Below are 144179 nucleotides of genomic sequence, written 5' to 3'. Positions count from 1 at the left end.
TTATAAAATATTATAACATAATATTTTATTCAGAAAATTTTGGTCCAAATAATTCTATATTAAATAAATATGTTTGTCAACATTTTTCAAAAACCTATCTGGATTGCAAATAAGTACTTTAAAAATCTGATGGTGGTATTTTATGAGGAGAGTTAGTCTACCTTACCTTTACTAGTAATTTCCTTTGAGGCTCTGGGGTATCATATCATTTGGCTAACCACATCACTCAGTTTCTTCCTGCTGTCAATCTCTCCCCTGCAGCCATGTAAAACCCCTGCCCTCTCTCCCTCTTTTTGTAGACATATAGATGGTTCAGTGAAAAGATAAATATAATTGAAAGAGTTAGAACTTGCTTCAACATGAATGATTGGTTCTATTGATCTGACTAAACTGACCTATCTGTAAATTCAAAAACTAGATGCAGAAAAATAAACTCATTTAAGCCATTTTTTATTTGAAATAAAACACATACTTATTGTTATGTATGCAAAGCAGTCAACTGAATTTAAAGAATTATTATTCAAGTGGCTACCACATAGGTAGGACCACACTAGCACCATCATGGCATTCTGAATTATGCAACAGAAAGAGGATGCGGTTCTACACCAAAATATTTGTACTTGGTTTAGAAACAGAGTATGTATCTGTGTGATAAAGAGCAATATAAGGCAATGTATAATTAAGTACCAATATGTCTGGGTTATAGAAATAAAAACAATGAGATATAAAAAGAGAGAACTATGTTTAGACAAAGAAATCAGAAATGCGTCTCACAGGGACTTTTTAGTAACAGGTATACCCTTTCCTGATAAAATTATCCCTTTGCTGTATCCATCCATGTAGCTTCACCAGAAGTTGCTATGTGCTTACCTAACTCAGCTTTCTGGAAAGAGTATACTTGATTGTAGGATAACCTATTATTAGTGCTGGACCAATACATCCAATTACCTGCCAAAAATATTTGAACTTTAGCTCAAGAAAGTTTCTGGAAGTTTGTAAAAAGAGGTAGAAGCTCCACTTTATATTTTCTCTTCCTTAGATTAAAGAAATACAAGCTTTCATTCTGCAGTAAAGAATGAGGGAAGATTGAGAATCTGTTTGGAATTTGAGTCCCTTTGTTTAGCTATTCTTTTTTATTTTATTTTATTTTATTTTATTTATTTTTATTTTATTTTATTTTATTTTTTTTGAGACAGAGTCTCACTCTTTCACCCAGAGCTAGAGTGCAGTGGCACAATCTTGGCTCACTGCAAGCTCTGCCTCCCGGGTTCATGCCATTCTCCTGCCTCAGCCTCCCGAGTAGCTGGGACTACAGGCGCCCGCCACTACGCCCGGCTAATGTTTTGTATTTTTAGTAGAGGCGGGGTTTCACCGTGTTAGCCAGGATGGTCTCGATCTCCTGACCTCGTGATCTGCCCGCCTCAGCCTCCCAAAGTGCTGGGATTACAGGCATGAGCCACCGCGCCCGGCCCTGTTTAGCTATTAATGCTAAGTCAAATTCTTATCCTTGAGTTCTATGTGACTTCCCATATCTTTATGAAATGTCCCTTTCTTTTGAATTTAGATTGAGTCAAGAGTCTTTAATTTGCCACAAAAGCCTTAATACAGAAATGAATGGGATTTTATTTTTTAGCTCTAGTGCTTTATTATTATTAGGAGTACCACGATCTATGAAAACTGTTTGGCTGACATGTGTTATTATAGTTAAGTGACATATCCCAGGCCATTTTGGAATCTCCTCTGTATAACAAACACATGATATATTTTAGCAATTCTGACAACACCGAAAATTCTCTCAGAATTTTGAGAGTGAAGATGCATAGCCCGGCATCATCTTAGTACTGATATTTGAGTGGTAACTTCCTATATTTGTTTGATTACTGAAAAGTAGAAAGTTATACCGTATTCAAGAAAGTCACAAAAAAGAGCAATAAAAAATGCCAATGATTGATTTTTTTTTTGTATCAGAGGAACACGTATTTGTTTATTTTGGTTTTCTATAGGTCTGTAAGATAATATGTCTTAAAATTACTAATAAAATGTTTTTAAATTATTACAGTGTATAATTTTTAGTAAAGGGGAGAAAGTCTAAGAATGATTTATTCAATTAGAGCACATTATTTATCAATCTGTTCATCTACACTTAATAAAAATCTCAATTTAGCTTTACAATAACCCCATTTTATAAATGGAAACATGTACACACATAGAATAAAAGTGTGCTCCAAGCTTATAAACAAAGTGGCAGATGTATCACTAGAATTTAGATTTATTGATAAAATTCATCATTTCCACCAAGTCATATTTAATTCTTCTTTAAAGTCTCAGAAAATTTTATATAATAATAAAATAAGAGTAAGTATGAAGTCTGTGATCTACTAATATGTAGTCTTAGAAATGAATCCTATTTCTTATAGTTGATAACTAATACTTGATCTTTGGGTTTCTAGAATGAAAGAATGGTCCAGTTAGGAAAAGCTTCAAGGGGATAACTTACATCTGTTCTTTTAGAAATGAGAAGCTAGAGTCCAGAGCTCCTGCTCTGTTTGTGTTACTTTGCTAAAATAATCAGTGACTGGAAAATCATGTGGATAACTTCAGCATTTCCCAGAAGTAGTACAACCAAGTTTTTATCTCCCTCTCAGCTTTAAACCTCAAAAGGGTTTTCTTCTCCAGGTTTGTGAAAGTGAATCAGTCTCATACATATAGTGTTTGTTCACTGTGTAATTCATGGATTGTCATTCTAAGGATGGAAAATAAAATGATTTAAGGTTAAATGTCTTATGTCAAAATCACAGATGTAACAGATTCCTAAGAGAGTATTAAAGCAGTAGGAATGGAATTACCTTTAAAAATTAAATGCTTAGCACTAAGAAGAAAAAAATGTCTGCCAAACAATAAAATCTGTGCATTTTCAACCTGGACACCTTGCCAAAGTTGATTCATCTGAAACATGTATGCGTGTGTATGTGTGTTTTGTGTGGGGACATTGCTTATATTTTGTGTAAGGCAGCATATAAGAGCTCCAGGCAAGAGGGACGCAAGCCATCAAAGATGTGAAAGCGAAATAACGTAAGACATATTTAAATAGTGGCAAAGAGCCAACTGTTTTTAGAAAATAAGTTTTATGTAGAAGAAAAAGAAAAAGTCACATAGGAAATGGAAATGGCACCATGTTTTATGCTCTGCGTATTGGACCAAATTTTGTACTTAATTGGGTAGCAATAATAAGTAACCCATGGCTTATAAACAGAGAAATGATAAAGATAAATCTGGAATGAATACATTATTAGATAGATTGATGAGGAGGTTGACTACAGTGGGAAGGTCAGTTCAGAGACTATTATAGTTATCTAGGTAATAACAATGGGAACAGAAAATAGAAGAATACATAGGACTTCTAGTTAAAGGACTTCATAGGATTTACCAAGTTCCTTCCTCCCAGAATCTTATACATTTTGCATAACATTCTGAAGGGAAAACAAAATGATGCATCACCATCACCACCACCAATAACAAAATCCATTGATTCCCTTAAGCTGCTTACGTAAGTCCACACTACTACTTAGAGGCACACAGGCCTAGAACTCAAGATTCTAAATCGTTTTCCCCACAAACTTTTTGGTACTGCTACTTCAAGACAGCCTTAAGTTTGCTAATGTAGTTTTTCATTGTTAACATATCAAAATTTTTGATATCCAGATATTTAATTAAAAAAAAAAACACATAATTGAACACTTTCCTGAGAGGACTGAATGTATTCTTTCAGAGCAGTTCTCTGAGAAAGTCAGGCAAGCTATTCCCCCCTTGAATGTTAGCAAATAGAAAGTTACCTTTAATTCATCCTCGTGTCCTTTGAATAACTGTTTTGTTATTTCAATAAAGGTCAGAAGGCTTAACGCACAGAGAAAGGTTTGCTCAGGGTTTTTTTCTTTTCTTAAATGAACACAAATGCAAACCTTGTTCATTGGTGGCTTTGAAATACTTGATTTCCTCGACCAAGAAGCAGTTGTGATCTTTAATCAGAGAATGAAGTCCAGAGTATTCTCAGGAAGAGACATAGCCTTATTTTAGTGCTGCCTTTTGAGGACTTGAGCCATCCCTGGGATGATAGAGGAAGAAAAAAATGGTATTGTTCCTGCAGAAAAAAAAATGTGTTATTTAATATCTAATTTTGGCTTGAATTACAAGTACCATTTTATCACTATGGCTATGTGGTTTAATTTTTGTGTGATTTTATTGTTTCTTTTATTTTTTAAAATGAGGCCATCAGTTTGAATTTTAGGCCAGATAATACAATTTTCTCTTTACATAAGGATACAACTTTCTCTCTACATAAGGATGCAACATTCTATCTCAGGGAGGACATGCTATCTCTATTCATATTGATCTTTATAAATTAAAGCAAACATCCTTTTGCTCCCTTTCTATATCTTGCTAGACATTTTTTCATGCATGTATCCAACTTACTTTTTTTTTTTTTTTTTTTTGACGTGGTATGTATCTCTTTCTTCCAGATAGCTATTATTTCTACCAGCTGGTATCTATTGTTTCGGGACTAGTGGACTAGTTGAGAGCTTACATTCTTCCAATTATTTTAAAAGAAGAAAGTTATCAACTACTGGGAGACTTTGCTGTATAAAATCAACAATAATAAATATAAATAATTGCAGCAATACATGTTTGTTGATCATTTATGAAACAGCAGACTGTATTAAAAATGCTTGGCAAATATTGTTTCATTTAGTCATTAAAAAAACACACTAAAGGGTGCACTGTTTTTACCCCTATTTTTCAATGAAGTCAATTTAGAGAAAGACAGGTGAGTTTAGGCAATCCCCTCAAGGCCATGTAGCTTATAGATATATTGCTGTATGTATTTTCACCCCTACTCTTCTATCAGCTCTTATGGAATCCATTCTAAGAGCCTGCTGAGATGCTAGAAGCAGCCCTACGTGCCTGCACGTTTTGAAGCAAGGCATAGTTTATTGATGAACACAAACCGCATCAAGGAAATATCTTCCTGAATGATGAAAAACTCTTTTTATTTTATGAGTAGTTTCTGGAGTTTACGTATGTGGAAATATTACACAGTCAAATTTAATTTCTCAATTTAAATAGAAAATCAGTAAAAGAAAAAGACACTTTAGCAGTCTTTAACTTAGGTGTAAATTTGAGGGTTTTTTTTCAAACTTCACTTCTTTCCTCTTTTCATCAGTTACAAAGAGAGCTAATGTCAATGAATTAGTTTTTGTTTTTATGTAACTGATTTAATGTTGTAATTTTGGAGACTCGAGTAGCTTAATGTAAACCCTGTCATGACATAAAGGAAACTGATTTCTGATCTTAAAAGTGCTGAACTGAATGAAAGGGAAAATAAAGTGCAGCTTTGAATTAAGATTTTGGTCACAAACTTTCAGACTATGGAATTCCAGTTCCATTTTTGGTTTTGGTTGTCTAGGGCTCCAAGCAAGATCAAAGACCTCTTTCCAATTTCATTTTTAAAGAGTTACTTCTCAAAAAGCAAAGCCTGCTGCACTCCTGGGTCTTCCACATTAGGACTCCTCTATGAGCTGATTCCAACTTCTCCAATACCACAAAGAGATCTGTGTGTAGACCAGCTCACAACCAACAATACCCCAAGTACCGTGGACACACATCCAGAGTGGCCTCCATCTGCATTTAAATTCCAATGTTCAGAACTTGGAAACCCACCAAAATAGACATCAGTCTGCCCTGGCACTGAGTTTGGAGTTCTTAGGTGATTGCCATCCAAGATCCTCTCTGGCAAAGCACCACATGCTCTCTCTCCTGCCAAAGGGAAAGGGAAAAAACTTTTCACCATGAACGAAGAGAGGCAAAACATTGTCAAAATAAACCAAAACCCTGGGACAATAGGGTTCTATTAAAAATGTATTCCTATGTGAGCATTCACTAACCCTTGGTAATTTGTGGCTGTTTGAAACTTGTCACGTTATTTAATTGTGCACTCATACATAAGACTAACTGTAGAAACCCATGAGTAGATTAGGATGCTTTTTTTTAAACCCACACTTATGCTTTTCAGTCCATTTTATGTTTTTCCATTTTTCTTTGAAATTACATTTTAAAATATTGTTAATTGTATCACAGCACTCTATAAAATGGATAATTAGATAATCCCAACATGATTTGAATTGTGACCAAAAGGAAATCTCATTTTGCTGGATTCATTTTTTCATATGGTAAAATTGAAGAATGACAAAGAATGAATTGTGAAGAACAAAAATAGATGACTCTGTGTGTGTGTGTGTTTGTGTGTGTGGGTGTGTGTGTGTGTGTGCAGATAGGAAGTTTTGGAAGAATGGAAACAGAAGCCAAAATCTGAGGAAACAGGAAGAAGAAAATAATGAAAGCATAAGAACATTCTACTTAGAGCGTCCTCTTAGATTCACAAATCCTGTTACTGTTCCAGCTCAAAGTGGCTTGCAATTCAGCAAACAAGAGAAACCATTTCAAGGACTAGATTACAATTCATATCTACAAACCATTAACTGAGCACTGTACACCAAGAACCATGATAAACCTGCCTGTCTCTGAATTGCAACAAACCCTTGCTATCAGACTTTTTCTAATGCTGTTTCTTTTCTTTCTCATTAGAACTCACTTCCTTAAGCTTGCCCTCTTTTTTACCAGCTGCTATTGCACTCTTCATTTGGGTAATTTCCTCTCAGATGCCAGGATTCAGCTTAGTGCCCACATTTTCTGAAGACATTGCCTTGATCCCTTCCCACTCACCAAATATGTTTCCTCTGTGCTTCCAATGCATCCTATAGTTTCCTATTGGTGTCATTTATGACATTGTATTATGACTACTTATTATCGTGTTTTTCTTCACCAACAAACCAAAAATTCTATAAGTCAGAAATCGTAGGCTATCTTGTTTACAAATAGTACCTCAGTGCCTAGCCTAATATTTGATATATTGTGAGTTAAGCAAATATTTTTAGTCTAATGGAAAAAAATAAAAAAAAGAAGCATCACACAGTTTGTCTTAGACCTGATGATCTACTCAAGCCATATAACATGTCCCTATATTCACAGGGAAACTGGAGCACAGACTACCCACACTAGAACTTCCCTACTTATATTTATTCTATCCACCACAGGTCAACAAAAACCAGAACTTCTTCATTTTTCTCAGGCTTCACCAAGGAAAAGTTGGCTTTAAACCATTGCTCCCAAGGCCCTTACATGATTCCTAATTCTTGTGTATACTACTGGCCCATCTGCCAGTGGGTTTGCCTAACCATCTGGCTGAGTCATACTGTTTGAATCTTTGCTTCAGTGTCTCCTTAGAGCATTTCTCCTTCCTTTCCATTGTGCAGTCTTCCCACTTTCTGTCACCTCTCTCAACAGCTGCTGCGGGAGCTGCCTCTGCTCTCATTTGAGGGCATTACGAGTCTGGTCCCAGAGTACAGGTACGCAGAAACATGGCTCTCTTCATGCCAATATTGCTCAAGATGCTTTTGAAACATTTTGGGGGACCACTTCAGTGCTTTTTAGGGAGGCTATCTTTTTATTTCAGAAAGATTTCAATAACATACAATTCTTCCCTTACAGAAGTTCCATTGAGGTAAAGCAATGATGCAAGGCTTTTGGCAACGGTTCCCCAGCTCCCAGCCACACATCGCTCCACTTACCTTGAGTGACAGCCTCCAAAGAAAAGGTAGGATTGGCCTATCCCCCAAAAGGAAAGCTGGCAAATGCCATCCTGAGGCCTGATTTTTATTTTAAAAAGTAGCTCCAATGACATTTTAAAAATAATTATGAAGAGAAACAACCAAAATATATTCCCTATAAATTTATTTCCAAACGAGTGAATGCCAATAATTCTCTTTTGTTTCATGTAAAAGTTTTAGAAAAACTAAAGTTAGCAGTTCCTGCACATAGAAAATTTACAAACACATGTATGTGATATATGCACACACACACACACACACATACACCTCATGAAATGTAAACATCTTAGAAAGAAAAATATGCTTTCACACATTAATCCTCAAGGAAGTTACCCCTACTTGATGGAAATACAGCCTCATAAAAGACTTAACTCAGATACTACTATAGTTTAGAGATTATGAGACCATGTTAATGGGAAGGTTAGAGGAATTAGAAATACGTGGCTATTTTACCTCTTAATGTCATGTTTCTTAAGGTAGCTCTTTAAATAGTTCCATGAGTTCTTCCTTAAATGAACAAACATCACTCATGTAGAGACATTTATGCTGGGAGATGTTGACAAAGGAAGCAAAATAATGCAAGTAGGTTCCTCAAGAACCTCCTTTGTATACTATGAAGAATGAAGCCTCCAGAGTTCTTGTTTCCTGCCTGACCTTGTTTATAGCCCTCTTAGCTTTTTGCTCTGTGTTTTAGCTCTACTGTTGCAAATGCCTCCCAAACTGCTTCTTGAAGAGCCTTCCTCACCCTGTCATCCCAGACCAGGTGAAACCATTTTGGTCTACACCCTTAAATAACACTGTATTTCTCCACAGCACTCAACACAATTGTGAATTAAATAATCATTTGTTTACTGTTTTCCATGTGCTAAACTGCAAAGCTCAATGAGAATCGGGGTGGCAGATATCTGGTTTGCCACTATAATTCTGAACATGGTTATATGTAGGTTTTCAGCAAATATGTCGAATGAATGAGTGGCAAGCTAATATCCAGGTGTGTTATGATCTCTGCGTACTCCCTCTAACATGTTCATGGTTCCATCGAGGCAATAATAGGCTTTCCCATGTCTCCTGCCTTCAGAATTATTAAGATTCATCTTTAGTCTCAACAATTCCATGAGTTTCATATGGTTCTTCCCTCCAGATGATTTTGCTCTTCTCAAGGTGTTTGCATTGTATATTTTGCACTGTTACTTAAGTGTGTACTCACTGTGCATTTTTTTCTCTCATTAGTCTGCCATGGTATGTATTAGTCCATTCTCATGTTTCTAATACAGATATACCTGAGACTGGGTAATTTATAAAGAAAAGAGATTTAAGGGACTCACAGTTCCACATGGCTGGGGAGGCCTCCCAATCATGGGGGAAAGTGAAGGAACAGCAAAGGCACATCTTACATGGTGGCAGGCAAGAGAGAGCACGTGCAGGAGAACTCTCCTTTATCAAAACATCAGATCTCATGAGACTTATTCACTATCATGAGAACAGCACAGGAAAAACCCACCCCCATAATTCAATTACCTTCCACCCAGTCCCTCCCATGACATATGGGGGTTATTACAATTCAAGGTGAGATTTCGGTGGGGACAGAGCCAAAGCATATCATGGTACTTCTTTTCTTCTATCTTTTTTTTGGTAGTTCTAAGACAAAGAATATATGATGTAGAAATACAAACACACACACAAACACACACACACACACATACATGCACATATACAAACAGAAACCAGATAGACAGATAAGTGTTATCTTGGTGATTTTGTCTCATACTGATCCCACCGGCCATTTATTAAACTTAAAGGTGGTTTTAATATCCTGGGAACACCTCACTTTCTCCTCAGAATGGCATTTTGGCCAATTAATCTATGCTAAATGACCTTGACTATATTCAATAAGTACTCCTATCATCCAATTATTTTACTTCTCTCAAAAAAAGAATCACTTTCACAATAAAAGATAAAACAGGGATGTGTTCAATCAATTTATATTGAACAAATGAATTATTGTCTACATATTTCTAGCCATCTTTTAAATACATATTAGATATAAAACAAATAGAGGGAAGTACTTGGTTTTAAGTGCTATAATCCTATTGACAACGTGGCCTATGATACCAATGTTTTTGAGAATATATCAGCCAGGTTGGACTTCCTTATGTAAAGGTAAAAAATAACTCCCAAATCTCAGAAACAAACAAACAAACAAAAAACCAGTAACGTTTATTCCTTACTCATGTTATTTGCCAACCACGAGTTGGGTGGCTCTGTTTTTATCATACTCAATCAGGAGATTGTCTGAGCAAAGCTTCTATGCTGTGCTTATGATTCCAAAAGTGGGAGAGAGGAGCCAGGCAAATGCACACCTTGGCCAAAGAAAAGTCAAGACAAACCTCAGAGGGGATGGAAAATATTATCTTATGATATGCCTGGAGGAAAGAAAACAGGCATCATTTAGAGCATAGCACTAATGTCTAGCACAGAAGGAAATTGCTAAATTTTGCGATGCAAATTATAGATTACAAAAGAATAAAAGAACTAAGGGAAAAAGGGAAGATAGACTTTACAAAACAAAAAGGACATAGATCTTTGTTGTCAAGAGAGAATACATTGTAGGGCTTATTTTTAAAGGATTAACCTAACAATGAAATGTAAATTCTCTTATTCTCAAATATTTAAGGGGGAATAAACAGTTGCAACTTGAGAGACTTTAGTCCTGAGGGGTCCTGAGATTTCAGTACTTTAAACCAGTGAGGAAGGGACTTTATTTCAGGATTTAATGCCTGGAAAACGGGACTGGCAGGGCAGTCAGAGAATGGTTGCTAACACTGTCCGAGAAGAATGGTGTCAAATCATGGGATGCAGGCACAGAATCTGGAATTTAACTGAGAAGCATGAAGTCGAGCACAGTGGAGGGCGCTGGTGAGCACGGTGCTTCTGCTAACTCTCTCTGTTTGGAGTGACTCCCCACTATGGTGGACTGGTAAATGAGGTGGACCTTCCAGGAGGAGCCTGTGCTGGCCACAGTGAGGGGATGTGTTCTACCACAGGCTGATTGATAGGATTCCCAAATTGGAGGGCAATTTGAGGTGCTTACCAGGAAACTCAGGTAGAAGACAAGCTGGATGGAGAATGAAAACCTGGTGGTATGTGTGTGTTTACATTAAAGACATTTGCAAAGTCTGTATAGGAACTAGTTGTGTGGTAGGTTGATATTTACAAACAGCAGATCAGAAAATCAGGTCAAGAGAGGGGTTCATGGTAAAGAAAATATTTCTGCAATTCATAAACCACACGTGGTGACTGTTTTCGGAGTACAAGGAGGACAATTAGGTAAAGATATTGAAGAATGTGTTTGCCTAGGGAAACCAAGCATGCTGAATTAAGTGCAGGATAGTAGAGAGAAGAAAAGGTGCAGAAAAATCAGATGTGTTTAAAGCAGAGGATGAAGCTGATAAACTCTGAAATTTCCAAACAATACCGGTTGGGACAAGCATTATCTATACCCAGGGTGTCCAATCTTTTGGCTTCCCTGGGCCACATTGGAAGAAGAACTGTCTTGGGCCACACGTAAAATACACTAATACTAATGATAGCTGACGAGAGAAAATAATTGCAAAAAATTTTATGTTTTAAGAAACTTTACAAATCTGTTTTGGGCCACATTCGAAGCCATCCTGGGCCACATGTGGGGCACAGACTGCGGGCTGGACAAGCTTGATTTACACCAAGGACAAAAAAGCAAAGTGCTCACATAGAATCTTCTGCAAGACCAAGAGGACTCTGGCCTAACTCTGCTATCTCCAGTTATTTTCCTCATGGTTCACATGGAGACGAACCACTCTTGTTGAGTACCAGATATTACTCTGTGTACATTTTTCCTTCAAAGGTTGCTACGGAGTCTGACTTAGGTTTCTCCACTGAGTTACCCTGGTAATTTTCCCAAGGTCAGGTAGATGTCAGATATAGTCTTCGAGAAAGTTTCACACCATGATTGTAACCCTTAGTGTGCTTTACTTGCCACTGGATCTCTGGCCAGATGATACCAACACCCTCAAATTTGCCTTCCCATGTGTGTAGTATCAGGTTTCCAGAAGCATCCTTCCTTATTTCTATTTAGAATTGAACTCTTAGTTGCTCAGTCATCCCAAATTCCAATGTCACCAAGTGAGTATGAATGCCTCATATGGCTAGGGGAAATTTTTGACTTCTTTTTTTATACATATCATTTGTAAATCTCTACTAAACTTTTAACATTTGCATAAAATATTCTGGCACAAATGTGGCAAAGTTATTTGTTTAATAATCAGTGATTGAGAAATGACTATGTTCCTTGATTCATGCTTATTGGTTGAATAGATGTGAGGAATGCCATCTTTCCTGTTGAAGGGTTCACAGGACAGTGTGGAAATAAAATAAATGGACAAATAGCTGCAGTTCAGCAAGTTCAGTGAAAGAAAATGGTGATGATGAAAATGGTAAAATCTCCTGTAGCCCACAGCTATAGGACCCCAATAACTGTGCTCTCTGGGGTTCCAAAGTGTAACTGAGTGGACATACTAGTGATCTGATACTTTTTACATTACTCGGGCTACTGTGAAGAAAGACTCATTTTTTTTGTGGTTGTTTTGTTTTTTAGAGAAAGGGTCTAGCCATGTTGTACAGGCTGGTCTTGAACCCCTAGGCTTCTGCGGTCTTCCTGCCTTGGCTTCCCAAGTATCTAGGACTACACACAGTTGTGAAGAATGACTAGTTTCTAACTTCCCTCTGAACTCTGCTCCCTCCGATTAATTTTAAATCTCACCTGGCCTCAGTTTCCATTTGCATTCACAAGAGGGCATTGCTCTTCCTCCAAGTTCTGTTTGAAGGAATAATTAGGGGAGGCATTGAGCTTTATAAGAGAGCCACTACATCTGGATGCCATACATATTTCTGGGGGCAGCCTTGCCTCTGCAGTGAGCCAGGGCCCTACATGGTTTCCTGCTTTGTATTCAATGGGTTAAGATGAAACAAAACAAAACAAAATTAAACAAAACAGAATAACAATAACAACAAAGAAACCCACAGGCATCTGTGGACAGGACTGCAGTGAGATCCTTGACTGCAGAGGTTTCTGTCAAACAAAGAGGCCAGGAAAAGTGTGACTTATACACCATTAGTTACCTATTTTGGCCAAGATGGGAGATGAAAGAACACAATCAATATTCTGTGTAATTGTTGATTACCAGTGCTGTTCATGGCAATTATATTTCTGAGATGGTCAGGAAAATTGTATTTCTCTGGAGAAAGCTGCTTGGGAGTTATTTCATCTGGTACCCATATTGATACTATAAAATAAGAACTAGGGGATATAAAAATTAGAAAATCATTATTTAATCTCAGGAGTTTGTTGTTTCTTCTCTTTCTTTTTTTTTAAATTTAGCATCAGTGAAAAGGATGAAAAGATTATGACTGACAGAGTTGTCTGCACTCTTATTTGCCAATATACTGGGAAGCAACAGTAAGGAATTCATCGTCTATTAGCGGACACAAAGACTGTTGGCATCTAAAGTGTTATGCCCAGGAAAGTAACACTGATGAAAAGGCTTGTGAGAGTGGCTTTCATTAGAACTTATCCAAAGGGTGCTGACATAATAAAGGCTAGAGCCTCAAGATTCTCTGTTGGGTTCCAAATCTGGAAGGACATCAATCCTCTCTTCCTTTTTTTTGTTCTCCCTCTCTCCTCCCTTCTGTCTCTCCTCTCTTCTCTCTCTCCTTTCCCCTCTCTCTCCTCCTCTCCCTTTGTCTATATTTTCCTGCAGAAACTGTGGTCTGTATGTATCACATCTTACCCAGTGGCTGGAGTGATCTGAGCCCTAGAAATTCTGCTGAGTAGCCATGGTGATTTTCTTTTCTGACATCCTCCCCCTCGACTTTCACTGACCACACCACTAGTTGCTGATGTGTAGAACCACTCCTCCTGGTGAACCTCATAAACTCTGACTTCCAAAATCTCCCACTACTAATACCAGGATTTGCATAATGCATGTTTCAGGGCAGGGCCATCATGCAGGACCTCCCAGTGGAATCACTAGGCTTTCCACCCAGGCAACCTAAATTTCAGAAAATTTTAATTTGACAAACATTCATTAGATGCTTACCATAAGCTGAATATTGCATTTAAATGCATATTAATAGTAATTTATATATTTTTAATTAACATGTATAATAATGTGTAATAAAGTGTAATTAATATATACTATTGATAAGATATATTACACTCTAGATTGCAAATCCAATGCTTAAGAATAACATTCTTAGCAACTGTTTGATTATTATATGGCTGGTGTTGTATAAAGCACTCTTTATATATTAGTGCATTTCATCTCCACAACATACCAATGGGACAGTTCATATTACAATGTTCTCGTTTCTCATGAGGAACTTGAGGTTTAAAGAGATTATATTATTTTCAGTCACATAGGTAGTTAGTTGTAAAGAAGACTCAAACCCAGAGTGCCTTACTGCAAAGACCGTGCTGTCAACCACAGTACTCTCTCTCTTTGCTTCAACACAGGTAACATACCTCTTCTCTGTTTAGTGATTATGTGCTCCAACTTCATGATATGATTGTGTCATTATTCTGTAAGTGGGGCCACAGATGCTGCTGGATTCATCTACTTCTAAATTATTGTAGAGATTCTTAGGTACAATCCCATAGCTGGGCTCACCTGTTCTCATATTTGCTTGCAAAGTGTCACTGTCCTGTTCTTAGCTCTGAGCCATTCTAGGGCATGGTGACAGTAGTTGTCACTTTAGGAGTCTGCATACCATCTCTGTCCTTTACATGCTCATAAAGATGGCACAAATCCCCCATCCAGTGCAACTAGCTTCTGCTTTTGAGAAGTCATCAGCTGCCAAAGCCTCCTGTTCCCTCTTAGTCAAAACCCAAGGACCAAAGAAGTCATCTGAATCCCAGGTTACTTCCTTGGGATCTTTGTTCTTTATATTCCAACCTTAATCTGGTGGCCAGGCCAAGAATTAGAACAAAATTCTAAGACAGTACAATGCTTCACTGATGTCTGCATTACCTTACTCTCCACGGCAGAACTTTGCTAAAGTATTTAACTTAGAGTAAAAATCACTGTATAGCAAATATGGAAACCTATTTAGCAAATCTATACACAGATTGAAACCTGCTCCATCCTAGAAGTTTCTACTATGCATATCTGTCACTCAAACCCTAAATAGCCTCCAGATCATGCCTTATGGTTGAAGTCCTTAAGAGGAACCATCTGTGGCATGGCCAGGGTAGGCTCCTCCTAGAAAAACAGGCTGTATAGTAGCCCCGGGGCATCTCTGCTGTTCTGTCATCACTAAATCCTGCCTTCTTGCCTATGGCTTTAATTTTCCTCTTTCATGCAAGGTTCTGCCTATGGGGTCATAGTGTCTAAGAATATCCCCCACATTCACCTTCTTCACCCACAGTAGTTGACAGTGAACTTGTATATAACCAATAACTGATGCTAGGATTTTAGTACGTGGTCTCCAGCAAACAGAAATATTTGGACCAATTATGATTCTTTTACTGCGCAGGTTCTCAATTTGCTGTCTCCCCCAGCATAGTAGGGACAGGACTGGGTTTTGTGGGATCCTGAGAACTAGGCAACTGAATATCTCTTTCAGGAAATCAATACAATATTATGAACAAAAAATCACAAACAATGTTTTTAAATTAGTATTTATTTAGTGTAATGAAATAAATCAAAATAAATTACAATTTTTAAAGGCGAAAAATTCCAGATATTACTATATAATGGTATAAAAATACTGATTTCCTAAAACACCTATATAATATTTTAATTTTGAAAATATTTTTGCAATCTTCAAATTAATGTACTATGTAATTAACTTTGTTTTGATGTACAGCTTTTGAATTTTAAAGTTTGTAGATACATGTAACTACTAACAAAATTGAGATACAGAACAGTTAATCATACCCCAAAATTTCCTCATATTATTTCTTTGTAGTTAAAACCATCTCTCAACCCTATTCCCTAAAAAAATGATGGTTTGTTCTCCTTCCATATAATTTACCTTTTGCATAATGTCATTCAAAGGAAATCATATACTATTATGAATTTTTCAGACTGACATTTACCACTAAAAAAAAATCTTTCTGATTTATCCAAGCTGCATACCTATCTACAGTTCAGTTGTTTTTATTGTTCAGTAGTATTCCACTGCCTGGATGTACCCATAGTTTATCTCTTCATATTTTTTCTACACTTGTGCTTGTACACTCTTCATAAGATTTTATAATATTCTCTCTAAGATAATAGAAAATCAGACTCTCTCCTAACAAGATTAAACTTTGATTTTTACTGCTGTAGTTTTAAAAAATGTATTTCAGCGCTGGGTGCGGTGGTTCACGCCTATAATCCCAGCACTTTGGGAGGTCGAGGCGGGTGGATCACCTAAGGTCAGGAGTCCGAGACCAATCTGGCCAACATGGTGAAACCCCATTTCCACTAAGAATACAAAAATTTGCTGGGCATGGTGGTGTGTGTCTGTAATCCCAGCTACTCAGGAGGCTGAAGCAGGAGAATTGCTTAAACCCAGGAGGCGGAGGTTGCAGTGAGCCGAGATTGCGCCACTGCGCTCCAGCCTGGACGACAAGAGCAAAACTCTGTCAAAAAAAAAATCTTTCAGTTTTATCATGTTGTTTCTGGTGAACTTGAAAAACATTTTCAGATTGCTATCAAAGTTGGGGAAATCTCCGTCAACTTTCCTTCATACTTGAGCAGTACAGTTTGGAAGAATTTTCTGCTGATTAGCTCTCGCTACACACATTTCACTCGTTGATTTTCCTTCAGTTGCCCAATCCTTTGGGTGCCAGGAACTGAACGGCACATTCATAGGACAGTCAGCCCCTGACCCTGTACTTTCATGTTCACAAGTCCCTCGAGTCAGCACAGTCGGAAATAGGAAAAGTCCTGGGTAGCCACGCATCCTCTGAGCTAGTAAGAACTTAATCATCCATAAAAGGATTGCAAATCACTAACCATATCCCACTATATCAATACAAATGTGTCCTCAACTCAACTTTCCCTTAGCTCAGTGCAAATTTGCCTGCAGCCATTTTAATGCCATCTTGAGAAAGAGCAAGTGTTGAAAGGGAGAAAAACTCAAAGTAGAAATAGATAATGGTCTTAATTAATGGAAGTACAAATATCTTACTCTGCAAATTTGTGAAGCTCAGAGGCTTTATTCTTAACCATTCTACTATAGCTGCCCTCCATAGAGACTAGGCCACAACATTAAATCCTGAGGTCTGGTTGGTTTTGAAAAACTCATTCTCATCCCGTGTCTCTCTCAGAGCTCCTGTTCTGAGGACGGGAAATGTCAGGAACTATGGAGAATAGTATACTTCTAGTTTCTCTCTTGGGTTTTAGAGAGTGGTTCTCAAGGTAAAATTCATATATGCATTCTCTGTTTTCCCAGGTCTCACTTAGGGCTTCAGCTGGTTCCAATCCTTACAATGCTTGCTCCCCACTCAGTCCATTTCATAGAAAATATCTCATTTTTTCTCCCCTGAGAGTCTTAGGAATATTCTCACATGTGCTCCTGAATGAATTATATTGGTTTCCCAAGGTAATCCACAAAATATTCATTGTCGATTATCTCTGCCAGGTATGTAGCATGACAGTGTTCTCAGTCGACACCACACAACACTCTCCTAGAAAACCAGCACCTCCAGGGGGCTTCTGTGGGCTGCAGCCACCTCTCCTAGCTCTAGAAATGTTTCCAAAGGGATCTACAGGTGAAGCTATCTAAAAGTTAGTGGCGCTGCTATCCTGGAGTAAGATAGAGAAATGTCTTGTTCCTTGCTGATGGACAATGTGATTAATTGCTTTCAAAAATCAAACCATCAAACAATAGCACAAACATGCTAAGGTGCTAACAGCCTGAAGGACCCTTGTAAGTATAATATTTCCCTTTCCAGCTGAGAGGGGTGATTTTTAGAGGCAATTATCTGGTCCTCATTTCCCCAAGAGGGATCCTCTAATTCTAGGAAGCATCTTCTATACATTATTAAGATGGATGGTATGTGGTCTGAATGACAGTAAGCCTGCTGCCCAGTGATGAAGCACCATGCAATCTGTGGGTGCATGACTGTTCATTGGAAGGGAACCCTATAATCATGAACTTTAGGACACAATTTGGTCTTATACTTGGTCTTATTATGTTCAACATGGAGATAAAAAATCAAATGTATGACATTTGTGAAAAAAAGAAAGTTGAAAATAATAATATACTCTATGATAGAATTAATAATACAAATTATTAATAATTTTTGGAACCAATAATTTCACCTCCAGCACTGATTCTAGGAAAATAATCAGTGATGTGTAGCAGGATGTACAAATGTTATTTATTAAATAAACATTGTGAGTAGTAGTTGCTGTATTAATTTGCTAGGACTGCCATAACAAAGTAACACAGACTGATGACTTAAACTGAAGGCGTCTATTTCTTCACAGGGCTAGAAGTCCGAAATGAAGGTGTCAGCAAGACTGGTTTCTTCTGAGGCCACTCTCATTGGCTTGTATCTAGCCATCTTCTCTTTGTGTCTTTATACGATCTTTCCTCTATTTGCTTCTGTGTCCTAATCTCTTCTTATAAGGACACCAGTCGTATTAAATTAAAGCCCACCCTAATGTCCTCCTTTTTAACGTAATTTCCCCCTTAAAGACCTATTTCCAAATACAGTCACATTCTGATATACTGAGGTTAGGACTTCAACATATAAACTGTGGTAGGGGACGTATTCAACACGTAACAGCCACATAATGGGAGACTCATTAAATTCATTTTGGTACATTGTACTTGATACTCTGCAGCCACTAACAATTATGATGTTTTGTGAATAGCTATGGCATAAGACAAGGTTCATGGTAAAGAGTTAGTTTTAAAAATGTGTTATAAGTCAGGCATGGTGGTTGTGTGCCTGTGGTCTTAGCTACTCAGGAGGCTGGAGTGAGAGGATCACTTGAGGCCAGGAGTTTGAGGCCAGGCCACAGTGTGCTATGATTGTGCCTGTGAATAGCCACTGCACGTCAGACTGGATGACATAGTGAGACCCTATCTTGAAAATACATACATATACACACACACATACACACACACACACATAAAGTTGTTAAAAAGTTGAGAATATAATCAATTTTATGACATTAAAATAATTTGTTGCCTTATCTGCTCATGAAAACCTAATTCCTTAAACAAATCTCACTGTCAAAACTTTCTGCAGGTCACTTCAGAGTGATCCGCAGATGCTCAGTTAAAAGTCAACATTCAAGGTGTCCTCCATGCCTGGCCAAACAGGGCCTAGACCTGCCCTACTGGCCATGTAGTCTCTCCTGCTGTTCTTTCAGGCAGAACTACTTCCTTTCAGAAGCCACCACTGCTCTTGGCACAATGGTGATGCTGCCATTCTACTCTAGGCCTTGCAGTGCACCCTGCCTTGCTTCTTCTCTCCGTATCATGTCAAGCCCCCAGGCACTGCTTGGCCCCAGTGTTTTCCTGATACCCTCCTGAGACCCTGCAGCACCAGGCAGCTCTTGGAGGGCCAAGGCTGAGTACCATCCTATGGTAAAGTGAGAAAGGGTGTCCTGTTCCCATTGTGTTGCCAGTTAAGTTGCCTGGGTTCTAATAGGATGCAGGTTTGTAGGTGAAATAGCACTTGCTGGGCCAGGCGCAGTGGCTCACGCCTGTAAATCCAGCACTTTGGGAGGCTGAGGTGGGTGGATCACCTGAGGTCAGGAGTTCAAGACCTGGCATGATTAAACCCCATCTCTACAAAAAATACAAAAAAATTAGCCGGGCATGTTGGCGGGCACCTGTAATCCCAGCTACTTGGGAGGCTGAGGCAAGAGAATCACTTGAACCCTTGAGGTGGAGGATGCAGTGAGGCAAGGTTGCACTACTGCACACCAGCTTGGGCAACAAGAATGAAACTCTGTCTCAAAATACAAAATAAAAAAAAAAGAAGAAATAGCATTTGCTGTTTCTAATTACAGATTTTCTGTTTCCTACAGCTTTTAAACATGAGTCAAATGGAGATTAGGTTGGGAGACAACTCTAAAGACAGGAAGTTCTGAAGGATTTCTAACTATTAGGTTGGTGCAAAAGTAATTGCAGTTTTTGCAAAGTAATGGCAGAAATTGCAATTACTTTTGCATCAACGTAATAGTTCACACTAAGGTGGCTGGATCCGTCATCGTTCCAAGAGGTTGCAGACATCTCACAAAGGTTTATCAGATATGTCAAATCCCTACTTAGAACTAAGTTGGGATACCTGATGTGTATGTGTGTGTGTTCTAAATAATTGTTCTAAATAATACAAATTATAATATGATCATATATTCAGGGCATGTGTATGTATAGATATAGATATTTATGCAGAGAGAAGGAGAAAGACAATTACTAATTACTATTTCTTCTGGGTTGTATAATTATAAGTGTTTATTTTTCTCTTGTTTGCCTTCTTAATTTATATACTTTTTTAAGAAGCATTTATTATTTACACAACTTTTTTAGCCTTCTAAAACACAGGGGAAATACTGTCAATAAAGAAGGAACAACAGAGGAAAAGTTCAACAGGTCAGAACTAATAATGTCAATTTTAATAGATTTAATTTTAAAGTTCTAAGTTCTATTAAAAATTATTTGCATTCATATACACAGGAAACTCTGGTCTATTTCCAGATGATATGTAATGGTTCTGAGGTTTTTCATTGTTCCTAGAAGATAAAGAGTCCACTTCCAGAGGACAGTCAGCAGGGGATGCCTGAGTTTGTGTGCAGTGTCCTCTGACGTGGATGCGAGAACTCCAGCCATCATTAACTTAAAGAAGAGAGGACTTGCACATCTTAGTAGCTTTCAATATCTGACAGGCTGCCTCATGAAATAAAGATAAGATGGATTTATTGGATTAGATAGGTTTATCTAGAAAACAAAACTAAGGCCAATATTTTCTTCATTTTAATACAAATATATTGACCACCTACTCAATGCCAAACATTGAAGATAAGAAGAATAAAAACAAAAAGAATGCTATAGAAGCAGGTATCTCTCAATACATTTTAAAATGACTTTATGAAAATGTTTACTCACAGAATAGGTTGATTTTTTTTCAAGTGGCTTTTAATATAGTGAGTCTCCCATCCTTAAAATGTTCTGAGTGAGGCTGTACAATCATCTCCCAAGGATGCAATATCAGGAATTTCTGAATTCAGATAACCTAGAGCTATGATTCTCAAACTTTAATGTTGAGCAGAATCACCTTGAGGGCTTATTAAAACACAGATCCCTGGGTGCTCCCCATAGATAATTTGCATTCTAGTAAGGTCCCAGGAGACACTGATGCTGTTGATCCATGGACCACACCTGGAGAAGCAATGGCCTACGATAGGATGTACCAGGTTCTTCCTTCCAAGATTTGTCATTCTAAGACTACAGAGAAGAATGTCTCCCTTCTCAAATTTATTTACTTCAGCTCACTGAAAAAGAAAAGATGGTTGAAGAAAAGAAACAATCTGCTCAAAAGCAAAAACTACCCAAAGTGATAGACCTGTTTCTGGGGCAGTGAGATGTTAAGAAGAAAAAGTTTCAAGCAAGCCTCCCCTGATGATTCTTGTAAAATGGTTTCAAATACAATTTTTTTTTCAAATTTCAAATCTTTTTTCAAAGATCACTTTACACTTTACACAGCTCTTAGACTGCACTGACAAAGCTTTAAAAAATGATGCATTTACTCCATGCAGGCAGCAGTCTCTGGAGCCGAAGCCTCAGCGTTAGTGATGTGTCGCAGCTGGTTTCAGGGCTGCGTTGAAAGCTTCAAGCTTTGGCACGACTGAGCATTAACTCAGCATTAAGCAGAAGCTTTGACACTGGAGACTACAAACTTGGATGGATTAAACACACATTTTGAATATCTCACAAAATACTAGCATTAAGGGAGAGAAGGAGATTGTTAAAAAGAGAGAGTATAAAGGGTATAAAAAGCATGCGACGTAAATGAGAAGAGACATTGGTCTGGCAAAGCTATCCTAACCTTTACCACAGCTCCCTTTTCTTTCGGACTTTAGAACACTTACATCCATCTTTTCAACAGGAGTGGCTTTTTGAGACATTCAAATATGTGTGTACTTACCATCAAAAGACAATGCAAAAATTATTGATAATATGACACACTCTGCACTAGCAGATTTCATTAAGAGATTCAGGCCAATTGGAGCCCAGCTTCTGGCACCAGAGCAGCAAAGTCACCATAAAGTAAGCATTCAATATATTTGGATAGGTTACTAAAATATAAGTGATAAATAATGTCTTCTAGTTCTAACATGCATGTAGCTTTTTTCACAATTTCACAGATATTGACTCATTTGATTCTCACCATAATTCATGTGTTAGATCAGCATTGTCTCACCCATTGCCTACCCCAACACATTCTCTTTTAAAAATATATAAAATATAGTATCTGAGAGATTTAGTTCCTTGCCCAAGGTTATATAGAGGATTAAAGGAAGTATCAGGGCAAAATGCCAGTTTTACTAAAACCAAGTTCTCAGACTTTCCCTCGCACTATGCATACATCAGTTCCAATTCCCAGTTCTACCACTGTAAATACATTCTACTCATATATTTAAACTCCACATTCAATGAGAGCCCTCTAAAGATTCTGGAGAATCTCTCTGTAGAAACATAATATAATAGTGATAAGCAGCAATAACCTACTATTCTCAGCATCCAATGTTTTAAAAGTAGGAATTTAAAAGTTTTCCTTTAGAATTGCCCAACTGGCTTGTCAGAATTCCACTTCAACTCCAGAGTAGATGTACCTGTTATTTCGTTCTTTTCCTTCCTTCCTTCCTTCCTTCTTTCCTTCCTCCCTTTCTCCTTTCCTCCCTCCCTCTTTCTCTTTCTTTCATTTTAGTGGTAGTGTTGAGGACAGGAAGTTCTAGATCAGATTAAGAAACTCAAGTGGACTAAGGAAACAGAAGTCATGCTGGCAAATTTTCACTGTAAGCATGTCTTAAGTAAACAGCTTCACCAGCTAAAAGAATGTTTTGGGATGCACATGCATATTCTGTCAACTTAGACTATATGTACAAATTCTAACACAATTGTTTGCAGGTATTAATTAATCCAGCCATCTGATTGCTTTTTTGCTGGCCCAACACGATGACAAATTTGGTTTTTATTACTAAATTGCTTGGAAAATATCTAGATATTATGCTAATACAGTCCCAGATGCATTTTCTTTTTTATATTTCTTCAACCTCCAACAATTATTTATTAAACATCTACCCTTGAGTTCCTGAACTATAAAGTTGATAGATATGGTCCTTATTTTCAGTAAGTTTGGAGAGTGGGAAGGAGACACACATATGTCCAATTATGTGCAACAAATTGTTACCAGTAGCTAATAGAAGTTGCTATGATCTAAATGATTTTATCCCCCCGCAAAATGTATATATTAAAACCTAATCGCCAATGCAATAGTTTTAAGATGTGGGGCTTCTGAGAGGGGTTTACATCGTGAGAGCAGAGCCCATATGTATGGGATTAGTGCCTTTATAAAAGAGGCCTAAAGTAGCTTGTTCACTGACTTCACCATGTGAAAAAATAGCAAGAGGCCACCATCTGTGAAGCAGAGAGGGAGCCCTCATCAGACATCAAATCTGCTGGTGCCTTATTCTTGGATTTCCCAGCCCTTATAGCTGTGAAAAATAAATTTCTGTTGTTTACAAATTACTCAGTCTAATGTATTTTGCTATAGCAGCCTGAATGGACCAAGACAGAAGTTTATATGGGAAGAAGTGCCGCACAATGAAGAAGTAATTGTTATCTGGGCATGATAAGAAAACTTGTATAACAGATGCAATATTTTAATGAAAATCTGTAAGAAACAGTCCACTAGGGCACAGCATATTGCATACAGGTATGGGTTGATAGAAATCTAAAAGGGTAAGACACAGATTTTTTCTATTCAATCTTACCAATGAAGATAATGGCACTAGGAGAACTTTGACACAGCTAGTGGCTATTGTTACAGAGACTCTCTCTATCTTTGCATTCTAATGAGTTTAGAGAGTTGTAATGTTCCTCTCCACCTACCCTTCATTTAGGGTTGATAGACACATCTGATATCACCACAATATTACAATATTATTGAAAATGAAAAAAGGTTTAGGGGCCTGGTTTATGCAGGTGGGTTATCTTAGAATGAATTCAATTCACAATTCTGCTTCTTCACTCTGCTTATCTAACCAAAAAGTTATTTGCACGCATATTTAAAAGTTAAACCTGTAGTAAATCAAATATTTCCTGGTAGATAAGCCTATCATGGCTAGGCTGGTCCACAGGAAATAGATTCATTGGTACATCACAGGAGAGGGTACACCCCTAGCCCCATACCTGGAAAATAAGGTGACAGATATTAGACAGAAAGACCAAAGCAATTGGGCAGGAAAGCAAGTGGCTTCAGGAACGACTGGCAAGTGAGTGTAGCAGAGCAGCAGGGAGCACAGGAAACACACACAGTGAGCATGAGGAAGCCTGGCAACAGAGAGTTCTATCCCCAGGCCATTCTGCAGACCTCAGGAATACTGGCACCAAAAAGCCAGGTTCCCACTCCAGAAAACTGAGCTTGTTAAGATCACCTAATCAGGGACAAGACCTAGGAAAGGTGAGAAGAGGGTAAAGCATCAGTATGGGTTTGTTCTATTCATGTGGCCCCTCATGTAGTTTGAGTAGTGAATTCAGGAGGCTGATACTATGGCTTATTTTAGAAAGGAGAAAACTGAGTGTCAGGAAATCCAGACAGAGAACAGTCACTGGGCCAGGAGAAAAGTTAAGGATGCTAGGTCATTAAACTCCAGCCCAACACTTCCAAAATACCTTGTGACAAAAACTGACTGTCAGAACCCCATGGGGATGTATCTCTATCTGTGGGGATGTGTGTGTGTTTCTGTACCTGTTTCAGAGGGGTATAAAAAGTGGGAATGGTGAATGAAGATGATCAGGTTATTACATTACCCTTTAAGGTTTTAAAATCTGATGGCATTTATCACAATCATATTGTGATCCATCTACTAAAACATAAAAGCATGGAGGCCTAATCTCTCTAGGTTGAGGATGCAATTCTGTCTCTGGAATATCAAGTAACACAGTATCAAATGGAAAGGCTGCCTTTGACGGAGGACACTCTGGGAAACAATTTTCCGCTGCATGTTAGCCTATCTGCAATCAAAGTGTGTGTGTATCTCTGATTTTTTTAATCCCTTCACTTCTTTCTTTCTCTTTTCCCTCATTGTGTCCTTACTTCCCCCACCTCCCTCCCCCGCAAAACACTTTTCTCTTGCCTATGGAGATGGGAACCAAAAGGAAATTGATGCAGTGGCGGGTTTAATACGACATTTGAAAAGTGACTTTTTGATTTTCAATTAACCTTGCACAAAGAGGAAATATTGAAATTCGCCCCTTTGTTCTTGGCTGCATCTGCAGACAGGCTGGTTGGTACCAAGAGCTGAACCGGGTTTTGGGTGGGGCGATAGGGAAGGAAGAGGCAGGTTGAGGAAAGTAAGAGAAAATCTGGCACCTACCAAAGCGCTTTGCTTCTATTTGCACAAAATGAGTCAAGACTAGCCTGTACTAATTACTCTCAGAAGGGGGAAACAGGTAGAAGAGAAAATGCTCTTGTCATTTGTTTGACTTAATTGTATGCTTTTATGAGCCGTCTGGCTGGAAGGATTAAAGTTACTTTTAATAACACTTCCTTTCAGAAAGAATGTGATTTGAAGTTTCCCAGCAGGGCCTCCCAGTCAACAGCAGGACCCTTTCCCCAATCCCTGACCCCTTCCCTTCCCCCACCGCCCACCCCCCCCCCCCCCACCAGTCAACCCTCTCCCCTTCCCTTCTTTGAAAGGCCCATTGTTCTGTTTGTAGAAGAAAGAGATGCTTACACCATAATATAAAACAGTAAAGTTAACTCCATAAGTCTCCTCTTTCCGGATTTTCTATGCAATCTTTACTAAAGGCAGTAGTATCTCCCCCCGCCCACCCAGCCCCTCCGCTCTCCCCCCTCCCCTCCTCAAATTCCTCCACCACCCTATTCCTTGCACTCCCCCCAGCCAGCCCCCGCTCCTTTTTGCAAAAGGAAACATTGAAAATCATATATGGAAAATAAAGTAGCTTGACGCTTTGGACCTCATTAAGCTGCGTGTGGACACCAGCGTGGTGACAGTGACAAGGTTCCATAAACACACGCATCGCAGGTGATTAGGGCAGCCCGCTTCCGCTGATGGACCTTCCCCTTTTTGTCTCTGTTCTTGCAGGGTTTCTGCTCCTTGCTCCCTAGCTGTTTTATCTCGCTCTCTTTTTACCTTCTCACTGTTTTTGTCTGTGTTTCCTTTTGCTCTGCGGTTTCCACCGCGCCAGAGTCTCGACCCTGAGTGGCGTCGGCAGGGTCCCCCGCGGCAGACCAGGGGTGTTGCGGGCTGCTCTGGGTGGGGGGACCGCGCGCTGCACGTGCAGTGCCGCCCGGACGGCGGCGAAAGGACAGCGGTGCACCCCGCCCGAGGCCCCAGCGATCCATCAGGACGGCTGTATGCGGGAAGACGCTTCATCTCATCCCTAGATGGCAGCAGGATTCTGAAGCTGGCGCAGCCCTGGGCAGCCCTTTTGGTCTGTTTTCCTGAACAGATTGCCAGGGGATAAGGCGGCTAAACAGCCCGGCGCCTCCCCGGAGTGCAGCTGAGACAGAAGAGCAAGCCGGACAGACGCCGCTGGCGAGGCTTCGGGGGTCAGATCCTGCAGCTTGGACACCACATTCTCTCTTTTTGCACACAGATGTGCTACTGTGTAAAAATAAACAAACAAACAAAACCAGGGGAGTTCAGCTTCTTGGAGAATGTGTCATGGTCAAGACCAGTGATTCTGGACGGTGACAAAAGTCCAGAGGCCTGAGTGCACAGAGGACACACGCACAGATGCACATGAACTCATGGAGAAACACTGGTCTTCTCTGCCAGGGACCAGGCCGGCCATGCAGGAAGGGAGCAGGATGTGAAGATTCAGACTTTAGCTCCAGCTTCACTACCTTCCTGCCGTGCACTTTGGGGGAAGATTCGTTCTATTCCTGAGCCTCAGTTATTTCATCTGTAAAATTGGGGTTATTATAGCTTTCAGCTCTGTGTACATACAAAAGACTGTTAGGATTATCAAGAGGATCAAAGAAGGGGGAAAAAATCACTTTGGCAGAAACAGGCTCACTGCTGCAGCTTTTGGCCCAGAGCAGGCATTTTTCTTCAGAGGAAGCGTCCAAATGGTGCTACAGTATTTATTTTGATCAGCCAGATATGACTTATTTGAAAACAAAGGGCAGAGGTTGGTTCGCACCTTAAAAGCTGAGGGCTTTTGTCTCCAAACCACTTATTTTGTCCACACCCAGTCCCTCATCATGGACTTTGTCATCCCTTGGAAATCCTTTACATCAGAAGTCTTTATTACCAGAAACTACACACAGCAGCCCAATAGCTGCATCCCTGAGGGCCCCAGGATGAAATAGGAAAAGCTGAAACTACTCTGGTTGGAGTATATGCTATATTGGAAAAAGTTACTGTTAACATGGCATCTAACATACTGAGTGAGTCAGAAAATTTTCTCACCAAGTCTGAGTCAGAGGCAAAAAAATCAAAGATTTAAAAAAATCCTCATATTACGTACAGTACATTTTGCTTGTTTTCTATGAGTTCTGTTCTAGCACCATGGCAACCTTCATCACACAAGGAGCAGGAGGACAAAGGTGACAGATGTTTACCTCTTTATTTTGTCTGGGGTCTTGTTTCCTTCACTCTCACCTGATTCAAAATTTCAGCAAATGTACCAGGGCCAGAAATACTTCCTCCTGACCCTGAGCCCAGGAATTTTGTAATATGTGTGAAACCTTAAGTAACTTTGATTATTTACACCAAATAAAGTAGAGCTTCACAGTCTACAACTTTGCTTACTGGGGGTTTTATGAGACTCAAAGTAAAGCTGTTTCAAAGTGATAAGGAGGTGGGACAAGGGGGAAAACAAGAAGAAGATACTATACAAAAGTCTAGCCATTGAGTTATCCTTCCTTAAAAACATTAGGCCAGATCATGGGGCAGAAAACAGAGTCGAGAATTTTCTATCATTTGACTACTTCCCCTGTTCTGTTTAACTATTAGGCCTAATTTGAACTATTATTAGCTCTAGCTTCCTGTAGCATCAACCCCAGAATTATTATCACATCAGTAATTCCAGCAGTCTCATACTATACTGTTGACTCACCACATCACCTCATCTTATAGCTTTCTAATAGTCTCTCTCATTCTGCCAATTCTTCAACCTCATAAAGTCCTCTGCTTCAGTGATCCTCACACTATCCTGAAAATCAGCTTCTCATTGTTCCCCACCTAGCTCTTCCCATAAGCCTTGCCAGCCTGACCCCCAAGCTTGGTCACCCGAATCATTCTTACTAAGAGCCCTCCCACCTTCTCTTCTGGAAAAAGAATAACCCTAACTGGAAACTTATAGAGAGGATAGAAAAAGATCAAAACTGCAATCTGCATTCTTTTCTCCTAGAGCCAGGGAACAAGACAATGTTGGTGGAAATCATCCAGCCTTGCTTATTGTTATCAACAAATTCACTGCACACAATCTTAGATGGACATTTTATGCTGCCTAATATTTTACTTATGCTTGATTATTTATTTTTCAGTAGTTATTTTGTTTATTTACCCATAGTGATTTTTCTTTCCTGGGATCTTTAGTGAATATGCCAAAACATTGGCCTTCTCGTCAAGGTTTTCACCACCCTATACACTCTCATAGCAGGCAAACCCCTCAACTACCTCACAGAAGAATGAAAGCCACTGGGGAAAATGGGCCTCATCACTCTGCTCCCCATCAAAATGTTTATCTACCTGTACTCCTTTCTTTACTTCCTTTCCTCCTGTCTCAAGGGAGAGAAGCCCTTTATAGTAGAACTCCATCCAACAATTCTTTCCATCTCATTTTTTCTCATTTCCGCTAGGACAGAGATTCATCAGTTATTCTCCCTCTCTTCTATGTCTTTAACCACCCGCTCTGACCCTCACAGTGTTTTTCTTTCTATTCCCATTCCCTTCTCATTCATGTATTAATCATCTGTCATACTCTCTAGATGACCAGAAGTGCTGAGCCACAGTCATGTGTCATTTAACTACAGGGACACATTGTGAAAATTGCTTCACTGGGCAATTTTGTTGTTATGCAAACATCATCATTTCCCTACACAAACCTGGATGGTTTAGCCTGCTACTCACCTAGGCTAGAGAGTATGACCCATTGCTCCTAGGCTGCAAACCTGTAAAGCATAATATTGTACGGAGTAATGTAAGCAATTATAAAACATCGGTAAGTATTTGCACATCTAAACATACATAAGCATAGAAAAGGTATAGTAAAAATACTGTATTATAATCTTATAAAACCACTGCCCTAGCTATGGCCTATTGGTGACCAAAATGTTGTTACGTAGCATATGGTGGTAGTTGTAGGATCACACACACACACACACACACTCACACTCCAGTCCTCTGCCACACTTCTTTACCTTTGTTCTTCATCCATATCTCTGTGATGTAGAATGACTTTCTGACACTTTTTTTTTTTTCCAGATTCTTGCTCATCCTTTAAGACTCAGGCTCAAGGATCATACTCTAAAGAATAAATGTTTCTTAACATCCAACAGAAGCCAAGATCCTTTTATTTTGCCCTTGCAGAGAGCACATACCTTTTGATAGCAGTTACACACTCATTTTATCTCAATGTAATTTCTATTTAACACATTAGACTATGAGCACCTGAAGGGCAAAAACTATGTCTTATTCAGCTTTATTTTCTTGGTGCCAAATGCCGGCCCAGGCACATAGTCTTAAACTTTGTTTTATATGAATCAGTCATATTGCCTTCTATACCTGTTGCCTTGTAAGAAAAACGTTTGCTTACACCAGCAGAATAGAGTTCCCTAAACTCTGTTCTGGGTCATCAGGCCCCTCTCCTCATTTTGGCTGTTTGGACTGTGCAGTGTACTAGTTTAAAGGCCAGCCAACCTAACTGGTCAATTTTCTATAAGATGGACTGGAAGAGAAAGCTCTTCTGAAACAATCATGATATAATCAAGGAGTCTTTCAAATTTGAAATGGATGCTGTAAAGGAGGAAGGTGGCAGCAGAAACAACAACTTCAAGGTCAGGAGACAACTAGAAGCTAGGAGACAAGAAGAGTTATAATGGTCCTTCAGTGAGCTGAGTTTCAAGAGCAGAAGTAATAAATGTATATTTAGATTCAAAATAATAATCCACCTCAAGCTCTCATAGAAAGTGTCAGAATGGAGAGTAGAACCCAGGTCTCTTTCTATTAAGACCAGTGCTCTTTCTAGTTCAACTTACCTGTTTTGTTCATTATTTTATATAACTTAATGGGCATTTCTAAAGTTAGGTGTAAAATATTCAGGCCTTACCTAGTAAGAAAGAAAGGAAGACAGATATAAAGTTAGGAAGAAAATTAAAAATAGACCATTGAAATAGAAAGGAAGAGGGTGAGTTTAGCAACTATGTTATTAGTTAACACATTATAAATTACTGAAGGTGGACTTTTTTAAGTTAAAGAGTTCTGCATAGGGAATAAAAATTAATGATCACAACTGATTGGTGTTTACTACAGCCAGGCAGTCAGTATATCATCATCATCATCATCATCACGTGTACTTAATGGTCACTACTCAAAGAACTAACATGTATAAGATCTTCAAAATAATCCCTTGAGTAGTTACTATAATAATGCAAACATTAAAAATCAGAAAATTGAGGCGCAGGAGTTAAGTAAATTGATTAAATTACACAGCCAAAAAGTTGAAGGCCAATAAATATACATTTATTCACATGAATTATCTAATTTAATCATTGTAGCAATGTTTTAAAGGAGTAATATAATCATATTTCATAGTTATATAGCAATCATTTTATAAAGGAGAACTCTGAGACATCAGTTGTGGTCTTTGCTGGTATGACCCTATTCTATCTGATATAAAAATACATGTCTTGGCCAGGTGTGGTGGCTCATGCCTGTAATCCCAGCACTTGGGGAGGCCAAGGCAGGAGGATCGCTTCAGCTCAGGAGTTTGAGATCAGCCTAGTCAACATAGTGAGACCTTGTCTCTACAAAAAATCAAAAAGTTAGCCACACATGGTGGCATGTGCCTGTTGTCACAGCTACTTGGGAGGCTGAGGTGGGACAATTGCTTGAGCCCAGGAGATCAAGCCTGCAGTGAGCTGTGATCACACCACTGTACTCCAGCCTGGGCAACAGAGCAAGACCCTGTCTCTAAAATAAGAAAAAAAAATCCACGTCTTCTCTAAAGCATATTACGCTTTTGTCTTTCATTTTGAATATTGAGGAATAACTAGGATGTTACTATGAGGTCATAAATTATCTTCATATATGATCATTTTTGTTCACATGTAAATCATGTTTTTAAATCTTCCTTAGGAAAAATAGTTTCTAAAATAACTCAGAAAATAAACTTGTGGCTCCCAGTCTGCTGTGGGTCTTCAACATCACATCAAAGAGGAAATTTGCCTTTAGACTTCTCCTGTTACTCCTTTAATTGTAGCTTCTCATCTCTTTCAACCTCCCAAAGTCATCTGTTCAGATTTTTTCTTAGACAATAAAGCTATAATAAAGCTATTATTTCCTTAGAAATATTTTTGCATCAGAGTGCCTCTTAAGCCTTGAATTAAAAGAGGACTCCTTGAGAAGACAGTAGAACCCTGACCCTCTCTCCTGTATGTAAGGGTGAGGTTCGCCAAGTAACCTGAAACAGACCAGCAGTGATCAGAAAAAACCCTCTGCGATGTCTTTTCTCAGTACCACATATATGAGGCAGTAGTCACTGACTGTTCTTAGAAAATGCTAGTAACAGCTTCTATTTGTTGAGAAGCTTAGTAAACCTGACTTTCTGTTGGCTGAGGGGAAAAAATGATTACTTTGGATAATGAGGCATTGGTTTCTGGATATAAAGACCAGGCTGATCTTTTTCTCCACCCACTGACAGGGAAAGTCAAACTGTTCCCTAAAATAAAATTTCTGGAAGAAAAGAGAATCTAGACTTGTATCCCAGTCCCAGTTTATGAGCCTCTAAGATTCTCAGGAATGTCTGATATTTCTGTAGGGACTCCATGGTTGTGCATGAAATGGTATAGTGAAAAGTATGGAAAGAAGTAAGGAGAGAGAGAGGGAGAAAAGAATGAGTCTAATTCAAGATACTTCTGCAGACTGGGCAAGATCTGGGCTGCAGGAGCATCCTGTGAACAAAGAAATACTTCACTGAGTTAGAAGGCCCTGTCTTACAGAGTGATGTCTTGAGGCCAAAAATAAACAAACATAAGCAGAACTAATCTGTTTCTCCTTGGCCACTTGGAAGAGAATTGAAACACTTCAATGGATAAATTCCCGTGTCCTTAAGAAATTACAGAAGGGAAGTAGGTGCCAAAAAATATTTGTCCTTAAGCGGGATTGGGTGGGAGGTTGGACTAACTAAACACAATCAGGAATGGAAGTATATACTAGTTCTGAATTTGTGGAACAAGTCATACTGATCATAGGTTGAAATCATAGGGATCCCCTCTTGATGACCTAAATATTCCTTGTATCCAAACGGATGTGTCTCTAGTGGTAGGAAAAGGAGTTATAGGCATGAGTTCTAAAATCACAACACAAAGGAGACCAATCCACTGTTGGCTTCCAAAGCCTACTGCCTTTATCAAGCACTGCCTTGAGCCATGATACTTGTCACCAGCAGCTCCATAAATATCTCTCAGTGTTTATTTTGATGGTCATTTTGAAAAAGACTTGTTTGATAGATTAGAAAAATTAAAGCTTATAAAGGCTGAGAAAAAATGTCTTTAGTTTCAGCAGCCACAGTTCCTGACCTATGTATTGTGTTGGGCATGTCTGACTCAGAAACCTCTGTTGGACCCACCAGCAACCTTTATGTCCTACAGCATATGGGTCCTAAAATATTCTTCCTCCATGAAAATTACCCCAGTTTTAATGTTTCATTATCTTTGGATTATTTTCCTCCCTGAATTTCTGTAATAATTGTTAGCAGTATAAGGGCCAAGGGAAATCCCCCTTTCACTCTCTGAAAGTTCGCTGAAAATCACTGACGAGAAGCTGACTAATAGGAGAAAACGCACACACATGTACATGGGAGCCTTCAGAATGAAGACACAAAGACACAATGGAAATTGTCTATTTTTGTGCTTCGGTTCAATAACATATGGACAGCCATGTAGAAATATGATTGGACAAAAAGGGTATGATCTAATGCTACTAGACTGAATGGGGAAACCAGCCCGGCCTGTCCATCTAGATTCTTCTTGGCCTCTCTGAGCATGCATTCTTCCCTTCTTGGTATGGGGCAAGACCCTGTCCTGAATGGGGTTCTCATGTCCTACAGCCAAACAACGTAGGTCAGATAATTCTTTATGGCCAGTTTTTGCAAAGAAAGGCAGAGGGAAAGTTAGAGTCATATTTTTAGGGTTTTTGGCTGGCTTTGGAAAATAGGGTTCAGGTTTCTATGACCCACCTTAAGGAAAAGGGGTTCTAGTTTCTATGGCTAGCCCTGGGGAAGGATAGGACTGAGAGACAGGAGGGCAGCAGAAGGTGAGAGGAAAACTTTTGCTTCTGAGGCTTTCATTTTGGGGTATTGTTTTCTGAGTTCCAACAGCTGCAATATTCATCATGTCACATTTTTATATGCCACTCTACCCTGTTGTTTGATAGTAAGTATAGGGAATCTTACAATCTCAGGATAATGTAAAATTTTTAGAAAATGTACCTAACGCAATGTTTGTCACATGTTTTTTTCCAGAGATCACTGGAATTCCACTGGAATTCCACAGAGAACTATGGGTATTCTATGGGGGAAAAGGGTGGTGATGTGTGCTCTTTTAAAGATTTTTGACATGCTGTCTATTAAAAAATCAGCTTACTTTCATTTGACTTATACATTCATAATTTTAACCCTTTCTTTTTTCCATAGAAAAAAAATTTTAATAGCCACAAACCAAAAGGAAAAAAAATATTTTTTAGTGTTTTGTTCAACAATACAAATAAAAAATTCTTCACAATGTAGAAGATGGATTAATTGGAGCTTGAGTGAAAATGGTTGAACAACAATATAAGTATTTAAAATTGTTATTGTCAACCTGGAAAGATATCATTTTGTTGAGACATAGAACTTTACACTCGGTCATCTCTGTTCAATATTCTTGTCAGTGTTAATGTACCAAGAATTACTTTAAAACTATAAATACTAATATGTCGTACCATACTTTCCACACCACACCAAGATGCTGGATTTCATTTCCTCCTTCAAATGTCCGTAGCACTTTTTTGCCTCAGGGAGTTTGGAGCTGATGTTTTCTTTACACAAAATGCTCATTCTACTCATTCAGTTCCTCCACTGCCTACCACATGTGACAGGCAGTAGAGGTGCTGGATGTATAGAATTAATGTTTTGTTGCCATTCCCACTAAAACACACAAAATGCTCACATAAATGCTTCAGATATATCCTAGCTGTCTTCCAGAGATTAGGGAACATATTTGTATATAAATGAATATTAAAATGGTGATGTCTACTTGCCAACTGAGTGAAGATGATGCTTGTATCAAACTGGTGACATTTGGGCTAAAATTTGAAATTTGGATTGCGTAGGATTTTTATAGGCTAAAGATTGAGGACACTTATTTGTCCCACTATATTTTGGACTAGCCCATGACTCAAATATTTTATGAAGTTCTGACTGCCCATTTTAAAAAATGGGCGTGGATAAATGGGAGTACACAGAGAAAAAAGCAACTGATAGTAAAGTACAGGACATATCAGACAAGGCATTGCTGAAGAAATTGGAGGTTGAACGTGAAGAAGAGAAGGAGACATGTCATGATGGTTTTTCACCATGAGACCATGATACCCATAGAGAAGAGAGATTAACATTATTTCTCGAAGCCCCAGAGAGAGTTTAACAGAAGGCCATTTGATAGAAGTTACTGGGAGAGAGAACTGGGCTCAGTATATGAAGATCCTTCTGCAGACTACAGTGAGTAAAATACAAAATAATTACATACTGGAATCCCTGAGTCTGGAAGGATTTACATGGGGACTATGTGACTTTCTGCTTAAAACTAATAGAGGGCAGCATTGAACTGGGTGCAGGACACAAACAGATAATCTCTAACCTCTTGTCAAATTCTCATTGGTTTAGAGTGGCAGAGATTATGTTTTTGCCTTGTTTTGTTTTCTCACTTGTAAAACTTGAGTGAAGATGATAGTTATAATAACACTGATTAAAACAATAATAGCTACTTTATAGATTCCTAACAAAATTATATATTGTATGTGACACAGAAAAATAAAACAATAATAATTAACATTTATCAAGCACTTATTAGAGCTAGGCACTGCACTAATCATATTTTGTTCCATAAATATTTATTTGTTGAATTGAATGCATTAAATATTGTTGTTGATATTAATGTTTTATACTAAAATAAATAGATGACCTTACCTGAATGATTATTATATCCCCTAGATCATGACAGATTCATTCTGGCTTTCTCTTTTTCCAAGTGTCATTGCTTACTCTGTAGAGAGACTGTCCCATCAGCAAGAGCAGTGTGCCTGGGTCTTTGCAACAATGCTGAGAAAAGGCTACAAACCCACCATAGCTATTCACACTTACACAAGCAAGAATTATATATTTCACATATAGAAATTGGCCCACAGTGTAGGAATTAAAAACATTAAATAGGAATTGATAGGCTTGGTTCTAGTCATCAATTTGACATCAACTTGTTATGCCACCTAACCTCATAGGTTGTGTGTGCACATGGGAAATGAAAGTTATTTATTTTTGCCTATTTTATTTCTATTATCTATTTTAGATTCAATATTCTCTTTTCTCCTTAAAAGGTGAGTCTGTGATAAAGCTGAAATTTTTAAACTTTATAGTTGTTTTAAATGGGAATCCAAAAAGTCAGCAAATGAATCCTAGGACTGGAGGACTGGTACGGGAACAAATTTATGCAAATGCAATACATAGAGTAGATTGTAGAGAGTCCAGTGCCTTAAGAAGAAAAATTATAAGACAAGGGAAGCAATCAATTTTGCAAAAACTCGTTTCCTCATTGGGTGAAAGACAACAGGATTTCTTACAGATAAGGAGTTCTATGGTTACGTGTAATTTTTATCTATTCTGTTGTCCTTGTAGAAACTAAATATAAGCACAGGAGTCCTCTCTTCCCTTTGCTTCTCAGCTAGTTTTAAATTTTCTTGCTAGGAAATACAGTCTGTGGTGGCAATGCAGTGGTGCGGAGGAGGGAAAGTTCTGGTACCGGAAGATTTCCGAAGAGGTTTAACAAAGTGCCAAAGGGGTTTATTGTGCAACTCTTCTCACTGCGATAGTTCCCCTCCAGCCTGATTACAGAACCACTGTCAGAACACAAAGTCATCGACTGCAATTAAAAGCAGAAATAAAGCCTTGATATTTGAAGAGAAGCATACACAACGAACAAGAAGAAAGAAAAAAGAGAATATAATTCATGATAATTGAATTTCTATTTTGTGTGAGGAATTTAGGGACTTTATAACAATTCTATGATTTAAGTGTTACCATATCATTTTTAACCAGAGGAAACTGAAGTTCACGAAGGCAAAAATTTTTCCTGAAGTCACACCACTGGTGAGGAACAAAGGTAGAATTTAAGCAAAGACCAGCTCATGCCTGCTCTTCCCACATGCTGTTCAAATATAGTATTGTTTTCAAACGATTTAACAGCCATTCTTAATGATTTTAATAGACAGTTCAATTGAAGAGGCCAACTAATCTTTATTTCTGAATTAAGTGGAAACTTTTTAAAATTAGTAGCTGGGACTATAAAATAGTAACTAAGGCATTGCCTATAGTTTAGTAGCAAAATTATCTAATTACCAATTAAAGTACAAATAGAAAAAAATTGAGCAAATTGATATCTTGGATTTATTTTCACTTTTCTCACTCCCATTTTTTGAGTTATTTTTATCAGAAGCTGGTTATGACATTATTATAGACTACAAAGTGTTACAGCTCTATATCTAGAAGCTCTATAACTAAATGATCAGATTGTTGTCCCAACCTACCATTAAAGAAGCTAATTGCTTCAAATATGGTGACATTGGTAGTTATAGAATTGACACAATAATTCTGAAGATCATTTATTCACCAAATATTTATTGGAAACTAACACTTTTCTAGGCACTGGATATACATTGGCGAATAGTAAAGGCAATGACACCATTCAACTAGAAATTATTTACTGATACATATTTTGCAGAGAATTAAAATGGAGAAGTCCTAAATTATAAGAAGGAACCAGCAGCATAAAAATTAGGGAGGAAAGCATTCCTGACAGATAAGGCATTAGGAATAATGAGCCTTACGGTGAGAACAAGATTGGCATGTTTCAAGATCAGAAAGAATGCTCTATGGCTTAAGAGCATTGGCTCAGGGGAGAGGGCTATCAGATGAGAGCAAAGGTAGACTCAGGTCAGATTATATGGGTCTTCACAGACCAGGGTCAGAAATTTAGATTTTATTCCAAATATATTGAAAAATTGTTAAGATTTTCAGCAGGAGATACATGATCCACATTACAATATTTGCAGACTTCCTGGTCTGCTGCATGAGAGGACAGACCAGGAGGGAGCAAAAAGATCAGTCAAGAGATAGGGGATACTGGGTCTATAGATGAGACTGGTAGAGACAGAGATGGAGTGAAGTTGACAGATGGGATATAATTTGGTGGCAGAGTCAGCAGGTCCTACTTGTGAATTTTATGTCAAGAGAGAGGGAAAGAGAAGAATCAAAGGTGCCTTTTTGTTTGGCGTGAGCAATAGGATCGGTTGGCTGGTGAAGTAGGTAGCTAGGGAAATGAGACAAATTGAGGAAAAAGGAGATTGAGGGTGAGAGATGGGGAAGGTAGTGAAGAGTTCTGTTTTGAACATGATAAATTTGAGATGCATATTAGTCATCCCTTAGAGATACTCGCCTGGAGATGGGGGAGAGGTCAAGGCTAGAGATACAGTTTAGGAGTCATTATCATATAGATGAATTTGAGGCCATGGGAGTTGATGAGATTACCTATGGAGAGGAGATAAAGGATCCCAGGAATGAGCCCTAGGGCACTTGAAAATTTTGAAAGCAGTATTTTTCCTTAAATAAATATCTTCCTATTTAACTAGTAGATTTAATTTTAGTAGTTTTCTATGAAAGGGTAATAATCCAAAGCAAAGCAATTATTATTTTTTCTTTGAAATCTTCTCTAATCCCTATGCCCTAAAGGCTATATATAAAGTTATAAGTAGTTTAATGAGAGAAATATGAAAATATAGGAATAATGCAATTGGTTTAAGCAGGTCTTCTTGATGATTGCTTTGTACTTGATAGCATTTCTATCTTTGGACATTACCTGTCATTCAGCCTTCCCTAATAATAGATGGTGATTGTGCATATTATACCTCTCCAAACTCAGAAGGAAGTGTTATATTCTGTACCCTATGAACTATACCCTCATGAGTTTAAACCCTGTCAAAAGTACAGCTAGGGAGTACCTTTGTCACTGAGCAATTGCAGCTCAGTATTACTAAAATCTTCTTTAAGCTGCTCATTGAAGAGTACCATGGTGGCATTTCCATCCTAAGGAAGTCCCAGTTCCGAAGCACAGTGTTATTATGATGTATCAATTCCATGGCCTGCCAGCTGCAGATTTGAAATAGCTGCACTCCCTGAAACCCAACTTTTAAATCCCAGAAAAGGGAGTTCAACCTTTTATTGTCCTAAAATAGACCAATGTGATGTGACTCAGTAAGGTGTCTTTCTGATGGTGCCTTCAAAATTACCATCCTCAATGTTCTATGTGAGAAATAAAAGTCCAGGAGAACTTTTCGAAGGCAGGCTTTTGGCCTGCGTCTCTTGAACAATATCGTTTCAGTTTCTTCCTGGCTATACACATCATGATACACGATTGCTTATCAACCTGTGCTGGGAGAAGGAACCATTTCTTTTATGAAGGTGCATGTCTATTTTGTGTGCAGGGCTTTATCAAGTGGTTGAATTGCAGATATAGTTTATGATTGATGTTAATAACATTGGTTGCTAATTTTTAAAAATCTAAAAGTGTTGCATAAAATATAATACTTCCACGATTGCACAGGAGGGATGGTAGAAAACTCAGCTGTATCTATTTCTAATTTCAAGTCAGATTTGTGTCCTTCAGTATGCTCCTCAACACCCCACCCCACACTGCCACTCCCTTTTGGGACTGTTTATACACACACACGTATGCACTCACACAGAGACACACAAACACACTTGTCTTACCTTTGCCTTTCCAACTGTTTATACCTAACCCCTTATTCTGACTCTAAAAGTAATGATTAAAATCATCTTCCTGGATTCTCCTATCTCCAGGTGAAGGGTGTAAACTTTCCCGCTCCTGTAACCTGCCTTCCAGATCTGCTTCCGGGTCTGGATTCTAATACTATCATGATCTTATCTGTGCTGCCTTTATTCACAGACTTCTCTCAGGTCTGATGAGGATGTTCTTACCATAGCCCAGCTCCTCTGGTCTTAAAATTCCATGTGATTCCCCTTCCTCTGTGATATCTACTTCTTTCATTTTTGGGTTCCTCATTATCTCATTAAATTTTCTCATTTAACACAATTTCCTCCTTAACTTTCCTCATTTAACACAATTTCATGATTCACCTGTCTTCGGATGGTAAATACACTTTTACGTCTGGCTCTAGAAAGTCAAAGTCCCATAGATAGGAGACTAATTCTCTTCACTTCCTTTAGGACACTCACTTGAATTCACTGCAAATGAAAATGAGAAGGTCTATGACAATATTTTCCTAAAGCATATACATTAATAATATGCCATATTTTCTATTACATTTAGTAAAATAATTATCCATCTGAATGTTTCTTTTGTTATTCTTATTATTTTCATGCTTTTTAATATGATTTAGGTTTCCCTTTGAGGATTAAATGGCTTGAAACAAGAAAAGTCTTGAGCATCTTTTTTTTTTTTCTTTGTACATCCTTTGTAAATCCTTGTCTCATTGACCTTTCCAAAGTAGAGGTGATGACCAGTAGTATTTCTTCCACACTGACCTTCCACTTCCTATGCCAGTTTTCAACTCTTTACAAGTAAAGAAGTTAATAAAGGAAGAAGAGGAAACTTTGATGCTGCTAACTCTTAAGCAATTTAAGCTGTGACTTTACTAACCTTAAAGTAAATGAAGCCAGATCCAGTAGCTGCATGATCAAATGCTGTTACAGGATAATTTAGTCCAATTGAATATTACAGTAATGGGGGGAAAATATATTCTGTGCACATTGAAGTTTCTACTTCTTCAGGAGAATTAAATTGCTGAATGACCATGTACCTCACTGAAAGTATCTCAAATACATACATTCAGGAGACTAATATCACAAGCAAATATAAGGAAAGATCTGAGAGATATAGAAGAGTTGAATACATTTCAAAGATAGAGAATAATATCTAATATAAAATCACATTTTATTAGTGTGTGTAGGATCACATGGTTATTTTCCATATTTTCAAAGGAGAGAAAAGAGAGATTCCGGATACTTTTCATATCCTGGCATCTTAAACAATTGTATGATCCAGCATATGTAATTCTCCCAAACATATATGTTTCTAAATTAAGCAACTACTTATGAACTGCATCCTATGTTTGAACATCAAACCATTTCCTTGTTAGATGGGATGGATCAGTAGTGGGTGTTCAGAGGACATTCTAGCAGATGCTGATCAAGATCTGTCAATGGGCAACATCCAGATAGCAATTCCCCCTTGAAGGTTCATAACATGTTAACTTAATTCAAGCATTTATGGGATTCCTCTGTGTGTCTCTAGAACTTCCTACATTAGGATACTAACTTCTACTGCTTCCCAAATTCTAAGGTTCATCCCTAATTTTATATTGACTATTGCACAGGAAGAGTCCCTCCCATTCATCCATGTACCCATCCATCCATCCATTTATCCATCCATCATCTATACTAAAGGATTATTTATTGAGCAGCCACTCTTTGTCAAATACGGTGCTAGGTACATATAAACATATTTAAAAAATTTTGAAATGGCCCTTTGCCTCATATAATTTATCAGCATTTTGCAAAGCTTACCTGAAATTCTCATTTTCATTATTTCTCATTCTATTTTTCACCACATGAGTATGATTGTTTTTTGTGGACATAATTTTCTTGCTCTAAGAGTCCCTTTGTTTTTATTTCATCCACTTGCCACCTTGCTTACTCTAAATCATAACTAAGGATTGCCTAGCCTTTCGTTTTTATCCAGGAGCACCACTTCTCACACACCATTTCAGGAATGAAAATCTCTCCTTATGCCCTTCATTTCCTGCCCTTTTTTTAGTCTCTCTTCACTCGCTACAAAAAATATATATCCAAATTTTATTTATAGTTAGATGCTTACAATTAAAATGCCACAGTCCTTGTTAAGTTTCTTTAGTAATATCATTCTCTGCCAAAACCGTGGTAGCTGTAAATGAGGTTTGAGACTCATTTTTTTTCACAGACCAAACAAAACCTAAATTCATGTGCACAACTGGTAGCCAGTTTTCTTACTTCTGCAAACGAGATACAGTCAAGTCTTCAGGGACATGTGTCACCTTGATGCCTGTCTACCCAGTGGCAATTTGCTACCCTTCTTAATCTTTTTGTCCTCCATGATGTTCTGTTGGCCCCCGGTTTCCTCATCATAATCATCATCATTTCTATTAGTCTCAGGTATTCCAACTTTAACTAACAAACTCAGTATTTCTAGACACAAAAGCCACAGTGCCTGTGACTATGTCACTTTCTGTATTAGCAGGAAAGAGAATAAGAGAATATGAGTGAGTTGAAAAGAAACACTTAATAGAGTGCTTATTTAAACATATTCTAAAATATGTTTGTCTACTTGACCTAACTACTGACTTAAATGCAATAAGAAGGCATTTCAACACCATTAGTATCTGGATTTCTGCCAGAGAAAGCTCCTTGCTTTATATCCCCTTAGGCCGTACTGATGAAACTACCTAAAAATGGGGTTTAATAGCACTTAATTCATTTTAAATGCTAAAGCAACCAGTAAAGTGTATCAGATGATAAAAAAAAAAAAAAGAAAAAAGACTCTAGAGGTTACAGAAAGTATTCCAGCCTGGACTTTCTTGCTTATATATAAAGTATGTTGTGTTTTCTCCTGGAATCATGGTGAAGACTTGTCTTTCACTAGGCAGTGATTCATGACAGACATTGTTTTGCTCCAAAAACAGTGACATTGCAGCTTTCACTCACGTGTTTTTCCCAGTCATCACAGTCCAGTTCTGGTGCAGATATGGCTTATGTTGGCAGTCTTGGTGGTGGGTTGGGGTAGCAGCATACTAAAATTCTTTCCACTCAATACAATTAAGCAGTCCAAATTTCAGATGCAAACTGCTCAGGGACAAGATGCTAAGTGTTTCTAAGTGTTTTGTTGAGAGCCAGTGTTTAAGTAAACATTACAAATTATGGTTGTCTAGTACATAACGTAGACTGAAGCCCTTGAGAAATTTATTATTCATAATATACATCATTTTGTCAGCTGGATCATGTAGCTTTTTTCTCAAAGAAATTGACGGAGGTTTTGGTTTGATCACTGGCATGGAACAGTAAGTACTTTTCAAAGACCCAGGCAAGGGCAGGGCTTAAGATTCTTCCGAGCTGAATCTCCATAAGAAAAGGCAGTCCAGAGAGGCAAACAGGTTGCCCATTCTCCCTGCACATGCTTTGACAGGGGGTTTCGGTGTTTGGTCAGCTCAGCCTCAGCATCCTTATAAGAATACATGATTAGTCCAGGTCTTCTTTTATTGTATTTGCCCTAAGGAGCTGCATAGAAATTAGTCCACAGAGCCTATGGATTAGTCACTTGGGTACAATTTTTAGCTGAAAATGTTTCTTTCTTTTCAAGCTCTATCATTTTAATATGTGTGCGCACATGCACAAATTTATGCATGTAGTAAAGTGAAATAAAGTTTAATAATACATTAATTTCTAATACTATCACGGATTAATTAATGATTGAATCCATTTTTTTTCTGTTATTGTCTTGTACAATGCCCTCTATGTTCATATTTTTGTTTCAGTATGTATGAGTATCGGATTCTACTCATGAAATTGTTCATAAATGTAGTGAATATTCCTTGAGCTCCAGCTATGAACCAGCCCTGTGCTGGGACCTGGAGAACAGGTGAGCAGAGAAGTCAGTCCACAATTCCGATGCAATAATATACATACTGTGGTGTCAATAAGAATAGCGCTTACCAGAAGTGTAATGAAAAGACACTTATCTCAGCCTTTCAGGTCAGAGAGATCTTCCTGAAAGAGGTAACCTTTGAGCCGAGTCTTAAAATAGGAAATGTACAGTGAAAAGGAAAAGATTCTCCCAACAGAAGGAGGAGTGTATTAAAAGTCCTGGAGAAGAAAGGAGAGGCCATGCAAGGGATTTGCACTTCACTGGGCTTGCCTGGAGCTCTGCATTTGCTTGCAGATGAGGCAGAAAATGAGATATTAGAGAAGGTGAAAGATGCTGGCTTTGGTGCTTGGGAAGAAGAAAAGAGTTATATGTGGCAGAGAAACTAAAAAGAACTTTCTTAGTTCCCTTTGTGGGTCTGGGAAATCAGTTTTCAGTTTTCTCATGTGTAAAATGAGATATTTGGACTCTACAATCACCAAGGCCCTTTCCAGCTTTAAGATTCTGTGATTCTGTGAATTTTTGGTACCTTGCAGGAAACCATGAAAGTATTCATGAAAACACAAATCAACATTCTCTTTTCTAGGAGACAACAGTTTCATTATTTGAGATTTATATTTGGAAAATTGTTATTGTGCTAACCGTGTTTCACAAGCAATCATATCATTAAATTATTGAAATAGTGTCTACTATTGGTATAAGGGAAAAAATAATTACAAATACATCGTATTTTTAAGAATAGTTCAAATCTTTAGGAATGTTCTTTAAGAATAGTTCAATTTTTAAAGAAAATATGAGCCCTCTCATCGTGTGCTTAAAATTTGTTAGCAAATTGAAGTGTTAATTGAAGCTAGTTTCCTGAAATGAAGGGCAAAATATTTTAGGTAAAATATAGTGGTAAAAATTCAACTAAATATTAGTCATCATTATTTTTATCAGAGTAGAAACTAGGCCAATAACTTTTAACTTTGGGAGTATTTATAAGAAAAGAAAAAATATAACTTATAAATTTGTTTACTTTGTTTACTGTGGAATAGAACTTCATGTGTGCTATATTTTCAGCCTTACCCTTATTAGCAATTGCTACCTTTTTATTAACCAAAATTGTAATCAACTTACGCATAATTATATGTAGATATAGATAGACACGCATATCCAGACATATACTTTTTTCCAGAAATATGTGATAACCATAAAACCCAAACATGACTACATATGTAATTAATAGACTTTATCTCATAACCCGTTCCTTAAATCCTTTAAGAAGAATTGAGCAAAGTAGTTTAATTATTTGAATACTTAAGTGGAAAAAAAGTTTAAAAAAACACAGGGGCCCTGAGTTGTCTATTGAGAATCACATAGCAATCACTATAAGGAGATGGAAATAAATTTTGGTGGTTTAGAGCCATCTAATTAAACTTACCAGCCATACTGAACCCATTAATTTACTGTTTTTCAAGTATCCCATATTATATCAGATAGTCTGGAAACTTTCAGAAAACGTCTCCCTCAGTTACAATCAAATTTTATTCAACAAATATTTGTGATGTGGCAAAGGTTTGCCAACATGGAGTTCAGTGTTGAAGTTACAATAGCAAAGGTAAGCCAATCCTTGTTTCCAAGGAATTCATAGTTCCATGGGGATGTCACCCTGTAAAGTAGCAATAACAAGATTTGAAATAAATGCAAATAGGAAATAGGCTTGAGGTTCTTTGGAAAGCTACATTGGAAGGACTACAACCCTATTTGTGAAGATCCCCAATAGGAATGATTTCCAAGCTGAGATCTATTGAAGAAAGGGAAGTTAGAGAAAGAGAGAGGAGTTTGGACCTGATAAATATTAGTGTTTACAAGCTGTGTGGAGGAAGGGAAGAGCAAAGAAGCCTGAGCAAAAGCAGCCAGAAGGGTGATGGGAGATGTATATAGCTTGAGTTTACAGAAGACTAGGACATGAGAAATTTCTGGAACAGAATGATTGTCAAATTTGAAGCCTATGGAGATAATAGGGAGAAAATGATCAGAAAGCACATGATGGATTCAGCAATGACAATGTCCTTAGCATCATTGACAAGGGTTATTCCATAAAATGATGGGAATAGAGGCCAAGGACAATAGGTTGAAGAGTAACTTTGAGATGAAGAAAGGTGACAACTCTCTTTATAGTTATAAAGAGAAAAGATGTAGCAGGGTGGAAAGAGGAAATGTTCCTGTTAGTGTTTTTTGTTTTAAATTTTATGAGAGCCTGAGTAATTTTCAATACCAATGGAGAGGAATCCGGAGCAACAGTCAAGTAGAAAGAAATTCAACTTGACCCAAAAGTGGTTGATACTGTAGGGTCAAATGCATACAGTTAGGGATGAGCATTAGATGGGAAAGGGGAGCTCTTTCAAACACAAAGAATGATTTACTGAAAGCTATCTTGTAGGGAGGTGTTGCAAGTTGATGGTGTTTTAATCTAATAGCTTCTGTTTTCTCAATGATGTTGCATATGGAACCAGTGCTGGAGTAGAAGAAATTAAATGTTTGAGAAAAGATATTTTAAAACAATACTGGAAATGGTACATTTATCTAGTAGCACAAAGGGCCTAGTTGTGACTGGAGACCCTGAATGTTAATATAATATTGAGTATTTTTTTTCCATAGTGTTCAGAAATTAGCTATAGGAAAAGAAAGACTCTTGAATGGATAACAGTGTTCCTATCTTGAACAACAGAAGCCCGATCACATGACAAGAGACAGCAGTGAGGATTTATATAATAGATAGAAAAAAAACCTAGATAGGTGATCATACTAGAGTATCAATGAGATTGAAGTTTAGATATATTGGGGATAATAACCAAGCAAGAGAGCTAAAGGGCAACAGATTGGAGTGTATTAGAATTTAATATTTATAAATAGAACAGGTCAGCTGTTTGGTCTGATTGGGTTTGGCTTGATTTTGGTTTTATTGACAAAGCCTAAATTTTGGTCATAGGAGTGGATGGTAAGCAATTATTTTCTGAGATGAAAATGTTAAGGAACTAAAAAATGAGTATGTTGGATGAGTGGCCTTGATGTCATTTGGGACAATGGCAGAACCGTCTCCTTCTCCAAGTTCTAACAATGAACTTAGATGACTGGCAAAACCCCCAGAGTGTGAAGGCTTATAGCTGCTCACTGTGGCACACACCACTGCTCTCTCACTGTCAGCCAACACTGTGCCATCATTTCCTTTCACTGCTTGCTGTGGGGTAGGGCATCTGCAACTTGCAGAGGAAAGGTGGCAGAAACAGACATGCAGATTGATACTAGAAAGGGTACAATTCATCTGGACAAATGTATCCCAGTTTGAAACAAAACTCCAGGAATGGACAGATGACTGATTAGCCAAAATGAAGTCTCTGAAATGTCCCAGTGGTTGAATAGAGAGCCAAGCACAGAAGGCAGATTGGGACCCAGTTTTCTCTAGAAAAGTTCTGTCTAGAAAGACTGCCTTGATGTGACTTCTGAGAGAATTCTATTCTGATAGGAAAGGACAATTGAAACATTTCAGCTCCCAAAACACTGACCATGGGTAAATTCTGTGTTTCCCTTACTTTTATGTCATGTTTTCCTCTCACCCCTTCTTCTGTTTTTCTCTCTCACTCTACTCTCCCTTCTCTCTCTGTCTACCGTCTCTCTGTCTCTCTCTCGCTTCCCTTCTCCATGCTCTTTTCTTTCTATTTCCTATCTCTTCCCCTATCATAAAAAATAAGCTTCATTAAAGTTCAGGAACAGCCTGCTGTGGCAAAGAAATCTCTGCAGAAACTTTTGTTGCTGGGCTGTGGGCACTCTTCCTCAAGGTGTCCATGATGCTCTCTGTCTGATACAAGATTAACCAGCAGTTCCAGTTCAGCCCAAGGTCAGCAGGCTAGGCTTCCAGAAGTATCCTTTACCCACAGTGTTCCCTTCATTCTGCCTGCCCATGACCTTTCAACAAAGTATAATTCTGCAGAGCTGACTCTGGTAATTTTTTGCCCAACCTGTAAGTATCATGTAGACACAGGGATGTACGCTCCAGTGCAGCTGTGCTGCCTGCCCTCCTCCTGTCTCTGCCACTTGGCCTTTGCTCCTTGACTGCTTGTATGTCCCATTGGAATGGTACTTGTCCATTTCCTTCACAATAAAATAAACTCAATCCATATATGATTGTCAAATTCTGAAGGCCTTGGCCAGCTAGAGGTCACCATCAATTGTTGAGCAGCTCATTGTAGGACATCACCTCTTCCTTATTTCCGATGAAGCGGCAACAAGAAGGAATTGGCAGGAGTGCTTTTCTTTCCTCTTTGTGGGAGAGATAAAAAAAAAAGGAAAGAGAGAGCAGCACCTTCATGAATCATGCAAGTTTTCTTCCACCATGCCAAGGAAATTATCTTCTCTACACTACCCATCAATACCATTGACCTTTGTCATAAAAAGCAGGTCACTTATATCTATATCCCGTTAAAAAGCATCATCTTACAATCACTTCTTCAGTACTATTAAAGTCATGTCAAAAAGAATCATTGACTTATTGTCAAACACATCCAACCTTCCACATTAACGTACCTAGAGACACCTCACTAATCAGCAGGCAAACAATGCCAGATATCCAGGAAGCCAGGGGAGCCAGGGGGAAATTTCTCAGATCTCACTCTCCCTGGCTGACCTGTGCATTTGCTTTGTATCCTACACATTGGCACAGTTGTTAATATTTAGTTTAGCCACTTCAGCCCTTATAAATTTAGAATAAATGCTACTCTTTCACTTTAGCAGTTCAAAATGTGTCAATGACAGAAATTCTATTGTGTTCTAGAGGGTGCAAATAAGTTTTCCTGTCCCCTCTGGTCCTAATATAGCAGTGGGCATTAAATGGGTGCCAAATGGCTTGTGTGTTGAATGTATCTTTTGGTGAAATTTACTGGGAGCATAGGACTGTTAGCTTGCCATGTGGCAAAGATTTGTGTGTTATATGAATTCCAGGAAATAAAACAATTTTTGGCTTGGTTTGGTCAAGTAAGGCTTCCTGCTTTAAAAGGGGCATAAAAGTGGGGCTTTAATATAGGTCAAATTGAAATATTTAGATAGGAATAGGAAGGGATTTCCAGACAGGAAACTATATTAAGGAAAATCTAATTCTAGGAGTGGGAATACACAAGGAGGTGGGGAAAATCATGGAAAGAGAGACTTGTCTAAGGTTGGATGCATGTTGCTGATAAGAAGATATATTTTCAAATGGGGAGAATATTTAAAAATGTCTGACTTCCAGACAAACATCTTTTGATTTTTTTCAAAATGCAGAGAGTAATTTTCAGAGGTTTTTGATCACAGGAGATAAATAATAAAAGGAAAGAGAGTTATTTGGGGTTATCCTTCAGGTGAGCTGGATCCATGAGACATAAATGAGATTGCTGCAAAAACTGCCAGAGTAAGGAGATGAGCACATGGATTTTACTTGGAGAGGGATGGAATTGAGAAGATTTAGAAATAATTAGCTCACTGAACTTGTAGAGTTAAGACACTATGTGCCACTTAAACCCAGAATTCTATTCAAGTTTTCCTTCCTTCTTTCCTTCCTTCCTTCCTTCTTTCCTTCCTCCTTTTCTTCTTTCCTTTCCCTTCCTTTCTTCCCCTCACCCCTCCCATCTCCTCCCCCCTCCCCTCCCCACTTCCCTTCCCCTCCTTTCCATTCTCTCAAAGGCTATGTTTTGATGTAGCCAATGTATGTTGGCTGAAATTGAGTCTCCCATCCAAAATGAAAGGTGCTGGTGTGATCAGAAATCAGATGGCAGAGTGAAAAAGGCAGACATTCTAAAGTTAGAAAGACCTTGTCAGAAGTCCTGCCTCTGTACAGGATACTCAGTAGTTCTGTGATGTGGTATTTCTCATATTTTTGTACCCATTATCTCTAATCACTTTGACCCTACAAAGCGTGTGATGTGTGTGTGTGTGCAGGCACAATCATCAGCAATCTACCTTCATTTTTCCAAGTCCCTTGGTTACACAGAACTATTCAACTCCATGACTGTTTCCCTTTTTGAAACATATTTTTACTTCGTTTCTGCATCACACACTCGTGGCTTTTATCTTAACTCAATGACTATACAATCTCAACCCAGTTGTTTGAGTCGCTGATCTTGGTTTCAAACATTAAATGGTAGAGGGAATGAAGGCTAGGGCCTGAGTTCTCTTGTGTTGCTTATAATTTCTCCCAAAGTATTATCCAATTCCATTTATATATGGATGATTGTCAAATGCATATCTCTCCCTCTCATCTTTACTTAGAGCTTAAGATCCCCTGGACAACTGTTTTTATCATAGCCTAAGTGGAACTTTTTATTTACCCTCCAAAATCTGCTTCTCAACAAGTCCCCTGGGGAAATCAGTAAATGGGTCTACCATTGAGCAACTCCAGTTAAGAAACTGAGAGAAATGTTTACTCTTATTTCTTTTTTTTTTTAATTATACTTTAAGTTTTAGGGTACATGTGCACAGCGTGCAGTTTAGTTACATATGTATACATGTGCCATGTTGGTGTGCTGCAGCAATTAACTGGTCATTTAACATTAGGTATATCTCCTGATGCTATCCCTCCCCCCTACCCCCACCCCAAAACAGGCCCCAGTGTATGATGTTCCCCTGCCTGTGTCCATGTGTTCTCATTGTTCAATTCCTACCTATGAGTGAGAACATGTGGCGTTTGGTTTTTCGTCTTTGCTATAGTTTGCTGAGAATGATGGTTTCCAGCTTCATCCATGTTCCTACAAAGGACATGAACTCATCATTTTTTATGGCTGCATAGTATTCCATGGTGTATATGTGCCACATTTCTTAATCCACTCTTACTTCTTATAGCCAATCCATCAACAACTGAAAATGAAAACCAAAACATTTCTCTAATCTATCTGTGTTCTATCTCCATTTCTATCATCTTGATCTTATCTACCACTATGTTTTTTTTTTTATTTTTTTACCTAGACAGCTGCAGTGGCCTTTAACTAGAATTTTTGCTTCTATTTCATAACCCATTCTCTGTGTCATATTCCAGAATAAGCCTAGAAAATGGAAAGTAGATCATTGTTTCAATTCTGCCATGGTCTCACTTAACACTGAGAATAAAATACAATTCCTTACCCCAGATTTTATGACAGAACCTTGACTCTGTCTCTTGCTCTCCTTGGATCACCATGCTTAAGTCACAAGTGCCTTATTTCCATTCCTTTGACCTGCCTATCTCTCCCTGCTCCTAAGGCCTTTTGTAATAACCCCTTCCTTTGCCTGGAATGCTCTCCCCACATACCTTCAATGTCTGGGTTCTCCACTTAACCATAGCCTAATCAGAAAAGCTGACCCATGTCTACACAACCTAAAATCAGTGCTAGTAAGTAGCTAAAGACTTGCTATTAGAAGTGTAGTCCAAGGACCAACAGTGCTGGCATCACCTGCAAGTTTATTAGAAATACAATATCTCAAACCTCACCCCCAAGGACTACTGAATCTGAATCTGCATTGTAACGAGATCCCCAGGTGATCTGTATGCACATTAAAGTTTGAGATTCACTAACCTAGCACTCCACTCTCTGTTTTTCTTTTACCACTTACATTTCCAGAATTTCTCTTGTCTGTCAATGTTTATGTGTATGAGCTATACTTCTCCACTAAATATATACTCCATTAGAGCCTGGGTCTTGTCTACTTTGCTTACCTCTAACATGCTCAGGAACAAGAGTAATCCCTAACACTCTCATGATGTGTTGAATTAATAAAGAAGTATCCACATTTGACTGAGACTTCTCCAAAGCTATACTCTTTAAGGAGGGGAAGAGTTGAGACCTAAACTCATCCACTCACTTCACAATTCCTCAGTTTATGAAATAAATTATGCCTCCCTTTGGTAGGCTGAAAGAGATCCATGATCCAAAAAGTGATTTGCCTTCAAACTGAATTGGGATTGAATGGAATGTTAGGCCTCCTTTAGCTTTTTGTTCAAGAATGGCTATAATAGGAGGGTTTCTGAGTGCTGTCCTCAGAGTTCTCATGAGTGATGCTGACCTATCAGTGGTGAAAGCTGAAGCTGAAGTTGTGTTTACCCCTTTGGCAAAAAAGTGAGTTTATATCACTGAGGTATTGCCACGTAAAGAATGAATTATAGCAGGATAGACAACAGACTGGCATGGGGCGGAGGGTGGAGTGCAAGTTGTGAGGAAATTAGGAAAGAGGAGAAGAAAAGATAGAAGAGACTATCTGATAAGTGGGTGACAGCAAAAGTTAATTCCCTAAAGCTATATGTAATTTCATAAGAGAGAAAGGCTAACGCCTGTGATCCCAGCACTTTGGGAGGCCAAGGTGGGCAGATCACCTGAGATCAGGAGTTCAAGACCAGCCTGACCAGCACGGAGAAACCCCGTCTCTACAAAAAATTTAAAAATTAGCCAGGCGTAGTGGTGCATGCCTGTAATCCCAGCTACTTGGGAGGCTGAGGCAGAAGAATCCCTTGAACCTAGGAGGTGGAGGTTGTGGTGAGGCGAGATCTTGCCATTGCACTTCACCCTGGGCAACAACAGCGAAACTCCGTCTCAAGAACAAAAAAAAAAAAGAGAGAGAGAGAGAGAAAGAGAAGGCACAAACCTTTCCTTCCCCAGAATTATTTTGTCTCTCTGCCATCATAACACATTTTAATTTATCACTCCACACCCAATAAATAAGATTATGGAGAGAGTGAACCATTGAACATATAATAAACTTTTGTTTACCCAAACAATGACTTGAACTCTGCAAACAGTGCTCAAATATACATGTTTTCCTTTTCTGCCTTCCTCGTGTTCTCTTGTACCAGTACCTCCTCTAGTTTTTCACACAGAACTCTTCATTGCTGGACAGCTTACAACTCTGCAACAGAGAAGAACTAATTAGCAGTACCCATAGTCTTAAATTCAGAATTTTTATAAAATAACTTGGATACATTGGGGGCTCTTCTCTTCTATAAAAGCATGCATACAGCTAATTTGAAGTATGAAAAAGAAGACTGAGGCAGAGATGGCTGACTAGAAGGAACTACAGTGTGTGGCTCTCACAGAGAGGAATGAAAGAGGCCAGTAAATACAACACTTTCAACTGAAACAGATCAGGAAAACAGCTTTACCCAGGGAAAACGCAGAAAAGCAAAGCAGGGTGATGACCCACTCAGAAGCCACATGAAGCCAAGGGAACCTCTCTTGCCCAGGCAAGTGGAGAATGAATCTGTGACCTAGGAAATCATGCTTTTTCCATAGATCTTTGTAACCCTTGGGTCAAGAGATCCCCCTCATGAGCCACTTCACCAGGGCCTTCAGTCTGACACACAGAGCCGCATGGAATTTTGGCAGAGCAGCTGCTCAGGCATATTTGGAAACTGAGGAGCTTTACATACTCTGGTTCTGGGCTTCCCAACAAAAGTGACGGCATCTCTAGCAAGGCAGGAGGTTGGACCTCTGTACACATCCCTAGGAAGAGGAATGAGTTCAGGAGGCTAAGGAGCAATGGTCTGCAGGCCCTACTTCAATGGTGCCCCACAGGATAAGACCCACTGGTTTGGAATTCCAGCCAGCCACCAGCAACAGTATTGTGCCTACATGGGACGGAGTTCCCGAGGGGAGGGTTGGGTCACCATCTTCACTGTTTGGGCTACTCAGCTGTTGCAGCCTGTGGGCTTTGGGGAGTACAAACCAAACTGTGGGTGGAAGGGATCCCCCAGCACAGCACAGCTGTTCTACCAAGATGTGTCCTGACTATTTCTTTAAGCAGTTCCCTGATCTGTTCTCTCTCACTGGGCAGGACCTCCCAACTAGGGCCTCCAAGCACCCTCACCAGTGTCTTCAGCCAACAGAGGTTTGAAAACTTACTGGGACAGAGCTTCCAGAGAAAGGGGTGGCCCACCATCTTTGCGGTTTAGGCAACTTAGCTGTTCCAACCCCCAGCTTTTGGAGAGCCCAAGCTGACCAGGGGCAGAAGCGGTACCCCAGTACAGTGCAGTTGCTCTACAAAAACATGGCCAAAATGCTTCTTTAAGTCTATCTCTGATCCTGTTCCTCCTGACTGGGTGAGACCTCCCAGCAAGGGTCTCTGTGTTGACACCTACAGGTGCATTCAGGTCAGCAATGGCTTCATACCTAACTGGGGCAGAGCTCCCAGAGAAAGAGGTGGCTTGCCATCTTTGCTGTTTAGCAGCCTTCGCTGGTGATACCTCCAGGTACCATAGAATTTGAAGTGACTGGAGACTGCAACAGACCACCAGAAACCCACAGTAGCCCTACAGAAAAGTGGCCAGACTCTTAAATGAAAAAAATCAAAAGGTCAGCAACCTCAGAAATCGAAGGTAGATAAGTCCACAAAAATGAGAAAGAATCAGCACAAGAAACCTGAAAACTCAAAAAGCCAGAGTGCCCTCTTTCCTCCAAGTGATCACATCACCTCTCCAGCAACGGTGTGGAACTGAGATGAGGCTGAGATGGCCAAAATAAAAGAAGTAGAATTCAGAATATGGATAAAAATGAACTTCACTGAATTTAAGGAGCATGTTGTAACCCAATGCAAGGAAGCTAAAAATTACAATAAAAACTTTTAGGAGCTGACAAACAAAATTGCCAGTATAGAGAAGAATGTAACCAACCATATAGAGCTGAAAAACACAATACAAGAATTTCATAATGCAATCACAAGTATTAATAGCATAATAGACCAAGTGGAAAAAAGATTCTCAGAGCTTAAAGACTGTCTATCCAAAATAAGACAAGAATTGAGAAAAAAAGAATGAAAAGGAATGTAGAAAACTTCTGAGAAATATGAGATTATGTAAAAGACCAAATCTACAGCTGATTTGTACCTGAAAGTGATGGGGAGAGTGGAAGCAATTTAGAAAACATGTTTCAGGATATCATCCATGAGAACTTCCCCAACTTAGGTAGACAGACCAACATTCACATTCAGGAAATGTAGAGAATCCCAGTAAGATATTCCACAAGACACATAATCATCAGATTCTCCAAGGTCTAAATTAAAGAAAAAATGTTAATGTCAGCTAGAGAAAAAGGCCAGTCACCTATGAAGGGAAGCCTGACAGACAAACAGTGGACCTCTCAGCAGAAACCCTACAAGTCAGAAGAGATTGAGCGCCAATATTTAATATTCTTAAAGAAAAGAAATTCCAACCTGGAATTTTATATCTGATCAAAATAAGCTTCATAAGCAAAGGAGAAAGAAGATCTTTTTCAGACAAGCAAATGCTGAGGAAAATTATTACCACTAGACCTGTCTTACAAGAGTTCCTAGAGGAAGCTCTAAATATGGAAAGGAAAGACCATTACCAGCCGCTATTAAAACACACTGAAGTACAGAGATCAGTGACACTATAAAGCAACCATATAAACAAGTTTGCAAAAGGTCCAGCTAACATCATGATGACAAGATCAAATTCATACATGACAATATTAATCTTAAATGTAAATTGGCTAAATGCCCCAATTAAAAGACACAGAGTGACAAGCTGGATAAAGAACGAAGCCCATTGTTATGATGTCTTTAAGAGACTCATCTCACATGCAATGACACACATAGGCTCAAAATAAAGGGATGAAGGAACATCTACCCAGCAAATGGGAAACAGAAAAAAAGCAGGAGTTACAATCCTAGTTTCTGACAAAACATACTTTAAACCAACAAAAATAAAAAAAGACAAAAAAGGGCATTGCATATTGGTAAAGTGTTCAATTCAACAAGAAGAGCTAACTATTCTAAATATATATGCACCCAACACAGGAGCACCCAGATTCATAAAGCAAGTTTTTAGACTTAGGCTCCCATACAAAATAGTGGGAGACATTTACATCCCACTGACAATATTAGACAGATCATTGAGACAGAAAATTAACAAAGATATTAAAGACCTGAACTCAGCTCTGGATGAAATGGACCTGATAGATATCTACAGAACTCGCTACCCAAAAACAACAGAATATACATTCTTCTCATTGCTACATGGCACTTACTCTAAAATTGAACATATAGTCAGAAGTAAAACACTCCTTAGCAAATGCAAAAGAACTGAAATAATAACAATCTCTCAGCAGCACAATCAAATTAGAACTCAAGACTAAGACATTCACTCAAAACCATACAATTACATGGAAAACTAATAACCTGCTCCTGAATGACTTTTGGGTAAATAATGAAATTAAGGCAGAAATCAAGAAGTTCTTTGAAACTAATGAGAACAAAGATACAATGTACTACAATCTTCTTGACACAGCTAAGTCACTGTTAAGAGGGAAATTTATAGCACTAAATGCTCATATCAAAAAGCTAGAAAGATGTCAAGTTAACAAACTAATATCACAACTAAAAGAACTAAAACATCAAGAGCAAACAAATACCAAAGCTAGTTGAAAATAAGAAATAACTGAAATCAGAGCAGAACTGAGGGAGATAGCGACATGAAAAACCATTCAAAAGTTCAGTGAGGCTGGGCACCATGGCTCAAGCCTATAATCCCAGCACTTTGGGAGGCCAAGGTGGGTGATCACAAGGTCAGGAGATTGATACCAGCCTGGCCAATATGGTGAAACCCCGTCTCTACTAAAAATACAAAAATTAGCTGGGTGTGGTGGCAGGCGCCTGTAGTCCCAGATACTCGGGAGGCTGAGGCAGGAGAATCATTTGAACCCAGGTGGCAGAGGTTGCAGTGAGCTGAGATCATGCCACTGCACTTCAGCCTGGGCAACAGAGTGAGACCCCATAAGAAAAAAAAAATCAGCAAATCCAGGAGCAATTTTTTGGAAAAAATTAATGAACTAGATAACTAGCTAGACTGATAAAGAGAAAAAAGAGAAGATTCAAATAAATATAATCAGAAATGATAAGAGGGTTATTACCACTGATACCACAGAAATACAAACAACCATCAGAGAGTATTATTAGCACCTCTATACACATAAACTAGAAAATCTAGAAAAAAAATGGATTAATTTCTGGATACATACACCCTTCCAAGACTGAATCAGGGAGAAACTGAATCCCTCAACAGAACTACAATGAGTTCTGAAATTGAGGTAGTGATAAATAGCCTGCCTACTAAAAAAAAGCCAGGACCAGATGAATTCATAGCTGAAGTCCACCAGATGTACAAAGAAGAGCTGGTGCCATTCCTACTGAAACTATACTAAACAATTGAAAAGGAGGGACTCTTCTCTAACTCATTCTATGAAGTCAGCATCATCCTGATAGCAAAACCTGGCAGAGATACCAGCAGAAAATTTAAACTTCAGGTCAATATCCTTGATGAACATTGATGCAAGAATTCTCAACAAAGTACTTGCAAATCAAATCTAGCAACACATCAAAAAGCTTATCCACCATGATAAAGTAGGCTTCATCTCCAGGATGCAAGGTTGGTTCAACATATGCAAATCAACAAATGTGATTCATCACATAAACACAACTAAAAACAAAAACCACAAGATTATCTCAATAAATGCAGAAAAAGCTTTTGATAAAATTCAATACCTCTTCATGTTAAAAAATCTCAATAAACTAGGCATTGAAGGAACAGACCTCAAAATAATAACAGTCATATATAACAAATCCACAGCCAACATCATACTGAATGGGCAAAAGCTAGAAGCATTCCCTTTGAAAACTGGAACAACACAAGGATGCCTTCTGTCACTACTCCTATAGAACATAGTATTAGAAGTTCTGGCTAGAACAATTAGGCAAAACAAATAAATAAAGCACATTCGAATAGGAAGAGAAGAATTCAAACTATCCCTGTTTGCAGATGACATGATCATATATCTAAGAAACTCCATCACCTCAGCCCAAAATCTTCTTAAATTGAAAAGCAACTTCAACAAAATCTCAGAACACAAAATCAATGTGCAAAAATTGCTAGCATTTCTATACATTAACAAGAGTCAAGCTGAGAGCCAAATCACAAATGAATTCCCATTCACAATTGCCACAAAAAAAGAATGAAATACCTAGGAATACAGCTAACTAGGGAGGTAAAAGACCTCTACAAGGAGAACTACAAACCACTGCTCAAAGAAAGCAAAGATGGCACAAGCAAATGGAAAAATATTCCATGATCTTGGATAAGAAGAATCAATATTATTAAAATGACCATATTGCCCAGAGGGATTTATAGATTCCATGCTATTCCCATTTAACTACCATTGATATTCTTCACAGAACAAGAAAAAACTATTATAAAATTCTTATGGAACCAAAAACCAGCCCGAATAACCAAGAAAATCCTAAGCAAAAAGAACAAAGCTGGAAGCATCATGCTACCTGACTTCAAACTATACTATAGGGCTACAGTAATCAAAACAGCATGGCACTGATACAAGAACAGACACATAGACCAATAGAACAGAATAGAGAACCCAGAAAGGCTGGGCGCCGTGGCTCATGCCTGTAATCCCAGCACTTTGGGAGGCCAAGGAAGGCGGATCGTGAGGTCAGGAGATCGAGACCATCCTGGCTAACATGGTGAAAGCCCATCTTTACTAAAATTACAAAAAAATTAGACAGGTGTGGTGGTGGGTGCTTGTATTCCCAGTTACTTGGGAGGCTGAGGCAGGAGAATGGCGTGAAACCGGGTGGTGGAGCTTGCAGTGAGCCGAGATTGCACCACTGGACTCCAGCCTGGGTGACAGAGCAAGACTTGGTATCAAAAAAAAAAAAAAAAAAAAAAAAAAAGGAAAGAGAGAGAACCCAGAAATAAGACCACAAGCCTATAACTATCTAGTCTTCAACAAACCTGACAAAAACAAGCAATGGGGAAAGGATTCCCTATTCAATAAATTGTGCTGGAATAACTGGTTAGCCATATGCAGAAGATTGAAACTGGACCCCTTCCTTACACCATATACAAAAATTAACTCAAGATGGATTAAAGACTTGAATGTAAAACCCAACACTATAAAGAACCTGGAAGATAACCTAGGCATTACCATTCAGGACATAGGAATGGGCAAAGATTTCTTGACAAAGATGCCAAAAGCAACTGCAACAAAAGCAAAAATTGACAAATGGGATCTAATTAAACTAAAGAGATTCTGCACAGCAAAAGAAAATATCAACAGAGTAAATAGACAACCTACAAAATAGAAAATGTTTGCAAACTATGCATCTGACAGAGGTCTAATATACAGCATCTGTAAGGAACTTAAAAAAATTTACAAGAACAAAACAAGCAATCCCATTAAAATATGTCCAAAGGACATGAACAGACACTTTTCAAAAAAAGACATAGTTGCGGCCAACAATCACATAAAAAAAGCTCAACATCACTGATCATTAGAGAAATGCAAATCAAAACCACAATAAGATACCATCTCATACCAGTCAGAATGGCTATTACTGAAAAGTCAAAAAATAACAGATGCTGGCAAAGTTGTGGAGAAAAAGGGATGCATATACACTGTTGGTGAGAATGTAAATTATTTCAGCCATTATGGAGGACAATGTGTGGCAATTCCTCAAAGACCTAAAGAGAGAAATACCATTCAACCCAGCAATCCCGTTACTGGGCATATACCCAAAGGAATATACATTGTTCTGTTATAAAGACACATGCACGCATATGTTCACTGCAGCACTATTCACAATAGCAAAGACATGAAATCAACCTAAATGCACATCATTAATAGACTGGATAAAGGATATGTTGTACATATACACCACTGTATACTATGCAGCCATAAAAAAGGACAAGATCATGTCTTTTGCAGGGATGTGGATGGAACTGGAGTTCATTATTCTTAGCAAATTAACGCAGGAACAGAAAATCAAATGCTGCATGTTCTCACTTATAATTGGGAGCTAAATGATGAGAACACATGAACACACACTGGGACCCTACTTGAGCGGGGAGAGTGGGAGGAAGGAAAGGATCTGGAAAAATAACTAATGGGTACTAGGCATAATACCTGGGTAATAAAATAATCTGAACAACAAACTCTTATGACACACGTTTACCTATGTAACAAACCTGCACATGTACCCTTGAACTTAAAATAAAAGTATTCAAAACAACGATAACAAAAAAGTATAAATAAACACACAACCACAAATGTGAAAGATTAGCTCTGGAGTGAAAATGATCAAACAGAATGCCATAATCTGAGAGAAACGATAGAAAGAAAAGCCATGACAACCAAAGAAGAAAGCGATGCTTGCCTTTTGAGCCCATGGTTCTGATTGGTCTACAGAAATTCTGCCATTCTATCCTAGCCATTGGGCTCTATCCTCAGGTAAAATCACTGGGAGATTAATCAAAGCCATCCAGAGTGAAAACTCATATTCTTTTGCTTGAAAAGAGAATTTGAATATCTCTATATCTCCATAATTTGTTTAATGTCTTTATATTAGTGAAATATACTGTCTTTTCTAATGATTATAATACAATTATAAAGAAATTAAGAAAATAAAATAAAATATAATATGGATTTAAAAACGACAGCCTATTTCTTCAAAGAGATAGGCCACATGATCTTTCCTGTGCACCCCCCACAACAGGTTTAATTAACTTCACACCTGCACTGATGTCTTTCCAGATCTTTTAACTCCTATGTTCATATTGAATAATCTTATCAATTACTTTTGGACTAGGCTATGATATCTATTTGAAAAATGAATGCAGCCATCTGCACAAGTTGGATTTACACATACACACATGCACACATATACAGGCGTCATGTACACATGCTATAGGAAACACAGGAGAGCAATATTAAACTCAACTGAATGCTTTTCAAAACTACTTGTTATGATCCTGAAACACATTTCACTTTGTCGAGACACTGGAAAGGCAAAGATAGTGGTGGAAACAAATAATAATAATAATAATAATAATAATAAATGAACAGCAAATCTGGTGTTTTCCAACTCAAGAAGCCAGAGGTGATTTTAGAAGTGGCAGAATATATAAGCTGCTCCCAATTTTATTCAAGCAAAATCTTCCATCCTTGCCTTCGTATATGATTGGCCTCACACTTTGCAGTTACACACCAAAGCCCTCGGGAACTAGGGTTTTAGATCAGTGTCAGAGCATTTATATTTAAAAAAAAAAAAAAACCTTGAAAATGCCAGCTCTACCCTAGCTAGGATTGCTTCTCCTGTGTCCTGCAGTTGGAGTTGTCAACATCAGTAATATACATGACGTTTGAACTTCTTCCAAGTGACTTGCCCACACGCTCAGTCTCCTGAAAAATTTCAGTGTCTGCCCACCTGCTGTTCAAGTGTAGAGAAGAGATGAAAGATATTTTCTCCCGAAATTAAAAAGAACAGAAAAATAAACAATTCCAATTGAATATTTTGATTTTTGTCAAGTCCTCCTCTGTCCTTCTTGTCAGTTTATCTTCTATAAGTAGTTAATTTCTTGCCACACCCTCTTTAACACAAGTAGATGCATAGGAAGACTGATAGGATACAATTATGATGATATGTTACCTAAAATATATTTTTCCACCCAAGGCTTTTTCTGATGGTGATAAAAATAATTGTAACTATGTTCATAGAAAGAATCAAGGAAGCCCATCTCACTCAAAGGAACTGATGCACAAATGCTAGTGTTTTGCTCATTAAAAAAAACAAGAAATTTTCCTGTGCATTCCCTATGAACAATTTTATATAAGCCTTTGAACTACCCTAAATTTACTAGTTTATCCATCCGTTCATTCATTTATTTATTTGATTTTTATTTATATATGTTTTTTCTGTACTACTACTTTGGGGGATGATATGGTTTGGCTGTGCCCCCACTCAAATCTCATCTTGAATTGTAGTTCTCATAATCTCCATGTGTTGTGGGAGGGACCCAGTGGGAAGAGACTGAATCATGGGGTGGTTTCCCCCATGCCGTTCTTGGGATAGTGAGTGAGGTCTCAGGAGAGCTGATGGTTTTATAAGCATCTGGCATTTTGCCACTTGCACTTCTCTCTCCTGCCAGCATGTGAAGGAGAATGTGTTTGCTTCCCCTTCTGCCATGATTGTAAGTTTCCTGAGGCCTCCTGAGCTCTGCAGAACTGAGTCAATTAAACCTCTTTTTTTTTAAAATAAATTACCCAGTCTCGGGTATTCATAGCAGCATGAGAATGGACTAATACAGGGGATATCATACGATCATGATAAAAGGAATTCATCTGCCTACCCCACTTTCTGCTCTCAAATAACATATTTTTTTTTTTTTTTGCAGGGAAGATTAGATATATACACAGAACAGGTAAAATAGCAATGCACTGATTAATAATGCAACAATTTAAGCATAAGAGGTGGAGTATTAAGTGTAAAAACGACCGCTGAGGAATGTTTTCCAGAGATATTGTATAGGCAGAGTAATCAGGAGGTTAGGAGGCTTTCACTGGGCATTTTATAAATAGCTAGGTGTTATAAAGTTAGAAAGAAGTTGGAAAGACATTTTCCATGTGGAAGGACAACATGAGCAACTGGAGGGATGTAGCAATGTCACATATGGGAGGTGGGAAAAATTAATGTCATGAAGAAATTTCTATATTAGCTTAATTAATTCATTTGCTATTAATACACAGGTCTTCCTCTATCTCCCCAAATGTTCCTAAGACATTTTATTTAAACTGAAAGTGTTAGTTTGTTACAATAAAGCCATTTTTATAGTTCAAGAATGTGGGACTATAAAATGTGGGGAATGTGAGAATGAGGAGGAGACCTAAGCTACTCTCCTGCGAGGAGCAATTAGGGCTGGGATTCTCTCAGATGGAGAAATTCTGGTCACACAGCACCTCTATGAATCACAATGACAATAATTTGTGGTGGATCTTCTTTTTAGTCTTCTCTTTGTTTATTCCCTCAATCTTTGCTTCTCTGTATGTCTGGTCTTCTTACTTCTCCATCTATTCTTTGCTTCTTTACCTTGTCCTCTTAGTTTTCATTCTCTATTTTGCTGTGTCTCTTTATTTATGTTTTCTATAAAATCTTCTTTGTCTTTGTCTGTCTCTTGATATTGGTTTATTTACAACTCCTTACTCCCTGCTCTAACTCATCAACCCGATTTAGTGTAAGCTCCTTCTCATCACTAATTTGTTTCCTTATATTTCTACATTCTAATTCCTGAGAGCAAGAATCCAATTGTCCCAGCTCACTCACCTAAAGCGTATATTTCATATTAGGCTATTCATGTGTTGCTGCACAGTCTAAGGACTGGCTGCCTTTGAGTCTGGAGCACTTCCCATCCAATAAGGCACATCTAGGAAGTAAGTGCTTGCTTACTTTATCCAGGAAGTAAGTGCTTGCCATCATTAAGTGTTTGCTTGCTTGGAACCTAGAGCTGGGGGTCCTCCCTCAAAAAGAGCTGTGAGCAAAACAGCTTTCTTAGAGGATACTGTGGAAATGAAGTAAGTCACAATGACTAACATATCAAATAGAAAATGTAAAGAAAATGTTGAATTTATAACCTGTTTCAAGAGAGATGGATAATTGGTATAGTAAGGCGTTTATTGAGCATATGCTATGCCATGGATAGCATCAATAAAATTGCATATACTCTATGTTATTAATCCTTTATTTTATTTAATATCTAAAACAATTTTGCAAAGTAGTTAATGTTCCCATTTTAGAGATGGGGAAACTGAACCTCAAATGCAGTAACTAGTAATTGAAGTTCTCTCAAATGAAGTAACTAGTAATTGATGAAACTTCGATTTTAATGTATGTTTATTAGACTTGAAAGAATTGGTCAGTCTTCTGCTAGCTTTACCCTCCTTCTTATTACACAACTTCAGAGAAAATTTAAATTCAGTAAGTTGGTGACTTTATACTGGTATAATCAATCATTTGATTAACCAAATAATTGATTTTGCTCTCTCACTTACTTTGACCTTGGGCAACATTGGGTAACACTAGTTTATGTTTGTCAAATGTGAAACTAAAAACAAAAACTTGTTGATACTAACTTTAATTTTAAAGTAGTCCTTTTAAAGTGTCTATTGATTTTAAAGTAGACTGTTCTTATTTTCTACATGTTTGTCACTAATGATATTGCTTAATTCATATATTTATTTAGGGTAAAACTTTTAAAAATGACTTTTTACACATAAGGGAACCATTACCCTAAGCAAAACATTGAGTAGTTAGTAGTAGTAACTTTCCTGTTTAGGGAGCATGACATATTTATAAAACTGGAGCTGGTATTACACCATCCATTCATGGTACAAATAAAATAAATTTATTTGTTAATTATTTCAATTTGAAACAGGAATGCATTGAGCACTTATTTGAGTACAGCTCCCTCCTAGGCACTGTAGAATGTCAAAAGTGGTATTCACAATATTGGCCTCAAAGTATTTTAAGCCGATTTCATGTGTGAAATGTACTCAAAATTGACAGGGGATAAAAATAAGGCATAATGTAGGCAACACAATAAATAGCATAGAAAAGGTGCACAGTCAGAGTTCAGAAAAATGTGTCAGTGTGGTCTGGAAAAAAAAGCAAGGAAAATGTGATGGAATTGGTGATGGAAAGCTCAAGATACAGAATTAAAGGAAAATAAATACATACTAACACATCAAAACTCATTTAATGAGTTTTAACGCTGCTAAATCCTAAGCATATTTTATAGTGAAAGGTGCTGAGTGAAATTAGTTAAGATATAGATTTTACTCTATTTTAGACTTGACATCCCAAAAATATATATTATGAAATCACTTTATTTTTAAAAATCACATTCCAGTTAATTATTATATTCCTGTCTTCCTCATTTCTACAACAAAGAAAAATTATTTGGTCATTAATAGTTTCTCTATAACAGGTGTCTAATTACCTTAAGAACACTAAGATTTGCTGGAGTAATGAATATATCACTCATATCTAGATTTGATTTTGAAGAGTACTTTAGCCTCTGTGAAAAGTGAAATAACTCTCTGGCTTCCATCACGAAATGCTTGCTTGCATGGAACCCAGAGAATGGGTGTACCAAGCTTTGCTCTTTTCTTATTTTAATTATACATGATGATGAATGATTAGGGATCAAAGTCTATATTAGTCTTGCCTGATCAATTCTTTAAAACTGCTTAGGACAACAACCTGTCAATTCCATTCTGATCAGCAAAGCAAAGTAGAAAGAAAAGAATAAACAGGCCATTGACAATAGAAAAGATGCTTTTTCCAAGGGTGGGAGAAAATCTGTTTAAAAAGGACTTTTTTTCTTCTTTTAATACATTCCCGGGATTTCATGAACCTTTAATTTTTTTTATCTACCTTTTGGCTTTCTGGACTCTGAAAATGTAAGCTCTTTTTTACTATCTGAAAGCTATTACAGATTTTACTTTTTGGTAACTCTGTTAGCATTGGAAGGGCTTAAAATGCAAAAGATTAATTTTAGGTAAAAAAGCTGGAGATTATAGAACTTTTAGTGTTTGTGTATGTCCAAGTTAACTGAATGTAAAGATACTGGTCTAAACCCCAGAAGGTCTTTAAATGTTTATATTGCTTGGGATTTTGGGGGCTTCCTTTATCTAAGGATTTTTGTCTTTCAACAAATTTGGTATACTTTCTTTCAGTTTCTTTCTCATTCTATTGTGAGAATAGAATGTTCTATGTTCTCCATAGAACTCTGATTACACTTATATTAGACTTTTCTCATTATATCCACCATGACTCTTGACTTTTTTATCTTTATTATCTCTCATTTTCTGAGCTGTATTATAGAAAAAGAAAAAAATGAGTTTTTTTAGATTAATTTTCCATGTTTCCATTTCTCCCTTTAGTAGTGTCTAATCTTCTAATGTACCTACTGAAATTTGTTTTAAAATATTTCATTTATTTTATTTCTCTAAGTTTCATTTACTCTAAATCTAGCTAACAATATATATAATCAGATATAAACTTTAGTTTCTTATTCTTATTTTCAAACATCTTTTTGTTTAAATATATTAAACAGAATTATTTTCTATTTTGTCTGATAATTATAATAACTGAAATATTTGATTCTATTGGTCATTTATGCTATTTTTAACTTATAGTGCTTTGATGTATATGTATGTACATGTCTAAATATATATATGTATTTTTTGTACTATAAACTGCTTATTTTCCTTGAAACATTATAAGTGGAAAATCGTGAGCATTCAATAACATAGCATTATGTTATTGATGAATTACATCAGTAGAGGTAGCATTATATTATATATGTCATTACAATTCATATAGTCATTAGAGAGGAGGTGTGTGGTGGAGGTATTACAAGCTAAAAAAGATTTAAAATTAAATTCGCTACCTGAGGTTTTACAGACCACACAAGAAAAAATAAAATCAAAAAAGTAAAATCTATAATAGCTGGCTTTTGATTATTCTAAAAAAAAGAACACACACACGTATGAGTGCATGTACATGTAATATATGACATCTATCATACATGACACACAAATACATATATTGTATATGTCATATATGACACATCTTACACATCTTACGTATATCACATATATTACACATATGTCACATATGACGTACATGACAAACATGTACACAACACATGAAACAAACATATGACACTTGTCACATAAGTAATGTACGACACATACTTGCCACATGCATGTAAACTACATGCCACATGCCATATACAAAACACATGACATATATACACACGGTACACATATATGTCACACATGTCACACATGACACATATGGCACATACATGACATGATTGTCACCTGGAACGTGATGCATTCACGTCACATACAAAAAACGTGACACATATATATATATATATACGTGCCACATAAAACACATGTGACACATACATGCCACATGTGCTAGACACGAAACACTTGTAACACATTACATATGACACATACCTGACACGTCACATAAAGCACGGCATGCATGACGCATGTGACACACAAAAGATATGCATGTCATGTACAAGTCACACATGATACACTAATTTATAGCTACAGGACACATACACGTCACTTGCTTGTCACACATGACACACACGTGATATGCGGAACACACTCAACAAATGACATCTATGGCACATATATGTCACGTACATCACACATATCACACATGCACGGCACATATATGGCACATACATGTCGCATATCATATATGACGTTTATAGGGCACACACAACATATCACATATGTCACACGATACACATGACATGTGAAATTCATAAAACACATGACTATTACATAACACATGAAACGTACATGCCAGCCATAGGACATATGACACGTCACATATGACACATAACACATGCCACATAACACATGCCACATAGGACTCATATATAACATGTTGCATATGACACATGTCGCATATGACACGCATGACACATGCCTGTCACATAATGTTACATATATGACACGTCATGTGTGGTATATATGGTACGTATGACATTTCACGTCACATGACACATGCATATCACACACTTGTCACGACATACATGATGCGTATATGTCAGGCATAACACAACTCATTTAAGACAAATACATGTCACATAAGACATGACAAATACATGCCATAAACACATGGCACATACATGTGGCAGGAATGCATGTAACATGTAACACATATAGGTCACATACATGGCACACATGCACGTCACATGCATGTCATACACGACACATTTATATCCCATGTACGACACAAAATGTCACATAACACACATGACCAAATAGAACAAATATATTCCCATGTCGCACGTGTATGACACACGTCACAGATGCGTGACACGTGCAACACATACACGTCACATACCTGACACATGTGAAACATTCATATCACATCCATGTCACCTAGGACACATGAAACACATCACAAAAAACACATGTGACACCCCTGCCACCTATATGTCACCCATGACCAATTCATATCACATATAACACACATGTTACATATGTCGAATGCATGACATATATACGACACATGACACATGCATGTTACATATAACATATATATGGAACAAAAATGTCCTTCATTCCTGTTACGTATGACATATGACATACTTCACATACAACACAAAGGAAACACGCCACATGTAATACATGTAACACAATGGTGTGACGTGTCATATATAACACATGTTGCATATGCATGTCACACATGACACATGCACGACACATGGCACATCCATGACACGTGCACGACACGTGCACGTCATATGCATGACACATGCCACATAGATGCCACATATGACATATGACAAACAAGTCACATATGCACGTCACATGCATGACACAAATATTTCCTACGGATCACAAAGGACACATGTGACACGTTTCCTGCAGGTTACATATTACACATACATGACACATGCATGTCACATGTCGCACGTGACATGCATTAGTGTGATACATACATGTCACACGTCACACATGATATGCATGTCACATGTCACATGACAAACGTCCGATCTATATGGTACACATATGCCATATATGACACCTATGACTTATACATAACACCTACATGGCACACATGCCATATATGACACATACATGGCACGTGTATGCCAGATAAGGCACGTATGACACATGCATAGCACCTACATGTGACAGATGACACATACATGTCGTGTACATGTTACGTATGACACACATCACACATAAAACACATATGACATGTCACACGTGGCACACGTAAGTCACATACAGCACTTGCATGTTATGACACATGTAACATACCACATGCATGTCACATGCGTGACAGATGACGGACATGAAACAACCCTCATTTGACACAAGTCACATATGACATGACACACGTCACATACACGTCGCACAAGGCATACATATTTACGTATAAACTAACATTTTACATGCAACTTATATACGACACATGTCACATATATGTCACACATGACATGTATGTCGCGTGTATAACACATGACACAAATGTGTCATGTGTGACACTTTCCATACGACACGTGACGCCTATGACACATGACACACATTTGTCATGTATGACCCATATGTCTGACACACCACATGCATGCCGCATGTCATATTTCACACCTATATGTCACATGACTCATGTCATATATGTCACATAAGATGCATATTTGACACATGTCACATATTTGGCATATGAAATGACATACATTTCACATGATTTATGACTAATGCATGTCACACATGGCATATGACAAATATATGTCACATATGACACATACATCTGTATGTCATTGTTGCTTATTTGTATCATATGTGATATATATGTGTCGTGTGTGACATACGTGTCATATTTTTGTCTTGTCATATAGTATTTCACACATTACTCATGTCTATATGACACATACATGTTACATATAACATGTAGGTAAAATATATTTATTTCCTTCTACCCAATGCCAAGTTCAAGACAGGCATGTTTTCTTGGCATCTTCTTTAGTGAATCAGTGGACCTCTTTGGGTTCCTACTTTTATGGAGTGGTTCACTTTTAGTGGTCAAGTTGACACTCCATCTTGAATCAGCCTTGTTTCATTTCTTGCTCTTAGGCTTTAGGCATATATTAGACAAAGCTGAAATATTCAATGTTACAATCAGGTTTGAAACTCAGTTACCTCCCTGGTGTCTAATTTTCACTTCATTTGGAGGAAAACAAAGTTTTAAAGTTTTTATGTAATACTTTAGGTCTTTTCTTTTTTTAATTCAGGAGGGTCACCATGTTATTATTTAGGAAAATGAGATTACATTTGACAATAGACCAAACAATCTAATTTTTTCTTAATGTAGACATCTGGGCTATATGCAAAGTTGCTGTCTTAATTTGTCAATTAGAAAGAAATCCCTTTGAGACAACCAAGTGACAGAGGGTCCCTGGAGAAATTCTAACCAGCCTCTCCACTGAGGTGAAGCCTCGGGAAGTTCACCACTTTTGCAGCACTGAGGAGCCTGGCCCCTCCCCTTCCTGTGTGGAACTTGGGATTCCAACGGCAGGCGGGAAGTGCTCTAGCAGGGGAGTCTGACCTTGTGAGGGAATACCTGTGTCCCCCCTTTTTTTCCCCTTTTTACGCAATAAAGCCCTGCTTTACTCACCCTTTAAATCATCTGCGAGCCTAAATTTTCATGGCCGAGGGACGGACAAGAACTTTTTCATCTGAACTAAGAAAAAGTCCTGCAACATTTTTGGCGCGCAACGTGGAGGCACCAGAAGCGGTAAGTGAAATGGAGACTCAAAACCTCTCACTGTTGCTTGACCTTTTCCTTCCTTTTTTGGAACCAACTGGTGAGCAGTGGCTCCCCTCCACCCCCGACTCCCTGCTGGGATGGGAGGCACGGCTCAAGGATCCCGGGAAAGCTGGCTGGCATTTTCCGCCATGAACGGCTGGAGCCTTCCCCTTCACCTCCAAGAGATTCAGCTCCATTAGCCAGTAATCAAACTTTTCTCCCTGGTGGAGAAACCACTTGCATAACAATAAGAGGTTCTTCCTCAGGCTTTTTTTTTTTTTTTTTTTTTTTCTGAGACTGAGTCTGGTTCAGTCGCCCAGGCTGGAGTGCAGTGGGGCGATCTTGGCTCACTGCAAGCTCCGCCTCCCGGGTTCACACCATTCTCCTGCCTCAGCCTCCCAAGTAGCTGGGACTACAGGCACTCGCCACCATGGCCGGCTAATTTTTTTTTTGTATTTTTAGTAGAGACGGGGTTTCACTGTGTTAGCCGGGATGGTCTTGATCTCCTGACCTCGTGAACCGCCTGCCTCGGCCTCCCAAAGTGCTGGGATTACAGGCGTGAGCCACCGCACCGGCCCTTCCCCAGGCATTTTTAAACTGTTTATTTTCTTTCCCTTTCTGTACCCAATCAGCAAGTTAACTTTTAAAGTTTTTTTTTTTCTTTTAGAAGATGTTTTGCTAGGCCAGGCACCCCCCCCCGCCCCCGCCGCCGCACCCCCCGCCCGCAACAACCAACTGTCACTGTTTATATTTTCTGCAAAGTTTTGGTTGTGAAATTAAGCCTCCATCTTGCTTTACATCCTGCAGGCCATGGCCGGTAACCACTTGGCAAAGCTTTGTTTGGCAAGCCTGCCATAGGGGATGAGCCCTCTCTGGTTTGATATCTGCATGTTTTCCTAGAGCTGTCTCTTAAAGGGCCCCACCCAGCGACTAGGTTTTCTTCTACCTGTATGTGTACTGTGTGTGATGTGTGTAAGAAGAGCTCTGATTCATTTGGCCTAAAGAAAGACAAGTCCTTTGATCAAGTATTTTGTAAGGAAAGTTAAAAGCTGTGGTACCTTTCAGCTCACGTGACTATAAGAAATAAAAACAGCCCTGAAGACTATTAGTAAAATGCAGGTCAGATGCAAGGTATGCTAAGTGTTTTGAGGTTACAAGCTGCTTTTTGGGTTTTGAGAATTTTTGACTTGCTGGCTTCACAATTGGTAAGGCCTGGGAACATACGGAATTAACCACACCCTTAACTAAGAAGGCAAATCTTGGCTTTAGTTAGCACACAAAGCAACTTACCAAGTTTTACCTTACAGTTAAAAATTGCTAGCCTACTACAAATAGATTTACATCCAAGGTGTGTAAAAACAGTAAAATGTGTTTTTTAGTAAAGATTATAAGAAGGCATGGGAATGTAAACTTTTGCCTAGGGTTAAAGGATTGTTTTGCATTAAATTAGGAAAGCTGAAGGTTCAAAGAAGTGGTGGAAGACTTGTGGAAATTAATCTTTCAGAAGAGGTTCTCTGTGTGAACATAGTGACTAAATTCAAAAACAGGGTATTATATGGTTTTCTGTAAATTGAGCTTTGAAATAAAAGCATAACAAGATTTTCCTAAGGCATTAATCTGCTCTTTGGCAATATGTGTAAAGGTTTATAAAGGTTTTTGCTTCTTTAAAATTTCTGCATCATCATTTGGGCAAAACGAGTAACTTATGGTAATCTGGAATTCTGTTTTGTAATATCAAGTGTTTGAAACCTCGAACATTTAACAGCCTTCCCAAAATCAAACTTCAGTTTCAAAATTGTCTTCCCTGGTACCTGGCTTTTCGAATACTTAAGAGTGCCCCTGAAGTGTCCAGAAAAGAGAGGTGAATAGGATTATTTGACATGTTTATCTACAAGGGATTGCCAAAATGATGCTCAATTTTTCTTAGGTTATATCTTGGTGAATAATGCTAATATATGTTTCAAAATTGTATGGGATTTCTAAAATTTGCATGTCAGTTCATGATAGCATATACTTAATTATGATTAATTAAGATTTCTATGTTAAGTTATTATAAACCTCAGAGATAACCAAACTTCTTTGTCAATTGTGTTTCTAAGTGGAACTACCCTGGACATTTTGTTATTCACAAACAATTGTCTTTTAATTCTTTTCAAAAGATGGTTTATAATAAGCTATAGTAAGAGGTGCTCTCAAATACAAGCTTCTGATAATTTTGGAAATTGTAACATTGGAATAAAGGGAAATGTACATGACTCATGAAGAGCTGAAATGTTCATGAATATCAAGCAGAACAACAGTTAACTAAATGGACTGAACTCAGAAAGCTAAAGCAAACTTTTTGACGTTTGGTTAGAATATTGCTGATCCATGTTTTATTTTTCATAGTCAAGGGAACTTATTTTGAACTATTTATGGCCTTTAATAGTTAAGCAAGGTGTGCCCTTATGATCAAGATTGGGAGTGTGTTTGTTTCTCTCTGCCTGGGTCCTCTAGAATTTGGAAACTATCTGTGAATACTCTTAACTTATGGCAATATAGTTGTTTGCATCAGTGCAATAAGAATCCATTTCCTTTTGCAACAGAATGCAATTGGAAGAATCGGTTATTTTACTAAGGCTTTGATGGGAAGGGTATGCTTCCCTTTAAGGAGTCAATATCAGCTTACAGAGCTGATAGAAGCCCAGTGGGGAAACTGGCCTGATACCCTTGTCTATGCAGTCCCTGTACAGGGTTCCTGACTGTGGTCAGTAAAGAATGTCACTTTCTAACAGGTCTAGGAGCTCCAAGTTTATCTTGGGACCTTAAGAGAGAGGATCATCCAACTCACAGGTGTTTGAGGATACAAACCCATGGTTGGGCTTGGCTTTAAAAAGTCTTATCTGAGATTCCTTGTGGAAGAGAATTCCATCAAAGCCAATCCAAAAGCCCTATGTAGAAATAATTATTGTGGCTGTACTTTATGCAAATAATCAGGCCAAGTAAAAAACTAAAGTCTATTTAAACAACTCAGTCCTATGATGATTTTTTTTTTTTTTTAACAAACGTGAGGAATGGAGAGAGATGAATCACGTTTCAAAACTTCATTAATTTCTAAACTCATTACTTGCTTTTAAGTTTTTGCCTACATTTTTAGACTAACCATGCTTGTTCGTGTGAACCAACCAGCAATCTCTGGTTGCAACTCAAAAAGAACAAGAGGGATGGGTAATGTAGAAATCCAGATTAATATTCTAGTTCTGAGCAATTATCCTGCAAATCCTGCCAGGTGATGGAATAAACAGGATCCCCATCACCCAGAGGTAAAACCAAGGGAGCTAACCAAAGCCAAGCACCGTGCACCCAGATCCTAGCAAGCATAACTATAGCTACCAGTTATCTGGGTGTGTCACATGACGTAGTTTTTCTCTCCCTTGTTGGTAGAGGACTCAGTTTCAGTTTCACCTTAGCATTTGGCTTATGATAAACAGTCCATGCAACCCCTCGAGATACATTTTTGTTCCAGACTCAATTCCAAGCTTTGGGTCAAAGTCCTAGGAAAAAATACTGGATCTGAGGGATCCAGAGGCAAATGACAACAGAGGTTAAAAGGCACAGCACAGCTGAGTGTGGCTGATTCCTGCTAATTAACTCAACCCCAAGCTTCCTGTTTCACGGATAAAGGCCATGTTAGTATCCACGGCATAAATGAGGTCTAGGGAAACCAAGGCTACTGACAGCAGGGGAGATAGGGCATATGTGGGAAGGAGTGGATGATTGCCACCCCCTTGCCCTTGCTTCATGGGTGCGAGCTGCTTTGACATTCATGGCAGCATCTGCCAAGGTCACTGGAACTTGGGGATGTGAGGATGGAAGAGGGAAAGAGGACGCTTTTCTCTCTCTCCCTCACTTACCCCTGGATATCTGTTACAAAGAGAAGGGAACCAGGGATGCCTGCTCCCCTCTTTCTAGATGTGTAGCCATTTATTTTCAGTCTGTACCCCTTTAGAATGCATCCTGAAACCCTGGGACTTCTTTGAAAAAATGCCTTCTTTTTATTCCTTTCTCCTCCTCAGTCACGTCTTCACTGATAGGTAATTGTGTCTCTGTAGGTAATTGTGTCTCCATACTATGAACATGCTCTCTTCAGATGCATCTTCCAAACTGAAAAGAGTTAATTTCCCAAACCCTAAACTTGTTGGCTTAAGATTGGGCCCAGGGGAAGAGAACCCAAAAGCCCAACATGCCGGCAAAAGGGTAAAAGTTTTTTTTACCAATCAGGCTTTTGGCCTCCCTCTCCCTCTGCAAGCTGGTAAAAGGCCTCGGGATCTTTGAGCTGTCCTTACCCTTCCCCTTGTTTCATTTTGATACTTGTTTTCCAATAACCTGGTTTGTCTCTTCTTGCCTTCAGGCCGTCAAACTCCAGTCATGCAATGGAGCCTCTGACAATGGCCCCTTCTGCTGGGAACCCTTAGATAGGCCTCTAAGGGAACTCTGCCGTTTCCCCAAAACAGTGCCCCCTGTCAGCAGGAAGCAGTTAAAATTGGTGTTCTTCCTTATCCTTAATCTAATGGCAGTTAGATGAGCTTCTTTAGAGGGGGAATGAGAGAGTCCCTGGAGAAACTCCAACCAGCCTGCCCACTGAGGTGGAGCCCCAGGAAGTTCACTACATTTGCAGCAGAGAGGAGCCTGGCCCCTGCTTTTCCTGTGTGGAACCTGGGATTCAAATGGCGGGTGGGAGGTGCTCTAGCAGGGGACTCAGGCCTTGCGAGGGATCCCTGTTTCCCCTTTTTTCCCCTTTTCACACAATAAAACCCTGCTTTATTCACCCTTTACACAGTCTGTGAGCCTAAATTTTTGTGGCTGTGGGACGGACAAGAACCCCATTTTTAGCTAAACTAAGGAAAAGTCCTACAACACCTGGGTGCTAACTTCAGAGGCCATCAATTGGTTAACCAGAGTAATCCTAAAGATCTGGAACTTGTGTTCATAAAACCTGCCCCTGATCACCAGCCTTGTTACACCAGCACGAAGGGAAATTATTCTCCCCTTCTTCCCATATAATTTTTAAATCATCTTGGCTGAGATTTCTTCCTGCATGACTTCACTTGATGTAAAAATTAACTTAATTTTCACCTTTTAAAGAAAGTGAAAAGATCAGGGATATTTAGGCCATGACTTTGCCTCTGAAAATTGCATTTCTTCCTAAGTATGACTGTGGTAGAGATATAACCTAAGAAACACCCTTCTTGGAATGAGAAGTCAAATACTGAAATATATTCATTCATTGGTTTCTTGTCATCAAGGATATAATCTAAACTTCTACTTTCTCTGCTATTCAAGATCCTCAAACTATATAATGTTGTTCTCCACCTTTCTTTCCTTTGCCCTTTTATTCTTGTGTGCCTGCGTTTAAAATGGTGATAGATTGAATATGCTAAGATATTTCTTGCCTCTTTCTCTCTGAACATAACTTTATCCTCCTCTTCAATATATCAAACTGTTATGCTCCAATACCTATCTTAGATGCTTATTTGGTTATGGATCCTTCCTGAATTTTCTTTCCATCTTCTACTAATTTCTCCAAAATTCCCAGTAGAAGTTAGGTCAGATATAGCTATTCTCATTTTGCGAACCATGGCATTTTGTTCAGGAAAAGTCACAGTGGCCAACATTAGTCTTTACATTCAATTAGTATTTATTGTTCAGATTGACTTGCTAGCTGGAGAACCAGAACTAGCCTTTCAGTAGTCAGAATTACAGCCTGAAAACAGACTCACCATAGACAGCTGACTTCATATACCCACGGCTGAATATTCAGCCAGTGATAGGTTTTTGAAGGATTTTTTGGTTGTTTTTTAATCTCCCCATAAGATCACTACATTTCCAAATGGGAGTTCTAACCAGACATCTGAGTCTGTTTTCTGTTCTTGACATTGCGCTTGTGTCATAGTGCTTGCTTCTTGGTTGTTATTTTTTACTTTGTTTTTGTTTTCTATTTGTTTTGCTTTCTCTGGTATTTTGGTTTAAAAACAAATGACTATTGCTCTTATGTGTTTATGGAGTAAAACGAACAACAAAAACTACCTTGAAGAAGGCTGCCCATATTTACAATTATCTTTAGGCCCACATTCTAAATAGAAATGAAAATCAAACAAATGTCTGGTAATACTCGTCAATGGTGGGAGTGAGGATGTGCTTGCAAAAGATAGACTCAATTGCTTGTTGAGCTGCTGGGCAGCGGCAGGGCCTGTAGGGTTGAGGAAGCTTGGTTGCTGAAAGCTGATGCGGGGAGCAAATAGACATTTTTGTGTGAGTTGCCTGGGTGCTGGGAGGCATCCGAATGAATATGAGGTGATGTTCAACCCCATTGTGTTTATATGAATACACATTACCATTTCCCGCAAGGAAGCTGATAACAGCACCATGATGCTTTGCTATAAAATCAGTTGAACATTTTCCTGCACATTTTACTCTCTTTAAAATGGCTCAGGAACAGACATAGGAAATGTCGTTGCCCCTCTGTAACATTCTCTTTCCCCAAATGAGAACCCATTGGAACACACTGTAGGGGTGTTTCACTGCAAAAAGCTTGGCATAGACAACTGGAGCAAACGACGGATTTTTCTTTAAAACCAGCAGGTTTGTGGGTTGTGTGTGGTGAGGGTGGGGTGTCATTCATTTTTTTTTCTCCCTGTATCTCTATGTTAAAGCTTACAGAAGCAGATAAAGAGCAAGGGGATTTAATTATGCATAAATAGAAGACAAAGACGAGTACTTAGGAGTATAATTAGTTGTGAATGTAGATATATGCATCCTTGTAGATACATTTTATTTGCATAAGAATATCAATGTTCAGAAACACATGTGTGCAGGACATGTGTAAGACCTTTGGCAACAGAGGCACATTTAGAGGTTAGCATGGTATTTTGCAGATACCTTGAGTTAGCACTGAATTTGCTTTAAAAAAATGAGTGAAAACATGTTCCACTGAATTACAACAATAATATTGAACTTCTTATATTTAAATGACTAACAACGTTTAAATATATCCCTAAAATATTTTTAGAAGTAAAAAACAAAAAAGAAAGAAGAAAATTAAAGTCTCAGAGTTATGACTAGAGTTCTATTCATAATTTAATTTCCTCTGATTCTAAGCAGTCCAGGGGTTGAATCTAGGGATATATTGATGCAATTGGAAAGTAAGATCATGTGACTGGATGGTTAAGGTTCTGGATAACAAATATATTCCTCTCTTGTATATATTTTATTAAAGAAATATCAGTACACATTGTGCTTTCTTAAGAGGATGAATTCCTGTAGCCTGGACATTTCTGCATTTTTCATAACCATCCTTAATAACCTGTCCTAGTATTTAATAATAACCCCTTTCCTATCAGCAGTTATTGCTCAACCTAGATCACTTACATCTCTCCTGTTTTCCTGCCTATTCATTTCCTCCTGATCTGTCTTTGGTAAAATTTGAAGATAGTTAGGCTTTCAATTTTCATGTATAACTGATAATATTTTGTCATTGTTTTTCTCATCTCAGGACAGACCCCATGAAAAAGAGGTCCAGCCAGTATTTTTCCAGGGCTGAAGAAGTTCTTTCACCATAGAAATAGACAAGAAAGGCTCAGTGACATTGGTCATCAAAGGACATTTAGGTGACAGACTTTCAAGTTGCTTAAGTAGTAAAAATGGTTCCTTAGTGACAAGAAAAGTTATTAGGGACATTAAGAAGATATCAGTGAATCAGAACTAAGAATGAGTTGGATGATATAGGCAGGAATACAGGGAAGAATTAGATCAGGAATGTATAGACAGGTCATAATGAGAAAAGTTGATGGAGAACTGGGGTTGGCAACCAAGGAAACAAAGGGTAAAAGGCTACATTTGGAGCTGGAGGAGCTGAGAAAATTGTGTGACTGAAGTTTGCTTGAAGATGGAAGCAAACAACAATTTCAAACTTTACCTGAGTCTGTACTCCCTATTTTTTTGTGTTCAACTAACTACAAAGAACAATTATCTTCTCACATATTTTGAGATATGGCCCATCTCCCTTCTTCCACATAACTCCAATAAGACTCATGAACCACTTCCTCACCTATCTGCCTCTGTAACGGTGCAGGCCCTCTTTCTCTTCCTTGAACTGTTTTTCATTAATGACCAGTCTCCATATTCAAGAACCTGAATAAAATAATCTCCTTGATTGTCTGGTGCATTTTGTCTTTCAAAAAACAAGACACATTTTTTTTTGAGAAGTTATCAGGTTATCAGTTAAACATAGATAGATTTATTGCTCAGTGTTACTCCCATCCAGGAAATAATAATTACACCTGAGTCCTAAAAGGGGAAGGAGAAAAGAGGAAGAGTAATTCAGGATTATTAAAAACTTCATCTTTTCTGAAAGAAGTTTCTTCTGAGTCTAACTCAAGAGACAGAGCAGTATCCCAAAGCCAGGTGGATTGCTTAGTTTGGATCCTGATTCACCCCCAATTTCTACAGCATAGATGGATGTGAGTAAGTAATATGGGATGAGAGATGGTTCTCAACAAGGATGATTGTACATTCCAATTTGAATGCCCTTTCTCCTATAATAAGGATATAAACTGTGCCAGATAAAGCTACAGAGTTAATGGCCAGACTTTAGATTACGAAGCCCCAAAGAGTCTGAGGGTGGAGGTGAGAGAATTGATCAGCTGTAGGATGAAGAGCTTCAGGCAACAGAAAACTACAAATCCACCACCTTTACCAATCTGTTTTGTTAAACTTGAGAGGCTTTTGAGAGAGAAGCAGCATCTAGAAGGGGCAAATTTGCTTAGCATGTAAATAGATTGTAATTCAAGATGCTCAGATTTTATTCCTGAAGAATCTTATTTACTGTAGCTGTGCAGGACCCTCCTGCCCTAGGCCAGAACTAGCACCCCTGCACAGTCCAATTCAAAAGTTTCCCAACCTGCCTTAACTTGGTCATCCAGTCAGCCCTGAGTGCTGTCAGAATTTCCTGGGTGTCTTTGTTTTCCTTTTACAGGTCCTTCAGAGTGACCTTGAGGAGAGACCACCAGTCTAGAAAGTGAATTTGGTAGGAACTGGAAGCTCATTCATTTTCTGGAGATGGGGGTAAACTTAGTTACCTTCACACCACACTCAATCACTACTTCAACTTCAATCCCGAAGTAGGCTTCTTCCTCCAGTAAGGTCTCAGTGTATCGCCTTGAAGTACACCTACATTTCACTGACTTCCAGCAGTAGAGAGTCTGTTATACTCAACCAATTCGCATCATCATGTGTTTTATATTACTAATTTTCTGTATTGGATTAATTTTAGAATAGGCAATATATGTGCACACAAGACCACAAAACAAAATGATAAATATGCAAAAATATATACAGTTAAAGTTTCTATTGCTTCCCTGCCCCTAATCCTTGTTCTGCTTCCCAGAGGCAAACTCAGTTTACAGTGTGTTTTAGGCATATACATGGGGTGTGTGTGTGTGTAAAAGAGAGAAAGAGATGTGTATGTGTGTATGTATATGTGTGTGTGTGATTATTACAAGAAACATTTGCATTTCTCTTTTAATGAATAATTACATTTTCTAATGTCTCTGGCACCTTCTCAAATAGACAGTGGCTAGTGAAGTAAATTTCAGGAGATTGTGTGTGTGTGTGTGTGTGTGTGTGTGTGTGTGTGCATACATATATAGCTCATGAATATATATCTCCTGAAAGTAATTTAACTATAACATATGTATATATACACACACATGTATACACACATATATATCTCCTGGAAGTTATTTCACTAGCTCATATTTATATGTGACATCTCATACATTTTATAAGGAAACACTATATATTATACTGTACTCTTTGTTCTATACTTTGCTTTTTGATTTATTAACCAATGTGTATTGAAGATCTTTTTAAATCCATACATAAAAAGCTACCCCATTATTTTGAATAGCTACAAAAATTCATCAGATGAATGTGCAATAATATAGTTCAGCAGTCCCCAACTGGTGGGCATATGGGTTGTTTCAGATATTTTCAAGTATAAAATATCTGTACATGGACTTGTTTTGCTTATGAATCTTTCTTGCCCGTGTACCTATATATCTGTAGGATAAATACCTTGAGAAGTAATTTCAAAGCCAAAGAGTAAATGTCTTTGTATATATGACATGTAATGCTAAATTGCCTTCTCTAAGTGTTATACAATTTTACAATGCCCCGGGATTTTTTCCCTCATATTTAAATGACACACTGTGGAATTAGCTTTTTGGTCTGAGTACACAAATAGTTAAAATATTTTTTGTCATATGAAATTTGCATTTATCTTGTAATGAGTAATTACTTTTTCTAATGGTTATGACACCATCCCAAATAGACAGTGGTCATCTTGAATTTCAGAATCTTCCTTTGTATTACCCTCTCCCCCTCCATGGCATCTAGCCCATGGCTCTGTATGTGAAAGGTATTCAGAATAGAGTTATTAATAAATTGATTCTACACCAAGCTTTGATTAGTTATCACCAGCATATGAACTCATTGTGCCTGATTTTCCTTTCTTTCTCAGTTCCCAAATTGGCCTCATTAGATAAAAAACAGAAAATGGTTCTCACCTACCCCTCTGTGCTATTGATATTTAATAAGGAATGTTTAAGTGGAAGATAAATATAAACTCAGTTTTACGTGTCAATAGAATAGAAGAGGATGTATGCAAATGAACTTCTTGACAGGATATAGGGCTTACAGCTTCTTTGGATGGGAATTCTTCACTTGTGAAGAGTGTTTTCCCTTGAGGGAGAAAAACAATATTTAATTCAATTTTTTAAAAAAGTTAAATAAAATGGTCATATGGTTCTCAAGGGGAGACATACTTCAGATTCTGAAAGGATGATGAGTTACTCTAAAACAAGTAGCTTTTGAATAAATTGGAACTGCTTCTGATGAGATATGGGGGAGCAAATGAGTTGCTGTACTAGTCTCATGAGCAATATTGCTAAAAATCCATTCTAAAGATCAGGGTGTGTTCACGGCAGGTAGTTGAGTAAAATATTCACTGAGGAGAGTATTACCTCAGTAAATGCTGCTGGTGTTGGTTTATTTTTTCATCAACCCTCAATAACCCCAGGAGATCAGAAAACAGGTAGGGAATAATAATTATTTATTGTTAATCCTAAATCTACTAAAATGCCTTTTTTTCTTATTTCGTAATGACCATTGGTTTTCAATTTGACCAAATTAATGAGATCTAGTTCTCCTCAAGTCTAGGTATTTTTTTACTCCCAACTATGTGTTGCAACTTTGCATAATATTTATAAAGAATTTATAGAATGTTTAGTAAGTGACTAGTCCTGACATATTTACTGTACAAGTACAAGCAAAGACAGTTTCTAGATTTAAACACAACAAAGGGACATTGCATACTCATATAAAACAAGTATGACCTCTCTAAGGCAATAAATGAAGTACTCATGTTTCTCAGCCAGCTCCAAGTCCTCACTTCTTGTTTCCATTCTTAATTTCCCCAGTTACCCAGACAGGATTCATTCGAGTCACACAGTTGTGAGTTCATATCCCACCCCTTATGCTTACTATGTAGCCTCCAGCAAATTAATCCACTTCTTTGAGCCTTGCCTTTCGTTTGGTGTGATTTGAAAATAAATAAAATATTCCTCCCAGGTCTGTAAAATATATATACAAATATATTTTACATACATTATTTAAGCATAACATATGTAAAGCATTAAGCACATCGTAGGTATGCCAGAGATTTAAGACTTCAAAATTATCACTTGAAAAGCCTGCTACTTCACTGTCCTCAGTTAATCATTTAGGTTTCCATTGTCTCTGTGATTTCCATGATCTTTCTTTTCCTTGGAATCCCTGCTGTCAGCACTCTAGTTATGCTCATGCACTTGGCCTATGATTTCTCCTCCTTGCTCACTCTGTTTGATATAGCAATATTTATCTTCCTGAGGTTCTGCTTTCAGAATGGCACTACCCTGGCTCTCATTTCCTGCTGAAAAAAATGAAGCCCCTAAGCATCTAATAGTTATCAAATTCAGGACCTGACAGATATGTCTATTTTATTCTTGCCTCTTCCTCTTCATGTAGCCTTTCCTCAGTCACGCTCAACTTCTCACCACATTATTGTTCTGTATGCTTCCTCTATTGGATCTTCTTTTATAATAAACTCTTTTTATTGCCCATGCACCAGAATCCTATCAGCCTTCAAATCTACCTCAAATGAAACTTCTAACCATCCCACCTCACTCACATTTCAATTTCTATAACTTTTTTTACACCCTTCTCAGTTAGAATACTTAACACATACTTCCTTAGAATTATAGCTAATCGTTGTCATTCTTTATTTCTGCATAATGTTAGATTTTACTGAAAGAAGAGAATGAATATTTGGGGGAAGTGGGGGACTAGATTTTGTTTGCCTTGAGATGCAGTGTGGCACAGTGGCTGAGAGGAAATGCTAGATCAGACTACCTGAGTTTCTATTCTCAATTTGCATTTTATTATTTGTGTTTAACAAGTTTTTTATCTTCAGCTCAGTTTCCTTAACCTAATTAATTAATTAATTCAACAAATGAATGAATAAATAATGTATTCAAAGAATGTATTCAAGCGGCTGCTATGTGCTTGAGTACAATGATGAACAGACCTCATAAACATGCTACTTAGGTGTTTACACAGGTCCCCCAAGTTTAGAAGGCCATGCACTTGGCTTAATGTTCTGCTGTCATTGTCTTGACATTTTTAGTATTTTTTCAACAAAGTACCCCATAATTTCATTTTTTGCTAGACTCTAGAAATTATGTAGCTGGTCCTGATAGTAAATAAGATAAATATGACCCCTGCTGTTATGAGGAGACTGAATATGAATAAGCAGATGAAAAAGTAAGAAAGGGAAATATCAGGCAGTTATAAGTGTTATGAATAGCTAGGTGAAAACTTTAAATTTGATGGTTAGCAAAAGCATCTCAAGGTTACATTTAAAGCTGAGATTTGAATGATGAAACGTACTCTGTAAAATGCTGCAGAAGAACATTCCAAGTAGAGGAAATAAGTGTGAAGATGCTAAGGCAGGGATGAAATTGAAGAGTTTAGGAAACAGTCTTTTTGGGAAAGAAAGAGCAAGGTAGAGAATGATCAAGTCTAAAGATTGGTCATGGCCAGATCATTAAGGCCAGGATACAAGGGTTTGCATTTTATTCTAAATGTGATAGGAAGCCATTATAGGGTTTATAGTGAGGACATTAAATTTGATTTATGTTTTAAAAGATCACTGTTTTCAATTATAGTGAGACAGAAATAGAAGCAGGCATGCCAGTAAGAAGACTACTGCACATGTCTAGACAAGCAATGGTGGTGGATTGAACCAGGACAATACACAAGCAGCTGGAGGGAAGTGCAAGTGTTTAGGATATATTTAGGAGACAGAGTTGATAGGACTGCTGACAGATTGGATGTGGAGGATGAGAGAAAGAGAGAGATCCAGGATAATAACTGTATTTTTGGTGATCATGTCATTTATTAAAATAAAGAAAATGGACAAAATTAATTTGTGGAAAGATATTATGTGTTCTCGCTTAGGTATCAATGTGGGTAAGTAAAGAGGGAAAATGAGTATCATCACTATCAAAAAACAGGGATAACAGCACCTACCTCATGTGATTAATATGCCTATTAAATCAGATCACGCATGTAAAGAACTCGGCTGCATGCTTGCCACCTAGAAATGCTCAATATATGTTATTATTTGCTATTTCTAAAATGCATAGCCAAGTGGAATTGTATATTACAAATCAGAGAACTTCATAGGAGTTAAAGTAGCTCTAGAAGGTCAAAAGGAAAGTTGGAGGAAAGAATAGAAAGATTTTAAAATAAGAGACAGCAGGTGGAAATTGTCCCTCTCTAATACATACCTTTTACTCATTAATGCCTTCATACGTCTATGGTCTCTTGTTAGGAGTGTTTCCCATAATCCGGGAGCTGAAGATACAGCTCACACAATAGTGAAAAATAAGCTAGGCACAGTGGTGCACACTTGTATCCCAGCTACTCGGGAAGCTGAGATGGAGGGATTGCTTGAGGCCAGGCATTCAAGGCTGCAGTACACTATGATTATGCATGTGAATAGCCACTGCACTCTAGCCTGGGTAGCATGGTGAGACCTCATCTCTTAAAAAAAGATGAAAAATAATAGAAAAGTATGCAGCAAAGTGAAAGTGCACATTCTATGATATGAGAAAGCAAGCTAGGTACAAGCACTCCTTCAACTAGTCTATAATTGGACCTGATTCAAATTCCCATTGCTATTCCCATCAGTGAGAAATAAAGCCCATCAGTGAGATCTGGCTTTATTTTGGAAGTCACAATATTCTTATTGTAAACATGAAGATTGAATTTAATAGGTAACATCTCATTTAAAATGTCCTTCTGGTGTTTTCTACATGTGTAAAGCTGTTCTAACCTATAGCAAGTCTTCAGAAAAAACTGTTTGAACATATTAATATCATTGGTGGGACAGTGTGGCAGGAAACAGTTACTTAGGACTGGACTTGCTGTTAAGCCAACAGACACTTGAGTGACTTTTGGTGTATCTTATTTTCACTTATTTCTTCATCTTAGGATGTGGAAAGGGCACCTTGAAGAATTCTAAATCTTATAAATCATATATCATAGCACATGCAAGCATTTGTTGTCTAGCATAGAGATTGTTGACAGTTATATTAAAATATTTAAAATTTTTATCTTTAAATATCATCTAAATATTGAGGTGATAAGCCTGTTCTGAAGTGATAGCCTTGTTTTCTAGATAGTATGTAAGCATAGTTTGGAGTATAAAGTAGTGCAAGGGAACCCTTCTTGGACATCAGAAATGTGGCTCTAGCATTGTCTTCGATTTGTTCCTAAGGCTTTGAATCATTTAGGATCTGTAGAATGGATGTAAAACTATGTGCTTTTCTATCACTCGTGTACCAGATGATGATAAAAAAAAAAAAAAACTCAAAAGAAAAGAAAAAAAAATGGTAGTGAGTGCAATTTGTAAAGACAGAGTTGCCCAAAGTGGAAAAGATTATTATAAATCGCATTTCTGCTGTCCAGATACCTTTCCAGGGTCTCCCCAAATTCATTTTCTGCTGACTGTAGTTCTTCTCAAGTATTTTCTGTGCAACATACTCACCAAGGTCCTTTGCATTGTCTCCATTCTATTGCTCTGCATAGGAAACTAAAAATACATATCTCGCAGATTTGTGTTATGCTAAATGATCATTTAAATGCTCAGATTGGAACCCCTGGAATTTTCCATCTGCCTTTCATCTGCTGGGCTGGTTCTGAAAGGGCACTGCTGAGAGCCTCCCTGCGGGTTGGCTTTGCCGGTGGGTGTGATTGAAAATCTGTAGCTAACACTCGCAGAAACAGGGTAAGGGGATAGTTAAAAAGGACAAAAATAGAGATCAAAAAGATATAAACACACATCACAGTTTGATATTCAATATCATTTTTTAAATAATACATTTGCACATTTTCAAGATCAGCCTCTCTGGGGTTTCTTGCAGGGGACAGAATATTCTTGCAAGTTGCAGGAAAGCTGATCTAATTTTAAAGACAAGGGTAGAGGTGGCAAATTGCCAATTAGATTGGGGGCAGGTATGGGGCAGAAGAGTGGAGATGGATGGTCTTAATGTCCAGAAATTCATACTGATGACAGAGAGAGAGTGAAGACACACTCGAGGCCTGGGAAAAAGAAAGCATGCCAAATGTAGGAGGTGAAGCAAATCACACACATGCATTTTGTTTTCGCTTATAGAAAGAACACCCCCTCCTAAACATGGAGATTGTTATATAGAATGTCCAAGGCAAATTAAGGAAAATAATTATTGTAGCTGATGAAGCAGAAACCCTATTAGAGTTAAATGCTACTTCACAGTACTCAGTGGTGGAGGTTCTGAAGTAAGTGCATTTTTCAGCATCTTTAGTGAGTATATTAAATTAAGTTTTTAACCACTTTTCTCCTCCCCTTTATTTTCCTTTCTACCCTCCTCCCCTTGGTGTAGTTTCTCAGGCAGGTGGGACAGGGTTGGAGTTTGTAGAATGTGCTACAAGAAAGGAACAGCTGGAAAATAAATCTATTCCCCACCTCCTTTTCCCCTAAGATGAAAAATAAATAAAAACTGAGAGGGGCAATTAATGGTGAAGGGCTGGGGCTTAAAGTGACAAGGAGTGACCTATCACCACAGAAAACGGGGCAGAGAAGAGGCTATTGAGAAGCAGAGGGAGTTCTTAAGCTTGTCTGAATTGTTTTCTGTTTTTACTCAAGGGGGCTCTTGCAACCTGAAAAAGATTTCTTTTATCCCCTAGTTCCCATTTGTTCTGAAAAAAACAGGTCTGGGATGCAGCTTAATTGCTGTTGATTTGGGATATACATGTTTCTCTGCTTTCTTAGCTTATGTAGCCCTGGTTTTTTTGATTGATATTATTTGTTAGTGCATTTTTCTGTTTTATACTTGCTGTTTTTTAATCCATAAGTTGTATAGTTCTCTAATTAGATGACAAGTTTGTTGGTATAGGGTATTGAGTCTTATACGGCTTGTATATCCCATGATGCTCCAGCAATATTTACCATTATTAATCATATGATAGATGTGTATTAGAAAAGAGAGAAACAAATTATTTTTTGTTAACCACAAATGTTGATTTTTTTTTTCCTTAAGGAAGTTTCTAGTGTAAAGGAAGCCCTATGGATGTTCTGTGATCACCCACTCTCACATCCATAATGGGTCAAGGTCAGTAGTCTCCCGAACTGTTTTGGCCTTACTTTGTCCAGCCCTTTCTTAACCCAAATGCATAATTTCTGCTCCCACTTCATCCAGGAAAAGATAAGGCTTCCATGCAGGTCCTTCCTATCCCAGATGGATGTTCATACTCACAAGCACATGTTATCAATGCCATGTGTTCATATACCGAACCGTTGGTAGGTATGTGGAGAGGAACTCTGTTGTAAGACTTCAGTTTCTCACTTCAGAGTCATTATCAAAGCTTTACATGTAGCAGCTACTCAATGTCTTTTTTTGCTGGGAAGAGGGTCTCACTCTGTTGTCCATGCAGGAGGACAGTGGCATGATCACCACTCACTGCAGTCTCAACTTCTTGAGGTCCAGCAAACCTCCCACCTCAGCTTCCCATCTACTAGGGTCACAAGTTTTCACTAGCACACCCAGCTAATTAAAAAAAATTTTTTATAGCAACAGAATCTCCCTATATTGCTCAGACTGATCTTGAACTCCCGGGCTCAAGTGATAGTCCCTACTCAGCCTCTCAAAGCTCTGGGATTATAGGCATGAGTTATCACACCCAGGCTCAATAAGTCTTTGATACTAATTTTGATTATCAAAAAAGGGTTTCAGATTAGATAATTCCACAAAAATTGAAATACATGTTTGCTAATAAGCCTCAACTCCTCCTAACCCCCACAAAAAAATCTGTTAAAGTGTTTCCATCAGCTGCAGTGAGTGCTTGCTTCCCTTTGGATACTTCAGAGGGATACAGGATAATTTGTATTCCATAGAGGGGAATGCCTGCTCCCTTTTTGCCACTTTGCTATGAGATCATGGAAATCTGTAGGTTCAGCTTCAACCATCATTTAGATCAGATCAGAGTAACCATAGTTCTCCTGAATTTGAATGACTTCTAACATTGAGGCTTACTTGGTTCCAATCCTGACCCTTCAGTGTGTTTTACATGTTTTCTTGTATTTATTTCTTACAACAACCCTATATGGCAGCTACTATTGTTATCCCCATTTTGCAGGTGGAATAATGAAGCACGGAATGTTAAATAACTTGACCAAGATCACAGAGCTGTAAACAGCTGAGCAGAAATTCACCCAGTCAGGTTGGCTCTGGTACTCAGGTCTTTAATCCACACAGCACATCCTCTTGATGATTTGCTGCAAGGATCAAAACCAGTATTATATAAATTGCTATAGTATATTAGATTTCCAAAGATGGTATGAGGAATATTGAGGGTGCTTTAGAAAAATGAAGGTGCTTTCCAAGCTGGGCCATACTAAGCTCCCACTCCATCTGACTTTACTTGGTCTCTAGCTGAAAATCCGAGATTTTCTCCTCAGCATTAGCAGAGAGAGACAGTGGCAACCACACATGCCTCATTCAGCCCACTGCCTTCTGAGGACTGTTGTGGCTATTTGCAGGAGTGACATATTTCTCCCTGTTCTCTGTAGTGAGCCAAGAGAACTGACTCTGAGAAGGCGTTCCAAGCTCTTTGTGCAATGGTGTTTAAAATGCAAGATCCCTGTCTGAGAGAGAAATGACTTGAAGAGCGTTAATGCAAACCCCGGTTCTGCTCTTCAAGCAGCTGTGAGCCTGGCAGACCCCGTAGGCAGAGAAGGGACTTGCATGGGCCATGATGATACATATTCAGCAGCGAAGAAGACTTGATTCTGCACCTTGCCGGTTACAGCTGCCAGATTGTGAGCGATCGATAGAGAACTTTGTTAATGATGTGGAATTCACTTCTGGCATGCTCTGCCCAAATACATATGCGATATATTATTAGTGCCCTCAACAACAGGCCTGTCTAGATGTGATTTAATTCAAAGCCTGATTACCTTTTTCTCTTTTTACTCTTATAATTGGAATGTTGTTGATCAGATTCTGCTTCTAATAAAAATGGCAAAGCATGCAGGATTTTTCTGAAACCATGTATTTAGCAGCAAACATCAGAACATCAGAGAGTGGAGGTAATGGAATGACATTACCAGTGGAGGAGATGTTACTGTAGCTTTGGGGAGAGCAACTTAGAGAGTCCTGGAGTCCACATTTTTAAGAAACACGGCAGGGGATGAGGAGGAGGAGAGGATTATCTTTGGATATTATTAGAGAAGATCTATTTATATAGATTCCTTTCCAAAAGATGAATCCAATAATCATCCCATAGACAAATGTGGAGTCTTAATGGCAAATGTTGATTTAATATTTGAGTCTGAGTCTTGCAGTAAAAAGACTGAATTGCATTAGAAGAGCTGGACTAGAACTGGGTAGACACGGAAACCTAATACCACAGCAAATAAATTTGGCAGTGCAATTTAAAGCTGAAAAGAAATAGAAAGATAAATGATGTCATAAAAGATTCACAGGGGCGTTTTTAACTGAACTGCTAAATATTTAAAAACGGAATAGCCAAGGCCATTTTGTATTAGAAACGCAAATGAGTGGCTCTCTCAATTTATTAAATTTAGTCCACTCAGTGTTTATCAAGCCTGTTCTATCTGAAAGGTACTGTACTAGACACTGGGATGTTACTCAGGGAGATTACTGATTAGTAGGGGACATAAGGCAAGTAATAAATTTGGAAAAATACTGTGCTGATGAGGCATCTTAGCTTGTCATTCCTGAAAGCCTATTTTAAGGAAGAAGTCGACGCTCTACTCTATAGACTTCTTCTATTGTATAGAAGTGTATTATAATAGTTGTCTCCTACCAAGTTCCTATACCTTTTGTTAAATGACCCAATTGCCCTTGGTGTAAGCAGGGACAACCAAAGACATTTATATATCACCCATCATTAAGAGGTCAATGACTTAACGTTGAGTGACCATTCCATATTGGGTGAGAGCTAAGCCACCCCATCAGATCAGGTTTTTTAGTTGGAACGCTGGGTTTGAGAAAGAGGGTATGGAAGCAGGACAGTGGTAAAAGCACAATGCAAAAGGGAAGGGGTTATTCCTAAGAAACTTACTCCTTGTGACAAACCAGAGTTCATATCTGGTGGCCCCAGAATGAATGCTGCCTTATGATCAACTGCTCTTATATTCACAGAAAACAGATTTTCCCATGGAAATTCATACTGCATTTGGACCTTGATGAGGAAATATGAGAAGTGCATGAAATGATACTAAGCAAAGACATTTTTAGCTGTTAAGGAGACTGCAAAGGGAAAATCACTTGCTTAAGGCCCCCACAGAATTTGCTGACTGAGGAGTAGGTTGATATGCTCAAGGCCACTGTTATTAAAAAGGAGTAAGAACACATGCAAAAGGATCCTAGAATCACAGCAGGTTTTTTTTTTCTGAACATTTACAAACTTTTAAAAACTGGAAGACTTTTAATAAAACTAGATCGAACTTTTAAGAGGTTTGAGCTATTTGTCTAGACTCGATCTGAGAGGAATAAATCATCAATGACTATGTCAAAGCAAACACCCTTGACTTACCAACTTCAGCCACCACCTCTGGTGACTTCGTATGTCACCCTTTTTTATGTTCAGGGTGTATCAACATCAAAAGACTTGGAGTGTAGTTGAAAGAACTGGCCACTTAAGTAGTGGGTATGCTTTGAGGGACAAAAGGGAGACTCCACCTGTCCCCAAAATAGCACAGTTTCATCCTATATTAGAGAGAGGATCTCCTGCATTAAGGAAAATAGAAATATCTCTGGGAAGGCATGTTTATCTTTTTTGTTTCTTATCCATTGGAAATATTTTATCAGATTTAGTCTATCAGCAAACTAGGCCTATAAGTACATTGGAGGGGGCCATATGCAGGACCTGTGATGTGTATGGGCAGACCAGACTGGTAGGGAAGAAAGGCAGAGATATCAACTGGGGGACATGTGTTTGCCCTGGGGCTCTATTGGCCTGGAATTTTGTGGTAGGAGGAAGGCACAAAAAGTAGACTGGGCACAGGGCACAGTAGTTCACGCCTGTAATCCCAGCACTTTGGGAGGCTGAGGTGGGAGGATCACAAGGTCAGGAGATGGAGACCATCCTGGCCAACATGGTGAAACCCCGTCTCTACTAAATAGAAAAAACTAGCTGGGTGTGGTGGTGTGCACCTGTAGTCCCAGCTATTTGGGAGGTTGAGGGCAGGAGAATCGCTTGAACCCAGGAGGCAGAGGTTGCAGTGAGCCAAGATTGTGCCATTGCACTCTGGCCTGGTGACAGAACGAGACTCCGTCTCAAAAAAAAAAAAAAAAAAAGAAAAAAGTAGAAGAATGTTGAATACAAGTTTCACTCATTTTTAAATGATGCTCAGGGCTGCTCATGCTATGAGTTTTCACAGATGAATATTTAAAATGTCTTTCTCATTTCTATACCCCACTCCTTTATCCAATCTTGTTCAGACTTTGAAAACATGCATCTTCATAATTGCTTCCCAACCTTTAAAAAGCTATTGTCAGAAAGAATCTTAGGGCATTAGTTAATGTTTGAATGTGAACTCCTTGTGACTTACCCTGTGTTTCTTTCTGGGCACATTTGTAACTAAAGGGCTCAATTTTTAAGATAAAGGAATATGTTTCTAATCATGCAAAATTGTCAAAATAGGGCCTTTGAAAGTGAGGTTGTCTTCCTGGGTGCCTCAGTTTACCCCACAATGACAGGTTACTCGCACCATGCTTCAGGCAGGGTTATGCTGGGCTGACATGGGGAACCCTTCTATCTCCTTCTCCCCAGGCTCTGCCTCCCTTACTATGGGAGGCGTACAGGCCAGGACTGCAGATCTTGGCCTATACATGAAATTATTCTGTGCTTAAATTCATGTATTCCAGAAGATAAAACTCTGGTTCATTAAAGTGTGTTTTGTAATAAAACCTCAATCTGAAACATTTTAATAAAACCTTTAAGTGACTAGATTTATGTTTATTTTGGATTTATGTTTATATGAATAAAAAAAGAAAAAAGACAAGAGGGAGGAGGAGACAGTAAAGTGTGGTGATTGCTGAACTTAGACATAAGAAGAAAAATAATCGCTAGGCTCTGTCTCAGGATAAAGTCTCATTTGACTACCTTTTACATCTTTTTATGATCTTATAATGTCTGAATCAGAATGATGCATAGAGGTCCTGCAAGGTCTTATATTGGGAAAAAAAAAATAAAAGGAAAAAAGAAAAAGAAAAAAAATCAAAGATGTTTACAAGACTCTCCATGCTGAAACATGGAAGTAGACTGGCACATCAGAGTAATATTTTCAATATCAAATTTTGAAATTGAAAAATGTGATTCTCAATGACCTAGAGAATGTAATTCATCAAATTTCTCATAATCTTACTAAGAAGTGTAGGCAGTGACCCTTTGATTCTCTGGGTTGTATTGACAATAGAAAGGCTCAGTGTCCTGAAAAAAATTATAGTTAGCAAAATAATCTCTCTGATATCTACAGAGGTTCCTTGAAAGCCACTAATATATTTGATCCATATTTTCCATGTCACATTTTTTAATGTAAAGCAACACTGTGGTTGCAATCATTTGCAGTTATCTAATAAAGAGTTACACTTTTCAAAGCTGCTTATGTCTAAGAAATCTTGGTTACTTCTTATTTATTCCATATTGCTACTTTTCTAAATCTTAACAGTGGATATAAAAAAAATCACAAGAATATAAGAGAATAGAGAATACTTGAAACTACCTTTTTATTTCATTATTCTACCACATTAAATTATTCCATTATAAAAATACCACCAGCTAGTGGGATATATTTATCCTTGTTTGTTTTCCACACAGAATACTAAGAAAATTATGCATAAACTTGCTTCTGTGCTGTTACAGAAAGCATGAGTGATTTTCCCCTCACTGACTTGGACATTTTGAATGCTGTGAGATAAAGGTCTAAAAAGTGTTTCTCTTCCCTAAACCATAAAATTGAAGACCCTGAAAGGTTCTGCAATCATGTTATATCTAGGTGACTGACTCTGGAAATGATTCACCAGCTTTACTGGAGGTGCTTAGTCAAGCAGTGGTCAGGGACAGCTCTACCATGTTCTCAGCATTCCTTCCCTTGAAACCAAGAAACCTTAGCAGCAGGCAGCATGCAACATTCAAATAGGACTTTAAGTCTGACTAGATTGGCGGTTAGTGATTTAAGTAATGTGAAGCTTCTGTCAGTAGTGACCTCTTTCTCTAAGCCAGAACTTAGCAGACATGCAGGACCTCCACACCAATGTCCATGTACCCCGGCTCTAAGATGGATTGGGTCTGGGCAGGCAACATCTCTGCAAAACAAAATGTAGGTTGCGGAAGCTTAGCCTGCGACATTCACCAAATCTCTTCTACTAAGTGGAGTTTATTTCACTCTAACAGTGTCCACCTAAGAGAACCAGAGGACCCAGAAGCACAACCCAGAGGTAGAGAGATATTTGTAATCCTTCTGGGTAGTTCAAGGTACTGTCCTCAAAGCAGAAACCAGTGTACAGGAAGAGACAGCAGGTAATGGAGTGGTTTTGCACTGTTACTGCTACTGTTTTACCTGAGCAATTCTTAAAACTGTGATCATGATGCCTACAGTAATTTACTGATCCATATTTTAAAATAATCAATTGTACCACATTGTAAAACACCAGGGAACACCATTCCCACTGTGACCAAAGTGACTAAAGCTGCCTAAGGTTATACAATCCACAAGCCAATGTTGGGGCCCTGTTGGCTCTTTCCCCTACATATTTTAGGAATTCTGGGTTCTCAGTTGTACACCACCAAAAGCTATCACATTTTTAAAAATTAAGTTTACTATCATAAATGTCACAATATTAGGGAACAAAACAGGGTTCTATAGAATAGCAAATATGTAATTTTAAGAAAGACAAGGATAATGGTGGGGGGGAGGTAATCATTTAAAATCCATAAGTGAAAAACAGATACTGAATGACTGACTTGATCAAAGTTGTCAAGAAATTAGGGAGTAAATAAGTAGCTAGAGGAAAGTTATTTATGACCTGAATACCAGGACAATGTCTTTCTCCCCCTCTGTCCTCCTCTGTGAGATAGGCTTACCTTGTTCCTTTTATCAAGGAGACATTACTTTCTGTAATGTTTCCACCTCCCACATTGTCCCGTTTACAGTTTTTAATACTTTTCTCCAAATTCACCTGTGACTCCCACAGAGCCAAGTCAGAGGTTTGCACAAATTAAAAATACTTCAGCAGACTTCCAAGAATATGTAACTTTTTACTGAAATATTTTCCAGTTGGTGGTGTCCATATTTGACTCCGTATCCTCCTCCATACCTCCAGGCTTCTGGTTGTATTTGCCAGGAATCACTGCTTTCACAAACAAAATCTGTATATAGGGGAGCATAAGACAAGGGTTTAATCTCAAAAGGGCCTTATCTTTTTCACACATTTCCTCTAATACAGAACTTGGTGGTATTTGCAACTTTTAGATCATAAGGGAAACACATTTTTGCCACACAGTATACTAGAAATCCCATGGACTTGGAGTCAAGTGGGAAAAGATATATATTAAACTTGGCATTATGACTCTGGAATGCCTTATTCAAACACATGCATGTCTGTGACAACAAAAGATTTGTTTCTGCACAACCCCACTCAGCATTCTTCTTTTCAAAATGAAAATGCCACACACAATGCTTCTGAGAACACAAACTTCACTTTATTCATCAAATGATAAGATACGACTTTAAAAATAACAGAAAGAGAGGGAAAGAGACAAAAAGCTGGGGGTGGGGGGCATGCTAGATGAATCCAAAGACATTTATTCAGTTTTGCCTGCAAATACGAAAAACTGATGGGCATGTTCTTAGGGGTCTAAGTGTTTCTATGAGTTTTCATATTTCTTTGAAAAAGGACACTCTATGCGTTTGCTTTTTGAAGGCAGTAGACATTTCGATAGGAAAGCCTGCATTTGTTCTGCTTTTCCAGTTTTCCATGGTGTGACATTATGAACAATGATAGGTTTCAGGGACTTAGTAAAATGTGCTGTTGTCCTCAGCAACTTGGCCTTCCCTGCCTCATGGTGTAGAGCTGCATGGAGTTCAGCATACACTGTCCTGTATCACACCACCTGCGTGCACAATAAAATCTCCTCACACCCAGGCAGAGCTGGGGGAGGAGGGATTATTCTTTTCTTTCTCTATCTGTTGACACAGTTTTTGTTGCGTATTTATTCCGGGGATCTTCAAGGCAAGGTTCTGGTGCTCTGTAAATCACTAAGCCACATCCATTCTTATGAAATCTGGTGATTCTACTGCATACCTGGTCACTTCTCCCAGCTGTCACTTCCTCTTTTGACAGAGGCCAAAACCTTATCACACAGGGCCCTCATTCAAATTTGGATGGAATTAAATTACTTTGATCCAGACAATGTATTTTCATGCTGTGAGCAGATGCAATTCCTCCAACTAGCTTGGTAGCATACAGACTGAGATGGTAAAATTCTACAGATAGTTTTGTTGTTTTTTGTTTTTCTTTATTCTTTTATTTTCTCATCCTGTTGGGGAGCTTGAAGGAGTAGAAGGAGAAGTCAAAGAGAGAGGTAAAGATTTTTGTTTGTTTTTATGTATGTTGCAGGTAATTACCTAGCCTACCACTTATGATTGTTACCCAAAGGCCACCTCTAGGTTGGTACAGAGAATACACCACTTAACAAATTTTATTTGACCTCCAGGCCCATGGCCTTTTATGACTAGGTCAATGGTATTTCCTGAGACAGCTGTCACTTTCAAAGGTGACAATCTTTTCTCTCCCTGCAAGAGAAGTTTAAATATGTACATATGTTGTGGTTTGCTCTCCCAAAATTCTAAGTCCTGCAGTATCAACTTGTGCCAAGCAGTCATGCAGAAACATTTTAGACCTCTCTGGGAAATGTCCCTGTGCCAGGGCAGGGTGGCAAAGAACAGTGCTGAGGATGATGGAAATTGGCTGTGTCTTTTGAATTAGAGTCAGACTTCTTCTCCGAGCAGAAGAGGAAGTAGCTGCCATGAGTGGTGTGTTAGTCCATTCTTGCATTGCTATAAAGAAATACCTGAGACTGGATAATTTAGAAAGAAAAGAGGATTAATTGGTTCATGGTTCTGAAGGCTGTGCAAGAAGCATAGCGTCGACATTGCTCAGCTTCTGGGGAGGTCTCAGGGAGTTTTTACTCATGGTGGAAGGCGAAGCTGGAGCTTGCATGTCACATGGTGAAAGCAGGAGCAAGAAAGAGAGAGAGTGCATGGGGGGAGGTGCCACACACTTTTAATTGATCAAATCTTGCCAGAACTCACTATCAGCATCAAGACAGCAGCAAGCCATGAAGGATCTGCCACCATAATCCAAACACCTCCCACTAGGCCCCACCCCCAGTATTGGGGATTACAGTTCAGCATGGTATTTGAGTGGGGACAAATATCCAAACTATATCAGGTAGCAACTGCCTGAGAACAGAGAAACGGTGGTGACATGTCAGGGACATCTGAAATATCCCCTATCTTACATAGACCTCTCCCACAGATTGGCTGATGACCCACTGCCCATATTTAATGAGTCTTTGCTTGATTTTAAGAAATAATACCAAAGCCATATCATTGTGAAGGTGGGGAAAAGGCAGGAAAATATCACATCATCTGTTTCTTTGGCATTTATCTGTCTGGGGACGAGGTGCCTCCAGTTTGAGCATGGGCCCAACTACAATAGGAATGGAGACTTTGGCAGGCACTGTTCCCCCTCCGATGACTATAGCAATGACCTTCATGGTAGATTTCCTAGATGGTAACAATTGTCATACAAAGACAGGAGTGTTCCCAAATATCACATTATTTTCAAATAACTCACACTTTATGGTTGTTTAGATTCTACCATGTTGACTGGGAGGAATTTTAACCACAGTTTTTTGGGATTCACCTCCTATGACCCTCACTTCCCTAGGGTTGTGCCAGTTTTTGGCAGCTCTTATAACTGAAGAACAGTTTTTGGTGAGGGGGGCTTAGATTCTTGGATATTAACCCACAAAAGTCACTATTGAAATGTCGCTTGTTCCTGCCTGCATGGCCTCTCTAATTTCCAGATTTCATCTTAGGGTACAGTAGAGTCTCTACTATTACTTTACCAACAAGGGCATGGTCTGCTTGGAAGACTATAAATGTCCTTTTTGCTCCAGTCACAGTCATTCTTTCTGTGATATTTCCTTGTTCTTTCAGGGATCTTCTCACTGGGACTCAATCACACCCTTGCTCGGCCCTCTTCCCCCTTCCTCAATCTATTGTATCTTTTTTTAATTTATGACTCTTTCAAGCAGAAAGATCCTATCCCAAGTCATTAGTTTGGAATGTTCTGGAGTGGGATTTCATCTTCCTTATTTCAGCAGTTCTTTCTGCCCTCTTCTCTGAGCACAGAGACCTTTCAATGGGAAAGAAAGGGAAAGGGAAAATATAGAGAGGCATAAAGAAAATATGAACATCAAAATACAATTTCACTACTCAGGCCTCCCTGTAGCTTTCTGCAGGATGGTAACTATACATTGGCCCATGGCCAAGGGAATGAGTGTGAACAAAAATCTATCCAGGCCTTAGCTTGCCAAGCCATGCTGCATCCACCAAGAAGGGGCATCTCTTACCAGTTCATATGAGGCTACTTATGACCTACCAGTGGCCTCGTTCAGTCTACATCCACATCATCAGGAATTCCTGAAAGCTGAGAGGAACTTTCTATTCCTGGTGCCTTTGTCAACACACATCAGCCTTCTTTAGTCTTTGATCCAGTCTCTCCTCTAACTGAGCATACATATCATATATAAAAGAATGTGATTTTATATTTGCCTAGTTCTGGCCTTGATTTTAAGAGAGCTCTATTTGTGGAAAAGTGTTTTGGTGTTTCAGGAAAAGAGAAGGTCGTGAGTGAAGGTGCAGACCACACTTTCTGTTAAGAAATGCCTTTTTATCCAGTGAAACAACAAACTGCAACCTGGGCTTGGAAAAGGAATGTTCTCAAAAAATGATGATGACAGCTCCAGCTTTAATTCACTTCTCTGACTCTGACAATAAAGTGACAAATGAAATCAGTGACTGTCTTGGAAATAGCTATTGCTTTGGTTGTTAAAGAATGCAGCCCTACGCACCAACAGAAACATGTATCATCAGAGAAAATGGTTCCTCTTTACCAATTTTTCGTTTATGTATTGAACTTTGTATTTACATAGGAAACACTTGTTTTAAGGACTCTAGCAAATGCAAATGTCTCTAAAAAGTAGACAGGTTACTGCCATAAAGTAGTAACATACTTTATGGTGGCCACATTTGTACAGTGGAGAGTGGTAGGGACAGGGAAACCCGGAGAGGTGTGCTTGGCCTAGAAACATTCAAACCATAATGTTAAACACACTTTTGGCCAATATTAAGGGTACATTTGGGCCATCTCACTGCAATTCCTGCCTGAGAGGATATTAAGTTAGGAGAAGGAAATGAACATGACTGTGCACATTCACTGTTATCAGGCACCTTAACAATCTATAATGTCTTCTCATTTTATAAATGGGTAAGCTAAGGCTCTGAGAGATTATGTGACTTCTCTCAGTTGACACTCTTCTAGTGGGGCAGAGCAAGGAGTCGATCACAAAATAAATGTGCTTTTAATAAAAGTATCATTTTATACTGTCATGCTACCTGCTGTAGAGACCTTATCATCTTATTGAAGAGTGGAGGGGTATATATACGAAAAGATGGGCCACTTGGGTGAGATGCAGTGAGAAGACCAGAGGTAGACAAGGTGCTTGAACTTAGGGTGGGTAAGAAAGGTTTTAATTTTTTCAGAGGTTGGGAGGTGGTCAAGAGCACATACATAATTGCATGAACAAATGCTGAAGTGACCACAAATGTAGGTACTAGCACTGAACACTTGTATTTGGAGAGGAAGGAATAGAGGTGGTTGAGCAAGGTGTATTGGGTAAAAGGAAGAAAGAACTATGTGTGATCTTTATTGGAAAATATACTTTAAAAATCATTATTTCCAATCCATGAATAAAACCATAATTTGCTTCATCACTTCCAGCTTTAAAACTATAACTCTGTGATTTTATCCAATAACATTTCAATAGGTAAACTTTCCGTAACTGTGTAAAACAAAGGAGTTGTTTTCTGTTCAATATGAATACTTAATTCTAGTTTATGTCAATGGGAAGAGAAGTGGAAATAGAAGAAAGTGCGAAAGTGCAAGGGATTCTGATTTTGAAAAGCATTTGCCAGTGTTTCATGGAATCTTATGGAAGAAATTAATTCAAATTGGCTTGGATATGAGCCTTGTCATATGCGTCAAAGACTCTCAGAAGAGTCCAAACCAATAATGATAAACAAGACTGTGTCTTGCTGGGAGGAGGTGGTTATTACCGTGCCAAAGGCTACATTTTCAAAACAGCAGTAATCAGTTAATTGCTCTAGTGTGTACCACACCATGGGGAACCCTTTCAGGGTTAGTTAGACTGCACAGAATTTTACAACTTGAAGGTTTAAAAGACAGGAAGAGAAGGGTTTTTTGTTGTTGTTGTTTTTATTTTTATTTTTTAAGATTCAATAATACTTACCTAGCTTCGAAAATAACCATAAGCCCACTAGAGATACTAAGGGGGTAACCCTGATCATCATTACCTGAGATCATGGAATATAGAGCTCTTACAAATGGATGAGTTTAGATTTAATGCACTAGCCTTAGGCAAAATAAAGTAGTAAGTTGCTGGGAAATTTCTCCAGTGTTCCCGTGCCTCTTCCTTCTCACTAAAATAGTTTCTATTTGTTGAGAGCTAATAGAACACACTACACTTTTTCTACTTATTTAATCCTGAATATCCCTATAAGGTAGGTACTATTATTATTGCCATTTTACACATAAGAAAACTAAGGGTAAATGTCTTCCCAATCCCATAGCTCTTACATGGTGGAGATAACAAGCAAACCCAGAAATAATAAATCTAGAACACAAGTACCTAATTTCTGTAAGACAGTAATTGTCAAAACAACCCGCTTGACTTTATATTCCATATCTGAGAATATAACGGCTTTATTCTCTCCCACAATAAAAATTAAAAAAATAAATTCTAAAAGGGACAGATATGACTTAATGTGCATGCCACTATAGTAACTTAGTATGACTATGACCTCTCGCAAAATTGGCATTTCAAATAAAGATTAGAGTCTTACGTTAAATAAGTGAACTTACTTTTACTAGTGAAACTTGAAGTATCACAAGCAATTTGTGTGTGAGGGGCGTGGATGAAGGAATAGTGCTTTGAGATGGCAAGGTATTCATAATATGGGCCACTCCAAGGGGCAACGTTCAGTCGCATTACATGGGAATGGCGCCCATGGAGGTGGGCAATGTGGCGGCCATGGAAGTGGGCAATGTGGCAGCTCTGTTCACAATGTCTTTAAAATCGTTACATGTAAGCCTTGACATAGCCCTGGGCTGTGATTCTAAGACAATTGTTTCCTGCTCTCCTACTACCATTTACCATATAGGACATAAACAAAACAATATTGAAAATACTTCAGATGTACCTGGAGTATGAGTAAAATCCTAGGAGCAAATAAAATAATGTTTTTTTCACCCCTGTAGAATCAGATATTTTCAAGAATTTTATTTTTAAAATAAATATAGTAAAATTAGCTTTTTTGTATTGTACTGTTCTGAGTTTTAACACAGGTAAGTTTAGGTTGCCACCACCACAATCAGAATACATAACAGTTTTAGCAACCTCAAAAATCTCCCTTGTACTGATATGTTGTCTATTACTCTAGTTTTGCCTTCAGGTAAATGGATTAATACATTTATATGACCCTCTGGAGACTGGCTTCTTTCATTCAGCATAATTCCTTTGAGGTATATTGATGCTATTGCATGTACAAGTAGTTTGTTCCTTTTCATTAGTGTTAGTATTATTAGTATTTATGTGTAGAGACATACCACAGCTTATTAATTCGTTTGTAGAAAACTATTTGGGTTATTTCCAGTTTGGAGCTATTACGTACAGATCTGCCATAAGTATTCATCTACAGGTTTTTGTACGAACATAAGTTTTCACCCAGGGAAATGTCTAGGATTGAAATTACAATGGCATATGATAAGTGTATATTCAACTTCATGAGGAACTGCCAAACAGTTTTCCAGAATGGTTGTACCTTTTGAATCCCATCAGGAATGTATGAGAGTTCTAGGTGTTTCACATCCTAGCCAGCAATTGGTACTATCACAGTTTTTTTGTTTATAATTATCCTAATAGATTTGTAATAGTATCTTATCCGTGGTTTTAATTTTCATTTCTCTGATGACTAATGATATTGAACATCTCCTCATGTCATATTCACCTTCTGTATATCCTCTTTGGAAACAGCTATTCAAGTATTTTGCCCATTTTTAATGAGTTGTTTTCTTAATATTGAGATTTGATAATTGTGGTGGTATCAATAATTGTATACTTTTTTTTCTTCAGTACACAAAGTTAAGGAGTATATGTGAATAATTTTTTACATAGTCTGGAAATGTGTTATGTTTCAGATATGTGCTTTCTCCCTATCTGGAATTTGTCTTATTCTTCTAACGATGTCTTTCACAGAGAATAATTATTTTTTAAATTTTGATAAGGTATAACTTATTTTTTCTTGTATAGACTGTGTTTGTTGTCATATCTGAGAACTCACTGCCTAACCCAGCCACAAAGACTTTCTTCTGTTTTTTCCTAGAAATTTTATAGTTTTATGTTTTATATTTCGATTTATGAATCATAATACGGTGTGGGGTTTAGATTGAAGCAGGCTTGCTGTTTGTTTGTTTATTCATTTACTTATGAAGGTCCAGTTTTCCCAAAACTATTTTTCAGAAGATGATCCTTTATTCATTGAATTGACTTTCATCTTTGTCAAAACCAATTTGCTATACTGTTGATTTATTCCTGGACTATATTCTGTTTCATTGATTTATGTGACTTTACCTTCATCAATATCACACTCTTTTGATTTTGTAGCTTCATAGTGGTTGTTAAAATCAAGTTGTATGAGTCCATCACCTTTGTTCTTTTTTTTCAAAATTGTTCTGGCAGTTAAAGGTCTTTTCCCTTTCCATATACATTATAGAATCAATTTGTATTTTTTAAAGTTATATTTTTCTGAGATTTTATGTGGAATTGCATTAGCTCTAGGGATCAATTTGAAGAGAATTAACTTCTGAACTATATCAAGTCTTCCAATGCATTAACATGATATGTATCTACATTTACTTAGGTCTCCTTTGATGTCTTTAATTAGTGTTTATAATTGTCAGGATACAAATCCTGTACCTGGATGTATATTAGATTTATACCTAAGCATTTTATTCCTTTAAAGCTATTGTAAATGGTATTAATTCTAAGGTCGGTTTTCAATTTGCTTTTTAGTAGATCCAATAAAATTTCCTATAAAGACAATAGTACAATTTGTGAATAGTTAATATTTTTTCTTTGCTCTCTGTAGATCTTATAGATTTGTTTTTCTTGCCTTATTGCACGGACTAGATCATTCAGTATGATGTATAGGAGTTGTAGAGCAAACGTTTTTGTCTGATTCCAGATCTTCAGGAGAAAGCATCCAGTTTTTTATCATTTAAAATGTCAGCTGTACTTTTTCTGTGAATGCTCTTTATCATGTTGAGGACATTCCTTTCAATTACTAATTTGCTAAGCGTTTTTTCTATCATTTATGCAAGTTGTTTTCTCAGATGAGTTTTCTACATCGATTCATATGTGCATGTGGTTTTTCTTCTGTATTCTGTAACTATAATAGATTACGTTGATTTTCAAAGATTGAACTAGCCTCACATTTTCAGGATTAATCCCACTTGGTGATGGTGTATTATTGTTTCAAATATTGCTGGGTTGATTTACTAGTATTTTGTGTCTATGTTTAGGAAAAAAAATTAGTCTGTAGTTTTTTTGTTGTTTGGTTTTTGGTGAGTTCTTTCAGGAGGATGTATGGTTTGTGTTTGGTCTTGGTGTCAGGATAATTTAGTGTCATAAAATCATTTGGGAAGTGTTTCTTCCTATTTCCTGGAAGAAATTGTGTAGACTTGTTATTAATTCCTCTTTAAATATTTGGTAGCAATCACTCGTGACACTACCTAGGTCTGGAGACTTTTTTTTCCAAAAACTTTTAATAATAAATTATATGTAATTTTTATTGATTTTTTTTCTTTTTTTTTAGATACAAGGTCTCACTCTGTTGACCTGATTGGTCTTAAAAAACTCCTGGGTTCAAAAGACCTTCTCATGTCAGCCTTTCAAAATGCTGGGATTACAGGCGTGAGCCATTGCACCTGGCTGAATTTAATTTTTAATAAATATAAGATTATACATATTATCTATATCTTGTGTGAATTTTGGTAATATGACTATCATAAGATTGGTGTACTTCATCTAGGTTGTGACATTTATTTAGCGTAGAGCTATTTGCAGTTTTCTCTTATTTTAATGTTTGTGCAGTTGGTAGTGATATCTCCTCTTTTTTTCTTGATTCTTATGATTTACGTATTTTTTCTCCTTAAAAATGTCGAACATGGCTGAATGCTTATCAATTTTATTGATCTTCTTTTAAAAATTGACCTTTGTTTATTTTTCAATTTCATTGATTTGTGCCCGTTATTATTTCCTTTCTCCTACTTGCTTAGGCTTATTTGCTCTTTTTAACAAACTGTTTCCTGGGGTAGAAGATTAAATTTTTTATTTGAAACATTTCTTCTACTCTAATATAATAATTTAATGTTATAAATTTTCTTCTAAACATTGTTTGGCTCAATCCCACAAATTTTGATATGTTGTATTTTCATTTTCAATCAGTTCAAAATATTTTTTTAAATTTCCCGAGACTTCTTTTTTGAAAAACACAGGTTATTTAGAACTGTTTTGCTTTGTTTCCAAGTGTTTGAAGATTTTTAAATTTTCTTTAAATTATCAATGTCTACTTTAATTTCATTTTAATCAGAGAACACATTGTATGATTTCAATTATTTTAATTTTATTCAAGTTTTTTTTATGAAACAAGAAATATTTTTTATTTTGATGAATGATCTATGAGCACTTGATAAGAATATGTATTATGTGGCATTGGGTAGAGAGTTCTCTAAATGTCAATTGTATCTCATTTATTGATAGTGTTATTTAGTCCTTCTACATCTTTCCTGAATTTTTGTCTAGTAGTTTTGACAATCATTGAGAAAGGCATATTAAAGTCTCAAAAGATAATTGAGAATTACTCTAATCCTACTTTCAGTCCTACCAATTTTTTCTACTTGCATTTTGAAACTCATTGTTTTGTGCATACATATCTTGGATTGCTGAATCTTGGGTAGATTGAACCTTTTATCTTTATGTAACATTGTTCTTTATTTCTTGTAATTTCCTTTGCCCTGAAGTCTACTCTGTCTTATATTAATATTATTTTGATTACCCAATTCTATTTTTAGAGTTTGCATGGTGTGATAGTGTGTAGTAAGAAATATATGTTTGGCTTTTGATCCTGGTTCCTGACACAGAGCTCATAAATTCCTTGGAATTTCCTCGGTGATAGGAGCATCTTTTATTCTAATAAGGTGTCTCTTAAGGAGTTCCTAGATAGCCTGAGGATTGGGATTGGTTGCCAGGGGAACTAACCATATGATTAGAAGATTAAAACTTTTAACCCCATCCCTCAACCTCTGGGGAGGGGACAGGTACTAAAGGTTGATTTGGTCACTAATGGCCTATGATGTAATCAGTCACACCTATGTAATGAAGCCTCCATAGAATCTCCAAAGGACAGTTCAGGGAACTTCAGGATTACTGAACACATGGAGGTGCCTAGATGTTTTTGCACTGGGAGATGGCATGGAAGATTTACCCTCCTTTCCACATGCCTTGCCCTGTGCATCTCTATCATCTGGCTGTTCATCAAGATCTTTTGTAATATCCTTTATAATCAATCATTTCATGTGTTTCTCTGATTACTGTGAATTGTCTTAGCAAATTAATCAAACCTAAGGAGGGAGTCATGGGAACCCTGATTTACAGCCACTCAGTCATAAGTGTAGGTGACAACCTACTACTTGTGATTGGCATTTGAAGTAGAGGACAGTCTTGTGGGACTGAGCTCTCAACCTGTGGGATCTTATGCTATCTCCAGGAAAATAGTAGCAGAATTTAACTGAATTATAGGACACCATTGTCTTCTGGAGTGATAGTTGTTAGTGGGGTGAAATCTCCACACATTTAGGTGACCAGAGGTGACGTAAATTCTCTATTGAGAGTAGGAATAAAAACAAAACAGTTTTTTTATTCCTATTGCAAACACGTGGTGTATTTTAATTTCTATCTTTTTACTTTTAACTTATTTTATTTGAAGGCAGTTTAACATAGGCAGCATATACTTGAGTCTTACAAAAATCTATTCTGGTAATCTCTGTTTTTTAATTTAAGTAGTAAGTCATTTGCATTCATATTATTGATTTGTTTGGATTTAGGTCTACCATGTTATTATTTGTTTACTGTTCATTCTCCTTTTTATAATTGTTTTCTTTCTTCTTTTATGACATTTTGAATAATCTGAATACTTTTAGTGTTCTTTTTAAATGAGTTTATTGAGTTTTTTAACATTGGTTTGTATATATTAGTGGTTTCTCAATATTACAATATGTATATTTAACATTTTAGAGCCTATTTAGAATTAATATTTTAATACTTCAAATTAAATGTAGTAAATTTACCACTTCAAATTAAATGTAGTAAACTTACCGCTGTCTACATTCTTTTTCCCTTCCTCCTTCATGTTGTAGTTGTCATTTATATTGCATCCATATACACTGAAACTTCTTTACATAGGCCTGCTGTGGTGGCTCTCATTTGTAATCTCAGAGCTTTGAGAGGGCAAAACAGGAGAATTGCTTGGGCCCAGAAGTTTGAGACCAGCCTGGGCAACATAGTGAGACCTCATTTCTAAAAAAATACAAAAATTAGCCAGGCCTGGTGGCATGCACCTGTAGTTCCAGCTACTCAGGAGGCTGAGGTGAGAGGATCCCTTGAACCCAGAAGGTCAAGGCTGCAGTGAGCCATGATCGCGCCACTGCACTCCAGCCTGGGTGACAAAGCAAGACTCTGACTCAAGCAAATAAACTGACAAACAAACAAAAAAACAACAAAAAAGAAACTTCCTCAGGAAATATTACATATTTTTTCTTTAAATAATCGGTTTTTAAAATTTAAGAAGTAGAGAATACATGAGTATATTTATTCTAATAGTTATTATTTATTCTGTTCCTTCTTTTCTAAAGTTCCAAGTCTCCCTCTAGATCATTTCCCTACAACGTGAAAAACCTTTAACATATTTCTAGAGTATATCTGCTGAAAATTAATTTTCTTTTTCTTTCATCTAAAAGTATTTTTATTTCACCTTCATTTCTAAAGAATATTTTTTTTTCCTGGAGATAGGAATACTGATGGCTACTTCTTTATATGAACATTTTATAAATTTTATTCTGCTTTCCTGTGGTATCTATGGTTTCTGATGAGAAATCCACAGTTATTTGAATCATTGCTTATTTATATGAAAGTGTTATTTCCCTCTTGTTGCCTTCAGGATGTCTTTTTTGTCTTTAGTTTTCAGGAATTTGATTATGATATGCTTGGGCATGGATTTCTTTAGTTTATCTTCTTTGCGGTTTGATGAACACTTTGAATTGCATTCTTCATCTAACTTGGGAAGTTGTCTGTCATTTTTTTCTTCAAATGTGCTTATTCTTCATTATCTTTCACCTTTCCTACTGGAACTTCAATGAATGCCAGACTTTTTTATATTATCTAACAGGTCAATGAGTTTCTGTCACTTTTTAGAATTTTTCTCTGTTTAGATTGGATAATTTTTATTCCTATATTTTCAAATTCATTGACTCTTTCCTCTGTCATTCCCATATGTCATGGATCCCATACAGGATTTTTGGAAATTATATTATTTAGTTCTAAAATTTACATTTGTTTCTTCTTTATATCATCTATATCTGTGCTGAGACTGTTGGTTCATGTGAAGAATGTCTGTCCTTACTTCCTGGAGCATGGTTATAATAGCTGCTTTAAAGTCTTCTAATTGTCCCTACATCTGTGTCATTGCTGGATTGGTATCTGTCAATTATCTTTTCTCTTGTGATTTGAGATTTTCCTCATTCCTTTTTATGCCACATAATTTTGAATTTCTTTTTTTTTAAATTAGTATTATTGTACTTTAAGTTTTAGGGTACATGTGCACAATGTGCAGGTTTGTTACATATGTATACATGTGCCATGCTGGTGTGCTGCACCCATTAACTCGCCATTTAGCATTAGGTATACCTCCTAATGCTATCCCTCCCCCCTCCCCCCACCCCACAACAGTCCCCAGAGTGTGATGTTCCCCTTCCTGTGTCCATGTGTTCTCATTGTTCAATTCCCACCTATGAGTGAGAACATGCGGTGTTTGGTTTTTTGTCTTTGCGATAGTTTACTGAGAATGATGATTTCTAATTTCATCCATGTCCCTACAAAGGACATGAACTCATCATTTTTTATGGCTGCATAGTATTCCATGGTGTATATGTGCCACATTTTCTTAATCCAGTCTATCATTGTTGGACATTTGGGTTGGTTCCAAGCCTTTGCTATTGTGAATAGTGCCGCAATAAACATACATATGCGTGTGTCTTTACAGCAGCATGATTTATAGTCCTTTGGGTATATACCCAGTAATGGGATGGCTAGGTCAAATGGTATTTCTAGTTCTAGATCTCTGAGGAATCGCCACACTGACTTCCACCATGGTTGAACTAGTTTACAGTCCCACCAACAGGGTAAAAGTGTTCCTATTTCTCCACATCCTCTCCAGCACCTGTTGTTTCCTGACTTTTTAATGATTGCCATTCTAACTGGTGTGACATGGTATCTCATTGTGGTTTTGATTTGCATTTCTCTGATGGCCAGTGATGGTGAGCATTTTTTCATGTGTCTGTTGGTTGCATAAATGTCTTCTTTTGAGAAGTGTCTGTTCATATCCTTCGCCTACTTTTTGATGGGGTTGTTTGTTTTTTTCTTGTAAATTTGTTTGAGTTCGTTGTAGATTCTGGATATTAGCCCTTTGTCAGATGAGTAGGTTGCGAAAATTTTCTCCCATTTTGTAGGTTGCCTGTTCACTCCGATGGTAGTTTCTTTTGCTGTGCAGAAGCTCTTGAGTTTAATGAGATCCCATTTGTCAATTTTGGCTTTTGTTGCCATTGCTTTTGGTGTTTTAGACATGAAGTCCTTGCCCATGCCTATGTCCTGAATGGTAATGCCTAGGTTTTCTTCTAGGGTTTTTATGGTTTTAGGTGTAATGTTTAAGTCTTTAATCCATCTTGAATTAATTTTTGTATAAGGTGTAAGGAAGGGATCCAGTTTCAGCTTTCTACATATGGCTAGCCAGTTTTCTCAACACCATTTATTAAATAGGGAATCCTTTCCCCATTGCTTGTTTTTGTCAGGTTTGTCAAAGATCAGATAGTTGTAGATATGCGACGTTATTTCTGAGGGCTCTGTTCTGTTCCATTGTTCTGTATCTCTGTTTTGGTACCAGTACCATGCTGTTTTGGTTACTGTATCCTTGTAGTATAGTTTGAAGTCAGGTAGCGTGATGCCTCCAGCTTTGTTCTTTTGGCTTAGGGTTGACTTGGCAATGCGGGCTCTTTTTTGGTTCCATATGAACTTTAAAGTAGTTTTTTCCAATTCTGTGAAGAAAGTCATTGGTAGCTTGATGGGGATGGCATTGAATCTCTAAATTACCTTGGGCAGTATGGCCATTTTCACGATATTGATTCTTCCTACCCATGAGCATGGAATGTTCTTCCATTTGTTTGTATCCTCTTTTATTTCATTGAGCAGTGGTTTGTAGTTCTCCTTGAAGAGGTCCTTCATGTCCCTTGTAAGTTGCATTCCTAGGTATTTTACTCTCTTTGAAGCAATTGTGAATGGGAGTTCACTCATGATTTGGCTCTCTGTTTGTCTGTTATTGGTGTATAAGAATGCTTGTGATTTTTGTACATTGATTTTGTATCCTGAGACTTTGCTGAAGTTGCTTATCAGCTTAAGGAGATTTTGGGCTGAGACAGTAGGGTTTTCTAGATATACAATCATGTCGTCTGCAAACAGGGACAATTTGATTTCCTCTTTTCCTAATTGAATACCCTTTATTTCCTTCTGCCTAATTGCCCTGGCCAGAACTTCCAACACTATGTTGAATAGGAGTGGTGAGAGAGGGCATCCCTGTCTTGTGCCAGTTTTCAAAGGGAATGCTTCCAGTTTTTGCCCATTCAGTATGATATTCGCTGTGGGTTTGTCATAGATAGCTCTTATTATTTTGAGATACGTCCCATCAATACCTAATTTATTGAGAGTTTTTAGCATGAAGGGTTGTTGAATTTTGTCAAAGGCCTTTTCTGCATCTATTGAGATAATCATGTGATTTTTGTCTTTGGTTCTGTTTATATGCTGGATTACATTTATTGATTTGCATATATTGAACCAGCCTTGCATCCCAGGGATGAAGCCCGCTTGATCATGGTGGATAAGCTTTTTGGTGTGCTGCTGGATTTGGTTTGCCAGTATTTTATTGAGGATTTTTGCATCAATGTTCATCAAGGATATTGGTCTAAAATTCTCTTTTTTGGTTGTGTCTCTGCCCGGCTTTTGTGTCAGGATGATGCTGGCCTCATAAAATGAGTTAGGGAGGATTCCCTCTTCTTCTATTGATTGGAATAGTTTCAGAAGGAATGGTACCCGTTCTTCCTTGTACCTCTGGTAGAATTTGGCTGTGAATCCATCTGGTCCTGGACTCTTTTTGGTTGGTAAGCTATTGATTATTGCCACAATTTCAGCTCCTGTTATTGGTCTATTCAGAGATTCAACTTCTTCCTGGTTTAGTCTTGGGAGAGTGTATGTGTCGAGGAATTTATCCATTTCTTCTAGATTTTCTAGTTTATTTGCGTAGAGGTGTTTGTAGTATTCTCTGATGGTAGTTTGTATTTCTGTGGGATCAGTGGTGATATCTCCTTTATCATTTTTTTTGCGTCTATTTGATTCTTCTCTCTTTTTTTCTTTATTAGTCTTGCTAGCGGTCTATCAATTTTGTTGATCCTTTCAAAAAACCAGTTCCTGGATTCATTAATTTTTTGAAGGGTTTTTTTTTGTCTCTATTTCCTTCAGTTCTGCTCTGATTTTAGTTTTCTTGCCTTCTGCTAGCTTTTGAATGTGTTTGCTCTTGCTTTTCTAGTTCTTTTAATTGTGATGTTAGGGTGTCAATTTTGGATCTTTCATGCTTTCTCTTGTGGGCATTTAGTGCTATAAATTTCCCTCTACACACTGCTTTGAATGTGTCCCAGAGATTCTGGTACATTGTGTCTTTGTTCTCCTTGGTTTCAAAGAACATCTTTATTTCTGCCTCTGTTTCGTTATGTACCCAGTAGTCACTCAGGAGCAGGTTGTTCAGTTTCCATGTAGTTGAGTGGTTTTGAGTGAGTTTCTTAATCCTGAGTTTAGTTTGATTGCACTGTGGTCTGAGAGACAGTTTGTTATAATTTCTGTTCTTTTACATTTGCTGAGGAGAGCTTTACTTCCAACTATGTGGTCAATTTTGGAATAGGTGTGGTGTGGTGCTGAAGAAAATGTATATTCTATTGATTTGGGGTGGAGAGTTCTGTAGATGTCTATTAGGTCCGCTTGGTGCAGAGCTGAGTTCAATTCCTGGGTATCCTTGTTAACTTTCTGTCTCGTTGATCTGTCTAATGTTGACAGTGGGGTGTTAAAGTCTCCCATTATTATTGTGTGGGAGTTTAAGTCTTTTTGTAGGTCACTCAGGACTTGCTTTATGAATCTGGGTGCTCCTGTATTGGGTGCATATATATTTAGGATAGTTAGCTCTTCTTGTTGAATTGATCCCTTTACCATTATGTAATGGCCTTCTTTGTCTCTTTTGATCTTTGTTGGTTTAAAGTCTATTTTATCAGAGACTAGGATTGCAACTCCTGCCTTTTTTTGTTTTCCATTTGCTTGGTAGATCTTCCTCTATCCTTTTCTTTTGAGCCTATGTGTGTCTCTGCACGTGAGATGGGTTTCCTGAATACAGCACACTGATGGGTCTTGACTCTTTATCCAATTTGCCAGTCTGTGTCTTTTAATTGGAGCATTTAGTCCATTTACATTTAAAGTTAATATTGTTATGTGTGAATTTGATCCTGTCGTTATGATGTTAGCTGGTTATTTTGCTCGTTAGTTGATGCAGTTTCTTCCTAGTCTCGATGGTCTTTACGTTTTGGCATGATTTTGCAGTGGCTGGTACCGGTTGTGCCTTTCCATGTTTAGTGCTTCCTTCAGGAGCTCTTTTAGGGCAGGCCTGGTGGTGACAAAATCTCTTAGCATTTGCTTGTCTGTAAAGTATTTTATTTCTCCTTCACTTATGAAGCTTAGTTTGGCTGGACATGAAATTCTGGGTTCAAAATTCTTTTCTTTAAGAATGTTGAATATTGGCCCCCACTCTCTTCTGGCTTGTAGAGTTTCTGCCAAGAAATCCGCTGTTAGTCTGATGGGCTTCCCTTTGTGGGTAACCCAACCTTTCTCTCTGTCTGCCCTTAACAGTTTTTCCTTCATTTCGACTTTGGTGAATCTGACAATTATGTGTCTTGGAGTTGCTTTTCTCGAGGAGTATCTTTGTGGTGTTCTCTGTATTTCCTGAATCTGAATGTTGGCCTGCCTTGCTAGATTGTGGAAGTTCTCTGGGATAATATCCTACAGATTGTTTTCCAACTTGGTTCCATTCTCCCCGTCACTTTCAGGTACCCCAATCAGATGCAGATTTGGTCTTTTCACATAGTCCCATATTTCTTGGAGGCTTTGTTCATTTCGTTTTATTCTTTTTTCTCTAAACTTCCCTTCTCACTTCATTTCATTCATTTCATCTTCCATCACTGATACCCTTTCTTCCAGTTGGTCGCATCGGCTCCTGAGGCTTCTGCATTCTTCACATAGTTCTCGAGCCTTGGCTTTCAGCTCCATCAGCTCCTTTAAGCACTTCTCTGTATTGGTTATTGTGGTTATACATTCGTCTAAAGTTTTTTAAAAGTTTTCAACTTCTTTGCCTTTGGTTTGAATTTCCTCCTGTAGCTTGGAGTAGTTTGATCATCTGAAGCCTTGTTCTCTCAACTCATCAAAATCATTCTCCATCCAGCGTTGTTCCATTGCTGGTGAGGAACTGCGTTTCTTTGGAGGAGGAGAGGCACTCTGCTTTTTAGAGTTTCCAGTTTTTCTGCTCTGTTTTTTCCCTATCTTTGTGGTTTTAACTACTTTTGATTGATGATGATGTTGTACAGATGGGTTTTTGGTGTGGATGTCCTTTCTGTTTGTTAGTTTTCCTTTTAACAGACAGGACCCTCAGCTGCAGGTCTGTTGGAGTTTGCTAGAGGTCCACTCCAGACCCTGTTTGCCTGGTTATCAGCAGCGGTGTCTGCAGAACCGTGGATTTTCGTGATCTGCGAATGCCGCTGTCTGATCGTTCCTCTGGAAGTTTTGTCTCAGAGGAGTACCCGGCCGTGTGAGGTGTCAGTCTGCCCCTACTGGGGGGTGCCTCCCAGTTAGGCTGCTCGGGGGTCAGGGGTCAGGGACCCACTTGAGGGGGCAGTCTGCCTGTTCTCAGATCTCCAGCTGCATGCTGGGAGAACCACTGCTCTCCTCAAAGCTGTCAGACAGGGACATTTAAGTCTGCAGAGGTTACTGCTGTCTTTTTGTTTGTCTGTGCACTGCCCCCAGAGGTGGAGCCTACAGAGGCAGGCAGGCCTCCTTGAACTGTGATGGGCTCCACCCAGTTCGAGCTTCCCAGCTGCTTTGTTTACCTAAGCGAGCCTGGGCAATGGCGGGCGCCCCTTCCCCAGCCTCGCTGCCGCCTTGCAGTTTGATCTCAGGCTACTGTGCTAGCAATCAGTGAGACTCCGTGGGCGTAGGACCCTCCGAGCCAGGTGCGGGATATAATCTCTTGGTGCACCGTTTCCTAAGCCTGTTGGAAAAGCACAGTATTCGGGTGGGAGTTGCCCAATTTTCCAGGTGCCGTCTGTCACCCCTTTCCTTGACCAGGAAAGGGAACTCCCTGACCCCTTGCACTTCCCGAGTGAGGCAATGTCTCACCCTGCTTTGGCTGGCGCATGGTGCGCTGCACCCACTGTCCTGCGCCCACTGTCTGGCACTCCCTGGTGAGATGAACACGGTACCTCAGATGGAAATGCAGAAATCACCCATCTTTTGCGTGGCTCACGTCGGGAGCTGTGGATCGGAGCTGTTCCTATTCGGCCATCTTGGCTCTTCCAGAATTTTGAATTTCTTACTAAATGTTTTGACAATTATGTTATGATAGCCTGGGTCTTGTTTAAATCCTAAAATCAACATTGTTGTCATTTTAATTTGATTTGGTTTGTTTTAGCGTGCATTTGGCCATGTTACACTTGGGATGCAAGTTCTAATCTGCCTTTTGTGAGTTTGGTTCCATTGTCTGTTCAAGATTGTTGAGCATTTTCATTGTTATTCTGATTATCCCACGTGTGCACAAACCAGTGGCCAGCCTGAGACCTGGATGGAGATCTACTCTGCACCTCAGTTCTCAAAGCCTGAAATTTATTATTTATAGTCAAATTCCTGCTACACTGCTGGCTTTGAAGATGGAGAAGGGATCACAAGCCAAGGATTTAGGTGGTGTCTAGAAGCTGGCAAATGCAAGAAAAAGGATTCTCTTCTAAAGCTTTTAGAAGGAAACTAGCCCTGTTAACACCTTGACTATTAGCTCAGTGAAATTGGATTTGGACTTCTGGCCTTCAGAACTGCTTTTGGAAGTGAAGCATACCCAAGTGTAATTTTGGGAACAAGAGGCTGAAGATGAATAGAAATGAAGAATAATAGACATAAGCAGGTTGAATAACAAATATGAACCAATATGCCAGGTTATAAAATAAATAGACAAGTAGGTACTGAAGTCACCGAGCAAAATGTTAGGACCTGGAGTGAAGAAGAGAACCAACAGCATATCTATATCCAAAATCGTGACTAAATAAGGTAGACTGGGAGATGCTCAGCTCAAATAGCAAAAGCTTCAAAAGGGCAAACATTTTTACAGAAAAAACAGGTAAGTATTTAGAAGATGCACTGAGACCCAGCATAAAAACTGCAGACCCAAATTCCAGACCCAAATTCCCAGCCTCAGATGCACACAGAAATGGGCTCTGGTGGTAAATGAGAAACATGTTTCCGCCATATCACCTTGGGGGAGATATGGGGAGGTCAGACTCAGATTAAGAGAGATCAGATAGAGTTTTACAGTTGTTTTTAATACTCATAGTTCCCTGCAGAAAGTGCATCCGTATGACACATGGTCATTTGAGTAAGCCCTTGGGTTCGTCATAGGACAGAAGAAGAATAAGGGAAACTATGGACAAGCACCTTTATTGTGGTGTCCACGAGAAGGAACAGGCAAAGCAGGGTAAGCAAGTTTAGGATTGGCTAATTCCAATAATTCTACAGCCTCTGGGGCATAGACACTGTCTCTGGTTATCCTGTACCTGGCACTGGGATGATTAGGGCTGTGTTTAGGGTCAGAGCCTGACATGAGAGGTGGTTGAGGTTTGGAATTAATGGGCTGAGCAAAGGGGGAAACTGATTGGCTTCTAGCCAGGGATCAAAACTGGGTCAAGACAGCATTAAAACAAAACAAAACAACTACATTACAAAACTGTTATTCTCTGTGCTCTAAATACATCATTTAAAAAATCTAGGCTGGGCATGGTGGCTCATGCCTGGGATCCCAGCACTTTGGGAGGCCGAGGCAGGCAGATTGCCTGAGGTCAGGAATTTGAGACTAGTCTATCCAACATGGTGAAACCCCACATCTACTAAAAATACAAAAAAAAAAAAAAAAAATTAGCCAGACATGGTGACGTGCACCTGTAATCCCAGATACTCAATACTCAAGAGGCTGAGGCAGGGGAATTGCTTGAACCAGGGAGGTGGAGGTTGCAGTGAGCCGAGATCACACCACTGCACTCCAGCCTGGGTGGCAGAGTGAGACTCTGTCTCAAAAAAAAAAAAAAAAAAAATCTATCAAACCTTGTAATAATAACTTAAGAGCCTTAACCAAACTACTGAAGTGTGTTTCCTAAGAAAGAGAACTTTTTTATTTTGGATTCTCATATTAAAATGTTTTAATAGTAGGTATGTTTTTCTCTACTATGCATAAAATGAAGGAAAGGTCACATTTCTTTATCTCTGGAATGCAATCATATCCATCTCAGAAACCTCTCTCAGGAGCATGCTTGTGGGAGAGAGACTTCCCTCTGGGCAGTCCAACATTACCAACGCTGAGCTTCATTGTAAGACTCATTGTTCTAATCACCATGGTCCACTAGAAATCAGAGGTATCCACCTCTTTCACTGCAGGTCCCAATGGCATGATGATTAATGCTCAGTGTCCAGGCATCTATTCCCAGACCCTGCTATGACTGGATACTTGTTCTATCCTGCATGAGCATTATGGCCAGTCACAGACCCTTCTACCCCTCTGTTTTTCCATGTGCTTAGAACTCAACTCTCTCCCAGGCTGGGAGCAGTATCTTTCCCTAGAAACAACAGCCCACATCTCCCTAAAGACAATCCAACAATATTATTTCAATCACACATACAAATCAGTGTCATTTTGAGGGTTTTTACATTTGCATTTACAGCTTTTTTTTTTTATTCTTATGATTCAGAAATACAAAAAGATGTGAATTGCCCTCTGGGATAAAGGAACTCTAAACATAATAAGACTTGGCTAGAGTTCCTGGGAGAAGGAAGGGAAAATTTGTGCTTTTTAAATGCATTTTAGGAAGAAGAGAATTTTTCATTCGTTTTCAAATAAGTACGCAGCAACAAAAGAATGGAATAACGGTTCATTAAAGAAAATATTACAGTGAGGTGATAACTCATTCCTTCAGCATGCACGTTGAGATGGGGTTGTAAAATTTATCTAAGACTTACAAAAGTTATTACACGCGTGCAGTTTGGTCTTGGTGAGGGCAGGCAGAAAAACCCAATGTGCCTCAGAACAATGTACTATTAATACTTCAAATATGCTCCAAATACATCATTTTAAAAATAATAAAACATTGAAAAATAAAACAAAACAGAAAGTTAATTTTTTTCAAAACAATAGAGGAACACTTAGTGTTCTCAACTATTGTTTAATGAGTTTGTACAGTCGGGACCAAATAAAAACAACTAAATAACTTAATACAGATTACAATCAAACAGTATACTAATTTTTTTATTAGTTTGCTTTCGTGTTTTCCTCAAGGTCCCTGAAGAACCTAATGTAGGGGTAGATAAGAATCATTTATAACCAGCACTTCTACCAAAATTCAAAAATAAAGATACTAATAATTTTCTAAGTACAGTTGGCTTTTGAACAACATGTGTTTGAACTACAAGGGTCCACTCATATATGGATTTTATTCTGCCTCTGCCACCTCTGAGACAGCAAGACTAACTCCTCCCCTTCCTCCTCTTCCTCAGCCTACTAAATGTGAAGATGAAAAGGGAAAAGACCTTTATGATGATCCACCTCCATTTAATGAAGAGTATATTTTTTCTTCTTTGTGATTTTTTAGTGACATTTTCTTTTTGCTAGCTTATTGTATTATAAGAATACTATATATATATACACACACATATATATGCAAAATATGTGTTAATCAACTATGTTATTGGTAAGTCTTCTGATCAATAGTGGGCAAGTAGTAGTTATATGTGGGTTTTTGACTCTGTTGGAGGGTTGTTGTCCCTAATCACTGCATTGTTCAAGGGTCAACTGTACTCAAACCATTAACTTTCAAGGAGGCACCTATTTTCACTCCACTTTAGCAATTTTATTTTAACTTCATTCAAAAATATAAGGCTTTGTATTTAGATACTCCAATGACCAATTTCAATCTAGTCAGTGTCTGTATAATTCTATGTTTGAGATACGTAGGGTCCAAATTAATGAGGTTTCTTGCATATCTCTTTTAGGCACATTGTTAGTTTTCATTTTTGTTTATTTGCTTTTGCTTATATCAGATTATATATGCTTGCCTGCACTTATGAAATATTTTCCTTTTTCAACCAAGAAACTTAACTTTACACGCAAAAATAATACAATGTTGAATGCTTAAGTTGGTGATACGTTATATTCAATGCAATACACTTTATTTAAATACTTAATGTAAAGCAATTTATAAAACAAAATATTATCTTAATCTTATAGAGTTAAATACTTTACTTTTTATATATTCTTAATTTATTAAAATTGAAATTACGTACATTATTACTAAGAGACGAATTTGCATATACATCAAGGATTTTCAACACAAATTTATAAAGCAAATAGTCAAAATATCCTACAATTTTTTTCTTTTTTTTTTTCCTCATCAACTTTTATTTTACCTTCTGGAGTACATGTGCAGGATGTGCAGGTTTCTCTTATAGGTAAACGTGTGCCATGGTGGTTTGCTGCAGAGAGTAACCCATCACCTAGGTATTAAGCCCACAATCCATGAGCTATTCTTCCTGATGCTCTTTCTCCCCCAACCCAACAGGCACCATTGTGTGTTGTTCCCCCATGTGTCCATGTGTTCTCACTGTTCAGCTCCCACTTATAACTGAGAACATGCTTTATTTGGTTATCTGTTCCTGTGTTAGTTTTCTGAAGATAAAAGCTTCGACCTCTATCTGTCTCCCTGCAAAGACATGATCTTCTTCCTTTTTATGGCTGCATAGTATTCCATGATGTATATGTACCTCATTTCCTTTAACCAGTCTATCATTTATCTGCATTTAGGTTGATTCCATGTCTTTGCTATTGTGAATAGTGATGCAACAAACATACACATGCATGTATCTTTATAATAGAATGATTTATAGTCTTTTGAGTATATACCAGTAATGAGATTGCTGGGTCAAATGGAATTTCTGCTTCTAAATCTTTGAGGAATTGCCATATTATATTCCACAATGATTGAACTAATTTACATTCTCACCAACAGTGTAAAAGCATTTGTTTTTCTCCACAACCTCTCCAGCATCTGTTGTTTCTGGACTTTTTAATAATTGTCATTCTTACTGGCATGAGATAGTATCTTATTGTGTTTTTGATTTGCATTTCTCTAATGATCAATGACAATTAGCTTTTTTTCATATGTTGTCTGCATGAATGTCCTGTTTTGAGAAGTGTCCATTTATGTCCTTTTCCTTCAATAGCTAGTTTATTGAGACTTTTAACATGGAGGGATGTTTAATTTTATCAAAGGCCTTTTCTGCATCTATTGAGATAATTATTCATTTTTTTCTTTAGTTCTGTTTATGTGATGAATTACATTTATTGATTTGTTTATGTTGAACCAACCTTGCATCCCAGGGGTGAAGCAAACTTGATCATTGTGGATAAGCATTTTGATGTGCTGCTGGATTCAGTTTGCTGGTATTTTATTGAGGATTTTTGCATCCATGTTCATTAGAGATATTGGTCTGAAGTTTTCTTTTTTTGTTGTATCTCTGCCAGGTTTTGGCATCAGAATGATGGTGGCCTCATAAAATGAGTAAGGGAGGAGTCCCTGCTTTTCAATTGTTTGGAATAGTTTCAATAGGATTGGTACCAGCTCTTCTTTGTACATCTGTTAGAATTCAGCTGTGAATCCTTCTGGTTCTGGCTTTTTTTGTTTTTTTTTGGTTGGTAGGCTACTTATTGCTGCCTTAATTACAGAACTCATTATTGGTCCATTTAGGGAAATAAGGCACATACAGACCAGAGTTTTTCCTGGTTCAGTCTTGGGAGAGTGTATGTGTCTAGGAATTTATCTATTTCTTCTAGATTTTCTAGTTTATGTGCATAGAGGTGTTTAAAGTATTCTTTGATTGTTGTTTGTATTTCTGTGGGGTCAGTGGTGATATCACCCTTATCACTTCTGATTATGTCTATTTGATTCTTCTCTCTTTTCTTCTTCATTAGTCTAGCTAGTAGTCTATCTATTTTATTATTTTTTTTCAGAAAAAAACAGCTTCTGGATTCATTGATTTCTTTGAAGTTTTTTGCGTGTTTCTGTCTCCTTCAGTTCTGCTCTGATTTTGGTTATGCCTTGTCTTCTGGTATCTTTGACATTTGTTTGCTTTTGGTTCTCTCGTTCTTTTAGTTGTGATGTTAAGTTGTAAATTTGAGATCTTTTTAGCTTTTTGATGTGGGCATTTAGTGCTATAAATTTTCCTCTTAACACTTCTTTAGCTTTGTCCCAGAGATTCTAATACATTATCTCTTTGTTCTCATTGGTTTCAAAGAACTTCTTGATTTCTGCCTTAATTTCATTATTTACCCAGGAGTCATTCAGGAGCAGGTTGTTCAATTTCCATGTAGTTGTGTGGTTTTGGGTGTGTTTCTTAATCTTGAGTTTTAATTTGACTGCTCTGTGATCTGAGAGACAGTTTGTTATGATTTCAGTTCTTTTGCTGAGGAATGTTTTACTTCCAATTATGTGATCAGTTTTAGAGTAAGTGCCATGTGGCGATGAGAAGAATGTATATTCTGTTGTTTTGGGGTGGAGAGTTCTGTAGATATCTATCAGGTCTATTTGATCCAGAGGTGAGTTCAGGTCCTGAATACCTTTGTTAATTTTCTTTCTCCATGATCCGTCTAATATTGTCAATGGGCATTTAAATTTTCCATTATCATTGTGCTGGAGTCTAAGTCTCTTTTTAGGTCTCTGAGAACTTGCTTTGTAAATATGGTTGCTCCTGTATTGGGTTCATTTATATTTAGGATAGTTAGCACTTCTCACTGAATTGAACCCTTTACCGTTATTTAATGCCCTTTGTCTTTTTTGAACTTTGTTGGCTTAAAGTCTGTTTTGTCAGAAACTAAGATTATAACCCTTGCTTTTTTTGTTGTTTTCCATTTGCTTGGTAAATTTTCCTTCATCTCTTTTTTTTTTTTTTTTTTGAGATGGAGTCACCCAGGCTGGAGTGCAGTGGCAGGATCTCGGCTCACTGCAAGCTCCGCCTCCCAGGTTCATGCCATTCTCCTGCCTTAGCCTCCTGAGTAACTAGGACTACAGGCTAATTTTTTGTATTTTTAGTAGAGACAGGGTTTCACCGTGTTAGCCAGGATGGTCTCGATCTCCTGACCTTGTGGTCTACCTGCCTTGGCCTCCCAAAGTGCTGGGATTACAGGCATGAGCCACTGTGCCCGGCCCCTTCATCTATTTATTTTGAGCCTGTGTGTGTCTTTGACGTGTTATAGGTCTCTTGAAGACACCACATCAATGGAGGTTGACTCTGTATCCAGCTTGCCATTCTGTGTCTTTTTAGTAGGGCATTTAGTCCATTTACATTTAAGATTAATATTGTCTTGTGTGAATTTGATCCTGTCATCATGGTATCAGCTGGTTATTTTGCAAACGTGTTTATGTTGTTGCTTCATAGTGTCACTGGTCTGTGTACTTCAGTGTGTTTTTGTAGTAGCTGGTAATGGCTTTTCCTTTACATATTTAGTGCTTCCTTCAGGAGCTCTTGCAAGGCAGGGCTGGTGGTAACGAGTTCCTTCCCCATTTGCTTGTCTGAAAAGGATTTTATTTCTCCTTCACTTATGAAGCTTAGTTTGGCCACATGTGAAATTCTGGGTTGGAATTTTTTTTTCTTTAGAATATTGAATATTGGCCTCCCATCTCTTCAGGCTTGTAGGATTTCCAATGAAAGATGCACTATTAGTCTGATGGTGTTTCCTCTGTAGGTCACCTGGCCTTTCTCTATGGCTGCCTTGAAAATTTTTCTTTCATTTTGACCTTGGAGAATCTGATTTTTATGTGTCTTGGGGTTGATCTTCTCATGGACTATCTTACCGAGGTTCTATGCCTTTCCTGAATTTGAATGTTGGTCTGTCTAGCTAGATTGGGGAAGTTCTCCTGAATGATATCCTGAAGTATGTTTTACAACTTGTTTCTGTTCTCCCTGTCTCTTTCAGGGACCCTAGTCAGTCATAGGTTCAGTCTTTTTACATAACCCTGTATATCTCAGAGGTTTTGTTCATTACTTCTCATTCTATTTTCTCTACTCTTATCTGCCTGTCTTGTTTCAGAAATATAGTCTTAAAGGTCTGAGATTCTTTCCTCCACTTGGTCTATTTGGCTATTGATATTTGTGATTGCATTGTGAAGTACTCATGTTGTGTTTTTCAGCTTCATCAGGTCATTTATGTTCCTCTTTAACTGGTTATTCTGGTTATCAGCTCATACAATGTTTTATCATGATTCTTAGCTTCTTTGCATTGGGTTACAACATGCTCCTTAGCTCAGCGAAGCTCATTATACCCACCTTCTGAAGCCTAGTTCTGTCAATTCATCCATCTCAGCCTCTGCACAGTTCTGTGTCCTTGCTGGAGAGGTGTTGCAATCATTTAGAGGAGAAGAGACACTTTGGCTTTTTGAGTTTTCAGCATTTCTGTATTAATTCTTTATCATCTTTGTCAGCTTATCTACTTTTGATCTTTGAGGTTGCTGACTTTTGAACGGGGTTTTTGTGGGGTCTTTTTGTTGATGTTGTTGCTTTCTGTTTTGTTGTTGTTGTTGTTTTTCAGTCTGTCCGGTCTTCCATAGGGCTGCTGCAGTTTGCTGGGGTTCCACTCCAGACCCTAGTCACCTCGCGCTCTCCCATGCCTGGAGATATCTCCAGTGAAGGCTACAAAACAGCAAATATGGCAGCCTGCTCCTTCCTCTGGGAGCTCAATCCCAGGGGAGCACCGACCTGATGCCAGCCCCAAGGCTCCTTGTAGGTGTCTGGAGACTCCTATTGGGAAGTCTCACCCAGTCAGGAAGAAAAGGATCAGGGACTTGCTTAAAGAAGCAGTCTGGGCCAGGCGCGGTGGCTCACACCTGTAATCCCAGCACTTTGAGAGGCCAAGGTGGGTGGATCATCTGAGGTCAGGAGTTCGAGACCAGCCTGGCCAACATGGTGAAACTCTGTCTCTACTAAAAAGACAAGAATTAGACAGGCATGGTGGCGTGTGCCTATAATCCCAGCTACTCGGGAGGCTGAGGCAGGATAATCACTGGAACCTGGGAGGCGGAAGTTGCAGTAAGCTGAGATCAGCTACTGCACTCCAGTCTGGGTGACAGAGTGAGACTCCTTCTCAAAAAAAAAAAAAAAAAAAAAGCAGTCTGGCTGCCCCTCAGAGCAGGAGTGCTGCGCTGAGGAGCACTTTCTTCATCTAGGCTGCCTGGACATTCCAAAGGCAGCAGGCTGAACCACAAATACGGTGTTTGCCCCACTGCCTTCAGTGGCTCCATCCCAAGGAGAGATCGGAGTTCTGTCCCTAACACCCTGGCTGGAATTGCTGAACTTCCCATAGGGAAGTTCTCCTCCCACCTGGTTAGGAGAGATGAATTGGGGTCCCACTTAAAGAAACAGTCTTGCCATGATCTGCCATGGCAGCTGTGCTGCACTGTGGGAAATTCCTCCCAGTCTAGACTGCCCAGACTCCCTGGAGCTGGCAGGCCAAAACAGCTGACTTGAGCCGCAGAAATTGCAGCTGTCCCTCTCCCAGAGAACTCATTTCAGGCAGTCTCCAGTCTGCTGCCACTAGCTGGCTGGCCAATGGGTCTTTAACTTGTGAGGTGCCAGAGGTGCCATGGTAGTGGGGCCCACAGAATGACACCGCTTGGCTCCCTGCTTCAGCCCCCTTCCAAGGGGAATGCGCAGAGGATCTCCTATCTCACTGGAATTCCCAGGGCTGGAGTATGCAAAACCTCCTGGGTCTCCATGCATGCCTGAGCGGCCGCCAAGAATCCACACAGCTCTATGCTTCAGACCCAAGGCCTTGGTAACACGGGGTCAATAGGGCATCTCCTGATCCACGGGTTGCAAAGATCTGTAGGAAAAGCATGGTTTCCCGGGCAAGGTCGCACAATCAGTCACCACCTCCCTTGGCTGGGGTGGGGGCTCCCTTTTTATGTGTATTTTCAAAACTCTTTTTTGAGCTCTAAGAAGGTAAGAAATAATCATGCCACTAGATTAGATAAAATATTTTTGTAGAAATTAAGCAATTATCTATTTAACTCAGATCCATAGAAACTGACATTCACACAAGAATGGATTGTGGTTAGAATTCTGGAAGAGTAAGAACTGGTGAATATCTATGCTTTGTTAAAGAAGATTTAATTGTTTCATTTGCTTTAACAACATGCCTAGGATTGAATAGGGAGGGTGTACAAAAGCATCTTTGTGGCATTTTGGTGTCTGAAGGTGGTGGGGAGTGCAGTACATGTGGATAACAGAGTTCAATTGTTACTTCAAATAATCTGGAAATATTCAGATCCCCTCAGTCACTATTGGAGGACTAGAACAATGAGCTGAGAACCATGTGGGAGAATTGTGGCTGCTGAAGTTCTGCTCACAGAACGAGTTTTTTACATTAATAACAAGGGGTTTCACCATCAAACCTTTGAGCTGGAAGACTGGTTTTCTGAGTGCGTTTTTAAAGAATACCCACTGGAGATATTTGCTACACAATGTACAATAATTTGACATTCTTTGAAGCAGCCAACAGAAGAGAAGGATCAGAAAGATACAAACTTTTAAGACATTGCTCATTCTAGCTTACTTTGAACTTTAAAGCCTCTTTTTCAGTGATAACAGGGTCTACAATGGGCAATCAAACTTGGAAATCAGAGCTTGAAATGCCCATCCAAATGAAGTCATGCAGAAAATGAAACAAATCTGGCAGAACAAGACTGTGGTCAGACAAACAAGACAATGTCAAAGGAAAGGGCAACAAGTAGATAATCAGTACCAATTTCTTTTCTTTCCTCCAACTCCCTCTTGCTCCCATGACCCAGTTTCTTGTCCAAAGGTAGGAATCCTAAGAGTGTACAGAAATAAGTCACATGCAGACCAGATGTGAAATATGCAGAGAATTCCATGGAGACTCTGATGGCTAGGTAAGCTCACTTTAGCTGCACACCCACATCAAGAAGGTGAAGGAGACAATTCTGGGATAATAAAGATCTAGGAAGTATGTATCTGCCATATGTAAGTCAGAGCTTCAGAATCAAGCCAATTGATGATGAAAGATGTTGTGGTCCTCCTAACTGATTCAGAACATCTGTGTATGTCTCTCTTTTCACCTAGATTATATATTTGTTGAGACAAGGAGTTATCTTAGAGCTCTTAATGTTACCCCCAATACCTTGTACTTATGGGGCATTTGATATGTGAATTTATTTTAGTAACTTTTTGCATGTATGTGTATCTCTGTGTGTGTTTTGTTGTTATTTGCTAATGAGCATTTAATATTAGATAAATTTTTTTCCCAATTAACTGGTATTTATGGAGTTTTAAGGGTGTTTTTTTTTCTAGGCCACTGAAAACTTTCCAACCAAGGAAATTTTTTCTCATCTTGCCCTATCTAGCTACATTTTGAATATTTCCTTGGCAAAAATCATTAAGAATGACTTATTTCTCTAATTCTTCTTTTCCAGGGCACTGTTGAGCTGTTGCAACTGTTCTGCTGGTAAGTGCTTTTATGTGCTTGAGAGAAGTGGAGTGGAAACTAATTTTTCTGTGACCCATAATTTTATAATTTGTATTTTTAAGAAATAATCCATTTTCAAAATCACTCTCCCTTAAGTCTTCATCTTTTGTTCTAACTTACTTCCTGTATTAGATTTGTCTTAAAATTAAATGAAAAGTAGAAGATAAAAAATAGTAAAATCTCAGAAATAAACATACAGCTTTTTAAAATATTAGAGCTGGGGACAAACTTGTTTGATACCTGGAGACATAATCTTAGGTTGAGTGGCTTGTTTAACATAACATGGTTGTCTGCTAATGGTTACAACAGAATTCAAAATTCCTAATTGTTCAGTGTATTATCTAGTAACTGATAGTGGCTAATTCCTGCCATGAAGTAAATAGAAAATATAAATATATCTTAGGTACTAGAAAAACAAACTCTATTGAGGATGGTTTTATATTTGCATGTTATTACATTATGGAATACAATTATACAAAAAATCTATATTATACAATTTTATACAATTTTATAATAGCATTTAATGTTAAACGTGCTTTCATATACATTATCTCTTTTGCATCTTTTTTCCCATGAAATTTATATCTTTTTATTATTCCCAGATTAAGCCTCATAAATACAAAATGGTTAATAAGTGATGAATCTGAGATTTAACTTTAGTTTTTAGTTTTTTTCTCTAGGAATCATGCCCAAAGACCCAGATTTCACCAGTTTTCTGGTGGAACAAAGTCTGTTAACTTTTATTCATGTCCTTGAATGGCCTATGTCCACATTCTTTCTCCTCAGGAGGTAGAGATTAGTTCTCTGCAGACTCCACAGCTAGACTGTGCATCTAGAATTATTTAAATGAATATGTGAGGTGGCATCAACCCTTGACTTCATTCCAAACTGTAGCTGACCTTCACTTATATTGACCTTATTCTAAATTGGTCTATTTTTCTAAGTGAATTTAATGCTATCTGTTAAATTTATACAAATAGTTTGCTAGGTTTTTTGTTTTTTGTTTGTAAGAACCAAAAGAAGTAAACCAACAGGAAAAATAGATAAAAGTGAATAGAATTATATTTCTTGGATTTCACACTGAGTGGGAATTCATTGAATACATTTAATGGATGTTGTCTTTGTTTTGTTTTGCTATCACAGAACACCTGAGGTTGGGTAACTGACAAAGAAAAGAGGTTTATTTAGCTCATGATTTTATACGCTGGGAAGTCCAAGAACATAGCACCACATCTGACTTGTTTCTGGGGAGGGCTACATGCTGGATCAAAACACAGCAGAGAAGTGGAAAAGTGAGTGAGTGTGTACAAAGAGATCACGTGGCAATAAAGGAAGCAAGAAAGAGTAGAGAAAGCAAAGCTCACTTTTATATCAACTTGCTCTCTAGTAACTAATACAGTCTGTGAGAGCAAGGATTCATTCACTCCCATGGGAGGGCATTCATCTATTCATGAGACATCTGCTCCCATGACCCATATATTTTGCACTAGGACCTACCTCTCAACATTGCCAGACTGGCAATTAAGCTTCAGCATGAGTTTTTGTGAGGGCAAACCACATCCAAACCATAGCGTTCTGCCCCGGTCCTCTAAAACTTGTGCCTTTCTTGCTTTCTTGGGTACAAAATATAATCATTCTATCCCAATAGTCACAAAAGTCTTAACTCATTCCAGCATCAACTCAAAAGTCCAAAGTCCATGTGTAAGCCTGTAAAATCAAAAACAAATTATTTACTTCCAAAGTATAATAGTTGTACAGTCATAGGGTAAATACTTCTATTCCCCAAAAAAGAAATTTGTCCAAAGGAAGGAGTAATAGACCCCACACAAATCTGAAACCCAGCAGGGCAGACATTAAATTTTAAAGCTCTAACATAGTCTTTCATTCCATGTGCTGTCTCCAGGACATACTGGAGCAAGGGGCAGATGTCCAAGCCCTCAGGGAGTCCCATACCCATAGCTTTGCTGGGTGCAGCCCATGTGACTACTCACAGGTTAGAGTTCTGTGCCTGTGGCTTTTTCAGGCTAGAATTATATCCTGGTAGTTTTACAGTTCTGGTATCATGGCAGCAGCCCTTCTTCAATAGCTCCACTAGGCTTATGGCTCTGTGGTGGCTCTGGCCCTGTGACAGGTTTTTGCCTGGGCTCCCAGGATTTTTAGTACATCTTCTGAAATCTGGGTGGAAGCCACCAAGCCTCCGTAGCTCTTGAATTCTGTGCATGTGCAAACTTAACACCATGTGAAAACCACCAAGACTTATGGTTTGTACTCTCTAGAGTGGTAGTACAAGTCATACCTGGGACCGTTTGAACCATGGCTGCTCCAGGGATGTGGGGAACGGTGTTCCAAGGTGGTGCAGGGCAGCAGCAATCTGGGCCTGTTCCCCAAAGATGTTTTGTCCTCCTAGTCCTCTAAGCCTGTGATGGGAGGGGTGGCCTTGAAGAATTCTAAAATGCCTTCAGGGCCTTTTTTCATTGTTCTGATGCATAGCACCTGGTTCCCTTTTATATATGATAATGTTTAGTAAGAGTAAGCAGTCTGCTTGGCTGCACCCTTGGGTTTCTCTCTGAAAATAGTCTTTTATTCCCTATCAGACAGCCAGATTGCAAATTTTCCAAATCTTTTAGCTCTATTTCCCTTTTCTTTAGAAGCTCACTATAAGTAGTTAGAGGTAACAATGCAGCAGCCTGAGCGCTTTCTTGCTTCAAAATTTCTTCCATCAGATGCACTATGAGATTACTCTTAAGTTCAGCCTTCCACAAACCCCTAGAGCATAGACAAAGTGCAGCCGAATTCTTTCCCATAGTTAAAAAGGATGAACTTTCCTTCAGTTCCCAATAAGTGTTTTATTCATTTCCATAACGAGACTTCATTAAAACAGCCTTCACCATTTATATTTCTTTATTATTTTTTAAATATTTAATTTATTTTAATTTCTATTTTACCATCTATAATTCTAGCAGCATTTTGGTCACAACCACTTAACCAATTTCTAAGAAGTTCTAAACTTTTCCTCACCTTTTTGTCTTTCTCTGAGGTCTCACCACAATCACCCTTAATGTTGTATTTATGGCAATTCAGGCTTTCTGCAGTCTGCTCCAAATTTTTCCAGTTACTACTCCTTAACCAATTCCAAAACTGCTTTATCGTATCTTTATAGCAGCATCCCACTCCTCAGTATGAATTTTCCCTCTTAGTCTGTTTTGTGTTGCTATAACAGAAAACTTAAGCCGTGTAATTTATAAAGAAAAGAGATTTATTTAGCTCACAAGTCTACAGGCTGGGAGTTCAAAAGCATAGCATTTCATCTGTCCAGCTTCTGGAGAGAACCATGTGCTGGGTTGAAACATGGCAGAGAAGCAGAAGAGTAAGCAGGCATGTGCAGAGAGATCCCATGGTGAGAGGGGAAATAAGAGAATGTCTAGGAAGCCAAACTCATTTTTATCACAACCCAAACTCTGGTAACTAATTTAGTCTTACAAGAGTGAAAATTCACTCACTCCTATGGGAAGGCATTAATCTATTCATGAGGGATCAGCTTCTGTGAGCTAGACACCTCCCATTAGACCACACCCCCCAACACTGCTTCACTGGCCATTAAACTTCAACCTGAGTTTTAATGGGGACAAACCATATCCAAACCATAGCAAATGTAATCTTCCCTAACAGATAGAATTCTTAATCTGGGAGGAGCCATTCACGGTGTATTTGGGGAATATTAAATACTTATGCATTAAAAATTATAATAAAATATAATCAGATAAAATTCAATGTTGATTATTCCTAATTTTTCTCTTTTAAGGCCAGAATTCATGTTATCAGAAAGTACACTATTGGGGTCCCTCTGGTTTGAAAACATTGGTTAAAATATTATTGTCTCCTCTAAATAGTTGTTGAGTACCTCATATGTGTCATGCACTATGAGAGGAAGAGGGAGTCTGAAAGAGTTTCTGCACAGGCCTATCTGTTCAGGGGGTGGTGGTAATTACTTCTCTTAAGGAGATTAGAATCTCTCAAAGAAAGCAGAGACACATATAAGCAATTACTGCATATTATGGTTAATGATATGATATAATACAGCAGGGACTCCAAAGGAACCCAAAGAATAGACACGCAATCCAACAAGGGAGAAAAACTGCAGAAAAATTTCTGGAAAAGAAGACCCATGCTCAGAAGCCTGGGAGACTGTTGGTCATTCTAGCAGAGGGATCACTGTGGACAAAGTACAAAGGACCTAGACAAACCCTGAGAAAATAAAAGGTATTTCAGTGAGTCTGGAGTACAACATGCAAGGAGGAAAGTGGTGCAAATTAGGTAGGACTAGACATGGGGGAGATCTGACCTAAATAATGATGAAGAATAGAATTGGAGATACTCGGAAGTTGGAAGTAAGAGGACTTTCTGATTCATTGGATATTAGTGGCAAGTCAGGAATCTAGGGTGAGCTTTACTTTTCTGACTCAGATAGAGGATAATTTGCTGTGCCCTTGACGAGGAGTGGGAATATGGTAGCAGGGAAAAAAAACATCATTTCAGAATGTAAAAGTGTGCAAGGATTAGTGTTGCTTGAATTGCCCTAAAATATCCCCAAGACAAGCAAAAGGAAAGCGTGTATAAACATGTTTTTATTCTCCACAGAAAACATTTTAATAGTTTCATCCTGCCCGTGACCTCAAAGTGTGTGAACATGAATGTAGACCTTTAGAGTCATTCACATAGGATTATTCTACCATTGCATTGGAAGGTGAAATGTTAGCATCTCTGTCTTCATAAGAGATATCTCTCTAAACACGAGTCTTCCTTTTTAAAAATATGGGTAAAGCCCTTGTGTGACTCCAAGGCACAACAGAAATCAGATATGTTGTTGGCGGGAAACCAGCATAAGTACAGACCCACAGAGTTTGTTGTTTTTGACAGTACTTCTTGGGAATCTAACGTCTGCTTCTCTTTCCTACTAAGAGGCTGTCTGGTCCCTGAGGCTTTTCTGATCAACCCAGTTGAACAAGATAGTCTCCATCCTCTGAAGCCCATGAATAATATGTGTCATTCTTAAACCTTGATCGTGAATTTCTTTGTGTTGTAGCTGCTTTTTGTTTTTCACTCGTATATGTCTTGCCTGTCTGGTAGCCTGCTTGCTCTTTGAATCTAGTTATAATTTCTATACAGAACTCATTGGATCTTTATATCTGGCCGTATAATAGATACACAATTAGACAGAGGATTTGCTAAATTTTTTTTTAATGATGCTTTATTTTTGGGCACTCATACTGGGAAATGTCATCAGTACTTCATATAGCTTCTTTAAAAGGTAACAGTTTTAATGAAAATACCAATCAATCTTCATGGCTGTTAAAGGGCATTGCTGCTGTGTCTTAATAAATTTAAATGATCAGATGTTCTTTAAGGAAATCTTGCTAATAGAAGAAGCCTAGTTATTTCAATAAAAGTAATAGACAATGTTCTGGTGTAAGAACAGAATTAAGAACCTAATTATAGTTCAACTATGTGGTAGTAGGCTACCTAATTTATAAAATTGATGTTTTTCAACAGGCATGGCTTTTTCTACTCTGTGTGAGTGCATGTGTGTGTGTCTCTGTGTCTGTTTCTCTCCATTTATAGCATTGAACTGCGTTTTACTTTAATTTGAAATAGCTCTGTGTTAAGAGGTACTGTGTGCCTGATGCTGTGGGCAAGCTGGTAAGGATTTTGGCAAAGGCACATTCCTAAAAAGGGATGGTAACTGTATTATTGCACTGTACTTCAAGGCCCTAAGACATAATAGAAATAAAATAAATTTAATTTATTAAAACATAAATCCATTCTGCCTGCCTTGTACTTTCTGAAGTAGTCAAATATTCAGGATGGGATACTTACAACAAAAAAGGAGAACATGTACTGAATGGGCCAATGAAATAATAAAATTCGGAATGACATCCACTAGGTCAATCTGCCACCAAACGTTTGCCAATTGCCCACTTTGATGTTAGCTTTATATTTTGCACCATTTGGATTGCCAGGAAGGCAAAAAAAAAGTTTTTTTCCCTCAGAAATCTCTATAGCATTTCTTGGGTATTGATGCTGATAGAAAGCAAAAAATTGAATGTAAATAGTATAAGAGAGATAGAAAGAAATTAATATTAATTGAGAATACATTCAGTGCCAAGAAAAAAAAAAGACCATTTAGTTCACATACGCACTATAATTAAATTTTATACTGAGGAAACTGAAACTCATTTGATTCGATAAGTTACTCAGATTCAAAAAGCTTGACTTTTCTGCTAACTAGATTGCCTCAGTATAAGGGCTAAACTCTACAGAAAGGGAAGCGGGCGATACCATATACACTGATATTAGACAAATCTGAATTTGATCGAAGTCCCTTGTTTTTCCAATTAAAAAAAGAGCCAAATGAAATATTTTGCCCAATTTAAATAATTAAATGCAAGATTTGGGGGCTGTAACAGAAATATTCAAAAGTCTACTTAAAACAGTTTAATTAATTAAAACTTAGTATTATATGCTTTTTTAATGGTACATATTTAAAATGTGTTTATCTGGTGATATTGCAGTTTTCCACTCTCAATTACGTGAAATAATTTTATTTAAACTACTCTTGGTCATCTTTAATGTTATTAGCTTCACTAGAGCTACACATTAAGTCATTGGATACACTTAAATTTTCCAAGGCTTACTATATTTATGGATGTCTAATATGTTTGAGATAGTGATTTTTTGTATATAAGTATTTTTATTTTCAAATAATCTCAAATTTTTGCAGGTACAATGCAGCATCTTTTCTTTTCCTGAACCACTTGATAGTAATTTTTTTATTAGATTTCCCAATACCCCCGATAACTTCAGTGTATATGTTTGTTTTTATGAAAAAGGCATTTTTCTATATCAGGAGTCAGTGAACTGTGGCTCACAGGCCAAACCTCACCTGCTACCTGTTTTTGTAAATAAAGTTTTATTGGAACACTTCCACATTTATTTGTTTACATGTTGTATATGACTGCATTTATACGACAGTGGCAGATTTAAGTAGTTGTGACTGAGGCTGTATGGCACACAAAGCCTAAAATACGTACTCTGGATCTTTACAGAAAAAAGTTTGCCAATACTTGTCACGCATAATATAGTACAACCAAGAAAACTAGAAAAGTAACATTGCTGCATCACTACTTACCACCTAATCCGTAGACTCTAGTCAAGTGTCTATAATTGCCCCAGAAATGCCCTTTAAGGAATTTTTTTCATTTACCTTCCATGTCTCTTTGGTCACATTGAATCTGAAATGCCTCCATGAAAGCCTTTCTTTGACTTTCATGACCATGACACTTTTAACCATTATAGGCCGGTTATTGCAATTTGGGTTTCTTCTGAGGTTTCCTTGCAATTAGAGTCAGGTTATGCATCCTTGGCAGGACTGTCACAGACAGACACACCTGCTGGGTCCTTCCCATTGCACCCTTGCATGTGTGCTCAATTTGATCAATTGATTACGGTGGTGTCCAGCAGACTGCTCCACTGGGATATTACTTCTCTTTATATTTACTAAGTATTGTGTATTTTCACACAATATATTTAAATATGTATTATATTATATATAAATATATTACACATTATATAAATTTATTATGTATAAATTACATATAATATGATAATGATTATAATATGTATATAAATATAACGTTATATAACATTTATTATACAATACATTATATATTATATATATTTATATATAATATTATATATATGTTCATATATTGTCAGAGCATGTATATATGTGTTTATGTGTGTCTCCAGGATTTGATGTGGTGAAGGGAGCCTAGTCATTACTTATTCTACTTTTTCTAAAAGGTATTTGCCTTAAACTGAAAATTATCTCAAAAGCAAGATCTTTTTTAAGATTAAATAAATAAGTTTGCTTATTGTGGCATTTCAGACACTGAGACAGGTGGTACATAAGAATCACGATGACTAAAATATCAAACCACTGTATCATTTAATGAATCCTTTTAACTTCATTAGGTGTATGTTTAATGATCCCTATTCATGTGGCACCTGTTATTTGCAGCCTGTAAGACAAATACATGAGAACATGTCCGCACATCACCATACAGGTCTAAAGAAACTCCTGTCCTCAAGTCTGAGCCTTCTGTGTTTTTCTTTTGAAACTCATACATACCCATCACTTCCATTACCACCTCTCATAGATAATAGTTGCTCCAAAAACATTTGTTAAATAAATGACCAAAGAATGAACGAATGATTATACACATGCTAAGACTGGCCTTACAAGCCAGCATACTATATTTTGCAAAAGTACTTCTGACTAATTCTTTGGAAACTATATGTTGCACACACACTTGAGAGTTATTGAAAAGCTGCTGTATAATTAAAAATATTGATTCGTAGAAACACAAACCTAGAAGGGACAAATAAGCCAACTTTCATTTGGTCTGTGCCTACTGCACTTTAAAATGGAAGTTTATTTTTAAAAATCAAATAGGTTATTTAGCACCCTGCAAAATAAAAATCATTGACTAGATTATTTTTTAAAAATCAGTCCATTATCTTACAGCTGTGTAGACACACACTTAGAGATTTCAGACAGGTAAACTAAAACATAAGCACACACTCAGCTGTATATCCTGAGATGCCCAGGGCCCAGCAAGCACACAGCAATTCTTTGTTAGCTCTTTGGTGAGGCTTACACACAGGAAGTTAAGCCTAAGTTTTTATATTTTTTTCTCTTTATCTCTCAAAGATATTTTAAATTTATTCTTCCTCCCTAAATTTTGCCCTAAATCAGAAACATTCAGGGAAAACCAATCCACAAGCATTTTCTTTAACTTTTTCTGTGTTTCATCCATCTGTGAGCTAACTAGAATGAATTCCAAAGGCTTGGAAAGGATTAGGTTAAGATATAATCTTGAAAATACTTAATAAACATAGGGAACTGGAACACATAACATTCAGCCAGGAATCCAACTGACTTCTACTCAAAGTGGCCCCCTATGATAAGCCTACAGACTTGCAGAGCATGAATCCACAGATTTGATTATATTATCCCTCCATTTCCCTAGCCACAGGGGTAAAGCTTTTGCCTGCATGTCTCAGTGCCAATCCAAACAATGATATGACTTACCACTTACAGCCATGGCGTGTATTCTTCATCAGAAGGCTTTATGAATGGGAGCTCATTAATCAAGCAGTCATCCCAAGAGGCAGAGCAGAGGCAGAATCTGAGCTTGGAAGGTGTCCGGAAACTGCCAGGTGCAGAAGCATGCATTTACTCGCTCGTTCTTCAGTGCCTGGATGTCAAAAGGGCTTTCTAAATAACTATGCTGAGTAACGCTCCAATTCTAGTTTCTGCATTTCTACATCTTTCACAGCCTGTGCCTATCAGCTCCAAGACAGATCCTAACCTTTGCCTTTAGACAGACATCCATTTGAAATCTGTCTTTAGCAAATATTAAGTTTGTGGGTTTGGACAACTTAGTTGAATGTTTTGATCATTAATTTTCTCATCCATAAAACCAGGATCTTTATTTTCTAGTGTTGCTGAGAAAATTTTATAAGGTGACATAAGCAAAGAACCTACCAGGGTCTGGTTACATGCCTGGCTTTCTATTAATTCTTTAAGAAAAAGTGTGTTATAATTGCTTCTCTGAAGCACTCTCATTTCTCTGTTATTTTGGTCACATCATCATCATCATATCTCTTTTATTGAGTGTGACTGTTTGCCATGCTATTGCATGTGTGGGGAATGGGTGTATGTTTAGGTATGCATGTATATATGTATGCATAGTAAATCACCTTTATGTATACATAGTTAAGAAACCTGGAAGGGACTATGATTTATGTGATTTATTCATGTTAAGCAAATAATATTCACATTAACTCTGTGAATAAATATTGTTCTCATTTTACAGCTGAGGAAACCAAATCTGAAAGAGATTAAGAAACATGAGCAGTATCAAATGACTAGACAATATCTCAGCTGAATTCAAATCATCTTTTTAAACTCCACCATCTACCTGCTCTATCTGATATTAATAAACATTCCAAGAAGAATGTCTACAAAGAGGAGAGACTGAGAATTACTAGCCACTCAATTAGGTCACTTAACATCTTATATTAGCTGCTCATTTCATTTGGGAGCAAGGAGAACTGGGTTCTCATTCTTCAGCCAATGAGCTGGAGAAACCTGGAAGAATAATTTAATTGCTTCAGGCTTAATTGTCCAATCACTGAAATGTAAGAAAATAAGAGATAATCTTTAAATTTACTTTCAATTAAATAAAACACTGATTCTTAATACATATTTGAAAATATACTAGAAACTGAATGTGCAAATTAGGATAATGAATTGCACTCTAAATTTAAAATGCAAGAAATGATGTATTTTATTTCTTATTTATACGTATATATTATTTCAAGAATTATAAATCTCAACATGCTTTCCATATAATAAAAATGTTTAATATATGTGTATTGGCCATTGTTGTATGCAACCATTTTCCATCAAAATGTTCATCTAAATGTTCACAACCACTCAGTGAAGAAGACATGGCAGGTGCAATGCCCCTTTTGAAGATGAAAACACCAAGTCATTGAGAGTTTGAATGAGCTCATGTTTGTGAATATATTGTGTCTTCCTTAGGACTAAATTACTACTATAGTGAGTTGAATAGTGTTGCCCCCATCCACAAAAAAAGCCTTCATTTCCAACTGAATTTTCCTAATGTGACCTTATTTGAAAATAGAGTCTTTGCAGATGTAATTAATTGATGTAAGATAAAGTCATACTAGATTAGGGTGAGACCCTAAATCTAATGACTAGTGTCTTATAAGAAGAGGAAAGGAGACACAGACACAATGGGAAAGAGATTATATAATGAAGGTGGCAAAGATTGAAGTGATGCAACTGTAAACCAAGGAATGCCAAGGGTTTCCAGCATCCACCAGAAGCTAGGAAATGTAAGGGAAGGATTTTTTCCCCAGAGCTTTCAGAAAGTGCATGCCCTGGTGACACACTGATTTCAGACTCCTAGCCTCCAGAACTGTGATGAAATAAATTTCTGTTGTTATACGCCACTCAGATTCTGGATATTTTATTACATCAGTGCTAGGAAAATAATACAATTACCAGAAGGTAGAAGTCTCAGCACCATGTTTTCTATTATGTGAGCCTAGATTAGGGTGAGGACAATGAGGACAACACAAGTGGATAGATTTAAAGAATTTATTATTTCCTTCCACAACCATGTACTGAAGTGACTGGCATGATCTCATATATGATTTTAAGAGACTGTTAAAACAAAGGAACAAAGTTGGGGGCAAGGAAGCCAGAGGGAAGATTACACAGCAATGCATGAAAAAGATTACTGTGGGTAGATACAGGTGAATAATGATGAAGCTGCTGAGAAGGTTGCTCAATTTATAATATACTGGTGTCAAGTCATGGGGATGAGAGAGCCGCAATAATAGAAGTTAAGAGAAAGGAGTGTTTGAAATTGAGATTTTAGAGGGGTGAGGCTATTGATGGTGGTTTTGACAATGAGATTAAATGATTGAAAGAAGATGGAGGAAGAAACATTTGAAGTACAGAGACAAAACAAAATAAAAAGTCAAATTTTTAAAATTTCATTTTACTGTGGTAAGAACACTTAATATTCAATCTACCCTCTTAACAAATTTTAGGTATACATTATAGTATTATTGATGATAGGCACAATGCTGTACAGCAGAACTCTAGAGCTTATTCCTCTTGTGTAACTGAAATTTATGACCATTGATTAGCAATTTCCCATTTACCCCACCCCCAGCCCCTGATAACTACCGTTCTACTATTTGATTCTCTGAAGTTGGCTATTTTAAATAGTTCCCGTAAGTGGAATCATGCAGTATTTGTACTTCTATGATTGGTTTATTTCACTTAGCATAATGTCTTTGAGATTCATTCATATTGTTGCATATTGCAAGATTTTTTTCTTTTTTAAGGGTGAATAATATTTCATTGTATACTTTTACAATAGTCCCTGAATATGGCTGAATACTGTAAGTCATCTCTTTCTTAGCTTCTAAAGGGCAAATACTGTGTCCTAGTCATCTTTGCATTACTCATACTTGTCATAATCCTGTTACTAAAGAACTTAGAAAGTGCTTGCTGCAGGATTAAATTATTAGAATATTATCTATGTCTGATTAAGCTAATTTCTAAAAGAGTTTCTACTTCAAGTAATTAATGATGTGCTAGTGTTTTAACACTTGTGGTGTAACTGGAAGTAGACAAGATAAATATACTTACACACACACACATACACACACACATACACACACACACACACCCCTACTGATTCTGCACTTTGGAAAAGCACAACGTAATCACCCAAAGTACCTAAAGCAGAAAAGGAGGTAGCATGGCTGTCTGTGACCCAAGGCACAGGGATTCTGCTGTCAGCATGAGCTTTCATGGAAGAAAAAGGGGTTGAAAGCTACTTTCTCCATAAGTAGTATGTTTATGTATTATTCACAGTAGCAAATAATTGCAAAATGTCAACATTTCGTCTTCCTCTTAAGAGCTTCTTTAGATTAGTGACCTAATTAACCATTAAGAAGAAAAGGTTTTTTAAGTGTAAATATGAAAAGAGAGAGTGTTTCTTAGCAGCAATTTGTGATCTTAAAATGTCACAGGCAGGCACATCACGGAGGTGCTACCAACCAGCACTTTTCAAAATATGACTGTGTCAAAAGCGTGTGCTGTGGATTTGTATTTTTTGTCTTTATTCTGAAACAAGCAATGCAAATATAGATATGGTTGCCCGAGAGATTTCCTTCTTTTTTTGAAAACCCTTCAACATTTTCTCTGACAGCCTAGGAAAGGTTGTTTTTAATCTATTTAATTTGAGGCTGTATTCTCCACAGATAATGCCATATTTTCTCTTTCACTTCCTGAGCATGTACAGGAAAAAAGACAGAAATGTCTCTCCTCACACACACTACATTTACATATATATACACACACACCCCTAAACATAACATATATACATTCAGTGCACACATACAACACACATGCACAGACACACAGCATACGCTAATATACAACCCAAACATGCATATATAACACATATAATTATGCACATAACACACATGTACACATTTATATGCTGTCACATACATACCACATGCATACTTGTATAACCATAACATCTACATGCACACAATCAAATGGCATATTTACATATGAATTTTAAAGGCATCTCCTTAAGTCCTGACACACATGTCAAGGTGTGACATCTTCTGGGAGATCTCAGCTGGAAGCATTTCTGAAACAGTCTTTCTCACAGTTGACAGTAACCTGACCTTTTATTCAGACTGTCCATAGGGACCAGGAATGAGCAAGATACATAAAATGGGAAAACACAAACATCTACAACCATGTATATTTCTTTTAAAAAGGTCCAAGTCAGCTTTAAATCTATTCTACCTGGCTTACATTGCATATTGAAATATGGAAGTTCTGTTATCAGAAACAAAGATATTTCAAGAACATGCCTCTCTTTTGGGGGTGATGATCAAAGGCAGAGTCTAGACAATACACTATATTATGCAAATCAACATATATTAAATTACTTTACACTGTTTTATTACAGCATGAAATTTCTAAAATCTTCTCAAGTAGTTAAACACCATCTCAAAATGTCCTTCCATTGTTACACACACACACACACATACCCTTTATAAAAACCTTTTAAGAATGTTTGCTTTTTCTATTTTTGTAACTACCGCCTTTGTAATCACCAAGCATAAATAGTGGGTGCTAATAATTTTTTGATGAATAAATTAATTCAACTTTAAGAATAAGAATTCATATTTAATTAAAGCATCAAATGGTAACTATAATATGTAATTTATTTAAGAACTACTGAAACCTCACTAGGAGCCAGGCAATATGCAAGACCTTACTAAATAGAAAATATGAGAAAACCCTGCCCTGCAAGAGCCTTCAGACTCTTGGGAAAGATATCCATTATAATATTTAACGTTAGTGTTATGATAAGGGAAGCCACAGAATACTGCTAGAAAAACAGAAGGGAAATCTAACCAAACTTTGAGAGTCAGGAAACTCTTTCTCCGTCTCAGGTCCTTCCTTACTTTCTGAACATAACTTTATTTCCAGGAGCAGGTACTTGAAGGCCTATGCACTGAGGCAAAGAAAGCCACATCGATGGTGAGGAATCGGAAATACACATTGTGGTATCACAATGTCTGCAAAGGCTTGAACCATCCATTCTAAGCCCACACTTTGTGGCAAATTTTGACAGGAAAAAAAAAAACTGTTTAAGAAGCCATTTCAGATCTCAGTTTGGATGCTGTAACAATAATCCAGCTGTGAGATCAACTTGACTTTGTTGGGATTAATGACATCCCCCTGTTTCTTTGTTGTACTTGTATGAGTCCATTTTAATGCCTTTCTGGGTTAGGCAAAAGTTATATTGACAAAAGGCAGATCATGGCTTTTTAGAGGGTCGAATGAGGGCAAAAGTTACCTACAAATGGGTATGAGGGAATTTGGGGCCATGATAGCAATACAACATATTCTGATTGTATGGCTGCAGTTATGCATCATTATGTGTTGTTCAAATCTCACATAACTGTATATTTAAGAAGGTAACTTTTTGTTACCAATTTATTATTTTATTTCAATAGGTTTTGAGGGAACAAGTGGTGTTTGGTTACATGAATAAAATTTTTAGTGGTGATTTCTGAGATTTTGGTGCACCCATCACCCAAGCAGTGTACACTGTACCCAATGTGTAGTCTTTTATCCCTCACCCCCCTCCCACCTTTTCCCCCAAGTCCCCAAAGTCCACTGTATCATTCTTATGTCTTTGCATCCTCGTAGCTTAGTTTCTACTTATGAGTAAGAACATATGATGTTTAGTTGTTCGTTCCTGAGTTACTTCACTTAGAATAATGGTCTGGAGTTCCATTCAGGTGGCTGCGAATGCTATTATTTTGTTCCTTTTTATGGCTGAATAGTATTCCCTGGTGTGTGTGTGTGTGTGTGTGTGTGTGTATATATATATATATATAAAAACCACATTTTATTTATCCACTCTATCTGACTGATGGGCATTTGGGCTGGTTCTATATTTTTGCAATTGCAAATTGTGCTGCTATAAACATGTGTGTGCAGGTATCTTTTTCATATAATCACTTATTTTCCGCTAGGTAGATATTCCCCTATTTCTATGCGCTGTCTGTGTCCCTGTCTTGGACCTCCAGCTCTCATTGAGGGCTTCAGCTGCTGAGAACATTTTCCATGTGTATATGGATATGTATCTGTGTATGTCTCTGCATGTGCATGTGTCGTTGTGTCTATGTCTATGTGAGTGTGTATGTGCATATGTATGTGTATAGGCATGTCCTACAGCACTTTGTTCATGACCAATTGGTTCCAGCATGTGCCTTGAGTGACGGAGCAATGCTCACTCCAGAAGTCACCAGATTGCTCTGGTTCGGACATTGGCACTTCCAAAGGTTAGATAAAGTAGTTTGTGCCAAGCCATCTCTGTGGAAAGGATGGTCTCTAGAAACAGCGGAAGGAGAAAATGTCTCTATGAGATTGAGTACACCAGCAACTAAAGGGACTGAGGTCATGCATTCCACTTCTGAGCTTATGGCCACATCCAGCTCTTAAAAAAATAACCTTTCTCTCCTGCACTCTTAGTAGTTTGGCCAATTTTATATAGACTTATGCTATTCCTTTACTTTTTGGCTTAAGCGTATATATGACTCCCAAGGCCATGAAAGCCCTAACCATTTGGCTGAGGGTGGTATTTTCAGGAACTCCACCAGTGAAGCAGATACTATGTATTGGACAACATCATGTGTTCATAATGATAGGTTCTTATTCAAAAGACAAAGAAATATTGTTAGAAAATTCAGGCATAAGTTTGAGTGACAATAGTGATAAGAGGAAAGTCTCAGCAGCTGATCTAGCAAGGTTATCTATGATAGCTGCTTGTTGCAGGAAGCATCAATTGAGCGAGTTTACATGTTCAGTTCTGATATTTTCTCTAGAAGATGTTATTTTTTTCCTCCAAATTTTAGGTAAGAGACAAAAGACCAGTTGGGATGGCACAGACGTTGTTCTTCCTCTTAGGGTCCCCCATTGGTTGTTTAAATGGAGATTACAGTGGGCCCCTAACCAATGTCATCATTTCATGTCTCTTTGCTCTCAGAGAGATTTGGTAATCCTTGATTTGAAAGTGGTACTATTTATAGTACTATTCATATCAGGAGTAAAGAGAGTCATAAGATGCTGAGGATTTGGGGGGAAAATGAGCAAGCAAAAAAGCAAGGAAAAAAGTTCAGATGTACATATTAGAAATTCTCTGGGTTCTGTCTCTGAAAGAAAAAGGAAACTTATCTTTAATAACCTGTAAAAGGAAAAAATTAAAAGAACCAAAGTTCTTGGCCCAATAGCCTCCTAGCTCTACCATCCAGAGGACTCTATTTGAAGTTGTAACAGCCCATGTGTGGAGTAGATAATGTCACTATCCATGAGAAAACAGCAATGGGCTGGCTTCACACACACTTCAGGCTCCTGTAACCAGGCAATGTATAAGCAGGTTGTGCAAGTGAAAGATTGGTGAATCCCGACAGCAGAGACTGCTTTTCCCCTTTACTGACTAAAAACAGATGGAATAATCCTCACATAAAAAGCAGCCAGAAATTCTGTACCAATTGCCTGAATCCCAATCAGTTTTTTTTTTCTCATGTTTATGGTGTATTTCATTCCAATTTCAAATCTAATCTCTTGGTTACTGAGCAAAACTAGGTGACTCCTCTGAACTCCTGGTCTGTAGCAAATGAGGGAAGATGTCCTCACTGAAAGCCCATTTTCCCTCCTATCAGCAGTTGTTAAACTGTCTCTTATTACATTCTATTAGTTGCTGCAGAATGTATGTCAGTTCCTAGGTTAGTTTCCACAAAACTCATCTCCCCAGAGATTTTCAAGTATAAATTCCAGCAATCATTAATTCAATTTACAATTTATGGAAGTGAGGCATTTAAAATTATGATTCTTGTAGAAACAGATTCCCAAAGCAAATTGATTCTTACAATAAAATGTATGTCTTTTTGAAATGATTTTGCTTATATTCTGTTTGAAAACAAAGAAAAATATGTTGATTCTTAGTTACATCTTCTCTCCAAGAAGAAGTTTGTGCAAGAGGTCAAAGTAGTTAAAAGGCTGACAAAGACCTTAAATTAATTTCTTTCCTTCCTTCCTTCCTTTCTTCCTTTCTTCTTTCTTTCTTTCTTTCTTTCACAGCGTTTTGCTCTTGTCACCCAGGCAAGTACAATGGCATGATCTTGGCTGGAGTGCAATGTGGTGATCTTGGCTCACCGCAACCTCCGTCTCCCGGGTTCAAGCAATTTTCCTGCCTCAGCCTCTCGAGTAGCAGGGATTACAGGCATGCGCCACCATGCCTGGCTAATTTTTGTATTATTGATAGAGACAGGGTTTCACCATGTTGGCCAAGCTGGTCTCGAATTCCTGACCTTAGGAGATCCACCCGCCTCAGCCTCCCAGAGTGCTGGGATTACAGGCGTGAGCCACCGCACCTGGCCTGAATTTCGTTTTGCGAGGGGTGCAACCCTGTTGATTTGGGCACTGAAGACACTATGTTTTCTGTTCTAGCAAAAACTTTTACACCAGATCTGTCTACTTCTCTTCACCTCCACTGATGACCAATTCAGGCATCATAACTCATCTCTCAGCTGGGCAACTTCAAGACCATTTCAACCAGTCTCCAGATTTCTAATCTTGACAACCTACCAGCCATTCACCATAGCAGCGGTTACTTAGAAACATGTAACTTCCCTGCCTGAACCTTACCAATGACTTCTTATTTCCCATAGAATAAAATCCAATGCCATATTTTGTGCACTGCTGCCTCCCAGGCCTCCTTGTGAATGACACTCTACCTTTTCCATTGTATACACTCTTCCTGGCTTTTGCATTTTTCCAACAGCACTCATTATTAGTTCCATCTTTAGGCTTTGCACTTGCTATTGCCTTTGCCTGAACTTAAACTTTCTGGCTTCTCTGTACCATGCAAGCTGTAGGTTAAATGCCTTCTCCTCAGGGAAGCCTTCTCTGATCACCCATTTGAGAGTAACTTGTCAGTCAATCCCTGTGACATAACCCTTTGCACTGTCTTTGTAGTACTCAGGGCTATTTGGAATTATGAGTACACAAGCAGTGATAGCTAACCACTGGTATTCTTTGTATAGGTATTTTAGGAAATTTGATCTGAACTTCTATCATTGGATTATAACTTTATTAGTTATACTGTTAATCCTTTGATATATTGTCTATATCTAAGGTTCATTCCAGCCACATAATCCCATGGTTGAACATAGAGTTATTTGGAAATATTTTAAGACACAATGTTTTCCAATAAAAAAACTCTAGTATGCTGTCAAAGCATACGGCTTACACTAGGCAAAGAATAACATGATTGTGAGCATAGAATGGATCAGGTTCCTAGCAATATGCCACAAAAATTTGCCACTCCACTGATATGTGACCTTTATAGCTTGTAGCTTTTAAAGTCATACTCTTACCCAGTGCTGCATGTCATGCTCATTAAAATAACAATTAACCCTATAGACTGCTGAGTGGCATTACTATCTTTTACAAGAAAAGCACATGATTTCATTTCATGCAAAACGAATATAAAAGGTCATGCAAATAACTCAACTGTTTTCTTTCTATAAGTCACCATATGAGCTGGAAGAAAACCAGCACAACTTAATTCACAGGAACATAAGCCAACAACTTCATAAGGAAGATAAAGGTGAAGGAAATAGAGGCATGAAAATTTTACCTGTAGGGTGACATAGTAAAAGATACAGAATTGGGTTCCAGCAGTCGTGTCTGAGAGAGATGGTTGGAAATCCTCATCTGTGCAGGGATGAAAATTCAAACATCCCCAGACTGGATGGATTTATCTTGCTACTTTATTAAGCAGCCTTGCATCGCTGGATCATTTGCATTTGCATTAAAGACTCTATATTAATGTAATAGCTTTATTACCACACATAACCATTATTTGATCATCCAGTTCACAAATAGGTGTTTCTGTTTCTAGTAATAATAAAACTGTTTGAACTTGAAGATGTTGGAGTTAAGCTAACAAGTCCAGCAATGGTTAAGAAAAACTTATGAATGAGATAAAAGGAAATATTTTATTTATAAATAGTTGAAATAGAACTCCATCGTATAGTATCATTTTTATAAAAATGCAAAAACAGAGAGGAAGTTGCATCTTTTAAACCTGACATTCCTTAAAAATGGGTATACTAAACAGCATGGTAAAAACTTAACTATGGTGATATACGTTCAAATTCAGAATTGTTTTCTTTTCCAAGTGGTGAAATTGTGGAAAATATGCCCGAAGACAGATAGATTTCTAATGGACAGATGCCTGTTATTTCCTGTAGCAATTATCTGTTGTGGAAATCTTCAGACAATTTAGCACATAATTAAAATTGTATATAGAACTATTATTTGTTTAAGCTCAGTTTTATGGATGGAATTAAAATATTAAAAACATTGTATTGTTGTAAAAACTTTTAAGTTCACATTGTGTAATTTCCCATCTAATACGAAGTCATTGTATGGTACAGATATAAACTGTGGTTTCATTTCTGCTGTAATATTTCTAGTGATGGGGTCGTCATCATCTGCCAATTTATGTAGTTCCAAGTACTTTAGGTTTTTTGGCATTGAGAATCAAAGTCCAATAGATTTCTGCAACCCACTATTTCTGCGGTTTCAGAGAGTACTCTACTCCTCTTCCACATACAACTCTCCAACTATTTAAGGACCTGTTTTGCAGTAAGCGTGTCAATCATTCCTCATAAGACAGAGTTTCTTGTTTCTTAATTACAAAGCTAGTTTCCAGTTTCACCTCTTGTCTGAATACAATTTTTAGTGCATTTGATTTGTAACAAAAATGTGGTATCTGGAATTGAATGAAGTTCTTTAATCATGGCCTATGTCTTTTCTTTTTTTAAGATGCCATAGTTCTATTAATGTAACCCAAATTTTGTTAGTCTTTACATAGTTACATACTTCATCATTGGCTCATATTATTTTGCAGTCAAACTTTTATTATTTTTCTAATCATAAGCATGTAAATCTTGCAAATCTCTTCACCAGAAGGTGGTGACTGTGCTTAATATAATGCCCAAAGAAGCCAGAATGTGTTTTCCTCATCCATTCTGCCTAGCATAGCCTCATCTCATTTCCTACACTGTATATCCATTCGGCATTTTGCTACCTAATTGTGTTTGTGCAATTTCCTCTTATTTACATACC

Source organism: Pongo abelii, chromosome 17 (assembly GCF_028885655.2).
Source record: "Pongo abelii isolate AG06213 chromosome 17, NHGRI_mPonAbe1-v2.0_pri, whole genome shotgun sequence".
In the NCBI taxonomy this organism is placed as follows: Eukaryota; Metazoa; Chordata; class Mammalia; order Primates; family Hominidae; genus Pongo; species Pongo abelii.
The sequence above is the reverse complement of the archived record's forward strand: the minus strand, read 5'-3'. Positions refer to the sequence as shown.